This window comes from Ictalurus punctatus, chromosome 26, assembly GCF_001660625.3.
Source record: "Ictalurus punctatus breed USDA103 chromosome 26, Coco_2.0, whole genome shotgun sequence".
In the NCBI taxonomy this organism is placed as follows: domain Eukaryota; kingdom Metazoa; phylum Chordata; class Actinopteri; order Siluriformes; family Ictaluridae; genus Ictalurus; species Ictalurus punctatus.
This window is the reverse complement of record NC_030441.2, coordinates 9,271,413-9,390,707: the sequence shown is the minus strand read 5'-3', so window position 1 is coordinate 9,390,707 and position 119,295 is coordinate 9,271,413. Positions and strand designations below refer to the sequence as shown.

The 119,295-nt window shown below is 38.5% G+C and overlaps 2 protein-coding genes across 3 annotated transcripts; one reads left to right on the top strand and one right to left on the bottom strand.

Annotated features, from left to right (window-relative positions):
- Nucleotides 1-24,416: 24,416 nt before the first annotated feature.
- Nucleotides 24,417-96,870, bottom strand: LOC108258297 (fibroblast growth factor 14). 2 transcript variants are annotated; one of them, XM_017456840.3, is made up of 5 exons: nucleotides 95,921-96,870; nucleotides 48,423-48,533; nucleotides 43,781-43,884; nucleotides 27,303-27,501; nucleotides 24,417-26,940 (listed from the first exon to the last, which is right to left on the bottom strand). In XM_017456840.3, the coding sequence occupies exons 1-5, from the start codon at nucleotides 96,360-96,362 to the stop codon at nucleotides 26,804-26,806; spliced, it is 993 nt and encodes a 330-aa protein (XP_017312329.1). In that variant the 5' UTR covers nucleotides 96,363-96,870; the 3' UTR covers nucleotides 24,417-26,803. The 2 variants fall into 2 exon arrangements, with proteins under 2 accessions (XP_017312329.1, XP_017312331.1); XM_017456842.3 differs by lacking the exon at nucleotides 95,921-96,870 and adding an exon at nucleotides 59,291-60,273.
- Nucleotides 96,871-106,039: 9,169 nt separating this feature from the next.
- zgc:136472 (uncharacterized protein LOC678514 homolog) lies at nucleotides 106,040-114,265 on the top strand. Its single transcript, XM_017456878.3, has 11 exons — nucleotides 106,040-106,285; nucleotides 106,947-107,153; nucleotides 109,278-109,411; nucleotides 109,574-109,711; nucleotides 109,841-109,948; nucleotides 110,045-110,170; nucleotides 112,542-112,739; nucleotides 112,896-113,016; nucleotides 113,194-113,375; nucleotides 113,819-113,908; nucleotides 114,087-114,265. Exons 1-11 carry the CDS (start codon nucleotides 106,108-106,110, stop codon nucleotides 114,147-114,149), a joined length of 1,545 nt encoding a protein of 514 aa, XP_017312367.1. The 5' UTR covers nucleotides 106,040-106,107; the 3' UTR covers nucleotides 114,150-114,265.
- The last annotated feature ends 5,030 nt before the right edge of the window (nucleotides 114,266-119,295 follow it).

The following is a 119,295-nucleotide window of genomic DNA, read 5'->3' as shown; positions in this document are numbered from 1 at the left end:
CGGTGGTGGATTGGCCCACTCCATGAACTGTCAAGGATTTACAGTGATTTCTGAGCTTTGCCAACTTCTACCGATGTTTTATCAGAGCGTTCAGTTACATATCACACCCCTTAATGTCCCTGCTACGAGAAAAGCAGCTAACCTGGACTCCAGCTGCCAAAAAGTGCGAATCTCATGTGTTGACCAGTTTTTAATGCGGCGCATCCAAAAAATCTGAACCCGTCAATGTAAAAATAAATGTTACACTTTGACGGCACGCATAAAACACGTGGGTCTGAACACTCCCGTTGACAGCAATTGATTTAGACACGGGGCATTAAACGGACCGTTTTAAGTGCTGCAAAAATGCCCCGGTGTGAACAGGCCTTATGACTATCTAAACTGGATATGTTTTTAGATAAAGGACGAAGTCTTTTAGCTGCGAAAGTTAATACAGAAGAGCGTAGCATGAAAAAAACAAAATTGTGAAAATTTGACAACTCTAGGGGGCCACAAAGGGATGCACCCTACACAAGATTGGCCTCATGCTGAAAAAGTTTGTCTTTATATGTTTTCTGTTGAAATACAAGTCAAAGTACATTTACAAATCACTCCTCTTTGTTTTTATTAGCATTTTCCATACTATCCCAACTTTTTCAGAATTGGGGTTGTACTTTGTGTATGGTAATATACTATTAATTGAAAGTTATGTATAATTTATACCATTACAGATAAAATTTCTGTCTTAGATTTTTAAAGCTTGCTTGTAACTGATTTTCAAACAAGCAATTATCCTAGTCATACCTGATGCAGATGAATCTAATTTAGTCATATAGAGCACTATGTAGGTTATAGAACACCGTTAATTTAGATCCTTATTAGGGTCCATGTTCAGTGAACAAGAAAGGCATTTGGAATATAGCCTGACTGTGTATTTGTACAGTGCTTCGATAATACAAAATTATTTATGCATAAAGGAGAGTGGAAGATGGCACCCACGTTGAAGCGTCACTAAAATGCAGTGGAAAAGCATGCTTAAAAAAGTAGAGCAAGACAAGTCAAATCGAGTTCGAGCTGTACCGTGTAGTGGAAAAGTGGCTTTAGAGACTATTTTATGGTAACTTCTGTATCTAATTTTGTTATGGTAATTAATCTGATTTTGATTAGCACATTACAGCAGTAAAAGTGACTGCCATCTACCAAGTGACTGCAACACAGTTCCCAATATGGCTCATTTATATTTTATATAATATATAAATTATAGTCCCTTAAATCAGTTGGAGGCCGTGTGAGCCACCATAGTGCACAGCTTCCATCAGTCCGGCTAGGTCCCGTGACCCCAGACACTGCTTTATCTATTGTTCGGGGCTGGTATTGGGCGAGCCAGTCCTGGTGGACCACAACAGTCTGATGCCATACTTGGACCAATCACCTCACCAATCACCTCACCTGGCCCTTCGCAGTCCACCTGCAACTGACGGCAGCATCCTTTTTTGCACCGCAGGTTATAGAGCCATGCGCGGGTACCCAGCACCAATGTGTCCCCTGGCACCGCATGTTATAAGCTTGCTTGTGGTGACAGCTGGCATTGCCCTGGTTCTGATGGGCCAGCTGATGTACCGCTTTCATGCAGCTCCTTAACGCAGCCACAGTTGCATGGTCAGCGTCCGGTTGAAACTTGCTCTCCAGATGACCCAGACCTCCAGCCATGGGCACATCTCCATTGTCATCTGAGACTCAAAGTTCTGTGGCTGTGCAGCTCCTCTGGAAGACCTAAATGGCCTGAAATTTCCAGCAGCCTCCTTTTTTGAACCACAGGTTCTAGAGCCATGCGCGGGTACCCAGCACATATGTGTCCCCCTGGCACCGCATGTCATAAGCTTGCTTGTGGTGACAGCTGGCATTGCCCTGTTTCTGACGGGCCAGCTGATGTACCGCCTTCATGCGGCTCCTTAACGCAGCCACAGTTGCATGGTCAACGTCCGGTTGAAACTTGCTCTGTTTGCTTTGTTTCCTGCTGTTTGTCACCACAGACCATGCTCCACCTTTTTGCACTGTAAATGGTTTCCTTGTACCAGTATAGTGTGTTGCCCCAGATGTCAAGGACAATGCCTGTTGCCATGAGGAAATAGAACCCCAAGATGAACACGTATCTGGACGGGGAGTTGCCTCTTACCCCGCATCACCACTTTGTTCCCAGTCACCATCTTTAGGCAGTGGGCTCCCAGCTGTCCATGTTTGCCTGGCCTGACACCTCCTCCTCACCTTTTGCTTTGTCTACTGCAGTGTAGCAATGAACTGACCAACTTGGCATGCTGATGTTCAGCATTAACTTCATGAACTCTGCCTCCTCGACCACCTGTTCAAGAGTGTTCAGCACTGCCAGCCGACCATAACGCTGCAGGCTCCCTGGTGCGAGCGCATTTAAGTACGCTTCTAATGCCAGCTCGTACAGGGAATCATCTTTGAAACCTGGCATCCAGGGTGTCCCCTGCCATTTACCCTGAATTCCCTGAGATAGGCTCCAGGCTTCCCCACAACCCTGTGTAGGCTAATTGGTATGGAAAATGGATGGATGGATATTGCTAGTACATACCCCTAAACATTAGACAAGTCATCAGAATCATCACTTTAAGAACAACTGTTTTAAAATGCAATTAGTTTTGTTTCAGATCATGAACACATCACCACATGAAGGCTAGGAGAAAAATCATACTAACCAAAAATGTTGTCAATTTTCAGTAACACTTTATAGTAACTTTTATTAATTAATAATTAATAGATTAAGAGATATTAACAAAGAAATTTGACAGTTAACAAATGTTTATAAATGAGTAGTGAAAAAGTATTACTTATTCAGTGTTTATTATTCAGTTTTATAATATCTTTATAATATTTATAATATCTGCTAATTTGTGCACTCATGATTATAATGTGTGATATTTGTCAGTTCAGATGGTAATGAAGAAACAGGAGGCAGGCTTGCAGTTGCTTTTAGTTTATTAATGCTCTTTTTAATTCCCCACATGCTTTTCAGCACACTTTTCAGCATTGCTGTATTTTCAACATTTTATTTCCACCTTTTCTCATTTTTATACATGCAAACAGGTTAGCTCTCACTGTGTGGCTCTCATCTCACGTCTTTCTCTTATGATCTCTTGGCTCCGCCATTTATCTCCTTGCTGTCACTTACCGAATCACAAAGCACTTGCTACAAAATTAGCCACAGATACAGGCTCATGCTTATCACTTATTCTCCTGGCTCCACCATTCACAAACTGATGCTCACTCCTGTATTAATATACAGTTTATTAGGAACACCTGTATACCTGCACATTCATGCAGTCATCTAATCAACATCATTTGGCAGCAACACAATGCAAAAAAATCATACAGATACAGGTCAAAAGCTTCAGGTAATGTTCAAAGAGAATCATGAAAAATGTAATTAACCATGGCATGGCTGCTGGTGCCAGATGGGCTGGTTTGAGTATTTCAGAAACTGCTTATCTTCTGGGATTTTCACACACAACAATCTCTACAGTTTACACAGAATTTTGTGGAAAACAAAAAAACATCCTGTGTGTCACGTTAAGCTCGTAATGGAGGTTAGGACGGATCGACAAATGGCCATAAACAAGGCTAAACAGGAATCGAGAAAAAGGGACAAGAACAGGATCAAAACTATGAAACAAAACACAATGAACAAAGGCTTGGTACATGGAAAACTCACGTAATACTTTGCAACGAACAATGAGACACGAGGGGTTTAAATACTAAACATAATCAGGGGTGAAACACAAAACAGCAGAGACTAATGACACATACAGGAAACAACCAATGACAATACAGGGGCGGAGACAAGACAGAAATCACAACCAAACACATGTGTCAGAAGTAAACAAAGTAAATGTCACTGAAACCCGGAAGCACGTCCCGCCAGGATTTTGCGAATGCAGAAAGTATGTATGTATGGACTGATCTGTATATTTTTAATAATAAAGAAACAGTATGAGACCGATAAAAAGTTCTTTAATGGAATTAAAAATTGCTGTAAAAGGAATAAAAGTATAAATATTTATATTCGATATATTATATAATTTTGATAGTTTACTTATAATGTACTTACACTTTTTGACCCTTTTTTTTAACCTGATAAAAGCTAATTTGTATTAAATTTCCTTTTTTTTTTTCTGCCACTACACATTGGATCATTTGCTTTTTCACTTTGTCTTCACATAAAATAAAATGATAGTTTATTTACAAAAATGACTAACTTGCAAATGGTGGACTACATGAAATACAAATAACAGATTGTTCTCAATCCATAATTACAGTCTAGTACATGTCACGATTTCCCCTCACACAAAGCGCTGGAGCATGCAACATGCTCTGAAACCTGAGTTGCAAGCTCGAGGGCGAGCGCACGCTTCCGGATTTTTCAGTGACATTGACTCTGTTTACATTCTACATGTGCATCAGTTATGATTTCTGTCCTGTGTCCACCCCTTTAAACCCCTCATGTCTCATTGTTTAGGACGTAGTATTGAGTGTTATCACCATGCCAAGCCTTTGTTCCTCGTGTTTCGTTCAAGCTTTTTGATCTTACTTCTAGTCTCTCATTTTGTGTTTTGCCTTGCCTCATTTATGCCCGTTTGCCGATCGCCTGACCATTTGCCTGTTTGACCACACCTATGTTTCACATTTTGGATTTGCCTGCCTATCTCACCTTTAATAAAGCTGTAATCTGCACTTACATCTGTCCCAACCTCCATATCGTGACAGTGCATATGATACTATTCTCCCCCAATGACCATATATATATATATATATATATATATATATATATATATATATACACATATAAAAGTATAAATAATTATATTCGATATATTACAGTCAGATTTATTATATTATAGTCTCCTCTGAAAGTATTGAAACAGCAAGGCCAATATTTTCATTTTTTATTTTTTGCTACACACTGAAGATTTTTGGGTTTGAGATTAAAAGATGAATATGAGACAGTAGATCAGAATTTCAGTCTTCATTTCCTGATATTTACATCTAGACGTGATAAACGACATAGAACATGGCACATTTAGTAGCAGACCACATAATTGAAATATTGAGATGAAAATTAATGCTACATATAACTCACATATAACATTTTTCTGGGTTGCTCCTAAAATGTCTTTCTTTGACTTATTCTGAGCATGCACATTAAAAGCTGAGTGATCGCTCCTGAGGTGGATGTCAAATTACCTCAATCTTACCAGTGAATTAAGATGATAAGATTGACATGTGGGAAGCAAGTAGGGGGTACTGCTAAATGCACTGCCATTCTTGAGTTAGGGATAAAAACCACCTACCCAGACATAAAAACACACACAGGCACACACCACCAACACTCCTCCACACAGTGACTGGGAAAGCTGACAACTCAAAGAAATTGAATAAATCACAAGATTGAATATTGGGCCAATGAACCTAAGGAAAATAAATGTGCATAACAATTTTCTGATGTGTCTCATATATACACTTCTGAAATTATATAATTAGCCCCTTATATGTTCAGTTAGAACTATTCATCATACAAAACATAGACTGTACAAATGTTTTGCAGTAATACCATGAGTTGGACCCTTAACACTCCTTAAATAGAACAAATTGTGTGGTAAATTGTTTGCAATTGTATTTAATATGTGCCAACATTTATATAATAGGTGGCATTGCATAAGCCAGACCAGAAATATCAGCCACTGTTACTAGAATTGTTTGAGCCACAATCAGTACAAATGCTAGGGAAACTGTTTTTTAAAAGCAACACTTCCAACGTATATTTTTAATTGGATGTGCAATCATAATGACCCACATGTCATTCCATTTTCCAAAAGGTGTGAGACAACCAGTGCTCTCTGTAGGCATTCAGTGCCTGCCAAATCCTCTCCTTCAATTAAGTTAAATACAATGAAGACTGTGATTTCATTTAAAAAGTGTGAATGGATTGGGATTATTCAAATTGCAAAAATAAAATGATTATGAGGTTTGAACAGGGAATGGATTGACTGTTGTGAATGAATCCTAATCTAATATGAAAAATAAGAAACAATAATTGGCCCTGTATCTTTCCACATAATGCAAGGAACAAGGCAAACTGGCATGTGCAGTGCAAAAAGACACATGCGTGAACAGACAGAGTAGTGTAATCAAAATGCTAGACCTTTCACTCAGTTTAAAAACCTTGTCTGGTTTCAGCAAAGAGGACTGTTGCCAAGGCAACCACTGCCACACTTGCTGGATAGGGTGTCGATATATATGAATTCTGGAGTGGCATTAGGTCTATAGCATGTGTGTGTGTGTGTGTGTGTGTGGGGGGTGGGGTGGGGGGGTTGTGTACTGTATGTGTGCAGAAGGCACAGACAAGGGGCCTCAGGAAAATTGCTCCTATGAAAATAAGAACAAACAAAGCACTTGCCCCACATATGACAAAATAATTTATCAACACTTTCGTGAGTCTCATATTTATGATCCATGCTCACCCAATACTTTTGAACTACAGAAAAGTCTCACCTTTATTGGTGATGGGTGTTGTGACACAGTGAAATGTGGGAGGCGCAAAGCTCCACAAACGCAGCAGAGACTGTCTACTAACAGAATTTGAATTATAATGAAGACCACTAAAATCCTTTCAGGCCAGTGTGTCTGCCATCAAAGCATGATTCAAAGTGGGGCATTGGGGAATGCACAATTGGTGAAGGTGAGGTGTGTGTACAGGGATGTTCATGAAAATCCACTGGTGCCAGTCAGTATAAAATTCGGGGGGCAAAACCATTAAGTGCATGTGGTGGTTTGTCCTTGCCTCACCCATCCACTAATTCTTTGGACAAATGTTTGTGGATGGGTCCTGCAGTAGCAAGCCATGGTGTGGACTGTGCACAGCATTGGCTGGGGAGGCTTTGTCAGGAGCCATCAACGTCATCTCCACATCAAGGGAGGACTCCAACACTCCACCACTGGCAGGGATTCCTCTCGAGGATTTCCCCTTGGAGCACTTGCGTGACGAGACCCTGAGGTATGCCTTCAACCAGGTGAAAGCAACTGATGGTCAGCAAATTCAGCCTCATTTTGCACTCACCCATCTGCAATTGTCAATTATTAAGGATAGGTTATGCCGAATGATGAAGGTTGGTCCCAAAAAGATAATGATAATGAGTCTTTATTGGTCACAGCACAGTGAAATTCTTTTCTTTGCATACCATAGCATGCCAGGAAATTGGGGTCAATGGAGCAGAGAGGGCTAAGGGCCTTGCTCAAGGGCCCTGGGAAAGGGCTGTAAGAAACTTCTGTTCCATGTGGCTCATCATAACCCCATGGCTGGGTATTTGGGCTAGGATAAAACACTGAACCATCTAATGTCTTATTTCTATTGGCCCGGCATTTACGGTGATGTTTGCCAGTGCCGTCTGACTGTCCAGGGCACTATGTTCATGTCAAGGACACTTTGCGAACTTTATGAATTAATTTTTGGGGAATACACTAATTTGCACCAGTGTTTACCATCCACAGATGGATGGGCTTGTCAAACGGTTTAATGAAATGCTTAAAAATATGACTCATAAGTTCACGATGATGCATGGAATTGGGATAAGTGGCTCAAGCTCCTGTTAGTTTTAGTAAGAGAGGTCCTTCAAGCCTCCACATGGTTTTCCCCATTCAAATTATTGTACGGACACAAGACCATTGGTGTCTTGACGTCATTAAGGAAGATTGGGAGGAGAGATCTTCTAAAAGCAAAAATGAAATTCAGTTCATTCTTGACTGGTCCCCTGTGGAGACCACCTCTCACTTTCCCGGAAAGCACAGGTTGCAGGCTTACAGGAGGAATTTTCCAATGTGTTTTCACCTCTACCCTGTCCCACAGACTTCATAGAACACCATATTGAGACTCCTCCAGGTGTGCTTATATGCAGTCGCCCATACTGTTTGCCTGAACACCCAAAAAAATGTAGTTCACTATGAACTCAAGGCAGTGGTTGACATGGGAGTAATTGTGGAGTCCCACAGTGACTGGAGCACCCTGGCAGTCTTGGTGTCCAAGACTGAAAGGTCGGTCTGTTTATGTGTGGACTTTAGGAAATTCAGTGGGCTTTTTAGAAATTCTAAATTTGATGCATATCCGAACTGCTCAATTAGACACGGCGCTACTTTATTCAACACTGGACTTAAACAAGGGGTATTGGAATATTCCCTTCACTCCAATATCTCAGGAAAAAATGGCCTTTCCCACATCATTTGGGTTACACGAATTTGTCACACTTCCTTTAGGGTTGTTTGGGGCCTCAGCGATGTTCAACATCTCACGGACAAAATCCTCTTCCCGCACAACGTGAATGCCGCTGCTTATTTAGATGATATAATCATTTATAGTAATGATTGGCAGCGGCATGTACAACATCTGAGGGCTGTCCTGAGATCCCTGAGATAGGCAGGACTCATAGCTAACACAAAGAAGTAATTCAATTACGTACAGTCACCCTCCCCCCTAACACAAAAGAACACCCCTGAGCGCTCCACCACTACTAAATCGCTGCTGTGCCAAGGAGTTCTAATACACATTACTCTGCCATCTACTGGTCATTTATGATTCAGCAACATTGACGGATCCACTGAGAAGGTCCTGGCACGTGCAGCCCCGCCCCATTCTGCAGGGTGTAACCAGGTCTACTTTCATCCACTCCGTTCAGCCTCTAGTTCAGACCAGCAAACATTTAAAATATGAAAACGAAAGTTTTATTCTCTGAAATTCTATTTAGTTTTCGTTCATATTGCAGATGAACGTTATAGTTCAGTTTAGTTTTCATTTATCTGGGAACTCACATTTTTATTTTTATTTCAGTTAACAAAATTATTTTTTTCACTAATAGTTTTAGATTTCATGATAGTTTTCATTAACAATAATAACCTTGGCAGGCACACACACACACACACACACACACACACACACACACACACTAACATACTAACATACATATGCTAACACACAAACACTCACTCTGTCTCTGTACACACTTTCTCTTCTGTTCTGTTCCATTGTCTGTTCTCTTTTTCTCTGTTGTCTTGTTTAAATGCAGATACTGACAAGTTTGTGTTGTTAACATGTTGTGAAAATAAAGACAGCCAACTGTTGGGAAAATGTTTATTTTTGGGGGTGTGTGTGAGATTTTGTCTTGAAAATGACAGGTTCTGTGTCATTGTACCCATCATAGGACTGGGATCTGCTGCTTTATCTTGAACCCAGGTTTGATATCATCTAAACAGAACAGACAGACTTTCAATAGAGGTGTGACTGACAGTTCTCCATGTAGTCTGAGATTCAGGATTTTCCCTTCATTTTAATCAGATTCAAAGTAACTAGTAACTTGTTAACTTGAGTAGCCTTCTCATTGGATACTTTATTGCTCTTACTCAAGTAATTAATAACATTATTAGTTTTACGGTTACTTGAGTAATTATTTTTAGAAGTAGTTTTACTTGTACTTGAATAACATTTTTGGCTACTCTACCCAACTCTGCTCCTGCATTAATTTCCTTGCAAACTCATTGTTTTATCTGCTTTCCAGAGTATTAGAAAATAAAAGAGGGATTCCCACATCCATAGTAGAGCAGTGGATCAGTAGTCAAGTCCCCACAATGAAGCAAACCCATAGGAAGTGAGACAGAAAAGCCTTTCAGAGAGAGAGAGAGAGAGAGAGAGTGAGAGAGAGAGAGAGAGAGAGAGAGAGAGAGAGAGAGAGAGAGAGAAAGAGAGGCAGCGGTCTCTAACTGTAATTAGAGCCCAATGAGTAGAGAGCTAGCTAAGTGGCACCTGTTCCACTCGCATCCGCTTGCTAATGCCTGGTCAAGTGTTCAGACTGTGTTAATGCATCTCTGTGTGTAATTTACATTCTATTTTACAATTCACATATTCATGCTGAAGTTTTGTTCCTCGCAGGAGGTTATAGGAGGTTACCATTTTTTGGCCATTGTTTAAAAAGTTTTTGAAAAGAAAGTTATAATATATTGAATTTTGAGGATTTGGTAAAGTAATTTTCTCCTTTGTTAAAAGAGAAATCACAGTCAGTGCTCTCCAAGACTATTGATGGATACATCTTTGTGCCATTTAGTGAGGGTGTGTATGTCACAATTTCCCCTCGAGCTAGCACTAAAGTATTACATCATGCTCGGTAAACTGAAGCGCAAGATTGTTGCGCGAGCTCGAAGCGCAAGCCCGATGCACGAGCTCTTAGTGAACGCAAGCTTTTGGTTCTTCAATGACATTGACTTTGTTTACTTTTATACACGTGCTTTTGTTATGGTTATGTTCTGTCTTCGCACCTGTTTTGTCATTGGTTGTTTCCCAAATGTGTCATCATTGTTTTCAGTTGTCCTGTGTTTCACCCATGATTACGTTTGTCATTTAAACCCCTCATGTCTGTCTCTTAGCACATCGCCTAGTATTGAGTTATTCTGTTTACCAAGTGGTTGTTCCTTGTTTTCAGTTTGATTCATGTTCACTGACTTTATACCTGGTTTCTCGTTCCGGATTCTAGCCTAGCCCAGTTTATGCCTGCTTGTAGATTGCCTGACCAATTGCCTGTTTTAACCACGCTTCTGTATCATGATTTGAATTTGTCTGTCTGTCGTTCGTTAATAATTTTTTTTTTTACTGCACTTGCACCTGCCCAAACCTCCATTACGTAAATTATATGACAAAATACTATGCCACAACATGGATGCAGCAGGAGGATGGAGGAGAAGTCATTCTAGGAAAACCAAGCAAACCGTTCAGCTTCACGCCAAGTTCCTGTCCGAGGTCGAAAAGACGGCCTCTTTCGACATGTACCTGTCTGAGGTCAACGAGGTGACCTCCAATGCCAAGTTACTGTCTGAGGTCGATGAGGTGACCTCCCACGCCAAGTTCCTGCCTGAGGTCGATGAGGTGACCTCCCACACCAAGTTCCTGTCTGAGGATGACGATGTGACTTTCATGCCACATTCCAGTCTGAAACCGATGTCACGACCAAGCAAGTTGTGCTCATGCCAAAGTCTGTTGACACAACCAACCAAGATCTCCTCATGCCTGAAACTGACGTCACAACCAACCAGGTTCTGTTCACGCCTGAAGCCGACGACACGGACAATCAAGTACTGCTCACGCCCGAATCTGCTGACACGGACAGCCAAGTTCTACTCACGCCCGAGTCTGCAGACATGGATGACCAGGTTCTGCTCACGCCTGACTCTGCTGACACAGACAACCAAGCTCTGCTCACGCCCAAGTCTGCTGACACAACCAAAGTTCAACCTGCAGAGTTGATGGAGGATGACGCTCCACCTTCCTGCTCCGCTGAGGACGATGCTCTGCCTTCCTGCTCTGCTGAGGATGACGATCTGCCTTCCTGCTCCACTGAGGACGCCGCTCAGTCTTTTATGGCTTTATTACGTATTGCTAGCCTTCAATCAATATGTAGATGAACAAGATTTAATAAAACTATAGATATATTTTACAGTAATATCCCGGAAGCCTATAAAGCTAGAGCTCTCCCACCGCTAGGATTAGCGGATCATAATGTTACCCATTTAATTCCTGTTTACAAACAACGGTAGAAACGACGCAGGCCGGTAATACACGTCATCCCTCAATGGTCGGAGGATGCTATTGTATGCCTTCAAGGCTGCTTTGCGTGTACAAACTGGGAAGTCTTTGAGGGAGTGCTTGATGAGCAGACTTCAGTTGTTACTGATTACATTAAATTCTGTATGGATTCCTTGATACTGGTACAGACTACCAGAACATACCCAAATTCAAAACCATGGATCAACTCATTGATAAAATCTCTTTTCCAGAAGAGAAAACTTGCCTTTAAGCAGAAGGACTTTGCTGGTCTCAAAATCATACACCAGGCCTACAAAACTGAAATATTTAAGGCTAAAAAGAAATATAAAAACAAATTGGAGCAGGACTTTACAAATATGAACACCAAACAGGCTTTTCAGCAAGTCAGGTCTCTTACTGGACAGGCTGTTAAACAGATTGTTTCTGTATCAGATCCCACCACCTTTGCTGCTAATCTGAATCATTTCTATGCCTGTTTTGATAGCAGAGTGTGATAGTCTTTTGGATTCTTTGCCTTCTCAAGAGCTGGATTATGAGTCCCTTGTAACTAAGCAGGATGTCTATTTCCAGCTTATTAGGTGCAAACTGAATAAGGCTCCCGGGCCAGATGGAATTCCAGGTCAGGTGTTGATAAACTGCACTCTGGAATTAACCTCCATTCTTCATTCTCTTTTTCTTCGATCACTTTGTACTTCAACAATACCAGTCACATGGAAAACATCAGTTGTTATTCCTGTTCCCAAAAAACCTCATCCAACAGAATTAAATCACTACAGGCTGGTATCATTAACTTCAATCATAATGAAATGCTTTGAGAAAATGGTTCAAAATATTATGCTTCCATATGTTTCACCATTTCTGGATTACCTCCAATTTGCATATAAGCAGAAGAGAGGTACAAAGGATGCAGTGGCTTGTCTCTTGCACTGTCTTCTTCAACACCTGGATATTCCTGGAAATTATGCCAGACTTCTTTTCATTGACTTTAGCTCCGCCTTTAACTCAATTCAGCGTCATCATGTAATCGAGAAACTACAGTGTTTGCGAGTTCCATCACCACTAGTACACTTGATTTATAGCTTCCTTTCTAATAGACCACAAGTGGTAAAGGTGGACAATACATTATCGCCCATTATTGTTCTCAGCACTAGTGCCCCTCAGGGGTGTGTGCTTAGTCCATTTCTCTATATTTTCTATACAAATGACTGTCAGAGTCCAGTCACCACTTTAAATATGCAGATGATACTGCCATTCTTGCATTGCTTAATAAGGATAATGATTCTTTTTTGAACTATCAACGCTCCATAGCACATTTTAGTACATGGTGTGATGATAACTTTTTCCACCTTAATATCGCAAAGACTGGTTTTTAGCTCTTCCAAAACGCTGACCTATCCTTCCAGTATTACCATTAACAGAGAGATGGTTGAAAGGGTGGAGCATTTAAGATAGCTGGGCATTACATTGGATAAACATCCCAACTTCAATCAGCACACTCTAGGTATTTACAAGTGCTGTCAACAGAGGTATTCGTAAACTTAAATATCTGTCTGTTCAGCCTAGTCTGCTTCTTCTTCTGTATCGAAGTATTATTGAGCCGGTTCTTATGTATGGTGCCATTTGTTTTTTCCATATGCTAACAGTTACCAATAAGAAAAAACTCTTGAAGATAACTAATGTAGCGAGAAAAATTATCGGTATTCCCACCCCTAATTTATCAGATTGTGTCATTTCATATACGCTCCAGAAGGCACATAAAATTTTAATTGATCCAGGCCACCCACTTTATCAATATTTCAACCCCCTTCCTTCTGGCTGCAGGTATAGGCTACCCATGTGCAGAAAGGCCAGCTATGGTAGGAGTTTTGTTCCTATAGCTATTCGAGCATTAAACACACAGGTAATCAACCACTGTTATGCCATCTTATGCTCTGGCATTTGTTGTATATACCTGATGTTTTTCTTTTTGTTCCCTTCTCCCCTCTACGCCTGTCATTGTTTATTATGATTTATATGTATGGTATTGTTGTGTTTATGTTTTTCTACGCACCCACAGTGGAAACAAATTTCAAAATGCTTCCATATGTTTCACCCTTTTTGTGAAACAAAATAAATCATCCATCCATCCATAAATAACATACATACACCATAACGCATTGCGAATTCAATTGCTGTACTGAGTGTGCCAGAGTTATATCTGTTATACCACAAAAGTAACCAGAAGTATTTCTTTATTTTCTTTGTTCTTATATGCACAGTTCTGTCTGGATTTATTCTTGAAATATAGCAACTTTTTAATCATTATATTATTACTCTTTTCTTGAAATATTACAATTTTATTCTCTAAATATAATATATCAGATATTACAACTTTTTTTTTCAAAATGTTAGGCTTCGACTTCTCAAAATCTTGCAGTTTTATTTTTTAACCCTTGTGCCGCAATTAAAAAAAAGGTACACATAGGTCCACAGAGGGCAAAAATGTCCATATCCAAAAACTGTCATAAAAATATTATATATTAATATTTTTTTCCACTTTCACTGACATCGATTTATTTATTTATTTATTTATTTACCAGCATCAGTTCTGATCATGACTATCAAACATTAATTCATTTTCAGAATTTTAACCCTTTAAACACAGGTTTCTTTACATAATGCAAAAATCTTCAAAGCTCAGTAACCTTCTTTGACTCATATACATGTGGTGGAAGTTGTGATTTCCAGTACAATATCATTTCTTTCTTTCAAACTGTTCACACACACATGGAATTTTCAGTACACACATACAAACCACAACCATACAAACACCCACACAATTATAGCTGCATAATTTATTCAGTTGGTCTGCAGTGCTCTATACAGCAGAATCAGAAAAAAAAGGAAAAGCATGTATTTTCCCCAGAGGCTAAACCTGAGAAAATAGTATAAATTTCAGAAAATGAAAAACAATTTAATGTTTGGAAACCTTGTCAACAAAATCCAAAAGCTGATTAAGACAAAATGCAAGCTTTTAAGCTTAAACATCATAGGGATTAAATATTGCAGTTTTTATAGGTTCCAATGGGATAATTTTTGTCCTTAAGGAGTGTGACTATTTTGTGCACCTAGTTTAAAATTTGTTTATGAAAACAAACAAGGGTGAAATTTTAAAATTCCAATAAAAAAACACACCTTTTGAAAAATGTATGCTGTTTGCATTAACACAGACAAAATGATTAAAAAAAAAATTTAATTAAAAAGACAATGTTCATAAGGATTCACAAGGACTCATAAGGGTTAAACAGTGGCCCTAAATGGCATCATATTTAACTTCAGAAGAAGGCAAACATTTAATATGGTTATGGTTATATATTCCACTGCATTGCCTTAGAATATAATACAGTCTATGCTCTATATAGAGGCCTTTAGTGAGTTAGCTAAACCTGTTTCTCAGTTTATGTGGAGGGGTTTTGTATGTGGTTGTGTGTGTGTGTGTGTGTGTGTGTGTGTGTGTGTGTGTGTGTGTGTGTGTGTTTGTGTGTGTGTGTGTGTGTGATGAAATGTTGTTTTCAAGCTCACCTGTCTTAGCACACACTGCAATCATCACAATTTGTGATGCTACATTGCAACCCAATTTGCATCACATTTAGACATTTAGACGAAGAGGTTAGCCTCTCATTATTATTGGTGAAATGGGCACAGGAACTATTTGACCTCTTTGAAGATAAGGGGAAAGGCATTTGTGCTCTGTGCACAAATATAGAAGAATGCAAAAGTAACCTACTTTAGAATGTAGCGCATAATAATTTAGAATTAGTGCTGCAAGCAGCATTTTCTGGGGCCAAGCACCTGTTGCCTATCACAGGAAAGCAAAGCCATAAAAAAGGCAAAAGGATTCAAGAGTAATTTGTAGTTTCACTTACGATGTGTATTTTTTGACCAGGGATAGTGGTGGGTCAGTGGAACTGGGCAGCAGGGTCTCAAGATGATCTGAGCAAAATTTGTTGATTGGACATTGGACAATTTGGAGGTGGAATAACAAAAATGACACTTAATTGGAAGCATTTTTGGCATTTTATGTAACTTTTGAATAGTAAGTGGTGCTATCATGAAATTTGTTTCATAGCCTCAAGGCATGGTCCTGAAGATGCCTAGCAAGATTTGTCATTGCTGAGCCTCACTTCCTGTTTGGCAGGTTTGCTTTTAGATTTGTTGGCACTTTATGGGCAAGCTGTTTGGCATATTTAACATTTTTTTGATAAATTTTGTGAGGCTTACTCTGAAGATGATGTATGCCAAATTTGGTGTTTATTGGGCATACATTGTAGGAGGAGTAGTGAAAATCATAATCCAAGATGGTTGACAGGAAGTATATTTGAATTTCAGATGTTGGCTTTCACTAAATATATGCAGGTAAGAATCATTAGACATTACCTTCCAGTTCGACCTGCCTCCTATCTGTCCACAACCGATGCTTGACCACACCCCCTCTGCGACAGTGACAAATTGGTGTAACCCAAATGGTGTGTAAAAGGCCATGTCTTTCTTGAGATATTGGAGAATATGGCAATACCCCTCAGTTAAGTCCAGTGTCAAATAAAAGTGAGCCACACCTAACTGATTGAGCAGTTCAATGCCAGGCACTGGATGTGTGTGTCAAATTTAGAAATCACATTGACATTTTTAAAGTCCACAAAAAATGGACCTGTCGGTCTTGGGCACCAAGACCACAAAGTTGCGCCAATCACTGTGTGACTCCTTGATTACTCGCATGCTGAGCATAGCCATGAGTTCATCCCTAGCCACATTTTTTTGCTTTGGGTAACTGATATGGGAGGCTGCATACAACCACACCTGGAGGAGTTTCAATGTGGTGCTGTATGAGGTCCATGTAACCAGGTAGATGTGAAAACACATCAGAAATATCCTCTTGCAATTGGGCAACCTGTGCTCTCTTGGATGGTGAGAGGTGGTCTCCACAGGGGACTGGGGTGAATTGGGCCGCACTCTCTAGACTTACCTCCAGCCGTGAACAATGCTGCGAATGCCCAGCCAATAGAAATGGGCCATGAGACAGTTTAGTATTTTATCCTGGCCCAAGTTCCAGCCATGGGATTATAATGAGCCGCATGGAACAGAAGTTTTTCAGAAGGCTTTTTGGTACCAGAACAGAAGGCTTTTTGGTACCAACAAATGGGTTGTCTCTTCCTTACTGTGAATGTCCTGCATCACTCGATATAACCTATCCATAATAATAAAAAATTTAGGCTGGATTTGCTGACCATCAATTAATTTCACTTGGTCAAAGGTGTGCCTAGGGTCTCATCACGTGAGTGCTCTAAGGGGAAATCTGTGCCTTGATGATCTCGCCGAGTGGGGAGGCTTCCATGGTGACATCTGAATCTTCCTCAAATGCCAGCTTTCAGCACTACTGTAGACCCCAGTGTGTGAGGGTGTGGAGGAAGACCTGGGAGACAGATTTTAGTTGAGCTTGCATCTATTCAGTCTGCACTTTTCAGCACACTTTCAAAAAACTCACCAAAACAGCACAGCAACTGGAAACAGATCCGTCCTGGACTTGCAGCTTTCACTTCCTCAGATTTAAGTTCACGATCCTTGCTGTGTGTGTTTGTGTGTGTGTGTGTGTGTGTGTGTGTGTGTGTGTGTGTGTGTGTGTGTGTGTGTGTGTGTGCGTGTGTGCATGTCTCGCAAGCTCTACAAAGCAGTATTACACTCTCTCTCTCTTGCCGGTTAAGGGAGTCACTGAGGCCATGGTATTGGTGTTCAAAATGTAGTATATCCTGGTGGAAGCGCTCACCTTGCTCCTTAATACGCTCCCATGTTATGGACTTTAAGGCCCTGTTTACACTAGTGTGTTTTCATTTTAAAATGGCGTTTTAAAATGAAAATGATCCTTGTCCACACTGGCGTTTCCGCTGTGTTTCAGAAATAATCTCCATACACACTACACAAGCAAAAAATGCATGTCACATGATCATTCATGCACACTGGGCATGCACATACAAGTGCAAACAGGAAGTTGGTTACTAGTCCAAACCGGTGTTCCATGTAGGGCCTACGGCACTTGAAATGAGATTTGAATCATTGCTTGCCTCTTACGCACATAGGCAGCTGCAGTTTTATAAAATACAGAATGTAACTGCACAATGGCTGCTAAGAATGACAAGAAAGCCAGCAAAGCTTGCGGTTCAGTTGCCATGTTGTTGTGTATATGATCAAGGTAGCGCAATGGTCATATGGTAGGGGCTTGTAGAATCAGGGAAGGATACGCAATGATCCAGAAGACCCAATCAGGGAGCGAATGTGGGCAGCCACGCCTTCGTTTTCAAAAGTCTTTGTTTTGGTCTGTTTACACTGAAACACAGGGGTTTTCAGTGTTTCCAAAAGTCTCCATTTTCGATGGTCGAGAACACGGGAGTAGCGTAGATGACAGGTGTAACCGTAGCAAAAGTTATGTGTTTTAAAACAAAAACACACTAGTGTTTTTACTAGGGCCTGACAGTACAAAGACACAGGTGAAAATCATCACAAGTTACTTGCTGGTTCAATCCTCTTCTCCATCCACAGCTGCCATGAATGTATTGTTTTCCAGAAGACCATATGGCATGACTAGATGCTCAGAGTGACCAGTGTTAGTGATGAATGTCATCATCCATTTGTCTCTTTCTCTGATTTTGACAAGCTTTGAATATTTTAGCACCTCTTGTCTGCTCAGTAGAGGATGGAACCATTAATAATGTATGTAAAGTATAACACTGCAAATGTAAGAAAAGAGTGGGGTGTTAGTCAACGATCATGCACTACAAATTGTCAAAATTAATGTTCATGACAAGGCATAACTATCTATGAGTAATAATCATTTGGCAACAAAAATCAAAATGTCAAATTGTGCTGAAGAATTTGTTGTATACTGAAAACAGATAAACCTATGATTTGTTGGGGTGGGGGGGGCAACAGTGAAATACATAGATGTTTTCCTCTGTGCAACTTGCATTTTAGAAGCTAAAAACTGCCTTTCTATTGATGGTAATTGAAGGCTCTAGCTCAAGTTGTTAAAAGATAGACTAATGTCTATAACTTTCTGAGATGGCAAGAGTGCACTACAGATTATGCCAGAGGAGTGCCAATTACCATATGAATGCAACTACTTAGAAGCAAAACACAAAGTGACTCCACTGATAACATTATAGTGCTGTAAAATATCAATGGGAATATACTTCAAATATATTTTTCTCATATTAATTCATAGGGGTGCCAATAATTGTTGCAAACAATTGACCTTTACACCATCTCTGTCCTGGAGCACATAAACAGGTGTAACCACATGCAAAAAAATAAAAACCTTCCCCAATCAGAAGCCCTGGATGAACCTCCTGCTCAAAGCAAGAGATGCAGCCTTCAGGTCTGGAGACTGGGAGGCTTAGAGCTCAGCCAGAGCCAATCTGAGGAGGGGAATCTGTCAGGCTAAATACACACACAAACAGAGGATCGAAGAGCACACTTTTATAATTAGGGATGTGGCTGTGTTCAGAATGAACCAATCACATTTAATCTCATGTTCAAAAGTAATTATCATACAGCTGCCATCAATAAAATTATTCTCAATCTCCCCAAATAAAGACCAGATGTTTCCGTAGGATTTTCTTAACATCTTCATCTGACTGATGACGCCATGGTCCACAGAGAGCTTATAAAACATCTGTGGGATCTCACTTGTCAAAAGATATTGATCATGAGAGGGGTAAAAAAAACAATTTCCCAAACATGAGATATACCATGGAACACTGTGAGGCCAGCATAAACAAGTGGAATAAATGGGGCATCACAGTGACATTATCAAGAACAAGATATCCCTCCAAAATTTATAAAAGCACAAGACAAAACATACCAGAGGGGTTGCCAAGTGACTTATGGTGACATTAAAGGAGCTGCAGGAATATCTGACAATTACTCTCTGCATGTGACAACAATCCCTCATATTCTTCACATGTCTGGGCTATGGGGTAGGGTGGCAAGGTGGAAGCCCTTTCTCACAAAAAAGCAAGGATTATTACCATTCTGAAGAAACCCACTTTGGATTCCTTGGACATCAGCAACTACTGACTGGTTCCACTTCTCTCTTTTCTTTCTAAAATCCTTGAGTGCACCATCGACAATCAACTGTCTCTCTATCTCTCACAGAACAACCTCCAAGATCTTAACCAGTCTGGCTTCAAAGCAGCACATTCCACAGAAACCACCCTTGTACCATCACTGAGAAGCTCCATGCTGCTAGATCAGTCAAATTGTCATCAGTCCTCACCCTCCATGACCTTTCAGCATATGACACAGTCAACCACAAGACTCTCTTGTCCATCTTCATGGAATTTGTGACACTGCATGGCAATGGTTTGCTTCCTAACAGGAGGGTCGGTCATATTAAGTGACATAGAGGGGAACCACATCTGTTTCATGTAGATTCTCTACTTGTATGCCACAAGGCTCAGTGCTTGATCTTCTTCTGTTCTCCCTCTATACTCGGTTCTTATGGTGAAGTCATACCCATACATGGGTTTTCATACCACTGCTATGGGGTGAGACTCAACTCATCATCTCCACTGATGCTTGCCTACAAAGCCAAAAATGGACCAGCACCCACCTACCTTAATGCACTTGCCACACCTCACACTGCACCACATTCCCTCCGATCCTCTGGCACTGCTCAACTGGTCCCACCATCTCTCAGGTTACAAGGAAGGCATGCGTCAAGACTTCTCTCTGTTCTGGCACCTAGCTGGTGGAATGAACGACAAAAAATATCTACAATAGAAAGGGAAGGAAATGCATTGAAAAACCAGAGGGAAGATATAAGTATATCAAATGTATATCATACAACATTAAAAAAATATATTAAATTTCTTATTTTACCAGCCTTAAATTTGCATGACATGTAGAATGACCCATATAGAAAAGGGAAGATTTAAAGATTTAAACCCTATATATGTATTTCCCACTAATATTAATAGAATCATTAATATATTTAAAACAGCAGGGAGGATTCATATCAGAACTCCAAGAGAGATCTTATTCTCTGTAAAATGCTAATCATTTTAATGAATGGAGAGCCCACATGTCTCTTTTCTGAATTTCTGCAGAGCCAGCTAAATTATTGTGAGAACATAATTCTCCCCATATACAGAAAAGAAAAGCATAGCGTTAAACTGAAGTAGTACAAATGTTTCTGGCTAAATGGTAGAATTAGCTTTTTATGTTAAATATGAGTAGATGGACCTCAAACTCATATTTTTCAAATAGAGTCTATATCAGGCCTTGCATGTGGATATCAGTCCTTGCATGACAAGGAAAAGGGCAGCATTGATCAGGGTTGCTCAAGTGTCCCTTTATTTAGTATGGAGCAATTCAGGCCTTCAACTCATCCACTTTAATTTTGTCTTGTGCCATGTGTCAGTTCCAACACAGTGAACTCAGTGCAAAAAAAAAACAACACCCTCCTACTGTTCTGGAGTGGGTTTGCCAATAACAGTGAATCTTAAAGAAGGGCACATGTTAAGTAAGAGCCTGTTTTACAAATGTTTCCTTAAAGCCTTCATTATCAGAGATTTAACAAACAAGTTGTAAGTAGTTCTTTGTTGATGGCACCCAGCCTGAATCTAGAGAAAAGATAGATATAGATATGAGCACAATCAACAATTTCCAACAGAAATTATGTTTGTTTGTAAGAGATACGTGGAAAAAATGGGAATATGTTGAGTAATTCGTGTATGGCGCAGTAGTGTAGTGGATATCATTGATATCGCAATGCTTGGTCTTGGGTTTGATCCTAAGCTTGGGTGGCTGCTTAGAGTTTAATTTCATTCTAGGGTTTTGAATATACATAATCAAATCATGTTGGCTGTACAAAAACAAATTCTGTTAATTAAAAACTTTATCACTAGAACAGTTGATCACACTCACTCTATCTAAATGAAAGGATTTTTGTATATAAATTAGTTACCTGTGTGGTTTTGAGGTGGAACTGCACATAACCTCCGAAGGACAAAATACTTAGTGAAGAACGAATAGGTCAGGTTACTTGTTTTGACAACTTTACACACTACTTTAGTTATGTAGGCTGTCAGGAAACACTCTTTAATTTTAATTATAATTAAGTATATTATAAGTATAAGTATAAGTATATTGTGGTGGCTTAGGGGTTAAGGCTCTGGGTTACTGATTGGAAAGTCAGGGGTTCAAGCCCCAGCACTGCCAAGCTGCCACTGTTGGGCCCTTGAGCAAGGCCCTTAACCCTCTCTGCTCCAGGGGCTCTGTATCATGGATGACCCTGTGCTCTGACCCCAACTTCCTGACAGGCTGGGGTATGTGAAGAAAACAATTTCACTGTGCTCTACTGTATATGTGACCAATAAAGACTCATAATTATCATATTTAATAAATAATTAAAACATTCTAACAAACGAGATAGTGAATTTCTTAGCATTACAAACATTTTGGGAAACCCACCCCTGTTTAGTCCCTCAGGTCTAGCTGTGTGAATGTGAAGACTGCATAAGAGTGTAAGAGAAAATAAATTTCCAAAAATCCAAATGTACTAACACCTTTTCCTACACACACATTTATATATATATATATATATATATATATATATATATATATATATATATATATATATATATATATATATATATAAAAATTATTTCCAATTTATATTTTAGTTTCTTATTTGTTTCCAGAGGTCACAAATACACATTCCCTAATTAATAATTTTAGTTATCTACTAGACAACCCAGCAATCCCCTGATACTGTATGTGTTCCTTTGATATGCAGGAGTGAATAATGAAGGTGGGATGATGGTTCATTTTCCGCATGAAAGGTTTTCACTAGAACATTTGAAGCGGAAAGAAGGTTTGGAGTGCTCCTTACTGTGAACAAAAGACACATCTGAATAAATACATCCATCTTTTGTTGAAATATGATGGCTAATACATACTCAAGGCCATGGTTTCTCAGTTAATGTAATGAATGTTATGTATTCCAGACAATGCTGTCATGAGGTGTGAGTAACTGCCATTTGGTGAACTGAATTGTTGTATTAGATATGAAAAAAATAAAAAAATAAATCTGAGGTGGTGTTGCTTACAATGAAAATCTTGATACAGCTTACCTTTGTTTCATGCATGTACTAAAGTTCATTTCCACAAATTACCTTTAATTCTTGAGCTGTATTAAATGTAATAGCTACAGTCCTGTGCAAAATGTAATACAGTATAAAGAAATTATGTAAAGCAAAGTGGAGTCCAAAAATAATGAAATTATAAGCTTCTAAATATCAACAGTAATAAAATAAAAGAAAAAGAAAAGATTTTTTAAAAATACATCTAACTGTATAAATTCTCTAATGTACACTGTTGTACAGTTTTGTTTTGTTTTTAAAGGAAATTTGTTTGGTTTAAACTTTGAAAAAATCTTGGAGAACCTGCCATGGTTCTTCTGCTGACTTTCACTGTTTCAATTGCTTCCATCTCTGCAGGTCCCAGACTTTTATACGTTTTCATCTGAAAAGTGGTCTATTATTTAATATGCTGCTTTATTTATAGACATACTAATTGTTCTCTATAACATATTTTATTCTTTTCCAAAATGGAATGCTTGGATATTATTTTTTTCCCCTTACACTGACTCATTCATTAATCTTCAGTAACCCCTGATACGAGTGAATGCTGTAGTGGATTCTGAAGTCAGAATTCTGAAGTCAGAATTGCACTCTGTATGGGAGACCAGTCATTGCAGGCTGCTGACAAACATCTAAGAAAAATGTAAAAAGAGAACTATTCCATAATACAATATTATTTCAAATTGCTTTAAATAATAATAATAATAATAAAACACTCATAAATTGTTGTCAATAAACAAATCAAATGCGTCAATCAATAAAAATTTGAAAGTTGATTTGATTACTACAAATTGTTAAAAAACAAACAAACAGATACACTTTGGGCTTTCCCTGATTTGTTGACACAAAGTTGAAATGTCTTTGTATACAGTGGCATTACAATTTGTCTTAACTGGAACTATGGGGCTGAGCCCAAACATGTTCCAGCATGACAAGCTCCCTGTGCACAAAGCAAGGTCCATGAAGACATGCTTAGCTAATGCTGGAGTGGAAGAACTCGAGTATCCTGCTTAAAGCCCTGCACAGACCTCAACCCTACTGAACATTTTAAGAACAATTTGGAACAGCATCCCAGGCCTTCTCATCCAAAATCAGTGCCTGACCTCACTAATGCTCTTTTGGCTGAATGGGAAATTCCCTTAGCCACATTCCAAAGTCTAGTGAAAAGCCTTCTCCGAAGAGTGGACATTATTATAGCAGCAAATAGGGGACTAAATCTGGAATGGGAAGTTCAAAACGCACACACGTGTGTGATGGCTGGGTATCCACAAACCTTTAGCCATATAGTGTAACTGACAAATACAAGAAATAAAATAAACAGCCTACATTGTCTCGATAAGGTGCTTGATTCAAAGCAAGGTGATCCTATTCCCATCACCAATTTGTCCATGTACTGCATTTAGAAATTTGTAGGACAGGCTTCCTAAAAACTTTGTGAATTCATATAAATGTTTTATTCAATATGTTATCTCTGTGTATACAATGGATTGACAAACTGTACATTGCAGACTCTTTTTGCATATATGTAATGTATGTAAATTTTAGTGGTACATATCAACAATGTTTTAATCACTGTCTTGATACAAATAGCCTACAACATGCAGGTCTTCAGTCTTACCCCTTTATTACCATGCAACAGGTGAAACATATGGTGAATCAAGGAAGAAATCTTCAGAAGGAAAGAGATCAAGGGAGGAACAAAACAGACATTGTCCTGCCGTTTCTCAACACATATAAAGGACAACAAAGAAAAGTCATCTTCAAGATTAAAAATCGACGTAAACTCAATTTCTATGCCAACGTGAGAACATACAAGTACAAATGGAAAAAGATGTGAGTGAAATGGGGAAGGTACATTACATGGGGATAGATCAATGAAAAACAAAGAATGTACATCTTGTAATTTTACAAAAATAAATCCAGTCTTCTATGGAACCAGTTAAAACTGGTCAGCAGGGCAAAATATACAGTTTGGGACCCCAGAAAAAAAAGCTCATTTTCAATAGCATACAAGTAAAGGACTTTCAAATGAAAACCAAAAATTAGACTGAAAGTGCATTTTTCAGTCATCTTTCTAGGTGACTGAGAAAATACCCTTTTAGATACTCTAAGAGACTGCATTAATAAAACAGTTGATAAGCTAATGCAAAAGTACCATACAGTTGGTTGTTATTGTTTGTGTTTAGAAATTAGGAATAGCAGTCTTATTGGAAATCATTTAACATTAGCATGGCAGCATCCATAAATATATACATATATAACAATTATCATACAACAAATAAATAAAAAAAACAGTGGGAAGGCATTTTGCAATTTTCTTGACAAACGCGTAACTAATGAAGATGCAATAACATTAAATAATATATATGTATATATAATACTATATTTGCTTTTAAATAAAGAAAAAAACCCTTTCCTTTATGGCAGATTACAACATATTTGCAGTTTATTTATTTTAATTCATTAAGAATAATGTTCAATATCCTCTAAATGTCTAAGTCTTATAAACAGCATTTACTGATGCACAGTGATATTTCCATATTCTCTTGTATTAAACTCCATAAGAGAAACCTCATCAGTGGAAAAGCTAAACAAAATAACACAATCACTCAGTCAAAAATGGTACTTTTCCCTTATGGTACGTGATCACCCCCTTTTATGAGTGGAATGATAAATTAATTGCTAATGGAAAACATTGTGCATTCAGTCATGATTTTAATCCTAACATAAAAAATAGCATTTCGTTTCCACCTATGTACCAACAGCATACTCAGTTTCTAAGATCTCATATGCACTTTTGCTACTATAAATGGCAAAGGGAATAACAATACATTTGACCAATACATCTGACCACAGCCATGACCTGTGTGACAGCATCACCATGCACTCAGCCATCATCATTCACTTCATCATTCATGAACAGCTGCTGTCATTGGTCGTGGGCTTCAGGGCTTGGTTGTACTAAAGTCAGATTAGAAAAAAAAAACATAGAGGCCGATAACTATGTTGACTTCAGACAACAAAATTCCTTTTAAAAAGCCGTTATCCGAGGGTCAGGTAAGTGAGCTGAGGCATATTGAGGGTATTTGTGATATGTATACTGTTCCCCTGTGAGGGGTTATGTCCACCCTGAATGCCTAGAGGCATGATTATCAATGTCATATCTCTTAACTGTTCACAGATTAAAACCTAGTGCAATTCAATGCTATTCTGTCAGTCATTCTTATGAGCGATAATAACTAAAAGGAAGAAATTAACCCAAGCACCAGTTCTCCAGCCAGTCTGGCAGCTCCACACCGTCTCTACCATTTACTGTATTTTAAGCACATCTTTCTTACATGATGTAGCATGTTTCTTCATATTGTCCACATTTAATTTATGTGCACTAATCTTGACATTATACATGGAAAACGTTATAGAAAAGACCAAACAAAAGAAAGGGGCCAACGAGGAACAAAAGACAGCAACAATAACAGATTTAACAGTAGTCAGTACAGGACAGATCTGTACAGGAATCAATCAAGACAAATGCTGGTACACTGTGGTATTCTACAAAACCACAATAACATGAAAAGTCCAACTGAAAACCTGTGGGTAGCTGTCAGCAGGCAAAGCTACCAGACAAGGCAGATGAAAATATGGCATTTTCACAGAGGATTGTCACAGGAATAAAGGCAGAACTGAAAGAAAAGGGACTTTTAAAAAGACATTCCGTATCGCATAGGACATTCCAATGACAGACTCTTGATGCTGAGCATTCTGTGGCCCCGCTCTTCCTCCTCATCCATCTCCTCCAGACTCTCACAGTCTTTATGAGCAACACACCCTTGTCCTTTGACCACCCCTTGATTCATTTGTTCCAGTGGATAAACACTACAGCACGGAGATTTTTCCTCTTTTTTCCTTTCACAAGCCAAAGACACAAACGTGTGATTTGAAAAAAAAGTAGCACATGTGGAGAGTCCCTCCAAAGGGGAGGGGAAGGGGAATAGGGCTATGTCTCCTTGTCAGGCTTGCTGACAGGCTTGCCACCATTCATTACAACTGGCTCTGTGCTTTTGCTGGGAAGAACTCCAGCCTTTGGGACTGCTTCACCAACGTCGTGCAAGGAGGGCTCACGATACATGGCAACTGTAGATGAAAGAACATCATTGGTTGGGCAGAGAATGGGGACAAGGGAAATGCAGCTCTTACTTTTGGCAAAGTCAGGCGTTGCACAGGTGTATGAAATTGAGCTTCAATGTATTAGAAGGTATGTCTAAGACGATGATTAATAATCACTTCACATTTTCATTTGCAAGCAGTTATTTCCAATGCTGTTAATAACAATTTAGAGTCCAAATCATTATACTCTATAAATTTAATTTTAGATTTATGTTTATCTAATTGCTTTTTTAAAATTGTTAAAACTTTAAGCACTCAGAAGGAACTAGCAACCTGACTAGATTAAAGCAATCAAAATCAAGAGTAACCCAAACCTACTGTACGTTTACCTTCTATGGGCTTGGGTAGAAAGTGTGCAGCTGGTTTCGTCTTTTTCACCCGGTTCCCCTTCATAGGCTGGCCCTCTTTATTTAGGCCTAGGAACCAGGCCCGTCCTGACTCCTGCTGTCTGTAGAGCATGGATGAATAAATGACGTAGTAGTTTTCAAAAACCGACTCTTTGAACTTGCATTCTGGTGTGAAAAGCTCCTACAAGACAAAGAAGAAGATATACAGAAGACAATGTAACTACATTAGCTTTGCTAAAGATTTTGATTTGTGGCAATACAACTGGTTTATTGTCAGACTGGAGGGTCTACTGGTAAATTAAGGTAACTGGACTTGTGATCACATCTTGAAAACATTTTGCCAGTAAAATGAGGTCTCCATGTGCAGTTACTTTGTGTTGACACTACTGAACACACTTAGATGACTATAAATCTACATGGATGTCTGATAGGGCATCAAAAACATACCCATTTACGAGTTTTATTAAAAACACAAGCTCAAAGAAGAGGATGTTTTGAGTATGTACTTCACTATACTTGGCAATTAGTGTATATATACATATATATATATATATATATATATATATATATATATATATATATATATATATATATATATATATATACTGACGAGTGAGAGAGAGAGAGAAAGAGAGAGAGAGATGTGATGCCCAAATTTTAATTCTTGTAAAAATGTCGTCACCTAAAAGTATGAGGACATGTATTACTACTGAACTGTTGCCAAGGTAACACAATCACAGGTTCAACAAAGGCACCAAGCAATTTGGGAAAGTTGCCTTGAAATATAATTGTACCTATACATGATTGGAATGAAAGCCTCAGCAGGTTATAGCATGCTTCACAGCACAATATTTCCTTTAAAAAGTCCTTTAAAGAAAGCAGTCAATGAAAACACACACACACACACACACACACACACACACACACACACACACACACACAAATTAAGGGGAAGAGCTGTCGACTAATTTCACATCTTCACCTTGATATGAAACATACACAAGGCTTTGCTGAACATGTGAGTCATTGTGGACACATTATTTTGATGGAGGTCCATTTGTATTGTCTGTGCCATTTAGTAAGCAAAACACAGTATGAGCTTTAGTTGGCATTTATTTCATTGCATCACAGCTAGAATGTTAATTAGCTAGGGTTTTTTTATGTACATGCATCCATAATCAAGGGTAGGCATTAATTAAGACCTCTCTCTCTCTGGGGGGCTCTACTTCTATTGTGTTTGCCAACCTAGCAACTCATAGTTAAGCTCTGAATCACATGAAAGTGATTTTAATACCTCTCTAATTCAAAACGTAGTCACATAATTTCACCATATAGTATTTTCCCTAAGATACATGTGTATGATTTGATATTGTATGGTAGGCAAGGATAAGCTAATAATCTAAAAACTTGCTAGATCGAGTGGGAAGCAATGATAATGAAGAATGTCACATTTTGAGTGAAAATTCCCAAGGGATATTGTTCTTTCCTCACCCAGTGGAAGGAGTAGGAGGGAGTAGTGTTTTAATACTGCACAGCACTAGAGTGCTAATAAGACTGTGCGTGAAGTAAACAAATAAAATGAGAAGGAAGTTAGAAAGGCAGAGGGCCAAATTGAATGCAACCCTGTGGCATCATAAAAGTTTAAAGACTAGTTTAAAGACTAAAATGGCATTCTCTGCAGCTTTTTAATTTTTCAAAGGGGGAGGGATGTACTTTTTATGCATCGAAATCTGGGATGTTGGCAAGCCTTCAAAAGGGAGTTAGCTTCTGGTGTAGGCATCCCTAACACACATGGGGAAGCACAATATAGTGAAAGAGCTTTCAGAGATGCTGAGGAAAATCTCTCACCCAGAGACATGTAGTTCAGGCACATCAATAGTCCTCAATACTGATGAAGTCAAACAAAAATTAGTAGATGCTTTAAATATTTATATATATTTGCCATCAATTCACACCTATTGACTCTGATTCCCTCACAAACATCTGTAGAAACACATATACAGTAAATAGGATGTGTCTATTTAAACAAACAAACAAGATTCATTACTTATACAGTATATTTCTGAGTACTGAATAATAATTATGAATAAAAATTTATTTATATTTATTTACAGACAGATATTGGTTTGTCAGTCACAAATGTTGGTTTGTCAGTTGAAAAATTTCGGTTTCTCCAGATAAATGGTATTTCAACCACAAATTCAAAAGGATAATTGTTTTCTTGCCCAAAACTTTAAAAGACAGGTATTGTAAAGATGATTTGTTCAAGTAATACAGTTAATATTTATTCACTCATCTTCAGTAACCATCTATCCTGGCAGGGTCGTGGTGGATCCAGAGCCTATCCTGAGAACACTAGGCTCAAGGTGGGAATAAATTCTAGAGAGGATGGAACAGTAGTCCATTGCGGGACATCATTGAATTTGGCGAAGCAAACCATTACAAAACTCCTCCTCCCTTATGCATTTTACTACCAAATGTGGGATGAGTTCACTGTGGGGAGGCACTGATGGGAGCCATTGCTGGCCCCCTGGAAGGTACGGCACAATGGGCTTCACAATGTCTCTTAAGCCCTGTTTACACTAGTGCGTTTTCGTTTTACAATGCATAACTTTTGCTACGGTTACGACTTATCTACACTACTCTGGCGTTTTCGACCCTCGAAAATGGAGACTTTGGGAAATGCCGAAGACCCCATTTTAGTTTGTAAACTCCAGACCCGTGTTTAAGTGTAAACAGACCAAAACAAAGACTTTTGAAAATGAAGGAATGGCTGCCCTGATTGGGTCTTCTGGATCATTGCGTATCCTTCCCTGATTCGTCAAGCCCGTACAATATGACCATTACGCTACCTTGATCATATACACAACAACATGGCAACTGAACCGCAAGCTTTGATGAATTTGTTGTCATTCTTGAGACCTACGAGGTGGTCTCACCTGCTGAGCTCCAGCCAGAGGTCAACGTAGCGACCTCGGCACCTGAACTCCAGCTCGAGACCTACGAGGTGGTCTCACCTGCAGAGCTCCAACCAGAGGTCAACGTGGCAACCTCACCTCCAGAGCTCCAGCTCGAGACCTATGAAGTGATTTCACCTGCAGAGCTGTAACAAGAGGTCAACGTGACGACCTTACCTCCAGAGCTCCAGTTTGAGACCTACGAGGTGGTCTCACCTGCTGAGCTCCAGCCGGAGGTCAACGTGGTGACCTTGGCTCCAGAGCTCCAACCTGAGACCCACGAGGAGGTCTCACCTGCCGAGGTCCAGCCAGAGATCAATGTTGCGACCACGGCACCTGAGCTTCAGCTCGAGAAATACGAGGTGGTTTCACCTGCAGAGCTCCAACCAGAGGTCAACGTGGCGACCTCACTTCCAGAGCTCCAACCTGAGAACCATGAGGCGGTCTCATGTCCAAAGATCCAGCTCGAGATCCACGAGGTGGTCTCACCTGCAGAGCACCAGCATGAGATGCACGAGGCGGTCTCATCCCCAGAGCTTCAGCATGAGACCCATGAGGCAGTCTCATCCCCAGAGCCCCAGCATGAGACCCACGACGTGGTCTCATTCCCAGAGTTCCAGCATGAGATCCACGAGGTGGTCTCATCTCCAGAACTCCAGCAGAAAGTCAAGTTCATGTCTGAGGTCGAAGAGACGGCCTCTCAAGCAAAATTCTTGTCCGAGGTCAAAGAAGCGAACTTTCAAACCAAGTTCCTGTCAGAGGTCAAAGAGACAGCCTCTCACGCCAAGTTTGTGTCCGAGGTCAAAGAGGATGTCGCTCCGCCTTCTTGCTCCACTGAGGATGTCGCTCTGCCTGCCTGCTCTGCTGAGGACTTTGCTCTGCCTTCCTGCTCCGCTGAGGACGTCGCTCTGCCTTCCTGCTCCGCTGATGATGCCGCTCAGTCTCCCGGTTCATGTGAAGACATTTAGCCCAGGGTGCCAGGACCGCCGGTGAAGGGAGTGTATTTTGGCGCTTCAGGAGAAGCGCCCTTGGGAGGCCTGCACTGCGGCCTACAAGCATGGCTGCCATGGACTACACTTCAAATACACACACGTTCACCTTCTCCGGAATTCTAATCACACACACCTGTTTCCAATCTCACACACCACAGTACATAAGAGAGTTTTAGACATTTAAACACTATCACTTTGCGTAGTAGTGAGTTTAATTCCCTTACCAAGCGACTGTTCTTTGTTCTCGTTTCATTTCAAGTTCTCTGACCCCGTTTCTCATTTCTTGACTCTGATTATTGCCTCGCCTTATTTATGCCCGTTTGCCGATCGCCTGACCTTTTGCATGTTTTTGGACCACGCTTTGGATTACTGATTTGGATTTGTCTGCCTTTACCTACTTTAATAAAACTGTTTAACTGCACTTGCATCCATCCTAATCTCCATTACGTGAGTAACGTGACAGCTGTATTTGCTCATTTACCAGAACCAAACTGGAGAGTGATATGTTAATACATCTTATATTCCTCTTATAATCAACCAAACATAATGTATGTGGAAAAGAGAATGTAAGAAAGGTAATTTGAATGATAAAAGCTGGTCAAACATTACATGAACACTATCATTAATCATTAAGTCATGAATGCCAAACAAACTTAATTTAGAACATGAAGGTAATATAATCTGTTAGCTGGAAGCTTTTGATGTCAAAGCCAACAGGATGGGTTATTACATGCATCTGGTTTTAATATCACATAAGCAGAGGTCAATTTAATGTGAGTTTGCATCTGTTATAAGAAAACGAATAGCACTTGACTGGAACTCATCTAGATTAGCACCAAAGCCAAATGCAAACATCTGCAGACTTAGACTTTATTGTCACATCGGATTCATCTGGATTACAAATGACACTTACACCGATTGTTACAGACATTATTTGTATTGCAAAGAATATGCTCTTAAAATCATTTTTCCAAGTCAAAATTCATTACTTCTCAGCAGGTAAAAATAAAAAGCTGAAAATTGCTGCCTGCTTAAGTGTGAAACACCCACTTGTTTCTACCTTGTAGAACCTCCTTTTGCTGCAAAAATAGCTCTGTTGGGGTAAGCTCCGAAAATCTTTGCACACTGTTTGGGAGTGGTTTTTGCCCATTCTTCCTAGCAGATTAACTGCAGGTTGTTCAAGGATTGGTTGTTGGTAGGATGATGCTTGTGGGCCACAAATTTGAAATAGTGCCACAGATTCTTAATTGGATTTAGATCTGGACTTTGACTTGGGATCATTGTCTTGCTGAATGGAGCAGCTTCTCCCACACTTTAGATTTTTAGTAGACAGAAGCAGATTGTCTTTTAATATCTCCCTGTATTTTGCACCATCCATCTGTCCTTCAATTTTAACAAAATGAACAGTGCTCACTGAGGAAAAGTATCCCCACAACATTCTGCTGCCACCCTCATACATCACTATTAGGATGGAGTGTGCAGGAATGGGCAGTGCACCACACATACTTATGTTTTGAATTTTGGCCAAAAATCTCAATTTTTGTCTCATCTGACCACAAAATCTCATCCCACATTTTCTGGAAAACTAAAAAAAACACAACTTTGCTTTGATGTGTTCTTTCTTCAATAATGGTTTCTTTATAGCCACCTATACAAGCCAATTGTATGCAGAATTCTTGATATTGTTGACTGGTACACCTTCACAGGTCACAGCCACTGAACTCTGTAGCTCCTTCAAAGTGATTGTTGGCCTCTCTGTGGCTTCCCCCACAAGTTCCCCTCTGGTCTTATGCTGAAGTTTTGAGGGACAACTTTGTCTAGGTCGGGCCTGGGTGGTGTGATGCAGCTTCTATTTCCTCACAATTGATCCAACAATGCTCTATGAGATATCCAAAAAAATAGATAGCTATAACTTTATTGTCGTTGCACAGTACAGATACTCAGCAACGGAATGCAGTTTTGGCAGCTACCAGACATTTTGTGCAAATTGTGCATTGAGCAAAGTACAAGTTGAAAATGTAAAAAATATATATACATACAAATGCATTTATTTATTCATCCATCCATCCATTTTCCATACCGCTTATCCTTCAGGGTCGTGGGACATTTATATATATATTATCACGTAGATATATAAAAATGACCTAGGATATGCTGTATACTCTGAGTCTACAATTACATAGCGATAATACAGAATGTACAGTGTAGCAAAGAGCTGAAGGATGATTACAGACAGAAAACATTAGTTGCCTATTGGTTTAGTGTAGAGTTCAACAGGGTTGTGGGGAAGCTGGGCCCGAGCCTGCTGGTTCAGGTGCAAATGTTCCTGTATCTCCTCCTGAATGGAAGGATATTATTTTGTAGCCTTTTCCTATGTTGTGCATCCAGACAAAGTAAACCTTTTTAGTGATTCACAGCTAGAAGCCAATCATATCCTTGTTAAGGAAATATCGTTCATCTGTGTAAACTTGGAGCTTTCACAGCTCAGGGATTGAATATTTATGCAAAAATAATTTTTCAGTTAGTATTTTTTGTTATAGAATATTTTCTTACACAAAATGAATATCACTTTAAATGGATTCATTTTGAGGGTAAGTCTTTTTAAATAAAATATGACAGCACATTTGAATAAATAAATTAAAACGACAGCACAAAATATCAAAGTGTCATTTGTAATCCAGACAAATTTGATAAGGTTTAAGGGGGTATTTTTGCAAAGCACACTTTGTACATAATGTTATGTACTTAATACAATACATTCATGTATATAATAAATATGCTATATTACTGATATAACTATATATTTCACTGGGTGGTGACAGAAGATAAAAATCAAATTTAAACCTTTTCTTCACAATTTGGTCACCTGCCCTATACAATAGCTACCAAACGGGGAGGGTAAAGGCACATGGTTCCTCAAAAATGTGAAAATAGCCAACCCCTTCTGTTTGAACTGCTGCTCATGCTATGAAGCGTAATGCACTCTAAGGAAAAAGCTATCGGTCCTCTTCCTGAGCTCAGAGATGGATGGCTGTAGAGCGAACGCTTTTCTGTCACGCCACTCCACAAGCCAAACGTATCTGGAATTAAAATACAAAGGAGAAATACTTTTTTACCAGTGGGAGTGAAATTATTCCAGCAAGTGGTTTTGAAAAGCACAGCTTCTCTTAATGCATTGGACATGTGCTGTAAAATGGCTTGGAATATGTTTCACTAATGTGTATTCTCTAAGTATTAATGTATAGAACAAAAAAGAAAAGTATGGCTCCAGCTGTTGACCTCTGGTGAAAAATAGCGGACGGATATGAAATAAATAACAGCCTCAACATAAGTCAAGCCTTCCATTCTGTTATTTGGCAGTAATTGCTGCAATTTGTCATTCTCTACAGTCAAGCCACAAAGCACAACAGGGAGACATGCTTGCCAGGCCACACACCACATGGGCATAAAGACATTAAGAGTAATGTTGTACCTTCCCATACACCTCATGCACTTCATCAGGTTAATACTGTGAGTGTATTTGTAAACAAGGTTTAGGATAAGGTGCCTGAGTAACGTGTTGGGCTTCTATCTTCAATGTGCCATGGCAAGTCTCTGGAAGTGTACTGTAGGGATGAACAGCATTTTTCCAAAAGATTTTCACTCAATTTAGTGTTTTAATGGCAGTACTGGCTAACATGTCAGTCCAAAATCTCTGAGAAGTGTTTAACTGGGTTGGGATCTAGTGCCTCCAGGCCATAGCATATGATTTACAGAATTTTCACAAACCATTTAGTAAGTCCTCAATCCCTGTGGATGAGCACACTGTCATACTGGAAAAGAACACTCTCAAGGGGATAGAAATGCTTCATCGTAATAAACATACAGTAAATGTGATCAGAAAGAACAACTTTTTTATTGGTTTGCAATAACCCTTTCTTCGAAGGGGACAAATGGACACAAACCAGACCAGAAAAATGTCCCTCACAACATAACACACCATAGCTATCATAAGCTGTACACAAAGAAGTTTTTTTTTTTTAATAGCACCCACATGATTACCTTTATCATTTATCAAATGCATTTCCATGCACTAGACGAACGCCAACAGAGCATGTGGTTCAAGGCGCACACTGCTCTCAAAGAATAAAACACAAAACAGTGGTATGATACCATTATCACTTCAAAGTTTTTATTATTACCACTTTAATTAACGGAATGCCCGATGTATTTTTTCCATTAAATAAAGAACATGCTTTATATTCATTAATAATCACAGTTTATTATTGTGAAAAAACTGGAAAAAAAATTCTTGTTACAATTTGCATGTAAGAAACTATAAACAGCAATTCCTTCATTAGCCTCGCTTTTTTTTCTCTCCTGAAGTTAAGAACACACAAAAAAATACAGCTCGTCATGTTACAGAGAAATTGGAAGTCGCAAAAACCGCTGTCCTAAGGATTCTCCCATGGTTGAAAACTTACAGACAGTTACACTGAACTGATGTTGGAGACTCCTTCCATAAATGTTAAACAAATGTCTCTTTACAGAAAGCTTTACCGTAGCAAAGACTATACCTTCTTCTTTTTAAAATAAAAACACAGTTTTAATCCCTTCATGATTAGTCTTTGATTATGTCACATGCCCACCATTCAAGTCCCTGTAAATTAGCTGTTACTATAGAAATGATAAAGTATTAGAATGAGTGCATTAATTTAAACCTGTGATTTGCCTTGCCGCCAGCACTACTGTCAGAGCTGCAGTTATAGAAAATGACATATTCTGACCAATCTGAAAATCTTTTTCCAGCTAGTTAGAATCATAGAACCTTAATATGATTTTGCATTTGTCTTAAGGTCAATGCCTCACAGCAATCGATTGGTGATTCTTTGCAAATTTCCCGATGTGACTCCGCTTCCACCCATATATATTGAATATACAAATCTTTAACTATATTATATGTATTAAGAGTGATATTTTACAATTGAAGAGTTTGTAATTAACACGTAGAGAATCACTTCACACCCAGCCATCTGCTGAGCACAGAGACTAGGTGTCAAAGGAAGAGTGCTAAAACCACACTTCTCATTATATGAAAAAAGAACCCTGCTCCATTTGCATTCACAAAGTTATGCTGCCAGGGTAACATGAGTATACACACTCCATAGTAACGGTGCATACTGAAAATGCACTGCAACCTTACATTGCACTGACACATAAAGTATAAACAATTAAAACAAATAATTGTATAAACAATTAAACAATACAATTTTGTTTGTTTGTTTATTTAAAAAAAAACTATTTTTAATTCCTCATAAGCTAGTTAATATTTAGAAAAATGTATGGAACTCAACTTTGTTTCTTTCAATGATAGTGAGTGAGAACTAGACAAAGCAAAGTTGCAATCTGCAGTTGATCAGGTATCAGAAGATGCAAAGTGTATTGCATCCTTATGCATACATAACAGTGTGCTGGTTTATAGCAGTTTCACATGATACTCTGGATGAATGTACTTAAGAAGGCAAAATCATCATTATTCATTTGATTTATGAAATTGTTATCTATGAAATTGAAATGATTCTAATTCTACTTACTCCACTGTAATACTCTGTATGTATGTGAAAGCCCTTACATTGAAGCTACTGTATAAAATTATCAGCTTTGTGGATAAATTCTCTGGAATTTCTCTGGAACAAGGACAATATAAACCAGTTCTGATGTAGCTTATTTCATTTATCGTTTAAATATAGACAAACCAAAATGAATGGGAATCAAAGAAATGCTCCTTCTAACTGGTCTTCTTGTTCTGAGAAACCGAGAAACCCCAGCCCGTTTGGTCTCTTTGGGTCCTTTGAAATCCTCAATATAGGAAGTAAATCATTACTAGTAGAACGGCTACAAATAGGTATTCATGAAAAACTTCAATTACAGTACAATGTTATAAAATTTTACATAAGATGACATTTTTGGATTTTAGATTCATGCAATTGTGATTTTGTGAGCTATATGGTATTTGCATAGTGAAATGTAACAGCAAAATGACTGAGTGGATCTATTTACCCAGAGACCAGTTGTATGGAATTGAAAATTTGTTTACTGTTATCTGGGGTTTTATTTATCAACATTAAATCATTTTGATTACTGGATGGTCACAATCATTCTTAAAATGCAGCTATGCCAGAATCTGTGTCTTCAGCTATGAGACAAGTCCCCATAAAATCGATAACACACAAGTCATGAAATTTCTGCATTATGCTGGCCTGAAACCTTAAAATCGAAGATAGTTGTGAAAAGGGAACAAAACTAACAAAAAATAATTACTATATCTCTGGATCGTGTACAACCTATCAGAATATACTATTGCATTAATACCTTTATGAAGACTTGGCTCATAATTAAGGACATAAATTCTGGCTTTGGCACACCCATCAAACTGGACAAGGATGCACATATCACAGAAAATCACAAGATGAAAAGAGTTTGTCTTTATGTCAACCGGCAGTGGTGTGGAAACCTTGCTGTCAACAATACCAAGTGACAGTTGAGTTTATTTGGTATGAATCTTCCCTCTGGATGGAGTTATAGGATCCAAAATAAATTTCCTTTTACTCCATGCAGAATAAATATACTTAATTTGTACACAACGTACTTTGTATGATATTATTCTCTGCTTTTAAGGGTTCTGTGTTATTTGTGTTACAGTTTTATGAGCCATGCTGCAAAACATTTTTTGAGTTTATGTAATTAAGTTCTAGCTTCAGATAAGTCTGCTACAAACATGCATTAAAAGGCAACGATTTCTGTAAGCTATTCAGTTGCACTGAAATCTAAATGGCCCACTGCATGTAATCTTATTTTAACTATGCTCAGCATCAGTTGTGAGAATCTTTTTTTTTTTTTTTTGCCAGTTTCCACAAAAATACCAATTAAGAAGACAAGAGTAAGAGACACAATACAGACAGTAAACGCAGGTATGCATTATTTGTCTGTTTGCTTCCGTTAAGAAAAAAAAAATCAGAAGATATATTTCAAGTCATTGTCTGCTTGTCTATTTGTATTTGACTATGGATCAACCAATAATAAACATGCTTACTAGATTTAAAATCCATACATCAATGATGGGCATGATACTGGAATTGTTGATCAAAACAAACAAACAAACAAACAAAAAACATAAAATTTGGTAATTATAACCTGAACAGGACTTTATTAAGAGTTGCATTATCTGGCTCCATTTATCATCTTAACATCATTATCATAATCTCTTAACTCCCAGGAATTATTTCAAATAGACTTATATATGAAGTTGTACTCATGTTCCCACATAGCATAGCAGTTATGTAGCCTTCTATGAATCCCTGGTATAGCCTGTGTATCTTTGTGTCTTACACTCTAAAATTTATTGTGTATCCCTTACAAAAAAGAAGGCCACAGGATTTGAGGGGAGTGAATCCGCCCATTATGGATGATCAAAGCTAAGTGATTTCACTGTTAAATATATTCTGTTGTTTTAATTTTTATTAATTGATTTTATCTGCTACTGAAAGGTGATATTAGGTTTTCTAGATCAGTACACAAGCAGTTTCTGTGCAACACAAACTAAAATTTTGTGTGTTGATATGAGGTGTCTCAGACTCAGCAGAACATTTCAAAATTCTTTATAGTCTCAAGTTTAAACATATGGCTTGCCCTGTTCAATTTAGATTTCTAGTCCAGAGACTAGAGGGTCATTGCAGGCCACTGGATTTCTGTTTGTGAAACCTTTTCTGTGTTGATTTAAATGTATTTTTGGGTGACTATGTTGCTGAAAAATCCATTCACATTCATTTCTTATGGAAAAGATTTTTTGATAATGGAAAGTAGTTTCTACAGTTGTTGAAACTATATTATTGTTCTTGTTGTCTACCCTAATGCTCGCAACTGGCCAGACCGTAAAAGAGTCAAAGTTCCATTGAAAAGTTTATCTGTAGCATAGCTACTGCGCTTCTTATTTCACTGAAAAGGGGATGTCTGAACCTCCCTGATCTCTCTCTCTCTCTCTCTCTCTCTCTCTCTCTCTCTATATATATATATATATATATATATATATATATATATATATATATACATATACACACACACACACCTGGCACCTGTGCATTTTGAACATCCCAGATTTACCCCCAACATTACTGTTATAATAACCTCCACTCTCCACTCAAGGCTTTCCACTACATTTTGAACTGTAGCTGTGATGATTTACCCTTTCAGACACAAGAGCATTAGTGAGGTCAGACACTGATGTTACGCAAGGAGGCTTGCCATGTAGTTGGTGTTCCTATCCCAAAGATACTCAGTGGGGTCACAGCTCTGTGCAGGCCAGTCGACTCTTCCACTTCCACTCCAATTTTCTCAAACCATGTCTTCATGGACTTTGCTTTGTGCACATTGTCATGCGTACATCAAAGACATCCTATACAATTGTGTGCTTCCAATTTTGTGGCAGTAGTTTGGAGAAGTCCCACATATGGGTGTGGTAGACCGGTGTCCACATACTTTATAGTGTAAAATTACTATATTCATCTGACAATATAATCATAAATCTCATTCTGAACCATTCCTGAAAGACACAAACCCTGTCTGTATCTGAACAGACTCTAAAGGTGATTTGATTTTTAAAGGATTGTCACAACAAGGGATCAACTCTTTTTCTTAGCAGAAAGGGTGGTTTTCTAAGCACCATCAAAGGGGTTATTCTGCATATGAGGCGTTTCATTTTCAGTCCATCTTAAACCCTCTCAAAGTAATCATAATAACATATACTCTAACTAAAAAAAAAAAAAAAAATCCACTTTGCTTTCAAAGGACAAATGTGGAGAGGAATGTGCATTTTAGGAAGGAAAATGAGATAAACAGTTTAAACTCTGTGGGATAAGACCATTCTGTCAGGGTTGAGGATAATTTATATTCCTGTCAGGTTGATGGCACTCACACATTTTTATGAGTCTTCCTTGGAGACAGAAAGAAAAGATTCAGGTGCAAACAGCAGAGAATTCAATGGCATCTTTTCTTCCTTGTGACTTTTTCTTATCTACTGTTCCCTCTTTGTTGCCTTTTTATCAAGAAGAACATGAAAGAAAACACCACATGCCTTTATCCCAGAATGACAGCTCATATTTTAGGCACTTTTGATTGGTTAGGTAATTGGTTTGAAAAAGGCAAGTAAAATACAATAACATGGTTATACAGTATAGTGTAAAATACAATATTTAAACAGATGGCAGACAAATGACACCTGATTGACATGGATAAAGAAAAATAATTGCATATATGATCAGTGCAGTTAAATAAAAATTACAAAATTGTCAGACAAGTGACAGAATTGGCTATTACTGATGATGAGCCTTTTTAAATATTTCACTTTTTTTTATTATGAATGGGTGTAGGCTGCAGAGGTAGGCTGCATTTGCCATACAGTATACAAAAATTATTTTACTGGTTGCAGCTGTATTTTGTTAACAAATATTGGAAAAAGTTTACACAGTTTTATTTTCTGGTACATTTCACTACTGTGCAGTTTTATCTACTAAATGTAATTGGCTAAAACTTTATGCCATATTAGTCAGAGTAAGAAACTAAAATTAATAGGCATGACTACTTTCCAAAACATCCAATAAAATTGGGTGAATGTATCCCAACACTTTGTTTAGATAATCCAATGGACACTCTACAAACCATCTATAGACCATCATGAAGCAGCTAATTATCAACATGTCAAATGATGTTTAACTACCTTTCAATGTCACAAAATCTATCAATTGTGACCATATGAATTTGAAATTGTTATAGGACTTAGGACAACTTGACAGATCAAAATAAGGGCAACTTGATAGATGAATAAACATCTAATCTAGAGCTATAAACTGAGCCATCCAAATAAAGGGAAAATAAAAAGAAATAAGTCAATAGTCTATGGAATGTATATAGAAAATCCACCAAATATCAACATCCATAAATGTTTGGCATGTTGTTTGGAATTAGTTGATCGGCTGAAAGGTTGTTAATGGTCTATAGATGGTTTATAGCAGGGGCTTTAGCTGGACTGTTATTAATCCGGGGCTGAGCCCAGATTATTCTCCTTCAAATTACTTTTGAAAACATGCTTCTAAATGTTTCCATGCATGCGAGGGCTAAAAGCTTTAAAAATGTGAAAATTGGACAAAAAGTTGGATTTATCATGAAACCTGCCTCGTGTGTTATCAATGGACTACCAGACTGATAAAATATAAAACATTCTGGCTATTTAACACAAGACGAGGCTAGTTTGGTGTCACTAGCCAAGAACATGCACAACTAAGCTATTATTGTATGGGTTTAGCTGCTAAATGACCATGCAGAGTATGTTAGCAAAGACCTTATGGTCTGCCCATATCATGTTCACGTAACTTGAAACTCAGACATTTATACACCTTGTTTTCCTGCTCAGTTTGAGGAGATATTAGTATTTTAGTTTCAACCCCCCAAAATCAGCATATATCCATATTCCCCTCACACTAACTGACTGTGTGAGCTAATGTTTGGCAGAATTGAGACCTGTCAGCCAATAATGCACGAGTATTTCCACATATTTTCTTGTAAACCTGTCTGATTGGTCTAGTCTCATTCACTAAAGATACAAAATTACAACACTGTCGTCTTCTTTCAGTGACGTTCAGTTATGTAGTGACAAACAGCTCCAAGTGGAGAATTATTCGGGGATAAGAAAAAATCTTCGGGGCTACAGCCTCATATGCCCAGGCCAGGTTACATCCCTGGTTTATAGAGTGTCTATATTGGACTATTTATATACAGCGTTACAGATATTTTGTGAAAAGATTAAAACAATAACTAATTCATGACAGCACAGGAAGTTATCCATCAGTTTTTTTTTTCCATATTTCCAGCCATTTGTCCATATGTCCATTATTGATTTATAGCATACAGTATATCTCTGTACACACATAAAAAATCCAAGTGTTTCATATCTAAGTTAAATATTATTTCTCGTTGAATGAGTTTCTCTAATATGTATGACAAAACCATTTAGAACAACTAAGCCATAAATGCCCCAAAATCTATTCATATATACATTCAAATTCACAGTAATCGTTGTACTGCATTACAATCCAGATCATGTCTTCAGAAATATTAATGGCTTTCCTTAAAACTTGATAAGTTTGAGATTTGCATTTATATAAATCACTGATAACACTGTGGGCTCCAAACTTCCATTCAACCACAAATACAGACAAATATTTTTGTGCGGATGGGTGCATATGTACCAAGTTGCATATATGCTATCTTGTGCTTATTGAAGTCAGATACGCTGACATTAGATCTAGACAATACTTACAAACCATTTACAGGACTAAGCAACAAAGACATACATATAGTGAATATCTTATAGCATACTTTGTATGTACCGTCAACTCAAGAAATATTTTCATCCCTCAAGAGAAATGATTGGATACATTTAAATTATATTTATATCAAGACTTCTATAAAGCTGCTTTGTGATGTCTGTTGTTAAAAGTGCAATATAAATAACATTTAACTGAACTGAATATAAACATTACACACGGTGATTTTCCACTCAGTCACAGAAACGGCATAACTTTCCACTACCCAACTTCACCATCTTAAGACTGTTTATTTCTGAAATTATAGTATTTAATAATTAAACAGCATTAGCTCTCAAAACACATGTGGAAAACTTATCGACAACCTTTAAAGAATAATGAAAGCAAATTGTTTCCTTGAAAGAAATCTATTTTTATGAAGCTCTGTTGCTGATCAAGTACAGTATAAGACTCCACACAGTGTAAGACCAATAATGGACTGGAACCACAACTAGAATCAAAAATTACATTATGCACCTCAATACTTAAGCCCACAGCCTAGTTGTCTGTGCCAAGAGGTTAAAACATGGGTGTATCATGGCTGTACATTTAAATTATCTAAAACCTACATTCACATCCATACAGACGTAGTCGTGTGACACAAGCACCTTTGGCCCAAAGCCATATTGAAAACTGGGGGGTCTGAATTAAAGTCAGAAGTCCACATGTGAACCTAAAACTGTAAAAGGGCTTGAAATGTTTTGCATGGAGGAGTCTAAGAGGTGTTTCCTACTTTGGTATATACTACAGGAAGAGACTCAGTGCGTTTATTCTTTGAACAAATGGTATGTGTGTGTGTGTGTGTGTGTGTGTGTGTGTGTGTGTGTGTGTGTGTGTGTGTGTGTGTGTGTGTGTGCGTGCGTGTGCGTTGGTTAATACTTGTGAAATAAACTGGAAAATATCATGCTACTTTAAAAATTCTAATTCTGCAGGTGCCTGTATATCCCACCACTCATTAAGAGCTTCAGTCTCCAAATTCCTGCAGAATTTCTGATTACAAAACACACCGTTTGAAAGCCGTGCACAATACACAGCAGAATTGCGCTTTAGGATCTCTGAACAGTATAAAGTACAGCATGAATGAAGCAAAAAGGCAAAGAAGATGCTTTACTCACCGATGTGTACAGATGGCCCTCTGCATTCATAGCAATGTATAATCCTGTCTTCACAGACTGGATAGCAACAATTCGAAGGCCCACTGGGATGAGGTTAAACATTGCTGAAAAGATAATCAACAGAATAAAGTGCAAAATATGCTTTTCTTACTTGTATCACCAAGCTATTGAAGGAGAAAAGTAACAAAGAAACCAAGAATATGCATCTGTCCATAACAGACATTTAAGCCTGTACTCAATGTTGGATTTGGCGACTTAAGTTAAAAAAAATTATGTAATTATTTATGGCAGGAAAGCTCCAAATTCAGAGATGGGTAAGGTATTACACAAGGATTTAAGTTGATTTTCTGGGTGTCCCATTTAAATTACTAAAACTACAACCAAGGTTTTCATGAGTAAAAGTGTCCAAGATTGGGTTTTTCAATAGCGTGTAGAGCACTACCTTTATAAACAAGTACTTGCCTTTAAGGGAAAATGTGCACTTAAGAAGCACATGTTGTTGTTCTTTTTGCTTTTTTTATATCATGCACTGAAAGTTAATAGAGCAAAAACCTATGTACCGTGCCATCCACGAATATTGGCACCCTTGGTAAATAAGAGCAAAGAAGGCTGTGAAAAACTGTCTTTATTGTTTAACCTTTTGATCTTTTGTTTTTAAAAAAATCACAAAAATACTCTACTCTCATGGATATCAAACAATTGCAAAGAAAACAGAGGTTTATAGGTTTATAAAAAAAATGTTAAATATAGCTGTGCAACAATTACTGGCAGCCTTTTAGTTAATACTTTGTGCTACCTCCCTTTGCCAAGATAATAGCACTGAGTCTTTTCCTATAATGCCTGATGAGGTTGGAGAATACATGGAAAGGGATCTGAGACCGTTCCTCCATATAGAATCTCTCTAGATCCTTCAAATTTCAAGGTCTTGAAAGGTCCACAGGTTTTCTATGGGGTGCAAGTCAGGGGAATAGTATGTCCATGGTAGGACCTTCATTTTGTGGTCATTAAACCATTTTTGTGTTGATTTTGATGTATGTTTTGGATCATTGTCCTGCTGGAAGATCCAACCACGGCCCTTTTTAATATTTCTGGCAGAGGCATTCAGGTTTTCATTTAATATCTTTTGATATTTGATAAAGTCCATGATGCCATGTTTCCTAACAAAATGTCCAGGTTCTCTGGCAGAAAAACAGCCAGAAAAACATTAAAGATTCACCACCATATTTACCCGTACTTTTCCATTTGGCTCCATATTTAACCATATACCTCTCTGTGTGTGCCAAAACCACCTCTGGTGGTTATTGCCAAAAAGCTCTATTTTGGTTTCATCTGACCATAGAACCCGATCCCATTTTAAGTTCTTTTTTTTTCTTTGAAGCCTTTTTTTTTCTTGAAACCCTTCCAAACAACTTGTGGTGATGTAGGTGACTTTGGATTGTAGTTTTGGAGACTTTCTGAGCCCAAAACTATCTAATGCAATTCTCCAGCTGTGATCCTTGGAGATTTTTTTGGCCACTCAAACCATCCTATTCACAATGTGTTGAGACAATATAGACACACATCCAATAACAGGTTGATTCATAACACTTCCAGTTGACTGGAACTTCTTAATTATTGCCCCGCTGGTGGAAATGGGCATTTTCAATGCCTCTGCTATTTACTTATAGCCATTTCTCATTTTGTGAAGCTCAACAACCTTTTTCCACACATCACAGCTATATTCCTTGGTCTTACCCATTGTTGCCATATCACAGCAAAATAGTGACTACATTTCCCATCCTGCACTGTGGCCTACAAACATGGCCGCCATGGACTGCAATTCCCAGAACACTCACATTCATTCTAATCACGCACATCTGCATCAAATTCACAGCACTCACAGCCACATTATAAAGAGACTGTTTGAACACAATTTGCAAAGTATTGAGTGTTATCACCATACCAAGCATTTGTACCCTGTTCCTCATTTTGTTTCGTGGTCATTGATCTTGTTTCTTGCTTCTCGTTTCTTGCCTTGCTTAGTTTATGCCTGTTTGCAGATCACTTGACCCATTGCCTGTTTTGACCATGTTATTGTCTCATGATTTGCATTTGTCTGCCTGTCTCTCTTTATTTAAACTCTTATCTGCACTTGCATCCGTCCTAACCTCCATTACGTTAATATCGTGACAACTGTTATGAATGACTAAGGGAATTTGGCCTGTGTGTTACCTCATATTTATACCCCTGTGAAACAGGAAGTCATGGTTGAACAATTTCCTGTTCCTATTCACCCAGCTGTATATATATTTATAATTTGTTTTTGGATAAATCTGTATTACAGTGCATCCTGAAAGTATTTACGGCGCTTCACTTTTTCCACAATTCCTCAGAATTCTACAAACAATACCCCATAATGACATCGTCATAGAAGGTTGTTTGAAATCTTTGCAAATTTATTAAATATAAAAAACAAAAAAAGCACATGTACATAAGTATTCACAGCCTTTGCTCAATATTTTGTTGGAGCACCTTTGGCACCTATTACAGCCTCAAGTCTTTTTGAGTATGATGCTACAAGCTTGGCACACCTATTTTTGGGCAGTTTCTCCCATTCTTCTTTGCAGGACCTCTCGAGCTCCATCAGGTTGGATGGGGAGCATCGGTGCACAGCCATTTTCAGATCTCTCCAGTTATGTTCAATCAGGTTTAAGTCTAGGCTCTGGCTGGGCCACTCAAGGACATTCACAGAGTTGTCCTGTAACCACTCCTTTGTTATCTTGGCTGTGTGCTTAAGGTCGTTGTCCTGTTGGAAGATGAACCTTCGCCCCAGTCTGAGGTCACTGTAGGGATGGTATTGGCCAGGTGATGACTGGTGCCTGGTTTCCTCCAGACATGACGCTTGCCATTCAGGCCAAAGAGTCCAATCTTTGTTTCATCAGACCAGAGAAATTTGATTCTCCTGGTCTGAGAGTCTTTCTGGTGCCTCCAGGCGGGCTGTCATGTGCCTTTTTCTGAGGAGTGGCTTCGATCTGGCCACTCTACCATACAGGCCTGATTGGTGGAGTTCTGCACAGATGGTTGTTCTTCTGGAAGTTTCTCCTCTCTCCACAGAGACATGCTGGAGCTCTATCAGAGTGACCATCGGGTTTTTGGTCACTTCCCTGACTAAGGTCCTTCTACCCCGATTGCTCAGTTTGGCCGGGTGGCCAGCTCTAGGAAGAGTCCTGCTGGTTCCAGACTTCTTCCATTTACGGATGATGGAGGCCACTGTGCTCATTGGGACCTTCAATGCTGCAGAAATGTTTCTGTATCCTTCCCCAGATCTGTGCCTCCATACAATCCTGTCTCGGAGATCTACAGACAGTTCCTTGGACTTCATGGCTTGGTTTGTGCTCTGACATGCATTGTTAACTGTGGGACCTTATATAGACAGGTGTGTGCCTTTCCAAATCATGTCCAATCAACTGAATTTACCACAGGTGGACTCCAATCAAGTTGTAGAAACATCTCAGGGATGATCAGTGGAAACAGGATGCACCTAAGCTCAATTTTGAGTGTCATGGCAAAGGATGAAGTTACTATAAAATAATTAATTTAATCCATTTTGGAATAAGGCTGTAACATAACAAAATGTGGAAAAAATTAAGTGCTGTGAATACTTTCCAGATGCACCGTATGTTTGCAATTGTTTGATATCCATGAGAGAATAGTATTTTTGTGATTTTTTTTAAACAAAAGATCAAAAGGTTAAACAATAAGGACAAATTTTCACAGCCTCCTTTGCTCAAATTTACCAATGGTGCCAACATTAGTGGAGGGAACTGTATCTATTTAGCCGCAAGATACTAAACTGAGTTGCCAATGCCAAGGTCTCTGTTAATTTGTTGTGGTCTCTATAAAGAAAATCTGCCCATAATCTGAAGGATAAACTGACAGAGTACTCTGAGCAAATAATTGTAATTCATTGCGTTATCCATAACAAATTCAGTCCTTTACAAAGGCAATGTCTCAGATTAAGATGCTGTTTCTTCCGATTTTTAGTGTACTTTAAAAATGCCTCAAATGGCATTACATAGTTTATTTTGAATGTATTTATAGTCTAAAATGATTTCACTGTGACAGTGTGATATCAAACTGTCAGACATTGGTACTGGACATAGTACTGCTCCTTGTTTGAGTCCACACTATACATCCAAAAGTATGTGGACACCTGACCATCACACCCATTTGTGTTTCTTCCCCAGTCTGTTGGCACAAAGTTGGAAGCACACAGTCAGTGTATAGAATGACTTTGTATGCTCTAAAGTTACAATGTCCCTTCACTGGAATTAAGGGGCCCAAACATGTTCCAGCATGGCAATTCCCCTGTGCACAAAGCAAAGTCCATGAAGACATGGTTTGCCAAGGTTGGAACAGAAGAACTCAAGTGGCCTGCACAGAGCCCTGACCTCAACCCCACTGAACACCTTTGGAATGAACTGGAATGCTGACTGCACACCAGGCCTTCTCATCTGACCTCAGTGCCTGACCTCACTAGTGCTCTTGTGACTAAATGGGCAGTAGATCCATATGAACATTTATTCTACAGTTATATGACAGAGTGTCAAAGCATCATTTATGGAGCAAAAGTGTAGTACAGATACTTGTAAAGTGAACTCACAGGAGTTAGTGCTGTCATCTTTGGTCCCATCCAAACATCCATCTGGGCTCATCTGCAAGTAGTAACCTTGCCTGCAATATAACCTGGTCACAATGCCCTTGAGCTGGGGATCTGAGACCGGTAGAAAGAGAGAGACAAATAGAGAAAACAAAAGAAAACAAATATCACACCACACTTTCAGAAGTTTTAGAGTCATGATGCAGTAGATCCCCTGTGAGTATTTCTTTCAAAATAAACATCACATTATACAGAGTCAGAAATCAGCAGATTTGGTGTCATGTTGCAGGACGGACCTCCTGCACAGCAAAATCCCCAGTGTTGATTTAACACCCAGAGTGTTGAATTTACACCCTACAATGTTTATATATGTCCAATTGAACACAAATGAACACTCTGGGAGTTAATTCCGCACTAGGGATTTTACTGTGTGCGAGTATTCCATTCAACCAGCTGTCTTACATCATCTATCATCATCTATTGCAATATTTATCATCAGTTTCTCTAAATGGCACTTTATAAATGGGAGGCATTATAGCCCTAGAGTCAATATGAGTAGGAGTTATAGGTGCAACCAAAAGCAGGACATATATATTAGAAATGGATATATGGATGGATATACTGTATACATTATACAGTGTTTCAAATTGATGTGGTAGTAGCAGTGTATTGTGTTGTACTTGTCCTTACAAGGACGTCTGCTTTAGAGTTATATGTTCTAGGTTATTTATTCAACTCCAGAATTATTGGCATCCTTCAAGAAAATGAGCAAAGTTAGTATTAAACAACAATAAATGGCCAACATTTTTAGCTTAACTCTTTGGTAATTAATAATTGGTTTTAAATTAATCAGTTTCTATTCATGCCACAGATTTTCAATAAGATTTGAATCCAGAGGCTGATATTATTTTGTGATCCTGTAACCATCCATCCATCTTCTACCGCTTACTCCTTTTCAGGGTCACGGGGGAACCTGGAGCCTATCCCAGGGAGCATCGGGCACAAGGCGGTTACACCCTGGACAGGGTGCCAGTCCATCGCAGGGCACAATCACATACACACTCACACACCCATTCATACACTACGGACACTTTAGACACGCCAATCAGCCTACCATGCATGTCTTTGGATCCTGTAACCATTCAGTGTAAATTTGGATATATGTTGTTGAAACATCAACACTGGCAGAGGCAACAAAGTTTTGGACTAATGAATTCTGGTACTGATGATGACTTCAATATTCACAAGAGCACTTTTCCAAAACACCTGCAAAGCTTAAATGATCCAACACAATATTTTAGTGGCCACATTTTCCCTTTATTGGGTTCCCATTTTTCCCCAAACAATAATTAATTTGTGCAAAGACAACAAAATGACTTTGGTCTCACACTTGGTGAAAGCCAGATGCTACAGTTTGTGGGCTGCTCCCTTGGGTTCCTTTTCTTTACTAACATTAAAGTTAGGTTTAGGTGTAGTCATAACATTAATTAGCTACATTACATTAATAATTATGTCACTGAAAGGTCCTCACAACGATCTTGTGTGTGTGTGTGTGTGTGTGTGTGTGTGTGTGTGTGTGTGTGTGTGTGTGTGTGTGTGTGTGGCCTAATGGGTGCATTCAAAATGAGAATCCCTACTACAAATACTACTCTATATATTTTTTTTAAAGTAGGGTTGTCTTGTTTATATGACATTGTATGACTAAAGGTAGGGGTCTGTTTTATATCATGAAAAAAGGCAAAAAGCACAAAGTAGATAACACACAGACAGACATTTTTCCAGTAGAAAATGTATGTATGTATGTATGTATGTATGTATGGTCAAAAACTGATATATTTTTTCAAGATAGCACAATATAGCACTTCCATACAGTGATCCAGTTTGAGAAATGGTTCAGGACACAGAAGGCAAAGTCCTTCCAGAGCTATGGAAAAAATAATAATGTTCTTGTTATCTTCAACTCACTGTTTTTCCCCTCTGGATTATGTAGGTGAGGGAATCCCGTTTAAAAAAAAATGTGTCTTTGACAGAACCCAAACACTACTGTACACACCCATACTATTACACACTCCAGATGGCAGTGACCCACTTTTAGATGTACAGGAACATTCCTCACATATATTAGAGAGCAACGTCTCCCTTTAGTGCCACATACTGTGATCAACCTTTCAGGATTCTATATCAGATTAGCACCATCCCATTATGTTAATTAACTGTCACACCTGTGTTTGTGTGTGTGTGTGTGTGTGTGTGTGTGTGAGCATGTATGTGTGGACAAGTTGTAATTTAACAATTGTGGGTCAGGGACTAGATCCCTTTAATGCCAGGCAGTGCATTGCTGTGCATTTAAACATTTAATTTTAAGTATCAATTGGGTAAAAAAAATATTTCCTCCTTGTAACTTTCATTGTGTATTTCTCTTAGCAAAACCACAAATTCAACTTGCAGCTTTTCTCACTGAAAAATATGTTGATGAAAAAATAGGCGTACCAGCAGGTATAGCCAATAAGCACACATATTAACGTGCATGTCTGTGGAAGGTAATGGGAAATTTAGGACTCATTTGGCACTGCAAACTATTTTGAAAATCTCTAAATATTTTCAGAGGTTGTTTATGGATTATGTTTATGGATGTAATGATGTGTGTGTGTGTGTGTGTGTGTGTGTGTGTGTGTGTGTGTGCGTTTAGACTAAGCTATAAAGGTGATATCTCTTTTCTAACTTCTGTCGTCTTTTCCAATGTAAGAAATGATGAGGACTCACTATCTGCTAAGGATTACATTACAGTGAGCAATAATGAATGCAATGCCAGGGGTATAACGATGAACTAATAGATTCTTATGTTTCTTTTTTATGATTATGTCCACTAAAATCCTCAGGAATCTTGAATCATTCCAGTGTCACACTTTGGCTCTGTTGCCATGGAGAGTTTCCCTGCGCCTTTACACAGCCCCTCCCTTGCCCACAGTCTGTTACTATGGAGACATTCTTCCTGTCTAGGATTTCCCTCATCCGGACTGTTGCCAGGGAGACCATATCAGGGATTCCCATTTCCTGTCCTCTACAACAGACACTTCTCGTTGATTTTTTCAACAAATATGTTTTGGTTATCCTGGGGAATCTCTTCATCTCGAGTGTTCTTCTGCATCTATCTAGGCGTGTGGGATTGTGTCTGTCTTCTAGGACAAAAAAACAATTTGCTTGAGAGTGCTGTCTCCTATCATGTCAGGGCTGATCATGAAATGTGAACAGATACAGACACAGCTTTGTTTGCCGTTCAGCAGTCCAATGACGCAGGAAGAAGACGACCCTTTTATTCTTCATCATTCTGTTTCAGACTTGAATTATCTTGCCATGTTTAGTGGGACCAGTGCATGTGACAGTCCACACTGCAAAACCCGAGCAACTATGGTCAGTATTTAACTATACTAAGGGTGAAATAGTGTTTCATAATGTGAATTTCATAGTGTGATAACTACACATTATATTACTTAATTCGTTTATCTTTTTATTTTAAACAATCACAGTATCTAATTATAACATCACATTTATAGAATTTAACATTAAATAAACATAACTATAGTAGCAGGTCATATATAATTTGTTTAGGGACACGGCTAGGAGATTTTTATGTGGACTTGAAAGGAATTTCCCTTTATTAAAACAATGAAAAATAAAATCCCAGATTTTCACCTGGTACTCTTGTTCTTTAAAAAGTATGCATCCTTATTAATCCTAGGTGAACAATGAATACTGTTTTTGATAGATCATGATCCCGTTAATATTACAATAATGTCATTTAAAATCTAAATAATTCTCCATTATACTTTCACTCATCATCAGAAAACTACAAGCCCACAAGCTAATCTAGCTTTTGCTTGGTTCAGGCTGCATTAATGAGCGAGCGAGCAAACAAGAGCCCTCTGATTCGGATGCCCTTCAGACGACCTTGTAGTGATGCCAAAGGAAATGGCAAGATTTCAGAGACGTGCAGCGTCACACAATGTAATTGGCGAACACCTACATTTTAAAGAGAACTCCAAGTGCTTTATGTGTGTGTGTGTGTGTGTGTGTGTGTGTGTGTGTGTGTGTGTCTGTGTCTGGTTTTTCCACAGATCTTATGCTGATAAAACACTAGATTAAAATTCTCACAGCTGAAGGGAGATGATAAATAGAGCCCACTGACAATATAAATCGTGACAGCCTTACTAACTGATGTGGTACCATTTTCTCCTACATACCATATGTAACTTTGTTTTGTAATATCTCTGAGGGGAAGTGCTATTATTAGATAACTTTGCATTTAAATATATTGGATATAATTATATTGGGGCCACTAAATGTGTAGCATTTTGGATTATAAATTGGTTTCTATATTTGATGGCTATGATTAAAAATCTTCAAGACACTTCTGACATTTTCTTACATTAGATTATAAAATGAAATATTGGTATGAGGAACAGACTACTAAACCTTTATCAAGCCATTTTTTGAGCCAGAATTGAAAAAGAATTGAAAGAGAAGGGTGGGGTGAAACTGATACATATAGAAAGAGATGATGTGGGACCGAGGTGGCATGAGTTGTTGCTGTAGTTCCCAAACAGAAATGTGGTGGTGTACAAATGAGACATTCATACATTAGAGCCGCCTCTCTTCCTCTGACATGGGAAAGCGTGCCTCTTCATCAACTCAAACTGACAATATGTTGCTGATGACATTTAATACATTGTTCATGTGTGATTTTGGCTCAAATTGCAATCAAGCACTTTATATCTTAGAATAAAATGAATATTTATGTTCAATGACTTTAAAAAAAACATGTATTAAATGCATTGGCACTCATTGGGATATGCTATAGGAAAATAATCAACAGAAGTAGATCTGTTACCATCCTGAAGTGATTTACTTTAAGAAATTTGCCAATGCTTACAATTTTTTAAAAATGTATTACTTATTTATCTGTTATTTTATTTACAGCCAGCATTATTGTCAGAGCTTCTGTTACAGAAAATTAATGAACACCTTCTGAGAATTCAACAATAATGTGATATAAATGAAATAGATAAAGTTACCACACAAGCATACAGTAAACGCTTTCAGAATTCCAGTACCACAGTAAGCTAGAGTAAACACATCATGGCATAATACTTAAGAATCTAGAGGATGTTCAATTTAGTTTATCTTTAGATTCTATCAAATAGAACTTAACTCCATGTTCTATTCACTATTAAGCATTGCATGGCCAACTGACCCAGCTTATACTGTCAGTATAAGCTTAATAGCAGTACAACTATAAAATATATGACAATACCTAAAACTTCTACAGTGCCTCCACTAATATTGGCACCCTTGGTAAATATGAGCAAAGAAGGTTGTGAAAAATTGTCTTTATTGTTTAACCTTTTGATCTTTTGTTTAAAGAAAATCACATAAATACTCTGCTCTCATGGATATCAAACAATTGCAAACACAACACAGGTTTATGAAAAAAAAAAATCTTTGTTAAATAGGTGTGCAACAATGAATTCATATGAGAAAAATATATTTGAAGTATACTCCCAGGAACAGATGACTAGGAACAGGAAACTGTTCAACCATGACTTCCTGTTTCACAGGGGTATAAATATGAGCTAACACATAAGCCAAATTCCCTTAGTCATTCATAACAATGTGTAAGACCAAGGAATACAGCTGTGATGTGCGGCAAAAGGTTGTTGCGCTTCACAAAATGGGAAGTGGCTATGAGAAAATAGCACAAGCATTGAAAACGCCCATTTCACCATCAGGGCAATAATTAAGAAGTCCCAGTCAACTGGAAATGTTATGAATCAACCTGGAATTGGGTGTCTGTTTATATTGTCTCAACGCACTGTGAAGAGGATGGTTCGAGTGTCCAAAAAACCTCCAAGGATCACAGCTGGAGAAGTGCAGAAGTTAGTTGCGTCTTGGGGTCAGAAAGTCTCCAAAACTACAATCTGAAGTCACCTACATCACCACAAGCTGTTTGGAAGGGTTTCAAGAGAAAAGCCTCTACTCTCATCCAAAAACAAACTCAAGCATCTTCAGTTTGCCAGACACTACTGGAACTTCAAATGGGATCGGGTTCTATGGTCAGATGAAACCCAAATAGAGCTTTTTGTCAATTAACACCAGAGGTGGTTTTGGCACACACAGAGACATAACCATACAAGTACCTTGTGCCCATGGATAAATATGGTGGTGGCTTTTTAATGTTTTGGGGCTGTTTTTCTGCCAGTGGACCTGGAAATTTTGTTAGGATACATGGCATCATGGACTCTATCAAATATCAACAGATATTAAATGAAAACCTGACTGCCTCTGCCAGAAAGCTTCAAATGGACAATGATCCAAAACATCAAAATCAACACAAAACGGTTTACTGACCACAAAATCAAGGTCCTGCCATGGCCATCCCAGTCCCCTGACTTAAAATCCATAGAAAACCTGTGGGGTGAACTGAAGAGAAGAGTCCACCTCGAAATTGGACCTCGAAATTTGAAGGATCTGGAGAGATTCTGTATGGAGGAATTGACTCAGATCCCTTGCCATGTATTCTCCAACCTCATCAGGCATTACAAGAGAAGACTCAGAGCTGTTATCTTGGCAAAGGAAGGTAACAGAAAGTATAATTGTTGCACAGCTATATATAATAATTATATAATTAATAATTAATTTGTTTTGTTTGCAAGTATTTTAGTAACAAAAGATCAAAAGGTTAAACAATAAACACAATTTTTCACAGCCTTCTTTGCTCATATTTACCAAGAGTGTCAATATTAGTGGAGGGCACTGTACATGACAATTGTAAACAATATAAGCAATATTTATCAAAATAGACACAAAACCTGCATGGTTGTAGCAGACATAGTGTTGGTATTTTCCTTAGCATTAGAGTGAATAGTAACCTGGTGAAGAGCAATGTAAATGTAAAAAGGGGTTGGTTTAAAATTAAGAAATGATCAGTATGTGTGGTAGATTAAATATAATTAGACTCCCCTTATTCCCTAAGAGCTAGCCAGCAAATGTACATATTTAAGTGGTAGAATTAACCACTGGTTGCTGAGAACAGAACAAACAACAAATGCATTTGTGTGCATCTTCTTTTACGTCTTTTGTTGGTGTGAGTCTCTAGTACAGTATTTAGTGTTGAAAGTACGGTTTACTGGCAAAAGTTAGACATTCTATTTATTCATTCATTCATCTTCAGTGAAGGCTTGTATTGGTCACACACGCACACACACACACACACACACGCACACACACGCACACACACGCACACACACGCACACACACGCACACACACGCACACATTCACACCTTTTTGCCTAGACAATCCACCAACCTGAATGTTTTTAGAAGGTGTGAGGAAACCAGGGAACCTAGAGGAAATCTGAACATGGCGAGAACACGGAAAACACAGAAACCCAAGCTCAGGATTAATAAAAATGTTTCTATTAATTATAAGATGCTCCACATGTAATAAAGTGTCAGCTGTCGGTCATGTTTAGTAACTACAATGACGTTTGTTATGGACAAACTGATTTTACTTGGTGAAGTAAAACAATTTTCAGCAGATTCAATTGTTGCACACTCTGTTACCAGCAGACACTTTCATGTCTGACCAAGTAAATTACATGATTTTACTTGATTTTACATGATTTTACTACATCCCACTGTTAAAGGGTTAAAGATTTAATGCAGGGTTGCACAGACATTTCATTAGATGGTTGGGTGTTATGACATGCTTAGCAGTATGCAAGCAGTGCAGAGACAAAATGATCAAGAACAGCAAGACTCTCTGCTGGATCTCCCTGACCTTGCACGACAGGGTGAGAGCAACTCATCAAAGACATAATGTTTATTATGTTGATACTTAAGTATTTAAGAATATTTCAACATGAGAAATGTATCTTATTTAGCTGTTTGAAAAATCCTTCTATGGAACTGAAATGCACCTGAATATATTGCATATACATGCATCATTTTAAAATGGTCATATATTGCTGATATGCAAATTCTAACAAATAGTTGCTCCCCTCACATTATTAATTATCAACTCTGACATGCACAATCCTCACAATATATTTTTCCTAATATTTCAGACGACGGATGGAACTATTTGAGAAATCCAATTTGACGATTTGTATTAGTTTTGAATTTAGAAAGTGTGGATTTAGAATTTTTGCACTAGAGCTGGATGGGTGATGTACAAATACACAAAACAGTAACTCAATATGACAATCTAACTGATTGTTTTTTTTTTTTTTATTAGCAGTAGTAATGGAAGACAAAATATTAAGAAACAAAGATATACATTTGCAATGTATAAGAATTATATGCCATAATCAAGATAGAAATATTTTTATTTTCTGCTATCAACAATACTGTATATCTCATTTTTGTCCATAGAATGTACAGGTTATAACACCACATGCCTTTCTCATGTCTCCATGCATGTGAAAGCCAGTATAATAAGATTCAATTCAATACCGGTATGTCACCCTTGCATAAAGCAAAAGTTGTAATTTAACAATTGTGGGTCAGGGACTAGATCCCTTTAATGCCAGGCAGTGCATTGCTGTGCATTTAAACATTTAATTTTAAACATCAACTGAGTATTTTATTTTTTTTTTAAAATCTCATTGTACCTTTCATTGTGTATTTCTCTTAGCAAAACTACAATTTCAACTTATAGCTGTTCTCACTGAAAAATACGTTGATGGAAAAATATGTGTACCAGCAGGTATAGCCACACTGTAAAACCGGAAAAGTTCATTTAACTCAAAAAACTTGAGGAAACCAATTACCTCAAAATTTTTAAGTTGATAAATCAATTTCTTTAAGCCAAATACTCTTAAATATAACAGAAATCTAACTCAAACCTGTTATATTTAAGAGTATTTGAGTATTTAAGAGTAAACTTAAAAATTGAGGTAATTAGTTTGTTCAAATTTTTTGAGTTAAATGAACTATCTGGTTTTACACTGCAACAAGCACACATGTTGACGTGCATGTCCGTGGAGGGTAATGGGAAATTTAGAACTTACTTGGCACCGCAAACTATTTTGAAAATCTCAAAATATTTTCAAAGCATGGCATGTACGAAAAAGACAGCACTGAAAAATATTTTCAGAGGTTGTTTGTTTATGGATGCAAGGATGTGTGTGTGTGTGTGTGTGTGTGTGTGTGTGTGTGTGTGTGTGCGCGCATGCATGTGTGAGAGAGAGACAGAGTGAGAAAGAGAGAAAGAGAGAGATATGATGAGGTGACAAACACAACTGTGCACATGCACATAAACCCAGATATTCATCTTTCTGTGCAAAATAAATAAATAAATACTCAGAACTCAGTCAAACTCTGTGACAAGATCCAACACACACTCTTGGTCCATTAAGCACTTCTGTGTAAACCCAAGGGTAAAGGGTACTATGGTCAGAGTTTAACAAAATGGCCGTCACCTGATATAATATGACTTCCTGTCTCTGTCATTACTTCTTCCCCAGGCTCCACACACACACACGCTAGTCATGTCTATTATTCACAGTATGATATCCCGCCCTGACAAACACTTAGACCTACACACACACACACACACACACACACACACACACACGCACCTCTTGATACAGACACAAAAACCAAAACCACCCACAATGTGCCAAAGCTTCCATCTGCTGTGGCTTTATAAGATCTTCCTGTGATGTACCAAAATGCAGGCCACAGATCTACCTAAAGATAATAAAACTGGATGTTAAAGCAGCAGGCCAGGATATACCTCATATAATAAATCGTGTATAATGAATCCAAGAAAGGAACTTGACATGGTATAATACAGACATTGTAAAATATTACAAAATATTACAATTGCTCTAACTTATTACTGTTGCAGTGTTAATTTGATGCTGATAATTCAGTATCATGCACTTTCCATGCAATACATCCTGAACATATTATCTGAATGATAAAATATTGATTTATACACTGTCATTGTTACAAAAAAAAAAAAAACAACCCACCTGATTTGATTGGCTAAGCTTTAGTATATCATAGGAAGATGAAATAATGTTAATGCACCCTCAACAAATAGGTTAGCTACATTTAATTAATGTAATCTCCACCCCAGTCCACTAGAAGCAGTAGTGAATGTCACCTGTAATCATGTATGTCATAACCACACCCTCCAATTTTGTTTATAACCACCAAGCAGCAAATGTAGGACCTGCATTTTTTTTTAAATCAATACTACAAGAAACACCTTTGTTTTAGACTACCATGACAAACAGCTCTGGCAGAGACCTTCCAGAGCAATGAATCTGAACTAAATGCAGTGTTCATCATATATCAGGCCAGAAATAAAAGACTTACCTATGAATAATAAAAACTTCATCTTAAAAATCAGACTCACAGAGCAGGAGATAATGCATCTCGGCCTTTAATAAGCCTGTCATATGTAAGAGTTACTTAAATCTTACTTAAAGCTGGATCTTCTTGTCCAAAAGATGTTTGCAGACCCACTATGTGCAGGGGAAAAGTGCAACCATGAATAAAAGATCAGCAATATATTTTCAAACAAGAAGTGTCAGATACAATCTGAAGAGTACAATCTACTCGTATTCCGACTAAGACCATTATGTGTAATTAAACCCAAACAATATATCCCCTCCTCACATATAAGCTAATTAGCTGATCTAATCTGTAAGAGGAGAAGGCGAATCTTTCAGTGCCATACGAGCATGCTCTCGAGTCTAATAAACACAAGTGGCTTTGTGCGCGAGACGCAACAGCTTCGCGAGCAAAAAAAAAAAAAAAAAAAAAAAAAAAAAGGCGCCCTTTATTGCTTTTGCTCACACCTTGTCTCCGTAGTCTCCTCTTCTTGAGGCCAAAGATTCGCACTTTGGAGAAGATGTCGACCAGGTTGCTGTTACAGATCCCTTTGCTCTTATTCGGGCTTTTCCTGCGTCGGTGAGTCGCCGGTCTGTGCAGGTTCTGCTCGCGCGCTTGTCGCTTTTGGCGAATCAGACCGCTGGCGATTGCCGCTGCCATGTCTCAAAAAACAAATGAATAAAATACACACACTCCTCCTCCACCACCACCTTCTCCTCCACCACCTCCTCCTAAAAACGCAGACGGCAGAAACCGGAACGGGTTCACCTCCGAACTCGCGGAGCAGAACGACACAGAGAGACTCGCTTCTTCTTCTTCTTCTCTCTTTCTGTCCCTCTGAGTCCCGCTTTTGTCCCGGTTCATTACCGAAGCTAAAAAAAAAAAAAACCCCAGCGACTTTTTTTTAGGGGTCAGGGCATAAAGGCTGGCGGAAAAAGTCCAAGCGCGAGACGTCGACGTGTTTATCTCCACATAACCTGCGCGCGCCGTCATACACACTTCGGTAAAAGCTCTTCTGCACACACGACTCTGACCGACTTCTGGGATGAACCTCTGCGCCTCCACATTTTTTTTTTTTCTTTTTTTTTTAGTTCGAAACGAATGACATGTGAGAGCTAAGATCCCACCAGACACAGGACAGGAAAGCGTTATATCGAGATGTTCTCCCAGCACTCTCCTCTCCTCCCTCTCCTCTCCTCCTCTCCTCTCCTCCCTCTCCTGACACTGACACACAGCACAGGTGAAGATTGCTGGATCTCAGTATCGGGGAGTTTTAATATCCGCGCGCGCACGGTGTGTGTGTGTGTGTGTGTGTGCGCGCGCGTGTGTCTTGCCGGGTGTGGCACTATGGTCGCCTCATTCGCACGCGCATCAAGTTCACTATGAAAATGACTATGCAAAAAAGTGAAGGAGACGAAAGGAATACACCGTGTGCATGTGGGTGTGTGTGTGTGTGTGTGTGTGTGCGCGCGCGGGGGGGGGGGGGGGGGGGGGGTGATTAGGGACGGAAGGAGTAATAACCTGATGCATGCTTAACTACTAACTTTTTTTTCTCAGGTGACATGGTGCCGAGATTTGCCCCCCCCCACACATACACAAAAACAACAACAACAAAAACAAACAAAAACAAAAACAAAAAACAAAAACAAAAAACGTATCCCTGGTGGGCAGGTGGTGAGCTGGATCGATTTCATGGCAGTGGTTTCCACGTTTGGTCTCATATGCAAAATGAAGTGTAAATGTAGATGTTATGCAAAATGTGTCCATTCGCACATTATGCAAGAAAGTGGCATCATCCAAGCCGAGAATATTCGACAATATTCCTATCATGTCATCAGATGAGAGAATTCTTATCACAGGCGAGGTTGGTCTATTATATTCAGCTGGAACATTGATCAGAAGGTCAGAATGAACGTGGGAAATGTCACGCTTTACACACACACACAAACAAACAAAATCAGGATTGCAACAGACTACACATCCTTAAACAGTGTTTTGATGCACATCTTTTCCCCCGTTTTATTCTACACCAATAGACTGCAGCCATTTACAGTCCAGCTGAACAGTAACATATAACTGATCAGAATTCACGTTCCTTGCAATAGTCAAACAAGATGAAACTCAAGAGAGCCATCTACTGTTTGGGCCGTAAATGTATGTAAATGCTGCGTGTTTAAAATTGACAGCAGCTCCTCTCTATCTTGTCATGGTGTGTCGACATGCTGGCGGAAAGCAGACGCACTGCAGGTCTGCCGTGAATATGCAATCAATGTGTGTGGGTGCGAAGGGAATGTGTGTGTATGTGTGTGTCATGTTGGAGACAGCAAATAACTAAACCATGCTAATCTAAACTAGTGCATGTGCAAATAAATCCAATTGTTTTACGCTTACAATTCTTCTAACACAATTGTCAGACGTCAAACCACATTGCGGCATTCTGAATGATGTGGCTAAATAATAAAAGCACGCTTTTAATTACTTCTTAAGTCCATCAGCGTAGTGCTTTCCTTCGAATATGTGGTTCAAACAACGATAATTGCGTGATTTTCTCACCAAAAGCTTGGTGTTGTCTTCAAGTGGGATTACAGTAGTCCTGCTGGCGGTTTAGGGACCTTGGATAGCTCCCGGTGGCTCAAGCACTATGACGAAACTGTATGTATGAAGAAGAAGAAAATCTTTTTTGCACTTCATCATACAACACAAAACTACACTCTAGCACAGAGGTTAAATCTAGAATACTAAATTTGTTGTTTTTTTTTTGTTTTTTTTTAACTTGTCTCTCTGGGGAGAAAGATTTCCCATTTAGAAGCCATTTCGTTTGCCACTCTATGGAAACCCATAAATGTTCAGTGTAGAGCCCTAAAATGACAGCAATGATGGTGTCATTGCCTTTCCTTTCCTTTCAAACAAAAGTTAGCTATCTTTTTAAAAAGCTAAAACCAATGACTATCTAAGAACATTCAATGAACCTTTCCCCCCCATAATGTAGCACACAAGCCATGTCAATACAATGATACAAATATTTCACATTGTTACCTAAAGGAGGAAACTGTCAGTTTGCTTTGTGATTATGTTTGTGTCATTGGCCTGAATGCTAAATATTCTTTAATTGGTCAGTAGCATATGATGGATAAAGGCTTGTTTTGATATCCTGATGTTATAATTCAAGAGATCCACTAGAGGGGAATATGAAGCTCTAGTTTTCTTCTGTCACAACAGTTTGCAACAGTGGGTTATGATACAGGTTACAAGAACTAAGACACTCAAATATATAAGAGTAGTCCAAATAATATGACAATGACATGATGCCAAAAAAAAAGTTGAGAAGATAAAACTAAATAAAATATAATAGATTGGTTTGATTCTTTGTTCTTGGCTTGAGTGTCCCACCATTTCATTATGTGTAGTATTGACCAACTAATCAAACTAATCTTTGTTATATATTGCACCATGGCCCTGGAGGCTAGATAGGGTCAAATCAGACAATATGGGACATAAGGTAAAGTAAGACAAATAAGCATTTGAACTACATGCTTAGTGAAAACCAAGACCCAACTGCTAAAGCTGCTAAAACACTACAATAATTATTCTGATTGGTCTGCCGTTATCACATGGCACATGGTAAGTTCAGTGAAAACTTCAAAATTGTTATGTTATGTAAATTGTATTATAGGATCACAAGTATTTCTGTTGACTGACTAAAATATGCAAAAATCTTACTTCTATAAAAATGTTAATGTAACTCTGCAACTTTATCTGAACATGTTAGATGAAGTGGGATGGTATTATATGCTTTATTCACCCTATAAACCAATGAAATAGCATTTGTATGCTACTTAACAAGTACTTACAATTAGTAAAATTGTTTTTTTTAAATAGGCCATAATTTCTTGTTGTAGCACAGAAACACACATGTTCATTTTGTAGCCAGTTTAATTAATAACATATTCAAAATATTTGTATGTTAACTTTTTGGTAAACAACATCAGCCAGAGTCATCTTTCAACCAGGTTTAAATAAAGTATTGATGAGAATAAGTAACACGTTATTTCTAATAGTGTAGTCATTATTATATACAGTATTTTCAAATATTATAAATAAATAAATTATTTATACTATTATAAATAGTATAAATATTATACTTGAAATATAAAATAATACAATATTACATATCTGTGAGGGGCAAAGGTATGTGAACCTTTGCATTCACTATCTGGTGTGACTCACTTGTGCAGCAATAACTGCAACTAAACGTTTCTGGTACCTATTGATCAGGCCTGCATATCGGCTTGGAGGAATATTAGTCCATTACTCAGTACAGAGCAGCTTTAATTCTGGGATGTTGGTGCGTTTCCTCAGATGAACCGGTTGCTTCAGGTCCTTCCATGACATTTCTATTGGCTTAAGGTCAAGACTTTGACTTGGCCATTCCAAAACAACTTGTGTTCTTAGGGTCATTGTCCTACTGCATGACTCACTTTGTCTTGAGATTCAATTCATGGACAGATATCCTGACATTATCCTTTATAATTCACTGGTATAATTCAGAATTCATTGGTCCATCAATGATGGCAAGTTGTCCAGGCCCAGATGCAGCAAAACAGGCCCAAACAGTCATCCTAACACATGGTTCACAGATGGGATAAGGTTCTCATGCTGGAATGCAGTGTTTAACTTTTTCCAAATGTAAATCTTCTCATTTAAACCAAAACATTCTATTTTGGTTTCATCGGTCTACAAAACATTTTTCCAATCCGCTTGTTAAGTCTGACTTCATGCATGATGTAAAGCCATTTCCAGGTCCAAACACTCCTTCAGACTCCAAAAGTGAACAGCAAAAGTTGGCATTTAAAGATGATACGTCATGATCTGGCTGAAGCATTTCTAAAAAACAACAACAACAACAACAACAACATACAGGACTGCTATAACTTTGGACTTAAATGAAGATGAAAAACTAAATATGTACCAGCCAGGTTTTGGAGGGATAGTGAAGTTAGGCTAGTTGACATATAATGATCTGCCACCCAATGGCTAGCTACAGACTTATCACTGGGCTAATATAAACACAGTACTGGCAATGTCTTTTAGAAATGTTAGGGTGAGAGTTGAATTGTTTTCAATGAAGGTGCATGTTGAGGGTCAGTCAGTGAGGTACAGCACCTGTGAGTACCCAATCGGCAGAGATAAGTGCCATCATATGCCATCATATCATATGGCAGCTTTATTGATTTGGGTGGAGAAAAATATGTCCCGCACCAACGTGGAGTGCATGTGGAAAAGGGCAAAGACACAGAAAATGGAAAAAAGTGCAGCCAAAGAGTGTCTGAGACTACACATTTGCAGTTGATGCTAATGTTGTTGTGTGATTTGAATTATTCCCTTAGCGTTATGTGGTTTAAAGCCATTGTATTATGCTTCCCATGAATCGTTTTTACCAAACGCTGCTAAAATGCACTCACGGTGTGCTGTGCTGCTTTATAGTTTTTGGGCTCAGATCTATTGAAACAACAAGGAACAGAGCACTGCGGCATGTTGAAAATACAAGAGCATCAGCCAATGCAGTAGAAGCTTGGACCTGTAAACAGTATAATCGGAAGCTCATTTCATCACAACTTAACAAGCGCATAGCCTTCTGGCTTGTCCACATGATCTTTAGCAAACTGCACTCGGGCAGCAATTTTTTTTGGAGTGCAGTGGCTTGCAACCATGCCATGCACATAATTGTTGTTCAGTGTTCTCCTGATGGTGGACTCCTGAATATTAACATTAGCCAATGTGACAGAGGCCTTTAGTTGCTTAGAAGTTACACTGGGTTCCTGTGACCTTACAGACTATTACACATCTTGCTCTTGGAGTGATCTTTGTTGGTCGACTACTCCTGGGGAGGGTCTTGAATTTCTTTCATTTGTACACAGTCTGTCTGACAGTGGATTGGTGGAGTGCAACCTCTTTAGAGATGGCTTTGTAACCTTTTGCAGCCACATGACCATCAACTACTCTTTTTCTGAGGTCCTCGGAAATCTCCTTTGTTTGTGCCATGATACACTTCCACAAACTTGTATTGTGTGGATCAGAGGAGAGAGATAAGATCAGATAGATACCTGTTCTTTAAATAAAACAGGGTGCTCACTCACACCTGATTGTCATCCCATTGATTGAATACACCTGACTTTAATTTCACCTTCAAATTAACTGCTAATCCTAGAGGTTCACATATTTTTGCCACTCACAGATAGGAAATATTGAATCATTTTCCTCAATAAATAAATGACCACATACAATATTTTTGAATTATTTGTTTAATTGGGTTCTCTTTATCTACTTTTAGGACTGGTGTGAAAATCTGATGATGTTTTAGGTCATATTTATGCAGATATATAGAAAATTCCAAAGAGTTCACAAACTTTCAAACACCACTGTATGTGGACACTTGACCATGACACCCAGTTGTGCTTGTTGAACATCCTATTCCAATGTCATGGCATTAATATGGAGTTGGCCCCCCTTTGCTGTTATAACAGCCTCCATTCTCCTGGGAAGGCTTTCCACTAGATTTGGAACATGGCCGTGGGAATTTCTGCCCATTCAGCCACAAGAGTTTTAGTGAGGTCAGACACTAATGTCAGGCAAGGAGGCCTGGAGTGCAGTCAGTGTTCCAATTATCCCAAAGGTTTTCAGTAGGATTGATGTCAGGGCTCTGTGCAGCCCACTGTAGTGCTTCCAAACCAGCTTTGGCAAACCATGTCTCTATGGAACTTGCTTTTTGCACAAGGGAATTGTCATGCTGGAACGTGTTTGGCTGACCCTGCGCTCTGATCCCAGCTTCCTGACATGCTGGGGTATGTGAAGAAAATATTTTCACTGTGCTGTAATGTATACATGATCAATGAAGACGCATGATCATTATGTTTGGCTTAGACCCCTTAGTTCCAGTTAAGGGAAATTTTGTGTTTCCTAGTTCTATTGTTCATTTACTTAAAAAACCCAACAAAAGCAACTCTGCAAAAAAGGCTTCTTATCTATTGTAGGCAGTCTGCTTCCTGACTCCCCCATACAAGCTCACTATAAGAGTTTAAGTAAACCACAGAGGAATTTCTTGGTCTGTCTAACATTGAAGTGTAGTAGAGTGTGGTCAGTGACTCACTATGTCTGGTCAGAAGGTTCAAAGAAGCCATTAGAAAGGAAATTGTGTAAAAAAGAGAGAGGCTGCATTATTGGTATAACATTGAGAGTTTATACCCTAGCTTCCTGTGCTCTGCCATCACTGCACTTTATTACACATAAAAACATTTGTTGACATATTTGTGTATGAAGTGAAATTAATTCTGCTAATCTCAATCCTTTTACCATGTTGCAAACCTTCTTTCCTATTTTTTTTTAATCTGGTTTGTTTCCTTGGTTGTTGTGATTTTTGTCTTTGCCTTGGATATCCTGTTATATATGTACATATTATATCTATATATATTATATTATATATTATATTATATATATATTATACCCTGTTATATATTATATGTGTATATTGCCTGACCGACTGCCTGTTTTTGATTATGATTAAGCTATGGGTTTTGTTTCATCTGTTTGCTATTTGCCATCTTTAATTAAAGCATTACCCGCAACTGCAGCCACCACTACCGCAAACTGCTGAAAAAGTTAATGCTGTCTATGATAGAAAGGTTTCAGAACACACAGTGCATCGCAGTTTTCTGTGTATGGGGCTGTGTAGCCGCAGACCGTTCAAAGTGCCCATGCTGACCCCGTCCACCACCGAAGTGCCTATAATGGGCATCAGAACTGGACCATGGAGCAATGGAAGAAGGTGGCCTGGTCTTATGAATCACATTTTATTTTACATAATGTGGACAGCCAGGTATGTGTGCATTGCTTACCTGGAGAAGAGATGCCACCAGGATGCACTATGGGAAGAAGGCAAGCCTCTGGGCAATGCTCTGCTGGGAAACCTTGGGCATTCGTGTGGATGTTACTTTGACAGGTACTATGTATTTAAACACTGTTGCAGACCAAGTACACCCTGTCATGGCAATGGTATTCTCTAATGGCAGTGGCTTCTTTCAGCAAGATAATGCGCCATGTCACACTGCAAAAATTGTTCAGCAATGGTCTGAGGAACATGACAGAGTTCAAAGTGTTCACTTGGTCTTCAAATTTACCAGATCTCAATCCGATCGAGCATCTGTGGGATGTGCTTGACAAACAAGTCCAATCCATGGAGGCCACACCTGCTAAAGTCTTGGTTCCAGATACTACAGCACACCTTCACAGGTCTTGTAGAGTCCATTGATCGATGGGTCAGAGCTGTTTTGACAGCACAAGGGGGAACTACACAATATTCAGCAGCTGGGTTTAATGTAATGGGTGACTGGTGTGCATACATGTGCATATATACCTTTATACAGACTATACATGACATATTGTCATGTCAATGCCAGAATCAGCATCCACCTACAACAGTAAAGACTCTCCTTTCACTAACATAATGTGAAGTACACGCTCTGTTTTGCACCAGTCAATACCAAACAATTAATTTATATACTCTACCTGGTTGTTGATCCTGCTCTGGTTTTCTTATTTTTGCTATTGTCTATCCTATTTTATGCTGTTTGTTCATTGCCTGGCCACTGCCTGTTTTTTTTTTTTTTTTTAATGTTTTTGTCTCATGATTTGAATTTTCCTGCATGCTTTATAAATAAATCCATTGTGCACTTGCATTTGTGTCTGTACCTGCCGTCTGACAGACTACATCACTTCAACATGGATGCAGTAGATGTTCTGGAGTGACATCAGGCATTGGCAGCATGGGGCCGCCTCATCAGAGAGCAGCAACAGCAGTTAGCCATGCTTACTGCACAGCTAGCACAGCTCCATGCACCACGTCAGCTCTGCTAGCAGCTATGGCAGCAACAATCCTATCTGCTTCCCTGCTCATTGCATGACCAGAGAAATATGCTGGTGATCCCACAGGAAGCAAGGGCTTTCTTCTCCAATGTTCAATTTACTTCTCAGGCCAATAAGGCATCGCTGAGCATGCAAAGATCACCCAGTTTGTCAACATACTGACCAAAAAAGCACTCACATATGGGCCACAGCTGTATGGTCCCAAGGAGGTGAGCAGATGGCTCCCTAAAAGAGCTTCCTTCTGTTCTTCCATGGGTATTTGACCACTCTTCTAAGTGCAAAGAGATTGGAGAGGGACTCCTCAGCCTGAAGCAGGGAAGCCTGAGAATTGGAGAATTTGATCTGAGCTTCTGCATATTAGCCGCTGGAAGTGGCTGGAATGAGCCGACTTTCAAGGCCACATATCATCAGTGGCTCAACACATTGAGCTGGCTTGCTGGGACAACTAAGCCATCCTCGACTTCCTTATCAACACTTACAGTCATTTCTATATCATGCTTAGGAATCGAGGAGGAATCAAAGCCACAACCACCCGGTCCCAGAAATCCACCCCACAGAACCCATGCAACTCGGCTAGAGCAAGTTTACCCCTGTGGAATGTCAAAGGCATCAGAAGAAGAAATTCTGCTATTACTGTGCCAGCCTCGAGTTTCAAGTAGCACACTCCTCTTCTAGGTCGTCAGCCTAGGTTCCACAGTTGAATTGCGATTGAGCACCCTCCACATCTTGCTCCCACATGGTGAGTCCCTCCAAATTGTGGGCGGCTGTGGCTCAGGTGGTAGAGCGGGTTGTCCACTAATTGTAGGGTTGGCGGTTCAATTCCCAGACCACTTGTCCCCACATGCCGAAGTGTCCTTGGGCAAAACATTGAACCCCAAGTTGCTCCCAATGGCAAGTTAACACCCTGCATGGCAGCTCTGCTACCATTGGTGTGTGAGTGTGGACGAATGGGTGAATGAGACACAGTGTAATGGTTAAAAAAGCAGATCATTTACCAACTTCTTCTCACCCAAATTTTGGACTACCCTTTCAGATCATGAACTCAGAGAATGTCTGTCATGATACAGGTTTGATTGTCTCCGGCACCGCTGAGAATTTCATACACATATGACTTCAATAGTCAATACAGCCATGTATTGACTATCGAGGTTTAAACCAAGTTACCATCAAATACTGCTATCCACTACCACTGGTTCCAGCAGCACTAGAACAGATGCTGACCACTTTGAATACTGCAGCATGAGGTATGGGCTATATTGAGCACCGTTCCAATGTTTGATCAGTGAGGTCCTACAGGATATGCTCAGGAAATTTGTCATTACATACACTGACATCCTGATCTATTCCCCAGACAAGGAAACACATCACCCATGTGAGACATGTGGGCAGACAACTCACTAACAAGCTCTATGTAAAGGGAGAGAAATGTGAGTTCCATGAGTCTAGAATCGTATTCCTTTGTCACATCATTGGCCCAGAGGGGATGCTCTTGGACCAAAGACAAAGTCTTGGCCATCACTAACTGGCCACCACTGAATACCGATAAGGAACTGCAACGTTTTCTAGGATTCGCAAATTTCTATTAGAGATTCATCCGAGGTTTAAGCATGATAATATCCACGAATCTGCAGTGGAATCCTGCAGCAGACCAAGCATTCAAATGCCTCAAGGCAGTATACATCTCAGGCCCCATCCTGAAGCATCCAGACCCTTCTAAGCCTTTTATAGTGGAAGTGGACACCTCTGAGACAGGGATAGGGGCTGTCCTCTCAAATTGGTTTGTGAAGAAACCCAAGCTCCACCAAGTGGCCTTGTTATGAAGGGAATGACCAGCAGAGGGCACTACTGATTGCTCTTAAATATCTGTTACACAATTTCCTCTTTGAATGCATGGGAACATGATAGCAGTAATTTTAAAAGGGGTTTGAAGCCTAAATGCAGTGATTGCACAGAGTGAAAAGAATTTCAGCTATTTTCTTTGATTATATGGACAATGTGCATGCATTTCTCAAGTCCATTTGTCTGCTTCCCCTACCCTGGTCTGTTGTCAGTATTTGAAATGGCAGAGCTCATATTCAATCAAGTGTTCAGGGACTTTGGAATCGCAGAGGACATTGTGAGTGACCGAGGAACTCAGTTCACATCATATGTATGGGGAGGATTCATGGAGAAACTTGTTAGCTTATCACAGTTAGCCTAATATCAGGTTACCATCCCCAGGCTAATGGCCAAGTGGAAAGAGCCAACCAGAAGATAGAATGCTTCTTATGCCCATTCTGCAAGAATAATCAAGAATAATCGGGAGGACTGGGCCCAATTCTCTCCCTGGGAAGAATATGCGCAGAACTCAGCCACCAAGTTAACTCCCTACTGGTGCATCCTGGGATACCAGCCACTGCTGTTTCTGTGGAATGCTAACCCAACCGACTCACCCACAGTGAATGAATGGTGCAGGCAGAGTGAGCAGGTGTGGGAACAAGCCCATCAACACAGGGGCCAGGAAACCAAGGAGAACCAAGGACATTCACATTACAGAGGGGTCTCATTGCTACAATGGCCCATTCAAGATCCTACAAAGAATGAATGAAATTATGTACAAACTGGACCTGCCATGTGACAGCAGCCTCATCATTCCAGTTTTCATGAATAAAGCCAGTAATACCAGGTCCCCTGGTATTACTGGAATACCCCATATGAATACATATGAATACCCCATATGTCTGAAAAATGTTCTGTCATCACCTAATATGTTGCTTTACTTTTCTGACCAACAAACATTTTCTGTAACCTTTAATTTTGTTGTTGTTTTTTTTTCTACTGACTCAATAATGCAGATGCTTAAGGGGTATATATATATATATATATATATATATATATATATATATATATATATATATATATAGCCCCCTCTGAAAGTAGTGGAACAGCAAGGCCAATACTTTTGTTTTTGCTTTACATTGAATACATTTGGGTATGAGATCAAAAGATGAATGAGATCAGAATTTAAGCTTTAATTTCCTGATATTTACATCTAGATGTGTTAAACATTTGGTGATGTCAGTCGGTTGCCTGCTTGATGCAGTTACTGCAAGCAAGGCTTATACAGCCAAATATTAAGCAATACCTCTGAAGGTGTGATGTGGTATCTGGCACTAAGACATTAGCAGCAGATCCTTTAAGTCCTGTAAGTTGCGAGGTGGGGCCTCCATGGATCAGACTGGTATGTCCAGCACATCCCACAGATGCTTTATTGGACTGAGATCTGGGGAATTTGGAGGCCAAATCCACACCTTGAACTGTGTCATGGTCCTCAAATCATTAGTGAACAATTTTTGCATTGGGGCAAGGTGCATCATCCTACTGAAAGAGGCCACGGCCATTAGGGAATACCATTGCCATTAAGTAAACATATATATATATATATATATATATATATTATATATATATATATATATATATATAAAAAATACATTTTCTATAATACATAATACTTATGTATGTGCGCTTTTGTTGTTTTTTTTTATTTTTAATACATTTGCAAAGATTTCAAACAAACTTCTTTCACCTTGTCATTACGGGGTATTGTTTGTAGAATTTAGAGGAAAATAATGACTTTAATCCATTTTGGAATAAGGCTGTAACATAACAAAATGTGGAAAGTGAAGTGCTGTAAACACTTTCCAGATGCACTGTGTGTGTATATATATATATATATATATATATATATATATATATATATATATATATATATATATATATATATATATATATACAATGTATATGTCTGTGTATATACACATACATACACGTGTATAGCAGAAATACAGCATTATGGCAAGTTGTCCACAGTGTGGTGCTGTGGTTCAAAGTGATAAATTAACCTATAACAATGTCTTCCATGTCTGTGTGTTTTGTTTTCTGTTTTAAAAGCAGAATAGCGGGTGGATTACTACATAATTCTAAGTCTAGCAGTGCTCTGTGGTCAGGTGTATGAGTCAAAGTTGAGAGGGCAAAAATTTTATATACACACACACACACACACACACACACAAAATAAATAAATAAAAATAGGCACATGAGAACATCTTGGATTCCGATTTCCACAGTATTGAATACATTTGCACTGCTGAGCCACCATTTCATACTGTATATTTGAACCATTAATTAAGTTACAGAGTGAGAGAGAAGAATGTGAGGGAAAGATGTCAGAAAATAAGTAAACAATTCAGAAAACAGACAGAAGATCTAAAAGAATGGAGACTGAGATACAGTAGAGGGGGGAATGATGTAAGAAATTATAGATTCTTTTGGTTCAGTATTATTGCAGAGTATAAGGAGAGCCATCTATAGGGCATAAATGGTAAAACGGTGCAATAGGGCCTACTAGTAGTGTTTCATCATGCAGAGAAAAAAATGTGTGGAACATTACAACAAATCATGAAAAATAATTTAATAAACTTTTTGAAACATTGACATCAGAGTAAATTTTTTTTTTTGTAAAAAAGCAAAAACAAAACAGCGATTCCCTAGTATGCAAAATTATTTTGTGCAGTCTATGTGCATATAGATTTTTATATTGCTAATATCTGAGAATTTCTAATATTCTAATATATTTACTGCCAAGATATCAAAATATATGGCAAGGAAGCACCCTCTGCTAAGTATTGAAGAGAACAGAGAGACTAAAAGCAGACCCTCTGACACTGAGCTGAGCTGATTTTCAGGCTATTCTCTCATCAGGTTTGCACTCCTCTGCTCACATGTAGGTGACAGGAATGATGCTCAAGCAAACGTTTACTGATTTGCTGAGTATCTCCTTGGCCCTTCCTCCTACGGCCTAATTGATGGAGTGAAAGGAAAGTCCCTCTGCAGTGGTAATATACACCCCCTAACCGCACCCGTACTAGACCTGTTGCTAAGCAACACGGCTTGAGTGGAACTCCCAAATCCCAGAAAAGAGGAAGTTGGAGAGGCAATCACCTGCAGAATGTGAGCTGACGCAGCAATGATTTTGACTCAAAACTATCTGTTTTTCAAAGGTACCGATCTTCCAGTCTCAACACCAAAACATTAACTACTAAAGAACCACTTGTTCTGTTACATTGGTACAAAATCATTAATTGGTACACTGGTGCACGTAGACTGCATCTTTTGTCAGCTTGTCAAAGACTTATGTGCATGATTTTGCTAAAGAAATCTCATGCTGATGAATTGAACAAATACAAACACATGCAAATGCTCCTGTACCCCTAACATGCATACACAGTCACTGATCAGCCATTGTCACTGTACTGCAGAGGAGCGTTACAATATGATCAGTGCAGCAATGCATTCATAAAGAAGTAGGGCTCTCGCTGTCTCCCACTTGTTCTCTGCAGCTCCATTCACAGGGGGAATAACGAGCTAATGCTTACAGAAATAGAGAATGGATAATAAAAATATGGCCCTCATGAAAGAAACTACTTTACAGCTCCATTTTCCAGGCACAATAACCTAATAATGTGTTTGTCCAGGTTTGAAGAGAAAACTGTTATACTAAATATATTTGCAATAAGTATTAATACTCTTAATTATGTATTTATGCTCATCGGCCAATTTATTAGGAATATCCGAACACTTTCTCCTTCACGCAATTATCCAATCAGCCAATCATGTGGCATAAATAAATCAATGCAAAAACATGCTCACATCAAATCACAGAATGGGGACCATGGCATGGTTGTTGGTGTCAGACAGGCTGGTGTCAGACAGCAGTATTTCAGAATTTCCTGGGATTTTCATGTACAGAATGGTGTGACAAACAAAAAACATCCAGTGGCCAGCAGTTTTTTGGGCAGAAATACCTTGTTGACGAGAGAGGTCAGAATGGCCAGACTGGTTCAAGTTGAAAGGAAGGCGCCCACAAATCTAATCCACTGTGCTCACCCACTTTACAACCATGGAGAGAAAAAATAAACATCTCATATTTTTCCAATCCAATCCATCAATTCGGCCATTGTGGAGTCTAGACACTCCACAAAACTGGACTTTAAGGAAGGGTGGCAAGAAGAAACCCATAACTGGAAAAAAAGCCATATGAAATCCTATCTGAAGTTTGCTAACGGGCATGTTATAGACTCAGCAAACATGCAGAAAAAACTCTCTGATCTGATATATCAAAATGTAACTTTTTGAGCTTGCCATGAAAATATATATGCATGTATATGACTGGCATATAAATGATGATTAGTTCTGCTACAGTATTTCTCAAGCACTTGGTTGAATCTGCTGAAATACTTTGCTGGTCCACATCCAGACTGCAGGCTGCCAAATAGACCCTGGTCTAGATTGTGTTGCCTTTCGACCACTGTTTTTGACTGTTGCTCATCCTCTGTCGCCCTTGGATCTTACAGCTACACCAATACCAAAAATATCATACATTAGCCAGCACATCAGTTAAAATTGCAAAACTGGCTCAGTTTTACTATTGCACTAAAGTTGCAGCATGTGTATATGAATTAATCAGCTGCAACTATCTAAACAAATATACTTACAGACTACATAAAAACAAACAAAAAAAAAATCACCACTTGAAATTACCAAATAGAAAGAGAAAGTTTATGAAAAAATAAAACACCTGTAAACTTGACTAAGACACACCGACTACTTGATTTGACTCCCTGTGTTTAAACAGATGCAAACGCCCTGGGCCCAGTGGTATGTTCAGACGAATATCAGTGGTGTGGCCTAAGACTGGCACAGAACTGGGCATCGGGGGATCATCAATGAATAATTAAATTGGCCATTTCCAACTATCAGAGACCACTTGGGTCAGGATTAGGCAGAATGTTCCTAGGCTATGGTCAAGCCATGTTTAAAATCCTTTGCATAAAACATGGACTGTGCATTCGGCCACCATCTGTAAGCGTCTTTCTATACTTTATGCAGACAATTTTTATGGAGCTGTATTATGGAGTAATTTGTTTCTTTCATAGAAGTCACTGATAGTAAATCCTTGCTTTTGATATTACCTGACCATGACTTATAAGGTTTTAGTTGCAATGATCTGTAGTTTAATGTAGTCCTTCCATATGAAGCTCTGAAAGATGCCATGGATGACTTGGAACCAGATATTTTTTGTACAAACATTCTCAATGACAAAGCCTAACAGTGACTCAGATGACTGGCAGATGTCAGATATTGGCCTTCAAGTAAACTGTGACCAGGTTTTGTAGAATTCTATAGACTATTTATGTGATTTATTTGTGCTTTATTTGTGTAAATCTTGAAGAGTTTCACAAGAGCTTCAGTAGAACTTTGTTCAAACTACAAGTTCATTGTTAATTGTTAACAATGTCTGAGAAATACAAGCTGATCTCAAGCTGCTTGGTCTTGAGAACAACAATCTTGCCTTGTTCTGGCAAATACAGTACATTTTAATCACATGAAACTGTCTACTTACAGACAAAAAACAATACATCAAACTGCATAGCCCTTCCAACTACAGAAAAAGGTCATCAAATTCACCACTCTCACTACAAATATTTACTTAAAAGAATGTTTTTTTGTTTATTGGAGCATTGGATTAGAGACAGACAGAGAGAGAGAGAGAGAGAGAGAGAGAGAGAGAGAGAGAGACTGGCATCTATGAATAATTCAGATGTCATATGATGAAATATGGCGAAAGGCCTGGAATAACTGACAGAAAAGCCCAGTAACATGTCTGACACCTTTGGTGGCCTAGACAAATGAATGGCCAGATTAAGAAAATCTGGTCACAAGTGGTGAAAAACAGTTGTGACTAATGTTGAAATAAAACCAAAGAAATCAATTATGTAAACTGTGCTCATAATACGGGATGCAATATCACAAAATACATACAATGCATTTAAATGAAAATATAATGTGTATATATCATTTATTTTGTATCAGATTATGCTCCTTACTTGTTCCACATACAGTTGGGTCTGCACATTGGTCCCAATAAGTCCAATAAGCATTCCTCTGGCTTTAATGTTGCATTACATAACAACCAAGCTCCAGATTTTTCTCTAGCTAAAAAGGCATATAGCGGGTGGAGAGAGAGAGAAAGAGAGAGAGAGAGAGAGAGAGAGAGAGAGAGAGAGAGAGAGAGAGAGAGAGAGAGAGATTTTTTTTTGTAAGACCACTGCATCTTTAACAGGATTGTGAGCACAGAGTGGAGAAAAATTATTGCAGTTTCCGTAGCTCCCATTTACCAGGCAAAGTGCTCTAAGCTCACTTTTCCACTCATCATGTTGCTCCGTGTAGTTACACATATACATGTTGTGTATCCTACAAAAACTGTTATTCTATTTGCATGTCTAACCCTTGTTTTCACAGTTGTGTGTGTATGGTACATTGAGGTCTTAGAGGCTGTGTGAAAAAGGGTTGTATAATAGATGCCCTTCTAGAGAGCAATCCACTTAAATGTTGCTAATGGTCATATGGACATTAACAGTAATCATGTACTGTGATCAGGTCACATCTAAGGGGACTTTGTAAGGTTTTATAAGTCAGAACAAAATATTTTGGATTTCCAGAATTAATAAGTGTTACAGAAAAATGTTCCTATGTCACTAAAGAAAGCAGCATATTACACCACTATAATAAAAAAAAGTAATGAAAGTTGTTGGGTTTTGCCTGCAGAAAAAAGAAGCAAGAGTGCCAGGGTCTTTAGAAGAAAAACTGCACAGTGTGAACTTGAGACTAGGGTTGTCACAACAAATATTGACTTTAGTTTACTAATGTTTACTGCTCTTTATAGTAATATTTTAATGTTGAAAACATTTTTATAATTTTTTTTTGGAAGGTATCTTGCTTTACAGTATTTCTCTGCATCTGCCTAAGACATTTGCACAATACTGTACTGTATGCTCCACTGTAAAATATGCTTATGGATCGTTGACGCTTTATTTTTTACAGGATTGTCTTGGAGCTAGAGGTTCAGGTGCTTGAACCCCTAGCCTGATCAGTAACCTGGTCTTAACCACTGAGCCACCACTGACTTTGGACTTAGAGATGCTTCATCTCAGCCACTTCACATTCAGCAACAAAACATCAGTGCAAATAACTGGGATGTTACCTCTGTACCCCCTTACTAGAGACCTCTCCAGCATTAGCTGCATCTTGATATCATGCCCATGAAATCTATAAACAGGAGTGGAACCATAAACAAGTTCGACACAATTCTCACTGCATTCATACAGAAACTAGATCAGACGAAGCATTAACCCATAAACCCCATACCCCTACAGTAGCTCCCAAACAAATGTTGAGGCACATAATCATAGGCCTTCTCCAAATCCACAAAACACATGTAAACTAGATAAAGATATTCCCAAGACACCTCATAAAGCTGTGCAAAGGTAAAGCGCTGGCCCTCTGTTTCCTGGCCGCACCTTGTTCTTCCTGAATCAACAATCAGCTGGAATCTCCTCTACAGAATCCTGGCATACACTTTTTCCTGGGAGGCTAAGGAGTGTCACTACCCTTTAAAAATAAAATAGGGACCTTTAAAAATAGGGACCACTTTCCCAGTTTGCCATTCCAAAGGCACTGGACAAAGATCTCTGGACAAATCTATCTGTTTACCACCCAATCTACTGCCCTACCACCTTTGGTCAATAGCTGTGGTTAGAAGCTTGATAATCGGGAGAGCCTCAGAGTAGAACCACTGCTCCTTTGAATTGAGAGGAGCCAGCTGAGCTGGTGGGCACCTTAGAAGAATGCCTTCTGGTCAGCTCCCACAAGAGCTTTGTGAAGCACTTTCCACTGGATGGAGACCCCAGGGATCTGCAGGAAGAGCTGGAATCTGTGACTTGGGATGGATAAGTCTGACCTGACCTTCTGAGCCTGTTCCCTGTATAAATAAAATGTATGTTTATTTGATGTATATTTCTTGGTTCTTGAGATTCTCATTGCAGTAATGTGAACTTGAAAAGCTAAAACTATATTACAAATACCTGCAAGGCGCAATAAACTCTCCTCTGTATCTTGTGAATAGCTTTTATGACCTTACGCCCCCTTACACCCCCCCCCCCCCCCCCCCCCCCCCCCCCCCCCGACACACACGCACCGATGTGTGTGCCTTTCACTGACCTCTTGACCCCATAAAAAAAATCAACACCTTACCCTTAATCTTTCTCCTAAATGTCCTCTCCTCCCACCAGCCCCGCCATTAGAGGATTCATCATTTCACACAACTGTATCACACACCATGCTCACTGAGACATTTCGACAGCTGCCATTGTGCACGGCACCTTCCATCAATCCTCACTGACCACTCATTCATGTGTGGGTTACAGCAATTTATAAAAGGTTTTAAATATTATAAATGGTACAAAATCAGTGTGGGATTATGCAACAGATATCCTCTTTTTCTTCTATATTTCTCTTCTCTTAATTGTCTTTTGTATCCTTGTGATATCTACACTAATGGTTTCTTGCAGCTTTTGACATTTTACAGTTTCCTGTTATTCCTCCTCAAGGACCTGCTAGACAGCTAAGTTTTAATTAAAATTTAAAGCCCAACTGGGCATCCTATCATTACCTGAGGCCCACAGTGGGGGTTAAATTTGATTCCCTCTGAGCAGACAGTCAGAATGAAATATGTAGTGACGTGACTGAATGAGAAACTAGGTGTAAGGCAAGTATGTAAGGCAAGGCCATAAAGCTAAGCACCCTTGATTAGCTTGATTACCACTTTCTGCAGTTGTTACTAATAGGCTAAATAAGTAATATATTGTATTGACCTAATTAACTGAACTAACATAAACTGAAACAGATATGAAAATAAAACATGAAAATGGAACCTACAAAACTTTTATTAATACACGAGCACACATCTGTGGTCAAGCATGATCTGCAGTGATGGACTGTGTAGTCAGGCCACTCCAGCCATGATGGTAATCAAATTATTTTCCTGTTCTCTCTCCCTCCCTCTTCATATTCCTCCCTCTCTGTCACTAATACAGTTCTATCTGGCTCGCTGCCAGAGACACAGGCTGACTGTCAAAGCTTATTCTATTACAGGTTTGTTGAGGCAGGATGCTGGCTGGCTTGTGACCAGCTAACATTGATCTGCACAACTGAACATGCACATCCTACATCACATACATTAAAAGCAATAAGAGATACAAGTCCTGGAGGTTAGCTAGAAGTCCTTTGAAAGTTGAAACTGGTGTTTTGTTTCCAAATGCTAAGGGCACAATTGTCACACAGTATCAAGTTTAAATGAGCATTTTGTTTGTGCAGCAGTCACAGTCCATAAGACAAGGACAGTTGGCTATCAAAGGAAAAGAGATACAGCACCAGCTTGAATCCACAAAAACACTCATGGACGAATGGTTGGATGGACGGATGGATGGATAGATGATCAGATGGATGGATGAGTGGAGTGACAATGTGGCATCTTGATTAGATGTTTTCTGAGTGAAGAAGGCACACTAAACCTCACAGAGCTGTAATCTTGAACCAACACATCACAAGCAAAATAAAATACTGTATTTAAAATCTACAGTAACAGCTTCTCTAGTTCCTCTGTTAAGGGATAAGGATGATGCTGCCTGTTATTATAACTACGACTTGCAAATACAGCATGGCTGGACCAGTTGTAGCTCAGCTTGGATAAGCTGTGGCTACCTGGGGGACATGTACACTATTTTCAGCATAAGTGACCTTCATTTGCATCTTCAGATTGTCCTCCAGATCTGTTACACTAACCATAAATAGGAGAGTAACTGTATGTGTACTTTGGGACATTCTACCTTCCATTGTATCTAGGCCTCATGGTTCTTAAGTCTTTAAACACCCGGAAACTGTTGGTTGGTCCAGATTTACACTCTTTACTCTGATAACTGCATAACTTTCCTATTAGTTCTCTATAGTTAATGAAAATTATGCTTAAATAAGAACAACTTTAATTTAACAACTTGAATATTAATCGTTATAATTAACATGTGATCTTCAGTGGTGTCCAAAATATACATTATATGGCCAAATGTAAAGTGGTGGGAAAAAGAAAGTACACCTTCAAGTCTATGTTTTTATTTTTCAGGACCAAAATAAAGTATTGTGTTATATGTTCTACTTCCTACAAACAATCAAATAACATCAGGTGACAACAACAACAGCAGCGAAATAAAACTCAACAGATTTCAATATTTAGTCATTTAAAAAAAAAAAAAAAAAAAGTAAACCATCATTCCAAAACCAGATTGGAAATAATGACACCCTTCCTACTTCCACAATCATTAAGAGAGTAATTAGCAGCCAGGTGTTACTAATGAAATGCACAAGAATAGTTACTTATCAAGAAGTTTGACTATCACTATAAAAGCAGAAATTGTTTGGAGTTCGGTGTTCTGGAGCACTCAGGTGTGTGTCTGCTTCATGCCAAGAAGAAAGGATATCAGCCATGACCTCAGAGACGCAACTGTTGCTGCTCATCAATCTGGGAAGGGTTATAAGACCATCTCCAAACAATTTGAAATTCACCATTCTACAGTGAGAATGATGGTTTACAAATGGAGAGCCTTCAAGACAGGGGACATCCCAGCAAATTCAGTACAAGATCAGACCATTTAATGCTCAGAGATATAAAGAAAAACCCAAGAGCTACAGGCCTCTGTAAGCACATTAAATGTTTAGGTTAATGACAGCACAATCAGAAAATGACTGAACGAGCATGGCTTTCATGCAAGGATGACTAGGAAAAGGCCCATTCTCTCCAAAAGAATATGGCAGCATGACTTCGGTTTGCAAAACTGCATCTGAACATTCCACAAATGTCCTGGAACTATATCCTTTTGACTGATGAGACCAAGGTGGAGAGGTTTGGTCTTCATACACAGTGCCATGTGCAAACACAGCATATCATCACAAACATCATACCAGCTGTCAACCATGGTGGTGGAGGGGTGATGATCAGGGCTTACTTTGCAGCCACAGGATCTGGGAAACCTGCGGTCATTGAGATAATGATAAACACTTTATACCAGAATATTCTTGAGACAAATGTAAGGCCAGCTGTACAGCAGCTTAAAGTGGTCCAAAATTGGGTCATGCTACAGGATAATGTTCCCAAGCCCACCAGCAAATCGACATCTGAATGGCTAAACAAGAAAAAAATCTAGATGTTGGAATGGCCAAGTCAAAGTCCATTGACTTCAGCACCACTGAGATGTTGTCTTAGGATATTAAGAGAGCTATGCATAAATGAATGTCCTCAAACATCATTGAACTGAAGCAACGTTGTAAAGAAGAGTGGGCCAAAATTTCTGCAAAACAATATGACTGATAAACTCTTACAGAAAACAAAAAGTTATTGTTGCTAAAGGAACATGCTACTGAATTATAGAGTATACTTATATTTCCCACCTGGTTTTTGAATATTGGTTTACTTTTTGGAAAAAAAAAAGACTATAACCCTAACCCTAACCCTAACATAAAGGAGGTTGTACTTTCACACATGTATGTGGACACCTGACCAGTCACACCCATATTTACATGTTGAACATCCCATTTCAGGTTTAGCTCCCCCATTGCTGTTAAAATAACCTCCACTCTTCTGAGAAGGCTTTCCAATAGATTTCGGAATGTGGATGTGCGGATTTGTGCCCAAGTGCATTAGTGAAGTTGGGTGAGTAGGCCTGGCATGGAGTGATCATTCCAAGTCATCCCAAAAGTGATCAGTGGAATTGAGGTCAGGGTTCTGCGTAGGTCATTCAAGTTCATCCACAGCAACCTTAGCAAACAATGACTTTGCAAACCTTATATATATATATATATATATATACATCTTGGTTTATTTCCACTTCGGTTAACGATTTCTGTCTTTACCCAGAATACCATTTCACAACCTGCTGATAATGGCTCTACTGGGAATTAGTCTTTGCTTCACCTCTACCTAAAGAAACCAATGCAGGTTCCAAAGCTTCAACTTTCATTCTACTACCACTATCGATGCCATTGTGATTGTCATCTACAGTAGATCAATAACTAGCTGAGCCAGGTCTCTGCTCTAACTCAGCATTTGCTGTCTCCACTACTATCAATATGACATTGAATATCGCTGAAAAAAAATTACTGCTCTCTGATCATTATACCTTATGTTTGAGATTATTAAAAAAATTTCTCTTATATAAAATGCCATTGTAACTGCACTGGCAATGCCCCCCCTGTGATGTTGGTGCAGCAGACAGATGCTAATTTCTCACTGGAATAATGAAAATACAGCACCAACCAACACATTATTTAGCGAAGCATAAATAACCTGGTACTTTTAGCTCACATCCTTAACTTTCAATAATTCAGTACCCTCAAATAAACAACATCAGAGACTAAAATGTTGCTTACCAAACAATGAAATACAATCATTTTTATAAAGCTGATCACACAGTTGCAAACAGGGCAAAATAAGGGTGAGAGACTGGCACAATCAAGTCTGCAGGAAAAAAAGCTTATGTCACGATTAGCAATGACAAATATATTGGTGACCTGGCCTTTGTCTGGTCTAAGCAATGATACTACTGAACTAAACACACACACACACACACACACACACACACACACTAGAGAGTGAGAGACACTAATGAGACTACTCCTACCGGACTCAAAATGACCATTAAATTGCTAACATTATTAAAACATGCTGATTTAATTATAATTAGAATTACAACTCACTGTATAATTACACCAACCATGTATCCTTCTAAGGCATTGTTCACTTCAGTAAAACTATGTACCTACAAAACAATATATCCTGAAAACTCATGAATGTTATGCACTGATCGATCTCAGTAGTATAGGTCATATATGATAATTGGCCATTCTCATATACTTAAATGCAAGATCTGTTTAACCTAAAATATATTGAGGATACTGTTCTACCTTTTGATTTTCACAACATAACATCTTCTCAGTCTGGTGCTGAGAATTTATGTGATCCAAAGCCTTTTCCCCCTGATAACCTTGGAAAATCTATTCTATAAACAGAGGTGACTAAACATTTTGTACTTACACCTGCTGTTGACCTTAAAAATCAAGGTGTTCACAAACGGATTGTGAGATACAGCCTTGCTGTTGCCTGGACTACTGGAGAAGTCCACTAACTCTGGTCAGAAATATTTACAAGAGCACAGTTTTGTAAGAGCATTAAAATGAAGCCACCAAAAAGTAAAGAAACATTATTATTTTTTTAAATCATTATTTTCTATGCATCGCATATTGTAGATTACTATCATATTTGAGATTTGTCAGTCCTTTCTACCAAACTTACTAATGGTGCAACCACCTCCGGTTGAGTTAATATGTAATGACCCAACAGCAGTGATGGTTATCTCATGGGTGTCTCATTTTTGCTGTCTTTTAAAGTTAATGTACTTTTTTTTTTTTTAACTCATTGAAGCTGTTTGATGCTAAAACCCCACTTACCTCACAGAAAGTTAATATCAAAATAATTAAGTAAAAGAAAAAACTCAAGTCCAGGTCCATAAAAAAGATTTAAGTGCAGTATCAAAAGCCCAACCCTGACCAACACCATCCAGCACACCTCCTGCTCTAGTGGACTTTTAAATGCCTTTGTTTTGAAGGCTGTGTAAGGTGAACATCACATACCTGGGTTCTCCTTGCCAAGAACCTTGCGTATCTGTTTTTCAGCTATTCGAACTATTCTGTCAAGGTCCATAGTAGTGTCCTTTCTTTGTCTGTGCAAACCAATGATCTTTTTCCCCAGTGCATTTTTTAGTCAGTTCCCCCCTCCCTGCTACTTATCAAGTCTATAAATATACCTTTGTGTCTCATATATATATATATATACAGTATAATAGTCTGGGTATCATCAGTTCTACTTCACATATATATATATATATATGATACACATATGAAGTAGAACTGATGATACCCAGACTATTATTAATGTCCAGACAAATGGTGATCTCTAATAAGTAAAACAAAACTGATAAATACAGATAATCATATAACCTTCTAACTTTTTGTTTCATAATTTGTAAATTAAACAAGGCTTCCAATTTTAAGACTATGTTGCCTATGGACTATGTTGCCTATGGACATAAGAGTTCTTCTTTAATAATAAAATGTAGATTGATTTTAGTTAAAATTGTGATGCTTATAGACTCAATGAAATGTAACAGCAAAAATGCAATGCAAATAGAAAATGGGAATGTTGTAAAAATATTTCTAGATGAAACTCTCAGTGAGAGTAACTGAAGAATATAGCATTAGTACACACATTAACAGGTCAACACAAATGTAAGTTAATCTATACATCATATAATCTGCTATCAAAGACACTGACTGAAATGTTGTTATTTATAAGTATTTTTAATTTACGTATCTAATTAATTTCATCATAAATCACAAAAGCACTCATTTCAAACTTACAGTTACAAAAAAATGGCATGGGAAATATTGCAGTATGAGGAAATTTTTCACAAAGAGTTTAACTGAACAGCCTTTGTGCTAGTGACTGAGTCTCAAAAAGTGCTATTAGTAAATTAAGCTTTGCTTCAATCCCAAACACCTTTGTGTACTTTTGTTTGTGAAGCTTATCACCCTGTCAGCAGGATACCTGGGGGGGAGGGTGCTGGGGGAGGGTGTTGGGGGGAGGGGTCGAGTATCTCTCTGAAGACCTGCGCCTCTTAAGATACGTAGACTGAGCTAAACTAAGGCCTTTCACCACTCGCTCACACAAGTCCAGTGCTCAAGTGGATGGAGAACTCCAAGATTATTCCTTATTTATTCAGATAAGATGAAAGTGTTTGTCTCATTATAAGGGCATGTGCTCTGAGGTTATGCAGCACAAGTGCATGTGAGTAACTACGTCAGGGAAAAACATGATGGGACTGATTATTTCACTATAACAGCATGTCCCTAAGTGTTTTATTCTTGTTATACTATAGCAGTTTGCTAACGATCAGGTTTCTCAGTTTATTAAAGAACAACATACTTTTATCCATTTATAGTTAAATTTAATATTGTGGAATTTCTAATCTTAAATTTTCCAGTTTATGTGAGCCCATGATAGCCTCACATCCTTGTTCTAGGCTGACAAGAGTGGAACCCACTGTGGTCTTCTGCTCTTATAGCTCATCCACCTCAAGGTTTGATATGTTGTGTATGCTGAATTGCTTCACCACAGTTTTATTATAGACTTCCTGTCAGCTCATACATGTCTGGTCATTCTCCTCTGAGCTCTCTTATCAACAAGGTGTTTCAGCTTGCATACCTAACGCTCACAGGATGTTTTTTGTTTTTCGCACTATTCTGTGTACATTCTAGAGACTGTTGTGTGTGAAATTCCCAGGAGATCAGCAGTTTTGGAAATATTCAAACCAGCCCATCCGTTACCAACAACCATGCCATGGGTAAAGTCACAGAGATCACATTTTTCACTGAAGTTCTTGACCTGTATCTGCATAATGCGTTGTGCTACTGCCACATGACTGGCTGATTGGATAACTGCATGAATGTGCAGGTGTACAGGTATTACTAACAATGTGGATGATCAGGGCATATACAGTACTGTGCAAGTCTTAGGCACATGCAAAAAAAAATGCTGTAGAGAAAATGTGCCTTCAAAAATAATGAAATTATATCTTTCTAATTAAAATTACTATAAAGAGCAGTAAACCTTAATAAATGAAAAATTGAATATTTGCTTTGACGACCCTTTGCTTAAAAAATAGTTTGTACAGTTGATAAGTTTTACTGAGCATCTTGCAGAACAAGCCACAGTTGTTCTGGAGACTTTCACTGTCGCACTTGGTTCTTATTTTTGCATGCAACAGCAGGCAGATTTCATTATGGTTTTTTGTTGTCTGAAAAGTGGTCTCTTACATAATATGCTGCTTTCTTTACTGATATACAAGCATTTTTTCTGTAACATTTAATTTTGTGCTGGAAAACTAATGTTTAAAAATCTAAAACGATTTTGAACTGACTTAAAATGTAGAAGTCATAAAATAAAAATCTACACCGATCAACCATAACATTAAAACCACCGACCTAATATTGTGTAGGTCCACCTTGTGCCAACTAAACAGCTCTGACCCATCAAGGCATGGACTTCACAAGACCTGTGAAGCTGTGCTGTGGTATCTGGCACCAAGACGTTAGCAGTGGGTCCTTTAAGTCCTGTAAATTGTGAGGTGGGGCCTCCACGGATCTGATTTTGGTTTGTCCAGATTGTTTGTCAGATTGAGATTTATGGAATTTGCAGGGGAAGTAAACAGTTTGAACTCTTTATCATATTCCTCAAACCATTCCTGAGCAATTTTTGCAGTGTGGCAGAGCACTTTATCCTGCTGAAAGAGGCCACTGCCATTAAGGAATACTGTTGCCATGAAAGAGTTTACTTGGTCTGCAACAATGTTTATGTAGGTGGTATGTGTCAAAGTAACATCCACATGAATGCTAGGATCCAAGGTTTCCCAGCAGAACATTGCCCAGAGCATCCCAAACTGAAGACCCAAACTGTCACCCTCAGCTGAGAGGAAATTGGTTCAGATGGTCAGCAAAACCCCAGGAACCACCAAGGCACAGACTTACCATGAACTTGAAGCTGCTTGAACATCAGTGTCACTGTCTACACTCAACAAGCAAGTTTTACATCGCCATGGTCTGAAAGGCTGCCGTCCAAGAAAGAAGCCCCTGCTCCAAAATTGACACCTACAAGCCCGTGTAAAGTTTGCAGCTGACCCTATGAACAAAGAAAAAGCCCTCTGGAGGGACGTTTTATGGTCAGATGAGACAAAGATTGAGGTCTTTGGCTATAATAACCAGAGGTATGTTTGGAGGAGTAAAGAACACTGTACCAATTGTTTAGCATGGTGGTGGTAGCATTATGGTCTGGGGCTGTTTTGCTGCCATTGGAACTTGCTGGTGCTTTGCTCAAAGTGGATGGAATAATGAAGGAGGGCTACCTTAGAATTATTCAGCATAATCTCAAATCATCAGCCCAACTTGGGCACAATTGGGTGTTCCAACTGGACAATGACCCCAAACACACATCAAAGCAGGTTGTGGAATGGATAAAGCAGGCTAACATTAAGGTTTTGGAATGACATTCCCAAAGTCCTGATCTCAACCCTATCAAAAATTGGTGGACTGTGCTTAAAAATCAAGTCAGGGCCAGGAAACCAACAAATATCATTAAACTTTAACAATTCTGCCAAGAATTGGGGAAATATCCAACCAAATATCCAAACAAAATTCTGCCAGAAACTGGTTGATGGCTACCAAAAGCGTCTGCTCGAGGTGAAACTTGCTAAGGGCCATTCAACTAAATATTAGTGTGCTATATGTAAATTTTTGACCCTGTATGTATAATTTTGACCTTGTGTTGACCACAGAAAACCCCAAATAAATTAAAACTGGTGAACCAAATTCTTGTTTTTGTTTTTTATTAAAGATGTATGCTTAATAAATTATTGAAAGCCCAATATTGCCATAACATTCATGTTCATGATGAGTGTATGTAAACTTCCGACCTCAGCTGTGTGTGTGTGTGTGTGCGTGTGTGTGTGTGTGTGTGTGTGTGTGTGTGTGTGTGTGTGTATTGGCACCCTCTTAGTCAATACTTTGTTCTACCTCCCTTTCCCAAGATAACAGCTCTGAGTCTTCTCCTATAATACCTGATGAGGTTGGAGAATACATAGCAAGGGATCTGAGACCATTCCTCCATACAGAATCTCTCCAGATCCTTCAAACACTGGTGGACCCTCCTCTTCAATTCACCCCACAGGTTTTCTATGGGGTTTGGGACTGGGATAGCCATGGTAGGACCTTGATTTTGTGGTCAGTAAACCATTTTGTGTCTGATGTATGTTTTGGATCATTGTCCTGCTTGAAGATCCAACCACGGCCCATTTTAAGCTTTCTGGCAGAGGCAGTCAGGTTTTCATTTAATATCTATTGATATTTGATGGAGTCCATGAAGTCATGTATCCTAACAAAATGTCCAGGTCCTCTGGCAGAAAAAAGTCCCAAAACATTAATGACACAACTCCATATTTAATAGTGGGCATGAGGTATTTTTCCATATGGCTACCTCTCTGTGTGCGACAAAATCACCTCTGGTGTTTATTGCCAAAAAATTTCATCTGACCTTAGAACCCAATCCCATTTGAAGTTCCAGTAGTGTCTGGCAAACTGAAGACGCTTGAGTTTGTTTTTGGATGAGAGTAAAGACTTTTTTCTTGAAACCCTTACAAACAACTTCTGGTGATGTAGGTGACTTCAGATTGTAGTTTTGGAGATTTTCTGACCCCAAGATGCAGCTAACTTCTGCACTTCTCCAGCTGTGATCCTTGGAGATTTTTTGGCCACTCGAACCATCCTCTTCACAGTGCGTTGAGACAATATAAACATACGTCCAATGCCAGGTTGATTCATAACATTTCCAGTTGACTGGAACTTCTTAATTATTATGGACGGAATGGGCGTTTTCAATGCTTGTGCTATTCTCTTATAGCCACTTCCCATTTTGTGAAGCTCAACAACCTTTTGCCGCACATCACAGCTATATTCCTTGGTCTTACACATTGTTATGAATGACTAAGGGAATTTGGCCTATGTGTTACCTCATATTTATACCCCTGTGAAACAGGAAGTCATGGTTGAACAATTTCCTGTTCCTAATCACCCAGGTGTAATAAACAAAATGTAAAATATCAGTGGGAACATACTTCATATATTTTTCTCATATGAATTTATAGAGGTGCCAATAATGGTTGCACACCTATATTTAAAAAAGTTTTTTTTTTTTTTTTTTGATAAACCTGTGTTGTGTTTGCAAATGAGAGCAGTGTATGTTTGTGAATTTTTTTTAACAAAATATCAAAAGATTATACAATAATGACAATTTTTCACAGCCTCCTTTGCTCATATTTACCAAGGGTGCCAGTATTAGAGGAGGGCACTGTATATATGGATTTCACATTGAGTTGTTTTCTACCATGTCCATCCCTGTAGTATAATTATACTAAAATCTCTATAACCTGACTGTTACAAATGCCTTTACTATATAGTTATAGTTTGTCATTCTGTTGAAGATTCTTTTGATAGTTCACAACATTTGTGCAAAGATAATTTTGTAAAATCCAAATAAGCTCTACAGATCTTCAATGGAAAGTGTTTAAGATACTGTTTGATTTCTAGTGGACTTTTTTTTATTATCACAGAATCCAGGATAGTTTATGAATTGCTTATCCATTAAATTACCATCTAATTAAACAAGTAATACTGGATTTAATTTGATTTCATAAAAGGTAAAACTGGGAAAACCCCTCTGCCATGGAACCATGCACAACTGCGTAAAATGTGACTAAGAAGCCCCCCTCCATGAGGTCAGGGGTGGGTTATGATTGTCCAGGAGTTTGATTAGAGCCTGGCTTGTTTGCTCTCTTTGAGCATCCTGGGTGTTTTCTCTGAATTGCTTTACCTGAGATTTTCACTCCTAAAAATTTTCGACTGCTTGAATTTTAACAGAATTTAATACGATTTTTTAGTTGAACTCATAATCAATATATTCAGGTACTATATTAAGATTCACATTTTTTTTCAAACATTACAGATTCAGGTTCAGGTTCTGCTGACTCTAATTTCACTCCACATTAACTCCCTTTCCTAAGGAAAACAAAAAGAGATTTCATCGAATGCACCTTGATGACTGAAGTGATTGCAGAGTGTGAGCTCTCCAAAGACAAGTGCATTGTCATAGTGCCACACAGCCTGATGAGGATTAAGTGCTGAGCCAGCAAGATCTTCTACTCGACTTTTATCGTTTCAGTTCTTATTCCGTTCTTATCCTCATTGGAAAATCTCAAGGCTTTTTTTTGGGAAGGACACAACAAGGCCACATTTGCATGGTCAAGCACGATGAGGCCTAGTTTTTATCCTGGGTCTGAAATAACCAGAACACTGAAGTACTTTATTTGAAGAAGTAGCCCAAAGCAAGACTACTACAGGACTGAAGAGCAAGGAGCAAAAGACATTAAAGCACTATTATACACTATATTTGGACTGCCATAAGGAATTATACTTTCTTTCAGACGTCATGTAAGCACAGTTACTTGTATTTCCAATATAAAAACCTTTTCTATGTGTATGATATATGATTGTTATGATATATGAAAAAAATATGATTCCATGTTATTCTGTGCATATCTGTGCGTATTCCATATAATGGAATATGAATACATTATTAGGTATGACAGATAATGCTTTTTAAATGTATACAAATACAGATACATTTAAGGCACACTATTCTTTTTTTTTGTAAGCTTACCAGAAAAGTTCACAGGCCATTTGAATGAAACTAAAGGTGAGCACTGGGACTGGGAGGCAAGTGACCATATATGAAAGAAAGGCCACATGCATTAACATGAACATGCAGTGATGCTTGATGCATTATTTGCAGCATGCTTAATGACTGCCTGATTAGGATTGCTGTTCTTTAAATTAAACTGCTAGTTTGTTTATGGGACATAGCACCAACTAAATTTGTTAGAAAATATTATGGTTGGTACAAATGACTATGACTAGTGACAATGTAACACGCACATCTCCAGTTGAGACTAATTATGAACACGCCAGATGTAGAGATAGAGTTGATGTTGAGGAACTGTCAAAGCCAGAATTGTATATACAAAAAGTATATATGACTACTTCTGTAACCACTTCGAGTTTGAATCTGAATACAGACACAGATATGGATATTTGGAGAACTAGCGTTGCAGATAGGTGACAGATGGTGTCAACAGATACAGTTTCAGTTTCAGTGTATCACGGCCCTAGTTAATACCATAACTCTAAGAAGAGCAACGAGGGAAGCTATATCTTCTATAATAATTGTGGCACATATGGGCTATATAATTGTTTTCTTTCATCCATATGCTGAGTTGTCATATGGTTTATGATTAGTTAGGTTATGCATCAAATGTCTCTTTATGGTTAACAAATTTCAGATAGCATTGCTTCAATTGAAACCAACATAACCTATGGATATGCTAAACCAATCATAAAAGTATTTCAAAAAGGTAATGTAAAATGCAAGCTTATTATGTAACTGAAAGATAGATTAAATACATGCAGGTGACATATTAAAGGAAAAAGCAGCATAAAGTGACTTAGTATGATTAACATGATATAATGTTCATACACATCAAACTTCCATTAGATGATAAATGTTCTATCATAGGATAAAGGTGATCAGTCAGAATAACTTTGTACTTATTAACAGTGATTTATCCCTGTAAGACGAGGTTGCCCCAAATCACAGAGTTACCAGGTTTACCCAGGTTAAGCCAATTCTGACTTGGCCACTTTTGCTCCTGCCCACAGCACTGTGTGTGACCTCAGCCTGATTTTAGAGCTGGGATGTCAGTAAAGTAGCCTGAATTTGACACCAACATCCAACATGCTCTACATCCACATCATCTAAATCACAAGTCCACTCAGTGTGGTACAATCTAATTCCTATAATGACAATATTAAATATTATTCAAGGCCAGGGTTGCCAAATGCAATATGATAATAACATAATATTCAGAGTTAAAGGGAATTCATCAACAAACCAGTGTTGGATTATAAAAGGGTTATAAAAAGCCTTTGTATAATTATTCATATACAAAGTGAAAGTGAAATCTAAAGGTACAACAAATTTTCCTCACTGACAACAGTGCTGTAGTTGTCTACACTGCCAGCATTCATAAATGTCTATGCGTGGCTTATAAGCAAATAATCTATGTTTATATGTTATAAAAAATTATTTGAAGATCTGTTTTTAATTATTTGATACTGATCCAGGAGACTCGAAAGCCAAGAATCTTACTGGGATACTTCTATTACTGGGCTCATATATCAGACTGAATAGTGGGAGGTTTAGTGGCTGTGAAAATAAAGGCAACACCACTGACAGTATTTTACTTTGCATGGGCACATATTTAGAGCTCCATAAAAGTGGTTTAAACACATAAAAGAAACCATAAAAAGTTGTGATAGGCAAATGGATCAATTGCTAGTAGGGGGCTTCAAGCTGTTATGCAAGGTTTGGGCATGTAAATAACATAATTAAAACAAAATGTACACTTTTGCTGTAAGCCATGAAATATGATTTAAAGAATAATGTAAAGGAAAATCTGGTATTGATATATACTGTCTAAAACTGGTGTACTGTCTAAAACTGATGGCCTCACCTGAAAAGGCTAATTTTGCTCAAACAAGTGACTTTTTATATCATGCTCTTACATTTATTCATCATTCATTCATCATGCTCTTAAATACATGAAGAAATGCTATGACTGCAGATAAAAAAAAACAATAAACACAAGCCACACACTGGTAGATTAGAAGCAATTCTACATGTGGGTTTGGTTTGTCACAGTGATACTAATGATTGGTATGACACTAACTATTGAGATACTAAGAAGGAAGGACAGCACAGTGATCTGTTTCTAGCCACCTCTTGAGTGGCTGGCTTATGATAATACTAGGCCACACTTTTACAAATTGGCAGTTATTATTAACTTAAATAATCACTGGCTTTAATCATTTTCTGGTGATATAATTTCAGGTATGGCTTAAAGTTAAAAGTACCTTATATTCAGATATGCATAACTATTAGGCAGCTTTTTACTTCAGGTAACATAGCCTAAATAAGGAAATCTAACAGACTATGAAAAGATAGAAATTGTAAAATAAATAAATAAATAAATAAATATAAATACTTTCAGAAGGATTCAATACTTTTGAAATGACAAATCTATTGAGATATGATCGCCACACAATCAACACTTTATCAATAATTGTCAGCTAGGTCATCAATAATAATGTGCTGAAAAAAATAGGCAAAAATTTACTGCAGAAAACTTAAATGTGAAGAATTAAATGTGAAACCTCTAGGAACCCCTTTCTGCCATGTTTTTCCAGAACTGCAAACTTTCTGGATTCCCCCGAAGTACTTGGTGTGAAATGCTCAGGGGCATTGCTAAGGCGAGGAAGCATGAAACATGAACTCTGCTTAATAAAAACTGTACAAAAAGTGCACAAGCAGAATCATCATAATTTGGCCAAGAAATACTTCATGAATGATTTTTTCAAAGGTCTTATGAGTGGGCCCATGGCTCAATCAATAATGGACATGAAGCAGCAGCTGAAAACAGGTGCCAGTGAGTCAGGAGGTTTCAGAGTGCAGGGGGCATGGGTGGCTCATGAAAATTACTGAAAAGAAGAGTGGTGATATTGGCAACTGAATATTTTTGAAAGGCCAAAATTTGTATTTATCTAATTCCTAGTTAAGTGTTTTAAAAAATATTTATTATATGTTAAACACGCTACATTTTAAGTAAGTGGAAGGTTAAAATTGTAATCAAGTTACTAATTGCACACCCTAATATGTGAGAAAATTGTTATATTTTTATTTGTAAAATATTAATTTTTGCTACTAAAATATTAAGAAAAACCCTTCCAGATACACTGATAGCACTGTATCTATTCACCACTAAAAATAAAAGAAATCGAAATATTCTAATAATTATACATGTACTAATTTGGAACAGGCGTGGCCTATTCAAATTAATTCGTATAATGGCAATTTTTACTGTCCTAGACTTAATTTCAGTTTGCTGGTCATAAAACTGGATGAAATGCAATAAACTATTTGTCTATTAAACTAAAGTCAATTATTGCTAACCATCAGTCCCACACTATACCGAACAGCCACACTGCATCATTGCAGAGAAACACAATACTGGATTTTACTCACTGAAAATATTCAAATGATTTCTCTTTGAGGTTCATATTTGAAAAAAAAAGAACAAACAAAAAAAAAACATTATGTGATACTTTCTTTCTCTCAATGGCATTTTTTTTTTGTAGTAGCCTGCATTACCACTAAAGTGGCTAGAAAGCAAAAGCTTTTGCAAATAATATGTAAAACAAAACGACATACATTACCATATAAAGAAACTCTCACCTTCGTGTCTGTCGTGTTAAAGCAACTATTTTCCTGCCTCATTTGCCTTTACAAAACAGGACGGCATGAAAGCTAGTCTTTATAGCAGAAAGAACAAATAATTAGATTGACAATAGCTATGAAGATTGGCCCACTAGGTCCTCTTGAGGCCTGGTAACATTAGTCTCAAGGGATCCAATCACAAGTAGACAACCAATAGCAGTTCACGCCTAGCATTTTCATTTCTGTTTTATATTTAGCAATCAGACATTATTTTCTAGTTAAATTGCCAAGCCCTCTGATCACATCAGATAAAATATTCAAAGCATGAGCGCTCTTAAGAACTTGACCACAAGTGCACAGCCCCTATAAATTCAAATATATTATCAAACATCAAATATATAATAAGTGTTCCTGTACTGTACCCATACATTTTGTGTTTCTACTAGGCTACATGTCCAACTGAGAGCAGTTTAAAGCTCACGTATGATGATTTATTTGATGTTTTCCTTAATATGACTAAACGTCATATTCAAAATATTCAACAAAGTCAAACTCAAAATATTCCTCTTCTAAGCCCTAAGTCCATCAAGACCATCACTGCAGAATTGTAAAAGTGTTGCGCTATTAAAAAGTAATGTCATATTTTTCATAATTAAGGAGTATTAGAAGCATACTCCTAAATATCAGCTAAGTAATTCGGGACATCATCACCAGCGTGGCAGATTCTAATGTATACCGACCCCGCGTGCAGTCCACGAGCCTGGCAACGCCGGTGACTAGGTGATGTTTTGAATGTGTCGAGGATGCATCCGGATGCATTGGCGTTTACACTACAAATGTAATGTAGTGTAATGTAGGGACATGCGTCCTGGACCACATCCGCAACTGTCTGGCATTTAACCCCGTCCACAATTGTACTTAGTCCATTTGTGATCCAATCACCCGAGGTGGATGTTAAGACCACGTGTGAATGGGCCAAAGCTGGAGTAGTTTATAACATCAAACATCAGTAGGTTATAGCATCAAACATCAGTAGGTTATAACATTAAACATCAGTAGGTTATAACATCAAACATCAGTAGGTTATAACATCAAATATCAGTAGGTTATACCATCAAACATCAGTAGGTTATAACATCAAATATCAGTAGGTTATACCATCAAACATCAGTAGGTTATAACATCAAAAGCTGAGACCTCCTTTTAACTCTCAGCTGGATCTCGGTGAATGAAGTTAGATTGTATTTGAGGTTTATTGCTTGCCTTATAATGCGATTAGATATCTCACCATCAATATTTTGTGACATTAATAAAACACGATTGCCTACTTTAGATGCGGTTCTGCGCATCACACATTCCACAGCCCCAGCTGTTGATTCATATAAGCCAAGCCAAAGTATATTTCAGAGAGACATTTTTTCTTTACTGATTTATTGACTGATTAATTGACGCTGTCGCGTGCTCGAAGCTCCAGGCTTTTATTAGTCAGCTAAACCCTTGCGCATGATAAATATTTAATATTTTCGTCGATGCTCACGTCAGCGACTGGCCAAGGGGGACCTCATAGTTCATTTGCAATAGTTTTGCGTGATTTGCATGCGTTTGCTGCATGGACTCAGAGGCTACCAAGTTTGTTTGTTTGTTTGTTTGTTTTTAACTACCATTCCAGTCGTCTGCCTGATTGAGATGTTGTCTTTTTTTTTTTATCCACTAAGCATTGCACTATACTGTACTACTGCAGTAACCTCTCGTACACTGACAGTCTGGAGAGCAGGGACAGTAAAAAAAAAATAATAAATAAAAACGCGCGCGCACACAGCAACAAGCACCGCAGTCTCAGTCTGGGGTACATTGATGATCTAATGATCTACTGATACCACGTCATAAAAGTTGCTTGTCCTATACAGAATCAGAAACAGACTGTAGTACATAGTAGATCTGATACATTATCAGACTGTAGTATATAGTAGATTTCACTGCTACGCATTATAATGCAGCGAGGTCTGCAATAACTTATCCCTCCACTCACGCGCGCACACACACACACACACACACACACACACACACACAAATGCAACTATATTAGAACACCCATCACCGTGAGAAACGATCATTCGAGCCGTCACGGAAAAACTGGGGAGTGATGATGATGATGATGAGGAGGAGGAGGGAGGGTGAGGGGGTAGTACACATGGGGGCTTACCACTTGGGTTCTTGTTTTTCTTAAGACTCTTGCCACAAAGACACTGCAGCATATGCGATCCTTTGCTGAAAATGTTCCAAAGAAACCACATTGATTTGGGCGAAGAGCAGTCCAGCAGCCTAGGCGCCCTCATAGGGAAGGGATCTTTGCGGTTGCATAATAGCCCTGCTGGATCAGTTCTGCCGCACGAGAATGCTACTTGTACCATAGAAAACGCCGTGTGATGCCCCGGCTGCTCTGCGTTTTCATTGAAGTGCAGAAATATTGCGTGCCACTTTAGGACGGCGCTTGGGTTCGGATCCGACGCGTTAACAGTGGCGTAGCCTTCCCGGCATGTCCGTAACCCGAATACACTTTTTCGATCGCATTGGTCGCGCGGGGGTGGGTGTGTGGCCTGATCACGGTGCGTCGCGAGGGCATTCAGCACAAGATAACATTGCATATTAGTTCGGCGCTCCGTGGTAAGGGTGGGATGTGCTCTGTGCGGCGTCAGAAGCCAGGCGAGGGCGCGTGCCTTCGTGTTAGAGGACCGCAACGGTAAACCCCAACTAAGCACATCACCAGCGTTTCTGTCCCCCTGGTTTAATCAAACATTTCCAGCAGCTGCGGAAATCCAGTATTCCTCCAAAACTTCGATTTAAAAAAAAAAAAAAAATCATTTGCCGTCCTTTATAAGAGTGAACCCGTTTGTGCTTGTTCCTCTGCTTATATTAAACTGCCTCAGGAGCACCGGTAGCCCCTTTCCGAAAGTGGAGCGCGCTCGGCGCGAACGTGCCCGCGCAGTGTTGAACCCGCGCGCCTGGACAGGATGCGGGAGTGTGGGTCGAAGCGACAGACTGGAATCCCATTACGTAGACACGTGGCTTTCACATCGGCTCGGACGAGATGCTTTCGCTAGTTTTCGGCTGGAGAGACTTATCTAGGGACTCCGGCGTGGCATTTTGCTCCATCCAGAATCATCGCAGCTTCCAGAGGGAGGGAGGGAGAGAGGGAGGGAGAGAGGGCGGTCACTCTCCGGTATTCTGGAGCGCTTCATCAAATGGGTTCGGTGATGCCGCTGTGTGTGGTGGGGAGGGGAGGAAGGGTAATGTGGAAACGTTCACAGAGCGGCGCAACAGCCGCAGTGGGTCTTTGGAAGTGAGCTGAGTTCATGAAAACGTCAAGATCGTCAACGCGCCTCTACGTTTCCAGTTCCCAGCGACGTAGCTGGAGTCTCTGCTGCACCCTGCATTCTCTGTTTAGGCTAATGATACGATGTAGCTTTCTCCACTGCAATCAATCAATTCGGTGTAATGGAAGTAATTATAGTATGTTGCTGCGAACAGTAATTCTGCAGTTACATTAGGTTGTAGCTAAAAACCAGTGTCCCTGGAGATCTTCATTCCTGAAGAGTTTAGTTCATCTCAAACCAGATTGTCAATCTAGTCTACTTCTTTTGCATTGAAACAAATATATAGCTTGAACAGAATATATAATGGATAAGAATATATTGTCCACAGATCACTGCATTGGGTTCATGAGCAACAACTGCCAAGTGAAAACTATAGGCTGTGCTATAATTAAGATGGGAATTGACTAGTTTGGAAGAATGTGTTTACAGTTGTATGGAAGCTCTGTTTGAGACCTGATTCTGAGTGATAAAGACCCACAAAACACACACACACACACACACACACACACACACACACACACACACACACAAAAAAAAAAAAAAAAATGTAGGTCTTTGAATCCTAGACCTGCAGAGTCCAAATTTCTTCCTTCGTCTAACTACACCACAATGTTTTGCCATGGGCACTGCAACATGGCCCTATTTCTATATATACTTGAAACGTGCCAGTATGCTCTGTGGTCCTGCCAAGACCTAATCATGTTTAATGGTTATAAACAGTTTATTGGATGCAAGGATTCGCACACTCTGAACCACTGCTTTTTAGGCAATAATACATCCAAGAATATTCTTTAACCAATGGTATAACATGCAATATTTTGGAAGAACTCGGTTTTGTGGTTTCACTGATAATACTCAGAAACTGAGAGCTGATCCTAGAATGCCATTATAATGCAACATATACCTAAAATATATCTTGCGTCTTTAAATGCTACTACTATAGAGAGCGAAGGCCTGAGTAATTCATGAGGCCCAGGTCTTTATACTGTATATGAACCCTGGAAAATGGTTTAAGGAAAACACTGTTGAAGAGGGATGTGGTGGAGACTCACTGTAGCTTTTCCCTTGGTTACAAGACTACAACACCACTAACATCTACTTGAAATGTCAAAAGCTGATGCCACAGAACATAGGTACATACTGAATATCTGCCATTACCCTGACATACAGTCCCTTCAGAAGGTATTGGAATGGCAAGGCCAATTCTTTTGATTTTCCTGCTACAGTATGTAATATTAGAAGATAGATCAGAATTTCGGCTTTCATTTCCTGATAATTACATGTGATAAACAACTTGGGATGTGCCGCCAAATATAAAAACAGATAGACTCAAAGTAAATTAAAGTAAATAACACTTAATATTTGGGTGCCGTATCCCTCGCTATCAATAACTGCATCAAGCCATCAACCCACGGACATCACCAAACTGTTGCATTCTGCTTTGCGATGCTTTTCCAGGCTTGTACATTTAAATGCACGCTCAGTTGCTCAACTGATTCTTACTGCTGATGAGTGGATGGCATCTTGTAGTATGGCCTCTATATTTCTGCTCTCTGAGTCTTCTTCATGCAGTGGACTGTGATACCTTCACTCCTGTCCCGTGGAAGTTCTTGGTGATGTCACAGACCATTGTTTTGGGGGTTTTCTTCACAGCTCTCACAATGTCGCTATTATCAACTGCTGTTTTTTTCTTGCCGAACCTGTTCGATTTTTGGTTGTTAGTACACCAGTGGTTTCTTTCTTTTTCAGGGCAGTCCAAATTGCTGTATTGGTTATGCTGAGTGTTTGTGCTCTGTGAGAGACTGGCATCGCATGCAGAGTACATTCCTGCCTCATGCCCAGTGTTCCCGGGATAGGCTCCAGATCCACCATGATGGAGCACTTGCTGAAGATAAATGAATAATGTTCCTTTAATTATCTGATTTTTAGCAGATGAATTCAATGATTTAAATATTAATTTTACTGGCCCAACAGATGTTTAATATCATGTGTGGCAATATGGTTCATCTATACTTTTAATAGAAATGTCATTTAACACATCCATCCATCCATCCATCTTCTACCACTTATTCCTTTTCAGGGTCACGGGGAAACCTGGAGCCTATCCCAGGGACCATCGGGCACAAGGCAGGGTACACCCTGGACAGGGTGCCAATCCATCGCAGGGCATCATTTAACACATATTACAGTAAAAATTTTGCAGCCACTTTGACTACATTATTGTCTCTACTGAATGACTCAATTGTATATATATTTAGCTCACAGTAGGAGAAGTATTCATTGTGAAGTACGCTATCATATAAAAACCATGTAAATGCTATTTAAAATATAATGATCATGGGGAGCTCCTACACGCATTTTAATGGGCTACCACGTGATAAATTAAAGAGACAAGGCTGGTTTATCTAACAATGAACCCACTGTACCAACTAAGAGGTCTTTCACAGTAAAGGACTCTTTCTGGTAGTGGAGAGAGAGAGAGAGAGAGAGAGAGAGATGAGAAAAATGCCAGAAAGCATTGAAGCCTGCTAGTTTGTAAGGTATTCTGCTGTGCTCAGTGTTGGAGTCTGAGTCAACTTCGCACAGGAGGGCAAAAATAATTGCATTGCTCTCTTATAGCTCTAATGAACTAGCCAATGCAGTGTTATTAGTAAAATAGACAAGTGTCCTCACTAAATCAACTGTAATTTTAAAGTAATATGTCAAGTGAAACATGATGCTGTAGCATCTAATCCTATTCATGATGGTTGCCATGCAGATATCAAGTCCGCTGGTTCAGAATGATTTTGGTCAGCGTGGACATCCGAGCAGAGATGAGACAGACAAGGCGTCCCGGCAATTCAAATACTTAGTCAAATAAATTACCTTTCCGCGTAGAACTCTCTGCAGGTGCAAGTGAGGACATATGAATGTGTGTGTGCGTGTGTGTGTGTGTGCGTGTGTGTGTGTGTGTGTGTGTGTGTGTGTGTGGTCTATAGAAAGAGAAGCAATTAGCTTTAACTAACCAGCACAAATAGTTCTATATAATTTAAAATATGTCCAGAAGATGGCTGTATCTGTATCGGTATGCATACAAGAACAAGTGCACCTCTAGACAGTTCAATAATGGCAGCAAACTCTGATAAACAAGTTAACACTTACCAATGTGTTGTATACACATTCATGGCATATTCTGCTTAATAGCCTGAATTAAGACATCTAACATCAACCAATATTCATACCATTCATATCAGTTTAAAAATATGCTAAATGATATATTCAATTGCAACTTACAATGAGACAACCACATTACATGTAATAAACTCTGTATAATTCCCTAAACTGTAATCTTTAATATTACTGAAATTAACACATTTAATCAGATTTTTTCTTATAGTGAGCTCATTAGAAAGACATTACTCCATGAGTGCCACTCTTGAGGTCCCATTCGTAAGCAACTGACTAATTAAAACTGCTGGTCAGGATGCTCTCTATTGTCCCTCTGTAGAAGGTGATGAGGACTGGAGGGGGGAGGTTAGCTGCTCTTCAACCTCTGCAGGAAATGGAGCTGAGGCAGGTCACAGACGATTACTTTGGCACAAGGATGATAGTGGTCATATTGAAGCACACAGGGACAACTTTTTGTATCAGGGAGGTTTTGGAAAATGTCGATTAGGACATCTGATCAGCATATTTCCTGAGCACCTGGTCTTCCCTGCAGCACGCTGCAGCACTTTGGGGTGGATTTCAGCAGCACACTCATTTCTGCAGTTATCTGTAGGCTTCCGGTTTGCATGTATGGTGATGGACTTAGAGTCACATCATCTTGCTAATGTAGTCAGGCACTGATGCTGTGTATTCCTACAAATTTGTGGGGTTGTCATTTGTAGCAGCCTTTATTTCAATAATAGAATGAGATTGACTGGCAAAATCACTTGGAATGTGGAAAGTGACACACAACAATTGTGCTTAATAGCTAAACATTCTGGCTTCATGAAACATACCTCAAACAAGTTAAATGAAATTATTTTAATTAATGGCATATTATTAATGGCATATTTTCCCCCCAAACCTGAGGAAAAATGTAATTTAATTTAATTTGCATTTCTAAAATATATACCAGAACAAGTCTAAAAAGGCTAATTAGTCTACAGTGAAAAGAGAGTGCTATCAGACCTTAAAAGAGGGCTTACAGATCTTAACATTGGACTTTTTGAAAGGAACCATGGCCCCAAAAAGAGCATTGACAATTGAAACAATGGAAAGGATTATAAAACTCTTTCAAGAAGGAAATCCAACATGGAGTGTGGCAAAAGGTGTTGGTTGTTCCCAGTCAGCTGTGTCTAAAATTTGGTGCAAGTATAAACAAAATGGGAAGGTGATAAAAAAACAACAACATACAGGTATACCAAGGAAGACGTCAAACATCAGGATAGAAAACTCAAAGCAATATGCCTTGAAAATAGAAAATGCACAACAAAACAAATAATAAACAAATGGGGCAGAAACAGAGACAATATTTGTGACAGAACTGTAAGAAATCAGCTGAATGAAATGGGATTTACATACAGAAAAGCCAAACGAAAACCAGCACTAACACCTAAACAGAAGAAAACAAGGTTACAGTGCGCTAAAGAGAAACAATCATGGAGTGTGGATGATTGGAAGTAAGTGATATTCAGTGATGAATCACGAATCTCCATTGGCCAAGGAGATGACGCTGGAACTTTTGTCTGGTGCTGTTCTAATGAAACATGGAAAGATGACTGCCTGAAAAAACAATCACATTTCCCCACTCATTTATGATATGGGGTTGCATAACAGGTAAAGGAGACCTCAACAGTCAGTGCACAGCATTTGGACACTTTTCTCATTCCATTGATCGAAAATAGTTTTGGTGATGATGATGAAGTCATTTATCAGGATGATAATGCATCTTGCCTCAGAGCAAAGAGAGTTAAAGGTTTTCTTCAGGAAAGGCAGATCAACTCAATGACCTGGCCAGCAAACAGTCCGGATCTCAATCTGATAAAAAATTTATGGTGGAAATTAAAAAAATTGGTCCATGACAAGGCTCCATCCTGCAAAGCTGATCTGTCAACCGCTATTCGAGAAAGTTGGAACCAGCTTTTTAATTAGTGAAGTCCATGCCTCAGAGAATTCAGACTGTCATAAAAGCCAGAGGATAAGCAACAAAGTACTAATTGTGATTTTTTTGTTGATGATTCTATCATTTTTTCATCGACTTGATCTGGAAAAAAATATGCAATTAATTAAAACAAGTTGATTTAATTTATTTGAGGTACATTTCATTAAGCCAGAATGTTCAGCTATTAAACAAAAAAATTGTTTTATGTCTGTGTAAACAAATAAACAAATCTGTGATTTGTTTAATTGCTACAAAGTAAAAAAGCTGGGTGAACATTATGGTGATTCCATAATTTTTGCCAGGGGTTGTATAACTCTGTTAGTAAAATTGTAGATTGAAAGCAAATTATTAATATAGAACAAAAACTTAAGTAATTATGGATGCCCCCCATGGTAGCATAGTTGTTAGCACTTTTGTCTTGCACCTCCAGGTGCGAATCAAACCCCCCAAATGTGGGGGTTTGATTCCCACCTCTGCCCTGTATGTGTGGGGTGTGCATGTTTTCCCCATGCTTCAAGAGGGTTTCTTCTGCATATTCTGGTTTCCTCCCCAAAGACATGCACTGTAGGCTGGTTGGCATTTCCAAATTGTCTGTGGTGTGTGAATGTGTGTGCAATTGTGCACTATGATGGATTGGCACCCCATCCAGGGTGTCCCCCGCCCTGTGCCCCACGTCCCCTAGGGTAGTTTCCGACTTATCCTGTGTAGGATACGTCGTACAGAAAATGGATTGATGGATGGAAAACCCTGTTACTTTATTTGACACTTTTATGGTCTTTTTGCAGAATTTTCTGCTGAATGTCTTCCTAGATTCAATGTTGGAAAATTATTTTCTAAAAAGACTATCATGAACCCTAAATGGTACTCCATTCACTCTATATACTGCTCTAAATGTCATCATTCCCTCAATGCATTCTTTTACCCAAATGACTTACAAAACATACAATATTTTAGACACAGTTGCAGAATAAATATTTATTCACCTTCAGCAGTGTAGTTTATGGTCCAAAATCGTATCACACTACCTAAACATCAGATAATTAACTATTGATTATAACTGTAAAAATCAAATTAGGATTTACTAAAACAATAACCAATAGATTTTTTATTTTAATGGAACTATACCAAATACTTCAAAATATATCAGATAATCTTCCTTTACTATAAAAAGAAAAGTAAAGCAGTCCTCTCTGCAGGTTTAGGCTTGATTTCCATTGTTTGTTTAATGCAGGCATGGATAGCTGTCTTCCATGGCAACCACAGCAAGAAGTCTCACAAGCATCATCCATCTGGATGTAATATGTGCCCCAAACACCTCATAAGAACATTATGTTGTCTGATGTAAATTACTTACAATAGCAATCGGACAGAATCATTACTCCATTATGAAAGGAAAACAATGGCCATCATGGAGAAGGTCTATTTGCTGGGAAAGTACCAAATTACAAGGAATGACAGAAGCAAATGCGTATAATATTACAATGATGTATATTATGTTTAGTCTGTTTACTAAATATATTTAGAATATTTAGAATTTACTTTTAAATAGCATTCGAATATGAGGAAAATTACACAAATAACATAACAAAAAGCCAATGAAAAGGTTCTAAAGAGAGAAAGAGATCTGATACGCTCTATTCAGAGTAAGTCTATTCTAAAAAAACTAAGATACATATAAGAGTATCTCAAGAGTTATGGGTGACTGGTATGAATGAGCTAGTAGGAGTAAGCTTCATGGCTTTAAAAGATAAATCGTCATCACAGTAAGGTTTCATTTTTGGCGTCTACATCAGATATTTGCAAGACAAATGTCTTGACAAAGAAGTAGTGACACTGGGCCCAGAGTGAAGAAGTGACACTGGGCCCAGACTGTAGATTCATGCAGTCTATAAGTAACAGTCTTGTCAATTTGATATCCATTACCGATGATATTTTGTAACCTGCTTCTCTGACACGAATCATCAGCAGTCACTGATGTGGTGAATGAGAAATGCACACATGGGAGTAATTAATGCAAACAAAGTGGATTATTTACATTTATATGCCTTTTTAACCCTAAAACACATTTGGAGGAAAAACTAAAAGTAGATAGTCTAAGCATGCAATTGTTCAATCAAAATACAAAATGACTTAAAAGGACAGACTATAGACTGTAAGGTCAGTGTTTCTTTTGGATGTTGTTTAAGAAAAGGGTTTTCGTTCACCAGAATCAGAATCTCTTGAATGATTTGCATACAGGAATTTGACTTGGTCTTCGTCACAGAACAAAACAAACAAAAAACACTATCAAGAGAGCTTCTAACAAGCAGCCATGAACTCAACAACAGCAACATTCAAGAAAGTTGAAAAATAAATAATAACATACCTTTAAGTGCCAAACATTTAACAAAAACAGAAACAGAAAAAATAACAGCAGCAAAAATTGGCAACAATAAGAAAAACAGTGCAACTGGCAAATCATGTTTGGTATTCAGAGGAAACACCGCCTGAACCCATTAGTGCATCATGGATTTGAAACCTGTTAAAATCATGAATGCAGCTGTCTGTCTGAATGTCTGATTATCTGATTACCCATAAATATGATAAAATCACCAGAACTGAATACTGAAGTCCGAGAATCTCTATGACTATATAGAATTATGCCCTATCTAACAGCTCTGACATTTACTATTTCGCTTACACTGTTCTCTGATGCTAGACTGTGTACACATTGTACATTATTACTGATACAGAAACTATTGTTTATTCAGCAGATTTTAATGCTGTGATAGCATTAAATAATATCTAGTGACTTTGAAAATAGAAATAGCAAGATCTGTAATTACGTGATTAAGAAAAATGTAAAGATGAGTGATAATATGAAAAGAAGTGGTTTTCATATCACTGCCTCCATCTGCTGGTCTGAAAAAGAAGTTGTCTTATGCACCCAATGTACTGTATTTTACACTCAAATGTTTTCTAGAACAAGCAGAATTTTGGTTCACACAGTTTTACAGCATAAGTCGGCTAAAATATAGAAAATGCTTCATGTAATCGTAAATGAAATTTTGCACTGGCAAAAATGTTAATCCATTAGTCGGATTTTACTCATCATATTTAAGTCTTTGTTTTGAATTTTTCTTTTCTGTTAATTATTCCTTCTCTTGTAGATTTCCCAGGTACAGTGGTGCTTGAAAGTTTGTGAACCCTTTTATTTATTTATTTATTTATTTTAAATTTCCTATATATCTGTATAAATATGACCTAAACCATAGTGATAGTGGACAAAGAGATTCCCATTAAACAAATGAAACAAAAATATTACACTTGGCCATTTATTTATAGAGGAACGTGATCCGATATTTCATATCTGTGAGTGGGGAAAGTATGTGAACCTCTAGGATTAGCAGTTAATTTGAAGGTGAAGTCAGTTTTTTTTTTTTTCATTCAGTGGTATGACAATCAGTTGTGAGTGAGATCCCTGTTTTATTTAAAAAACAGAGATCTATCAAAGTCTAGTCTTCCCAACACATGTTTGTGGAAATGTATCATGGTGTGAGTGAACAAAGGAGATTTCTGAGGAACAGATTCTCTTTTCTGTAGATATGAGGCAATTGTTTTACTGGAACTACAAGTAAGCACAGAGGTTACACAACCATATCAGTCCAGGCCAAAAGATAAAACTGAGCTCTTTTACTTTATAAGGTCACCCACTTACTCCTTTGTGCTAATGGTGAGTCTTATCTCTACTTCTTTCTCTCCTTTTATTGGTTACAAGTAGTCCACTACCACATACCTACATTACCAAAGTACACAGAGATATCAGTTACTACAAAGAGTCATTCATTTTACTCCTACATATGCCCGAAAGGTTATTAAGCCAGTGAGCTTGGTGTAAAACAAGGCAGCATGAAGCCCATGCAGATATATATTGTGTGCATTGAGCTCTTGCTGGGTGCATGTTTAAGTGGAGTACTGGCCAAAAAACAGGGTGAACCCATATCAGAGGATAAAGAAGTGCTGGTGTTGACTGAAAGCAACTTTAACCAAGCACTGAAACAACACAGCCAGTTACTGGTGCACTTCTGTGAGTATGTGTGTGCGTGTGTGTGTGTGTGCGTGTGTGTGTGTGTGTGTGTGTGTGTGTGTGTGTGTGTGTGTGTGTGTGTGTGAGAGAGAGAGAGAGAGAGAGAGAGAGAGAGAGAGAGAGAGAGCATTTGTATGCCATACCTTTCAAAATGAAAAGAGATTTAGTGTATAACTACAAAAAAAGAAGCACATGCTTTCTAAAAGTGTTTCTGCATTCTCAGAAGTAGTGCGCCGGTTATGATTGTTGTAGTTTCCTGTTACAGTTATTTCAGTATCTTGAACAAAGTAGTTTCAGTATAACAGACTTGAAGCTGTACACCTTTTAAATAGACATATTTGTCTGTTTTGTGATTTGAGTGCTTGTTTTGGTAAAGACATTTGGTAGTGTCTGGTCAAAATATAGTAACAAGATGTCTACAGTTTAAGAGAATATAAAAATCTTAATACATAACACAAGAACAGTTGTGAATGATAAAATCGATTGTACATAAACGAAAACTACATATGAATCACTAATCCTGACAGAAAAGCAACATTTTGAATTGAATATCAAGTTTACATTACTTAAACTTTTTTTTTTTACTCTTCCTTTTGTATTCATGATCATAGTGTGATGATATTTTCCTAATTAATATGCTTTTTTCTTTTTTCTTTTATAGATGCTGCTCTCTCTGGTGAGTCTCTTGGCTCAATTCTAGAGTTTGCAAAGGCGGCCAGTGAGCTCAAAGAAACCAAATCATCAGTGAAACTAGGAAAGATTGATGTCTCTAAAGAAAAAGACCTTGCCAAATTCTTAAACGTAACTACAGTGCCATCATTAAGACTATACCTCTCTGGAGACAAGTATAACCCTGTTCAATGTCCAGGTATGTAGAAATACTATTTTTCATAATTATTATGGTGTGATTATGTGATGGCCCTATACTTATTTCAGGACCTATAAAAGCTCAATTCAGTGCAACTGACCTAATATCAGATAATGTAAGAAATAACACAGTGCTACTTGTAGTGTTAGCAGGTTTGATAATTATATAAAAGACCATGAGAGAAAATATAAAAGTTTCACTTGACAATGTAATAAGGAATAAAAATAACCTTGGACCAAGGTCAAGTTGTTCACAGAACAAAACCTTATCAGCAAACATTTCCTTAACAACACGTGGCATAATTTTTTCATCTGCGCACATTATAAAAAATGTTTTTATTTAATCTGAGTGGTTATATCATACACTTTCTGTCAAACTGTCAACCAAAGTAGTGTGTGCTGATTTATGACCCTTTGTGCTTCCCTGGCCGACGTTTCTGTAAGTAACCTAATATATGACCAGGGGTGGGGGTAACCCTATTGACTGTATCAGTGGGTCAATCTGGCTCCTGTGTGTCTGGGCAGTGGTGGAGAGGGGTGTGTGAGGAAGTAAGCCCTCAAACAAAGGTGTTTATTTTAATGAGAATGTTTATGGTGAAATACGTCTGAAAAGTGGTTAATATAAATACATAAGCTTTTGTCTATGCTTTGACATCCCATGTCCCCACTGGCTGACAGTCAAGTTTATGACCTCTGTAACACTGTTTGATCTGAATGTGTGAAACAGAGACATGTGATTTCAGATGGGTTCTGCTGACCAGAATGCTTACAACAGTGTTTATGTTAACGAATTAAGGAGAGATGTGTGTGTCTCAGTGCTTAAATAATGATTAAGACGTTGTAGTTAAAACACAGAAGAAACTCTGCAACTATCTGTTACAATGGCTGCTGCCAGAAATCCTAATACCCTTAGAAGAACACTGTGTATTCACCAACAAGAGGACATGATGAAATGAGAGAGGACCTGACTTCTGCTCCAAGAAAAAAACAACAAGATGTTAGTTTGACAATTTATTCATGAAGATATTGTAAAGACGTTGTTTAACCCTGAGCAGGGCGTCAACAACTCAGAGGATCGTCTCTTAAGTCTGAGGGTTCTTTAGGAGGTAGAAAAACATTTAAAGACGATGTTTTAAAAGAAATGGGTGTTTCGTCCATAGTGGTAGAAAAGAAAAATTGTTGTACTCCAATGTGAAATAAATCGATTAATGATGGGGATCCTAATAGACTGTGGAACAGAAATGTACTCAGTGTGTCTCCACTGATTTATTTCACATTGGAGTACAACCATTTTTCTTTTCTACCACTATGGACGAAACACCCATTTCTTTTAAAACATCGTCTTTAAATGTTTTTCTACCTCCTAAAGAACCCTCGGACTTAAGAGACGATCCTCTGAGTTGTTGACGCCCTGCTGAGGGTTAAACAACGTCTTTACAATATCTTCATGAATAAATTGTCAAACTAACATCTTGTTTTTTGTTTTTTTCTTGGAGCAGAAGTCAGGTCCTCTCTCATTTCATCATGTCCTCTTGTTGGTGAATACACAGCGTTCTTCTAAGGGTATTAGGATTTCTCGGAGCAGCCATTGTAACAGATAGTTGCAGAGTTTCTTCTGTGTTTTAACTACAACGTCTTAATCATTATTTAAGCACTGAGATGCACGAATCTCTCCTTAATTCGTTAACATAAACACATTTGTAAGCATTCTGACTTGTGTGCTATGTAGCATTGATTGACTTGTGTGCTATGTAGAGCGGGTTGTCCACTAATCATAGGGTTGGCGGTTCGATTCCCGGCCCACGTTGGGCAAGACACTGAACCCCAATTTGCTCCCAATGGCAAGTTAGCGCCTTGCACGGCAGCTCTGCTACCATTGGTGTGTGAGTGCGTGTGTGAATGGGTGAATGAGACACAGTGTAAAGCACTTTGGATAAAAGTGCTATTTAAATGCAGACCATTTACCATATTGTTTGTAACAGCATGATGTCCTAATCATTCAGGCATGTACACTCAGCTTGGTTGGTAATATGTTTTTGTGAGAAACCAACACACTATACTGTATATGAATGGTTCAGATTTAAAGAACATTAAAATTAAGCTTTGAATCTTGTTTTTGCTCTAGTTCTGAAGAGCTCCACTGCCATCCAAACATGGCTTAAAAGGAGAGAGGGCCCTAGTGCTGACCTTATTACTGATCTCAGCCAGTTGGAGAGCTTACTTGCAGAAGACGAGCTTGTGGTTCTAGGATTATTTAAGGTAATATCTTTAGTACCTTTTGTAGTTTTCTGCAGTTGGGTTAAACTTATGACCTCAACTGTAGCTTTTTATTTTTATTTTAAAAATTCTGTGTGTGTGTGTGTGTGTGTGTGTGTGTGTGTGTGTGTGTGTGTGTGTGTGTGTGTGTGTGTGTGTGTTTAGGATCTTGAGACGGGCTTAGTAAAGGTGTTTTACGATGTGGCTGCTGATCTTGCTGACCTGGCCTTTTGTGTAACAGAAAGCAAGCAGATCTTTAGCAAGTATGATATATTTGATGACTCAATTGTGCTTCTCAGAAAGGTGAGAAATTTACCTCTAGACATGGAAATATTAGTTTACTTCACTTTATTAATTATACTTTATTAACTCTAAGTGAATAACATATTGCAGATATGTGTCAAATTTATACAACACACTGTATTGTTCTAGTCAAAAATGGCAGAAATATTTGAGATGACAAGCAAAACAGTGAAAGAAGAAGTCATTCACTTCATTAGAGTCTATGAGATGCCTCTGGTGACTGAGTACAATGGCAAGGTTCTTATACTTAAGTCTTTGTAGATTTCCCTCTAAACAACTCGAACTTGGGTCTTAAATGTCAATTTGAGGTTCTGTCTCTTTGCTTCCCCTCAGACATCATCTAAGATACTAAACTCTGTGGTGCAGAATCACTTCGTTTTGTTCATTGATAAATCTGAGAAAGGATTCAGAGAAACATATCGTGCTTTCAAAAACTCTGCCAAAGAATATAGAGGCAAGGTATGGATACAGTGTTTTATGTAATGTATGGCTGATGAATTAAAGTAAAAACAACACAACCACGTGTCTTAGTGAGGTGTAGGGTCTCTATGAGCTATGCAAACAGCTCCAGTGCACCTTAACATACTGCATACTACATAGTACAACATTCTGCAGCATACTACAATTCTGTGGAGCTGTACTGGAGGTATGAACACCATTCTTCCAAAAGAGATTCCCTCAATTGGTGTTTTGTTGATGGAGTGCTGTCACTCCAAAAATATTCCATAAGTGTTCAAGTGTGTTGAGATCTGGTGACATTGAAGGCCATAGCATACAATGTACATCATTTTCATACTCATCAAACCATACAGTGAGCCCTTGCATCATCTGAATGGGGAATTGTCCTCCTGGAAGTAACAACTCCCATCAGGATAGAAATGTTTCATCACAGTTTAAAGGTGATCAGCCATAATAAGTCTGTACTGATTTACAGTGACTCTTATTCATACAATCAGCCAGTCAGCCAGTCATGTGGCAGCAGTGCAAAGTATAACATCATATACTGTACATACAGATCAACAGCTTCAGTTAATGTCCTCATCATACATCAGAATGGGGAAAAATGTGATCTCCGTGACTTTTATATGTACAGTCCCCTCCTAAAGTATTGTAACAGCAAGTCCAATTCTTTTGTTTTTGCTTTTCATTGAAGACATTTTGGTTTGAGATCAAAAGATGAATATAAGACAATGCACAGATCAGAAGTTTAGCTTTCATTTGCTTATATAACATCTGGATGTGTTAAACAACTCAAAATATGGCACTTTTTGTTTGAACCCACTGTCTTTTGGAAGAATTGTTTTCATCTCTGTTGCACAGTTGCACAGGCTTGTAGAATCTATAACATGACTAATTAAAGCTAATTCAAACATGGCCCAACACCTTACTAAGACACTTTAGGTCTTGCTTTTAATTCATCACCTGTCCTGTCTGTGTGTTGATGTTTGACATTTTCTTAATTTATGTTTGACATTCTTTATGGTATGATAACAAAATCAAAGTATTGTGGTTCTAAGCTAATAATTTACAAATGCACAGGCACATTATGGGGCAGAATTCGAAAATGTCATTGTTGCAATAACCATTAGATCATAAACTACGATTAACTGTAATACCATGATACTGTGACAAATCTAATAGTTGATTTATAATATGAAACATCCAGGCCCTGACAGACAAAATACCATGTTTCATGAAATCATGGTGCAACCCCAATTCTAAAAAAGTTGGGACGCTGTGTAAAATGAGAGTAAAAACAGAATGCAATGATTTACAAATCTCAAACCCATATGTTATTCAGAATAGAACAAAGAAAACATGTCAAATGTTTAAACTGAGTAAATGTACAATTTTAAGAAAAAAAAAAGGTAATTTTGAATTTGATGGCCACAACATCTCAAAAAAGTTGGGATGGGGCAACAAAAGTCTGGAAAAGTAAGTGTTACTAAAAAGAAACAGCTGGAGTGTCACGTAATGGAGTTGAGGACTGATGCAAATGCAGATAAGAGCTCTATTATGTGAGAGACAGGCAGACAAATCCAAATCGTGAAACACAGACATGGTCATAAACAGGCAATAGGTCAGGCTGTCGGCAAACGGGCATAAACAAGAATCGAAAATGAGGGCTAGAACAAGATCAAAACTAGGACGGAAAACACGAGGATCAGCAGCTTGGTATACAGATGACACACATAATACTTCACAAAGATTAAGTGTTTGAACATTCTCTTATATAGCGTGGAGTGAGTGAGTATGAGATTGACAACTGGTGTGTGTGATTAGAATTCTGGAGAAGGTGAATGTGTGTGTGGGAAGTGTAGTCCTCTTCGGCCATGTTTGTAGTTGGTGGTGCATCCTGGGAAATGGAGTTGCTGGTTTGCTGTAATATGACATGGAGGAACATTTTGCAACTAATTAGGTTAGTTGGCAACAGGCCAGTAACAATATTGGGTATAGGCAGAGTCTCTCAAAAGTAAAGATGGGATGGAATCTGGATGGAAGCATATGTTGCAGCCATCAAATTCAAAATGACTTTATTTTAAATGTTTTATTTCCTCAGTTTAAACATTTAATGTGTTTTCTATGTTCAATTTTGAATAACATGGGTTTATGAGATTTGCAAATCATTGCATTTTTATTTACATTTTACACAGTTGTCCCAAATGTTTTTTTGGAATTGGGGTTGTATAATTGTGGGCGAGAGATCAGTAAACTCATTAGACAGTATTTTATTGATTTGTTTTTAATATTGGCAGTTTTTTCCCTGTTATAAAATAATTTTAGTACACATGTATGGCTGTTTAAAGGTAAAATGAGATATTCCATATAGGTTTTGTTTGTCCTGATCGATACGGGTGAACCTCGGAATGGACGTATCTTAGAGTATTTCCGTGTGAGGAAGGAGGATTCACCACTGGTACGCATGGTTAACTTGACAGACAATGTACAATATCAATTACCTTCAGACCAACTGGACATACAAACGATCACTGACTTCTGCCAGAGTTACTTACAGGGGAATGCTAAGGTGAGTACACACACTACTCTCTAACATTCTGCTTTTCTTTATATCCACATGTTTAAATGCATAATTTTATAGAATATCCCAACCAGATGTCTGTGTACAGTGTGTGTTTGTCTGTGTGTGTATGTGTGTGTGTCTGTGTGTGTGTGTGCATTATAGCCAAAGCTACAGAGTGAGCCAATCCCTGATGGCTGGGACAAGCAGCCAGTAAAAGAGCTGGTGGGGATTAACTTCGAAAGGGTGGCTTTCAATGAAAACAAGAATGTCTTAGTTCTTTTCTGTAGGTGCCATTACACTGTGTACACAGATTAACCATACATAGGTCCAAAAACGCAATCGCTAAGATGTATAGTGTTGGAAATAGTAGTCTCATTCTAACATTTTGCAGACAACTACACTACTGGATGTATTGAGGGTTAAAATGTTCAATCACAAAAGTGTATCTGTGTATGTCCAGATGCCCCTTGGAGTTCCGAGAGCCGAGCACTGTTTCCTTTATTTGAAGAGCTTGCAAAACACTACAGTGACACTGAGGATGTGGTAATTGCCAGAATTGATGTAACTGCAAATGATGTAAACATTCGCATGATAGACAGATATCCAACCATTAAACTCTTTCCTGCAGTCTATGCTGAAAGGGTAAGAACTATTCATTTACTAGGAAAAGAAATTGCATGAACATACAGTATGTGTGGTCGAAATAAATTCCATTGCAAATTAATCTGTGTGTCGTTTTAACCAGTTTAATTCATTACCATGGGCAATATGGTAATAGGTAGTGGCATAAATGACAAAGCCCGAGAGGAGAAATTTTTTGAAAGCATATTAGAAAGGGAGTAAGACGGAAGGGGAGAATTCTTCTAGGTGATAATGCAAGGAAAATAAAGTAGCATGGAAAAGGAATGAGAGGGCTGTGCAAAGGAGGGACAGCTTCTATAAAATTCTTGTCTTGAACACGACAATGTGACTTAACACTCAAAATGTGCTTTCAATCATAATCATATATATTTTTGTGATTTTACAGACTTCAATATTTACTAATTGGCATGTTTCCCTTTTTACACTGTTTTAATATTTCTTAGGTGGTGCCATATTCTGGCCAGACTAAGCTGGAACCAATAGTTGAGTTTGTGAATGCAGAGAGAGGACAAGCCAAAGAGCATAAGGCCAAGGTCATCTTCTCTCTCTCTCTCTCTCTCTCTCTCTCTCTCTCTCTCTCTCTCTCTCTCTCTCTCTCGCTCACTCTCTCGCTCACTCTCTCACTCACTCTCTCGCTCACTCTCTTGCTGTTTCATTCACTGTGCATTTTACTCCATCTCATCTACATTTTTAAATGTGTTAATCTTTTAGGAAGAGATAGAAAGGAAGAAATATCTGGATGCACAGAAAGCAGCAACCAAAGAAGAGCTATAGTGTGCGCACACACACAGGAAGAAAAAAAAGATCTGAGTTCTTCTTGATTGCCTGTAAATTAATCAGGACAAAATGTTAATGATCATGAGAAATAAAATAAACAAAACCTGTATGTCTGTGTTGACTAATGAGTTGTCACATGTACATGCCACACATGTTTAACGCATGTCACAATGTCCAAGCACTAAGGTTACAATGGTTTTCTCTGTCTGGAACATATGCAGTTATACTTAGTTGGATGGATGGATGGATGCTATCTTTCTATCACTGTTGAATTTCTATAATAGCATGACTCTGATGGTACTTCTGACTGCAAGGTAAATCACACTTTTATTATAATGCAAATTTTTTAGCTACATTATTGTTGTTACAGTAAAAGGACATTCACAAATTTTCTCACATCTACACTAAAGGTGTATGTGGCAGCCATCACAGCCCACCATATCACTGTCAATGGCATCTTTCTGGGTGCTCAATAATTTATTATAGGGTAAAGTGATCAACCAGATAAAGTTTGTATTTATTTGCAGGGACTCTTCCTTCTAAATCTGGGGTGTTCTCTCTGTTATTCCATTAGTGGGCAAAATGGAGAAATAAACTAAGGGCCATAACTCTGATGCTGAAAAAAAGGTCCTAATGATATGTAGTTCTTCAATAATAAGCTAACAATTTGATGCTGTAATTATGCCTATTTGAAAAGAACTAATTTAGTGTTTATATGTATACACTCACTGGCCATTTTAATAGGCTGTACATCAACTCATTCATGCAATTATCTAAACAGTCAAGTGGCAGAAGTGCAATACATAAAATCATGCAGATACGGTCATTGAGCTTCAGTTAATGCAAACATCAAACAACAGAAAGAGGGAAAATGTGATGAGTAATCTGACCATAGCGTGATTGTTGGTGCCAGATAGTCTGGTTTCAGTATTTCAGAAACTACTGATCTCCTGGGATTTTCACACACAACACTCTCTAGGGTTAACACAGAATGATGTGGGGGTGGGGGGGCGTACGTAAAAAGAAAAAAAAACCCCAGAGTGAACAGTGGTCAAGAAGTGGTGATAATGGAGTTCAGAAGAGAAGGGCCATACTGGTTCATGCTTACAGGCTATGGTAAGTCAGATAACCACTCATTACAACAATGGTGAGCAGAAAAGTTGGGGATTAACTTCGAAAGGGTGACTTTCAACAAAAACAAGAATAGTGAAGTTATTTTCTTTAGGTTGCATTACACTGAATACATGAACCAACAGTCTACATAGATCCAAAGTGCAATAGCTAAGGTGTGTAGTGTTGGACATTGTAGTCTCATCATAGTATTTTGTACAGTCACCCCTAAACCAATGGCTGTACTGTGAGATACAAATCTGTATATGTCCAGATTTCCCATGGACTTCTGAGAATGGTTTGTTTTCTTGGAAGAGCTTGCAAAACAGTGACATTGGGGGTGTGGTAGTTTCCTGGAATTGATGTAACCGCAAATGGAAACATTCACATAATAGACGAATATCCAACCATTAAACTATTTCTTGCATTCTATATTACTAACTATATAGAATACTAACTATGCAGAACTATATTCAGTTTGTAGTAAAAACAGCATAAACATACTGTATGTGTGCTGTAATTAAATTATTCCACTGCAAATGAAACTGTGTGCCATATTATCCAGGTTAGTTCATTACCATGTGTGATGGTAATGTATCATGGCATAGATGGCAAAGCGGAAATTTATTGAAAGTATATTAGAAGGGGAGCAAAATTAAACATACCACTCACAATGTTTGTGAATGAAGAAAAAAGCACAAGCACAATGATTGCCATCTCTGGTAATAAAAAATAAAATATATATTAAAAAAATATATATATATAATACATGTCTGTGTTAACTACTGTGAGACTAATGTTACATATGCATGACACACATTTTCACAATCTAAGTACTACAGTATGCAGGGTATCAAGGAAGGTGATAATGTGGGTGGTATTCTAACAACCAAGCATGGCACGATGATGAAGGACATAATTTCGACTAATGGCTGCACACGTTGTGGTGTTGCCACCATGCTGTCCAGGGACGTTGAGGATGGTGCGGTGTTCTATGCGGTTTCTTCCCCCACATCTTTTTATGGCTAGGTTAATGTCTACCTCATCAACGTAGACAAAATCATAATGGTCTGCAGCAGCATCTAGTTCCATAACTCTCTGAAATAGACAAGAAAAAACATTACTGTATGACAGTATGAATACACATAGAGTAGTGAATATGTAGCATTATACACTGGAATACAGTACCAATGACAGGGCAGTATTACTTACTTGTACATATTGTTTCACTTTGTCAGAATTTCATTGTTACAAATGGTACTCTGTAAAGCTGCTTCATCTCATGGCGTTTCAGGAGATGGCTAAGTGTGGATAAACTCACCCTATTTATGTTACTGATTGTTGTGTTGTTGATTGTTGTGTAGTGATGATGTGGTGTTGCACTTTTCGTAAACATATGCTGTTGTTTGCTATGACCATATTCACTATGTGTTGTTCCTTACCTGTTCTCACTTCGAAATGTTGGATGACACTGGTTACAGTATAGCATCTCAAGTTAAGCTGGATCATCTGCCCAGCCTCCCTGAACCTCAAACCATGATTTACAGTTACATTTATGGCATTTGGTATACACCCTTATCCAGGGTAACTTACCAAAGTGATTTGAAGTCTCTATCAATAAATACATCCCAATACTAGTTCACTAGGTCATGGACTAAGAATACCATCAGTCTTAAAACTCTGTTGGGAGGTAATATAGTAAGAAAAACACACCAACAACAATATTCTTTTAATGAAAAGTGCTAATTTAAGTACTTTAGCAAGAGGTAGGTCTGTAGATGTCGTTTGCAGACCACCAGTGACTCAGACATCTACTGTAGGGGAAGTTCATTCCACCACCTAGATACCAGAACAGAGAAGAGTCTTGATGAATGATTTTCTTGTACCCTGAGAGATGGTGGCACCAGTCTAGCAGTGATAGAGATTCAGAGGGAGCGTGGTGCAGTGCGGGGTGTGATAAGTGATTTGAGGTAAGTGGGTGCTGCTCCATTTTTGGCTTTGTAGGCAAGGATCAGCGTTTTAAATTTGAAGCGGGCAGCTACAGGAAACCAGTGGAGGGAGCATAGCAATGAGGTGGTGTGTGAGAACTTAGAAAGGTTGAAAACAAGTCGATCAGCTGCATTCTGGATCAGTTGCAGAAGTCGAATCATGCTCAGAGGCAGACCTGCCAGGAGTCAGTTGCAGTATTCCAGTCTCAAAATGACAAGAGACTGAACCAGCACCTGAGTGGCCTGTATGGATAGAAATGGACGAATCGTTCTGATGTTGTAAAGGAGAAATAGACATGAGCATGTCAGATTAGCAATGTGAGAGGAAAATTACGGTTGATTGTCCATAGTTACCCCAAGATTGTGTGCAGTAACCGAAGGTGGGATCAGAGAGATGTCCAGGGAGATCACAAGATCTTGACATGGGGATGAATCACCTGGGATGAACAGCAGTTCAGTTTTGCTGGGATTAAATTTCAGCTGATGAGCTGCGAGCCATGAAGAGATGTCTGCCAGACATGCTGAGATCTGAGCAGAAACAAGAGGATCTGAGGGAGGGAAGGAGAGAATGAGTTGAGTGTCATCCACATAGTAGTGGTATGAGGACCCATGTGAGGATATGACCTCACCAAGAAATCGAGTATAGAGGGAAAACAGAAAAGGACCAAGTTCTGAGCCTTGTGGGACACCAGTGTAGAGTCTGGATGGAGCAGATGTGGATCCCCTCCACCTAACCTCATACGAGTGACCTTCCAGGTAGGAAGCAAACTACTGTCATGCTGCACCGAGACTCATGAGATCGGACAAGAAAGTCTGGTTGTTGACTGTGTCAAACACCGCTGAAAGGTCAAGGTGGATGAGGACTGATGACAGTTTGGCTGATCTAGCAGCATGTAGCTTCTCAGTGACAGCCAAAAGTGCAGTCTCTGTGGAATGTAACGCTTTGAAGCCAGACTGGTTAGGTTGCCAGACTTAGAGGTTGTTCTGTGAGAGATAAAGAGACAGTTGATTGTACAAAGTGCATTCAAGGATTTTAGAAAGAAAAGAGAGAAGTGATACAGGTCAGTAGTTGCTGATGTCAGAGGGAACCAGAGTGGGTTTCTTCAGGATGGGAATAAGCCTTGCTCTCTTGAGTGCAGTTGGTATGTGACCAGATGATATGGAGCCACTAATGTAGTCGTGATGAAGGGGAGGAGTTCTTGTGAGATAGTCTGGAGCACTGTGGAAACTATTGGATCCAATGGGCAGGTGGTAGGATAGCAGGACAAGATGACCTGCAGGATCTCATCTGTTGCTAGATTAGAAAAATGTGCCATTGAAGGAGAAGGGAAATCCTCAGTGGGTAGTGGGTAGTTGGGGAAGAAGAGAAGGCCTGGCAGATTTTTTCAATCTTCTCATCATAAAAGGTGGCAAAGTCTTCAGGAGTCAGGGAGGATGGAGCAGAAGGAGTAGGTGGGTTGAGTAGTGAAGAAAAGATGTTGTGGAGCTTGCAAGGTTCTTGTGCAGAAGTTTGAAGCTTTTGCTTGTAGAAGACAGTCTTAGTAGAAGTCACTTCAGATGAGAATTTGGGCAGGAGAGCACAGTAAAGGCCCTTTCACACTGAGCGTGAAACGATTGATCACAGTAAGCTAATTCAAGCCTGCACTATAGGTGATTCTGACCAAGAATACATTTTACACCTGCACAGTAGGTGGCGCAACCCACTATTCAGCTGATCGGCCTATCATCTTTGACCATAGAGAAGAAGAACCACTTAAAAGTTGCTGCATATCACCACAACACAAACTGTTAAGAAGCTCAGAAACGAACTCTATTTATTTTATGTGTATTCAACCCAAAAAAGGGAGGCAGAAATTTTGTGTTTTTTGAACAGCACCATCAAGCTGTTTTAGTATGAATGAAATAATCTGCAATATAATACAGTAACACAGTAATTGGACAAAACCCGATTTTAATGCCCAAGACGAAATGAAGTGACAGTTCAGATCTTATTTATTATATTTATTACTGACATGTTTGAACAAGAATATAAAGATAAATAACAA

What these genes read in the sequence shown, in the direction of transcription:
- zgc:136472 (XM_017456878.3), top strand. Translation starts at nt 106,108, where the DNA reads ATGAAGCCCATGCAGATATATATTGTGTGCATTGAGCTCTTGCTGGGT. An exon ending in CCAAAGAATATAGAGGCAAG is followed by an intron (nt 110,171 to 112,541) that starts GTATGGATACAG and finishes TATTCCATATAG; the next exon opens with GTTTTGTTTGTCCTGATCGA. An exon ending in CTGCAGTCTATGCTGAAAGG is followed by an intron (nt 113,376 to 113,818) that starts GTAAGAACTATT and finishes AATATTTCTTAG; the next exon opens with GTGGTGCCATATTCTGGCCA.
- LOC108258297 (XM_017456840.3), bottom strand. Translation starts at nt 96,362, where the DNA reads ATGCAATGTTATCTTGTGCTGAATGCCCTCGCGACGCACCGTGATCAG. An exon ending in AGATGACAGCACTAACTCCT is followed by an intron (nt 43,885 to 48,422) that starts GTGAGTTCACTT and finishes TTATCTTTTCAG; the next exon opens with CAATGTTTAACCTCATCCCA. An exon ending in TCTACCCAAGCCCATAGAAG is followed by an intron (nt 26,941 to 27,302) that starts GTAAACGTACAG and finishes TTTCATCTACAG; the next exon opens with TTGCCATGTATCGTGAGCCC.